Raw genomic sequence first — 111,787 nt, forward strand, 5'->3', positions numbered from 1 at the left:
GCACATTATGGGCATTCTGAAGAATGGAGCATATTCCATTAAACAGTTTGGCAAAACTAAAACGTAAATAAGTGTAATCAGGAGTGTAGCCCAGTATGACAGTGAAGAGTACTATAAGAGCCCCATAGGATCCCTCAGGTGCCAGAGCTTTGTACACAGTAGGTGCTCAATAAATACTTGAGAAATAATGAAATGATGAAGAGAATCCCTTTTCTAATGATTTTGACGGTAATAGTTATCTTAAGGATATATTAAAGTAATAATTGCTCCATGACTACTTGGCCTCATGAGTTAATGTTTACAAAGTGCCTTGAACTTCTTGGAAAAAAGAATGGTGTTTTCTTTGGCACTGTATCATGTTTGCAGTGGCACATGAATTCCTCCCTCCGCCTTCTCTTCCTCCAGCTGCCCACATTGTGCCCTCCCCCCACTTCATGCTGAGCTGGGATCTCCAACAGGGCAGCTTTTCCTGCTTTCCTCCCGCCAGCTCCAGCACTACAGCACAGGTAGGGACGCAGCAAACCTCAGAAACAGTTTTTGAAGTCTCTAAGGAGATTCTGGGGCAATGAAACTTGGGTCTTTACTAATGACTCTTAAAGGGATGGATTAGTGTATAGACAGGTGCAGCTGCTTGTTCAATCACAGAAGAAGCCCCGGGACAGATTGCTCTATGAGGAAACATCCAGCTAGATCCCGAAAGGGAGATAGAGGTGTCAGGCCATCAGGAGCATGAGCCAGAGCTGCTGGTTTCTCAATTTCATGTGCATTATACAAACAATTCTAAATCTCTACTAGTAGCTGGCAGCAAAATATTATAGTTCATTAAAAGGAATCCATAAAAAAGCCAACTATTTTGGTTTCCTTCTCCATAATTTCTCTATATTATGGAGACAAATAAAGAGAGGGGCACTATTTCACATATGGTTGGTCAAGGCTGCAATGGTTTCCAATGTATTTGTTGCTATATTAAATATTGCCTTTATTTTTAGAAACTCAAGCAGTTCAAATTTGATTTGGAGAACAAAAGCTGTGTTTTCAATGGAGGATGGATTTACTTGATTTGAAAATACAAGCAAAAGAGGTTTTTTTTTTCTTTCTTTTCTTTTCTTTTTCTTTCTTTTTTTTTTTAGGTAACATCATATTAACTTTCAGCTGATCATGCACAATAAATATCTCAAATTAAGGGAGAGCCAGTTACAAGCTCAAAATAAATAGAATGACTCTCAGTGCCAGATCTGCCTTAAAGGCAGGGACAGCTCCTATTTTCCACAACTTTGAAGTGCTTGTTTTCCAAACCAGACCATGAGGTTTTCCATGTGGGTGGAAAATTTTCCACAATACATATTTATATGATAGTTGCTGTCCATGTGGCACATTTGCTCTCTCTATAAATTGTTTCTTGGGACTGGAAATGAATGTCATGTGAGCAGAAACCAACATGGTATTCTATTTAAAAAATAGATCACAAAATGATGTCTGTTCTGCTTCAAAGAAAAAGCTCAGGTAAGTCTGGTTTTAATAGAACAGCATAGAATTGACCAAAAGTAGGGCTTTAGGTTTTGCTTAAAAACCAAAATTGTAGAAGAAAACTTCCTTCTGACTAAGATGAACTCATTAATTACCTGAAAACAAAGGCAAATGAAGTAAAATTTGTAGTTAGATTATAGGAACCAGCATTTGAGACTCTGAAATCTCACAGTTCACATGGAAGCTACATGTAAAACACTTAGGGGTGACTCCAGATTAGAAATGGTTGCATTCTCCACTTGATTCATTATAGAATACATTTTCCATCCATACAGGGCTTGGAATCACAGAAACATCATTCAAGTTTTGCTGTTGTGTATTTTTTTATTTTTATTTCTATTTGTAACTGTCCATGTCCTAAAATAACTAGATAGGAAAGATGCCAGGGCAAGACTGTGTTTCAGTCTCAGTATTTGATTGTCCTGTTGTGTTGCAGGGGTTGTGAATTCATGTAGAACAGAGGAGACAAAATCTGGCTTGGAGACCAGGAGAATCACTCGGAGGTTTTCGAGTTACAGTCCTATGGTGAGTTTGAGTTTGAAATGTATGGGACGACTCTGAATTATACATTTTTTTCTTTGATCTCGAGAAGGGGAGAAAGTAAACAAATACTAATGAAGTATCAATATTAAAATAAAGGGGATTATTGCTGGTAATTCTTTTTGGGGGAGGTTCTTTATTCAAGTGTTTAATGAATAAGTGGGCTGATGTTTAGGAGTTTTATCAAATATTTTTGACTTCTACTTGTTGAACCAGGTTGCTTCTGTTTTTTTCTCATAACATATGGTGAGGGGACTTGCTGGGGGTGGATATCTTCTGTCAAGCCAGATGCTGAGTTTGTGACATGTAGATAATATTTGATAATAGAAAGTTTTAATAAATACAGGAACATGACATCATGGCAGGGAGAATAGCAAAGAAAAGAAACTCATCTAGAAAGTTAAAAGTTCTTATTAAAAGAAAAGAAAGGAGGGAGCCAGTAGAAACCAAGTTTAAACTTACTAAGAACTCAAACAATAATCCAGTGATGAAGACAGGGTAAGGCTGCTCATGGGAATTTACTGTGTGTGTGTGTGTGTGTGTGTGTGTGTGTGTGTGAGAGAGAGAGAGAGAGAGAGAGAGAGAGAGAGAGAGAGAGAGAGAGAGAGAGAATGCACATGAGAAGGAATTCATTATTTTTTTTAACTGCATCTACTCTAGCTTTTCTAAGGACAGGAGCTCTTGTTCTTCCCAACAAATTTCGATTAACTTCTTTGTCACATATTTATTTAATTCATGTGAGCTTAAAGACATTTGACTTGTCTTTTCAAATTTATGAGCACTCAGTCATCTATAAGCCAATTTAGTACCATGTTGCCACAACATACGATACACATGTACACAAACAAATAAAAGCACATAGAAAACAAAGATTTTATAACTTATCTACCAGGCATAAGATCCTCACAGGTAGGGGACAAGAGTTGCAAATGCTTATTACACAGGGTATCTGCCAGATTTAAGCTCTCCCCAAACAAAACACAACCTGTGAAAGACTTTTGTTCGATAACACACACATATGAAGGCCTATACAGGTGGGGATGTTTGCGGTAGAGTCTGCCATTTACAGTGGACCCTGACATTAAATGTTCAGATGGCCACTTGTCCTCCATGGGGTATGATCCATACCAACCATCACTACTGCATATGCACTTTAAGCTCTGCATCATCTGCAAGGAATAGATAATCAATAAACATTTTGATTGAACGAGGTGTCTCTTTTTGTGACTGCTACAGGAAGTTTAGCAAAACTAGTTGCTTTTGAATGCTTTCTGCAAGATAGACCTAAATAAAGTGATCAGAGCTCACTTAGAGCCAACCAAAACTTAAACAAGTTGCCAGTTAAAAGGTGAGTTTTGGGTGGGATCAAAAGTATTTTATCAAATCTCCATCGTGTCAGAGTTACAGTTTGGGGCTACACCACCAGGGGTCAGGGCACTGTCTCCAGGAAACCTTTGTTAAGCATACTTTTAGAGTCTAAGAAGAAAGACAACACAGTGGAGCTCAAACTTTGATGTATGTATCCCTCTGGAGAATGTTCAAACACTAGTCCTGGGTTTCACCTTTGGTGATTCTGATTCAACAAATTGGAGGTAGGGGATATGTGTCTCTGGGAATACTTATTTTATAAAGGATGCAGGTGTTAGAGGACCTCAACCTTAAGAAAAAAATATGGGTTTTCTCTGGCTTGTTTATGTCAGTAGAGGCTTGTCCGTGTGGCACACAGCAGGAGCCTGGCTCTGAGGGAGATGCAGGGCAGCCTAGATGGAGAAGTAGCACCTGTGTTAATGTACCTAAGTTTGAATCCCTTGTGGCTTTAGGCACAATGCTTTTCCTAAGATTCAGTTTCCTGCTTTTTAAAAGAAGAGAACAATATTGTCTACCTCAAAGGAATTGAATAAATAAGGCATGCAATGTTCATTGGCAGAGATATTGGTGCATAGTAAAGCAATTAGTTTATGTTAGCTCTTTTGGTGGGGAGAGAAGGGAATGTCATTGATGTCCTTTGTGGTCACAGACAGAGGTAAGATCTTACCAACCCGGAGAACAGTTCTGGGATCTCAAGAGTCCAGCACCAGTGCCTACAGGAAAATCCTAGAGTGAGTGATGAATAAAAAGAATAGGAAACATTTTTATCTCACCATCATGAGTTTTTTTCCAAGGCTAGTGGTGAGCAACCCAGATGGCCCAGTTAATTGGAATTATAATTGATCCCACAATGGTATTTAAGTCAACAGTTTAATTGATTTTCCTCAGTAAAACCATTAAGAGAGGGGCTGGGGATATAGCTCAGTTGGTAGAATGCTTTCCTCATAAGCACAAAGCCCTGGGTTCAATCCCCAGCAGCACACATACACACGCACCACTACCACCACCACCACCAACAACAACACATTAGGAGAACAAAGCAAAATGCATTAACTTTTGGAATTGTTCATACCCACCACCCATCCTGCATGGAAGGAATAGTGAGTGAAGAGAAAAATGATCAACGAGAGAAAAGATACAGGGATCACAGATCAAATAGACTGCAGGTAAATCAAATACTTATCTGATAATTCAGTGCAATGTCTGGGGGTACTGAACAGCTGACTGGGGCACATGTGGCTGATGTCAAGAGCTTTCCTCAAATGAAGCACCAAGAGTAGAGGAAACTCCTGGCACCCCAGCTGCCTTTCTTAAAAGATGAAGGTGAATTTGGGGGGCATGTTGCTTTTGAATGCTTTTTGCAAGATAGACCCAAATAAAGTATGCTATGATAGTAACAATCAATAAGTAAATAGATGGGAAATATGAAGGATGAGTGGGGTGATGTGTGAGCAGACTGTCATTTAGCCTCTGGTCATTTAGCCTTTTGGGACCTTCATCTCCTAAGTTCCCTTTTAAGTGGTAATAAGGCATACACAGTGGACCAAAGCCTGACATTTACTTTATATGTTTTTTTCACTTGCAGAGTAGTTCCTAAACTGGCACAACTAACTTATCACCAAATCTAGCTATTTTGAGGAATTTTGTTTACCCTGAACTATATATTTTTTAGTTTTTTTTTCATAAACCAAAATTTCAAATTAAATCTATTTTTATCAGCACTGTTTTATCTTCGGATGTTACTGGTATCATCTCAGTTCATAATCACAATAACAGAGAGTAATGATGAATGAAACGATGAAGAGAAAAATGCTGATAATAATAGCCACTTTTTAAAAACATTTTATCATTAATCTTTATGGTAACAGTGTTAGAAGGTATCATCTAAACATTTTCCATGTGGATTCTGATATACCATGGATACAGCAGCTAGTCAGGATTTTTTTTAGATGAAATAATATTTTTATCATATCATCAATTTATTCCAAGTTATTGATAGAGAACCCTAAAAATAAAATAGAAAGACAATAAAATTAGAAATCCAAATAATCTGGAATTTACTTTCTTTTCTTACAGTGAGTGGTCTAGTAAAAACCATTTGATTTATTTATACCTCAATTAGTTTTATTAGTGAAAATAAGATTACCACAAGTATTTCATAATTATGATTTTAGAATATAGATATTTGTAAAAGGATTTAAAAATCTGTAGGGTGATGTCTCTGTAGCACCTTCACGCCATCCTATATATGCTTATTCCCACCATATTTCTGCTGCAGGCCCTTTGCTTCATAGATAAAGTTTTGACATCCCTGGTTAGCAATATTTTCTCTACCTTGCAAAGCCTATGTCAAATATTGCTTACCAAATTAGTCTTTCTTGATGAGATTAGATATCACCATGATTTGTGATGGCATCTTCTACTATCCAAACCATGCCATCACATTGTGGTATTAGTTTATGTGTGTGAGTGTGTGTGTGTGTGTGTGTGTGTGAGAGAGAGAGAGAGAGAGAGAGAGAGAGAGAGAGAGAGAGAGAGAGAGAGAGACATATAATCTACTTATTATCTCCCTCTAATTATTTCAGATAAGAAAATAATAACCATGAAAATTGCTACTGATACGGATAGAAATGTATGACATAACATTTTAAAAATTATTTTACTTGTTATTTTTAGTTATACGTGACAGTAGAATGTATAACTATAATAAGCTATATCTTTGTGATGGGCTTCCCAATAATTTACAAATAAATTTAATTATGAAAAAAAACTTTACATAAAACTATATTTTGTTGAATCAGCAAAATATTTCACCAGTATACAGTATGAGGGTTTGAATCTGTTCTATAACCATGCTTCTACTCCTATGATATACTGAATTCTATTATTCTCTGTAATACCATTATTAATCCTGTATAGTTTGTTATTTGATTCATATTCTCCTAATAATTATTTTTTAAGCATGGAGTTTATTTTTAATGTCCTATGTTTTCATTTTTCACTTGTGACCACTTTAATTGACACTTTTCTTTCTAACAGCAATATTGTATTATTTTGTTTACTTTGATTAATGTAAACTTGCCTGGAGCATATATATGAAAGTGATTTTTTTTTTCTGTAATTACTTAAGCTTTGTCAAATTTATCTTTTCCTTGGGCAAATATCATGATATTTTGGTCATTTTTTTTCTATTAAAAACAAAACCCTAACAATTCAGTCTTTTGAAAGTCTCTATTCCCCCAATTTAAAATGATCTCTTCCAACATCATCAGAGAAGTACAAAATTTCCAGATGGAAGACAGCAGTGTGGTCTGCCTTTGGGATATGGTCTCTCTTCCCCTGTCCCTTTTCTAGGTTTCTTCAGTTTGGGATGATCCAAACTGAAGGACCTGTCTGTCACATATTATAGTGTAGGCTGTCCTCTGTGAATGTTTTTACTGTGTCTCTGGATAATGTGGCCTGACAGGCTGAGGCCCTTCATGTGGCAATTGTATGGGTGGGAGTTCTCTGGCCTTTGGGGGTCTATGCAACTGTACACATGGCAGCTCCAGCATCAGTTAGATCTCACAAACACCCACCCAGCATCCTGCTGTGGGGGTCTGCTAGTTCAGTGGCCAGCCTGGGTGAACAGAATATGTCATGATAACATAAACCTAGCTACTTCTCCCAAGTTCACTTGCCTAAGTACACATGCATGTGGGTTGTGTTAAGGCTGGGACCTCTGTCTTTTCTATGTCTCCTTGTCCTTCAGTTCAAATTAGTTCAGGAGGTGGATTGACAAGGCCACTGCAGGTGCACATGTCAAAGTTAGAAATAAAATGTTCATTTTCCCTTCCTATAGGCAACGCTCCCAAGCTTTAAGAATGTTTCTCTTGTCTGCCCTTATACTTGGCTCTGTGATGGAAAGGTTGGGAAAATTTTAGCATCTCTCCCTTCCCTTTCCTACAAAGCCTGCCTTGCACTTTGATGATTTCCCCTACGCCTCTCCCTCTTGGATATTGGGGCCCTAATTGCCATATCTTGGATAACTGGGAAGTATGCCCTAAATAGGCTATTATGTTTGTGTGCTTTGTGGAGCAAAGATTAATTGACAAAAATTGAAAATTTCTCATCTGCAAGAGATACTGTCAAGGAACAATATGAAAATACTTACAAGTATATCTGATAAAGGGCTGTAATCCAAAATATACAAAGAACTCATGAATCTCAAAGATAAGAACACAAACAACTTGATTAATGTGCAATAGATCTGAACAGACATCTCACTAAAGAAGATTAAAAGGTGGCATATAAGCACATGAAAAAATATCAACCTCATGTCATTAGGAATTGCAAATTAAAATAGGGACATACCACTATGCACCTATCGGAATGATAAAAATCCAACCCATGGATCCAAAATGTACTCAAATGTTGGTAAGAATGTGGAACAACAGAGACTGTCATCAATTGTTGGTGAAAAAACAAAATGGCACAGTTGCTTTCAAGACAGGCAGTTTTTTTTTTACAGAAGCTAGAAACTCTTGCCATAGAATCTAGCAGTTGCATTGTTTGGAATTTTCCCAAATAAGTTGTAAACTTACGTCCACACAAAACTCTACACACATGTGTGTATGCCTGCTTTATTCATAATCGCCAAAATGTTGAATTGGCCAAGATGTCCTTCAGTAGGTGAAAGGATAAACAAACTGTGGTACATTCATGCAATGGAATATTATTAAGAGCTAAAAAGAAAGGAGCTATCAAGCTATATCAAGACTTGGAGGAACATTATATGCATATTACTAAGTGAAAGAAGCTAACGTGAAAAGGCCATGTACTATATGATTCCAGCTATATGACATTGTGTTAGAGGCAAAACTGTTGAGACAATAAAAGATAATGAATGGGGGATGGGAGAGAGGAGACTGATTCATGGAGCACAGAAGATTCATAGGGCAATAAAGCTATTCTGTATGATGCCATAATGTTTAAAATATATAATTATACTTTTGTCAAAATCTATAGAATTTCAAACTCTAAGAGTGAACACTAATGTAAGCTCTGGTCTTTGAGTGATTAGGACATATGAGTGTGGGTTCACAATTTTATCATATTTACCACTGTGGTGCAGGATTCCAATCATGGGTAGAGGGCGTATGAGACGTCTCGGCACTTTCCAGTTAATTTTGCTATGAATTTATTATTTTTAATTTTTGCTTTAAAAATTAAAATATATTCAAAATCAGCCGCTAGTAACCATGTTGTCACAAAGAGTATCAGATAACCTACACTGAAAGATCTGCTTTCCAAATAGATCATAGATTTCTTTACTTTCATATGGTCCAGAGCAATGTTTTGTTATATGACTCCATTCCTTGAACAGAGAATGTCTAGCTAATCAGAAGCACAGTTCAGACTTCTGTCTTCTCTCTGTGTTTTATATTCATAGAAACTGATCCCGAGATGACTAGGGAGCACCACCTCTTCCTGGAAACTGTGCCGGACAGTGAGTCTACTGTACTTCTGATGCTGCAGGGAACACACATCACAGCTATTGTTCTGAATGATGCAACTCTATAGTGACGCTTTATTACCTGGAAAGACAATAGTCCCTAGAAATTGGGATTCTGTTTTCTTAGAAGCCTCTTTTCTGTGTTCACAACTTTAGTTGGTTTTCGAGAAAGGCTGTGCTAACCAGAAAAAAAGACAAAAACGAAGCTGGCAAGGTACACGTGGTGGTGACAGGATCCTCTCTATTTTAAAGTTGTCTGCAGCAAACACAGAGATAATAACAGGGGAAACTTCCTTAGAGTAGGGAAAAGAGAAACACAGTGGGAAAGAGGGAGATGAAGAAAAAAGGGCAGATCACTGGAAACAGTGATGAATGTGATTTCAAATCTGAAATGTCGGTGGCAATGTAGAAACGGAGCTTAGAAAAAACAAAAATATCAGAACACGTAATGTTGTTGGCTACCTCTTTCAGAGCACTGGAGCATAGAGGACAACTGCAAGGAAAGCCCTGTGCTTCTCTTTTTGAGAATGTTGATAAAAGCCAGTGTTTTTCTAAAACAAACCGATTCTCTGCCCAACTTTACATATTTATCAATGTCACATAGCTTTTCAACTTTATCTCTAAAACGTTCAGGTTAAGATGTTTTCAGTCTCTACATTTTAACATTTTATTTTTCTTGTGTCCACACACTCTCCAATGCATGCTACATTACAAGTTGGGGAGGGGGTGTGGACAGCAGGAAGTAAATGTACTTGGTTTAGTCAATGTTGTTTGTCTTTTCTATAGGCTAAATATTTGGAAGTTTTCAACATTCCTTGCCCTCAATGAATTAGAATAATGTGAAGCTCTAGTTATTTCCTTTAAACACCTTTGTCCCCCAGGATGGGTATATTTACCTCATTTTTGCTTAGAGCCTCTACTCCGTGGTTATGAATTTACGTTCCTTGTTTCTAGTTCTTACCCAGATTTCTTGGTTCTAAGCAAGCCCTCTCACTTTTGTTCTCAGAATAATGGATCCCTGCTTGGTCCACATACTCACACCTGTGCTTTTTGTTTCTACTTGTCTTCAAATTACTTTGGGGTCTCAGTCTTGTCGTCCTTTTCACTACCAGCTTGAGTACAACCACCTAGTCCATGTCTCAATTTTGAGTGACGACTTATATAGGCATGGTAAAAAGAATATGTATATTTTTTGTACTGATATACATATTATATATATATACACACACACATATATATATATATATGTTTATATCAATAGATAAATGTATATGGTTAAAACATGAACATAATTATGTCAAATAATTTTTTACAGAAACAAAGTGTATTTAAGATTGAAATCTTCAACTGACTCACCGCTAAACTATTTTCTTTCTACTCAGTAAGACCACATGGGGCTCTTCATCAGCTCAGGATATGAGAAGCAGGTTGTTAGATCTCCAAAGCATGATGTCATTGAGTCTCAGGGCATTAATCATCATGGCATATGTATTATTTCACTGCTTTGCTCTGCTGAGCCAGGGAGATGATGCATATGAATTCACACTCCTCCACTGTCACCTTCTTTCCTCTTCTATCTCCATTTGCTCTCTGAAGGCAGTTTTGGCTGCCACCAAATACTGCACCCAAAGTGTCAATTTTTTTAAATGCAAATGGTGTTGTGTGTATTCATAGGAACATCTCATCATTTGGGCCAGTCCCCTCTCAGTGGGTATATGCCTACTGGTATTGTAACTGTGATTTTGTTGCAGCTATGCATCCAAGTTACAACTAGAATTGTAAAAATGCTAATTTAAAACTAGGATATGGTTAGGTAGGCTCAGATGCCTCTGGAGTCATTAAGTCTGTTTAGAGGCATGGAGCTCTATCAGTCTGAGATGTATTTGTTTGTTTGTTTGTTTTCATGTCACATAAGCCCTTCTGTTCCTTTTTGGCATTTCAGTTGACATTAACCTCTGATGTATGTCCTGCCAGTGTTTTCTCTAGCTCTAAACAATCTCCCATTCACCTAAGAGAGACTGGGCTGGGATGGGGGGAGAAGTAACAACTGCCTGTCTGTGAGATGCTGGAGATGTTAAGCCTAAAAGAGGAAAGAGACTTTGCCTTAAAAATCTTAGAATATAGTGGAAATAGAGATAAGAGAGAGTTAATATGGCATGGTAAAAAACAAAAAAATCTCCTATGCTGTAGTTAAAACATAGTAAAAAGAGGGACCCTCATATTGACTTTTGGAGACGTAATCTAGAACTTGAAGGAGAAGAGCTTAAAACTTTGGGGCCTGATGCATCTAGGCTTTGATCCATGGATGCACTGCAATTCCAGAAGCTTCAGGAGGACAAAGCAGAAATCAGCCAAAGCCAAGCTTGACCAGGCTCTGGAAAGTGATAAGAAAGATCATTTTTTGTTTGTTCGTCCTTCATCACTGAATTTTGGGGAGTGATTTCTCAATGCTTTTTAATACATCTGAAAAACAAAAATATATAAACAGTGATTTCTTTTCAATGAAAAACTTGGTTTTCTTTTGGTTGATTCGCTGGGTTCCATTCCCAGTGCCTTGTGCATAGTAGGCAAGCACTCCACCAAAATTTTGAAGGTGCCTCTCTGGATCCAAGTACTCTTCCTGGGGTCTGATACTGGTCTGCCTTCTCCGGATATTGGTTTGAGCTAGCAGAGTGACCTCCTAGGATGGACTACCCTTTTGAATGGTCTAATTAGAAAGATCTGTGCAGACAAGGTAGAAGTGAAACTGCCCCTTCTTCAGGATACCTTCTGTAGGTTTATCTCTGCTCTGCTTGAATACTGACTTCACTGACTTGGATTTCTTAAACTTTATCATCCTCATGCTTGCCACAGTTGTTCTGTAGCTCGATCCATCTGTAATGTCCTGGGTCTCAGCTTGTTTACCCCTTCTCATTATTATTCAAATAGCATTCCAAATATCTTTATGAATGCTACTGTTATTTTTATGACTAAGTACTACTAATAAAGTCTTTTTAAAAATTTTTAGTGACTACATGCTAGGCACTGTCCTAGGCATATTTTCATATCCTCTGAACAACTCTGAAAAAGTAAATGCTTTTATTTCATAGTCATGGTTACCAAGGCTAAAAAAATTTAAGAAATTTCGATTCATCAAATATTGTCCTCAGGATATAGAGCACATTTACAGGTTTATGGACCATCTTTGACACCAAACTGACATTCAGCACTTTTTACAGTTCCATTGAGTCATAGAGCCTGCAGGTGCTGGCAGTGTTTCCTGGTACAGGGACCATGGGCAGCCACATGACTAGAACAGTCAGGTGTGTGTGGTGTTGTTGATGGCTCCTGCAGGTTTCAAGGCTAGCAAAGAGTCTTCTGGGGGGCAAGCATGACCTGGAGAAGAAAGTACATGGGACTCCAGAGTCAGCCAGAAGCCCAGGCACTTGTCTTTCTGCCTGAGAGCAGAATAGTCAGTAGGTTCTGGTTTTCTGTTTATCTTGATTTTTTGTTTGTTGGTTGGTAGACTCTGCTGGATGTTGATTGTAATGGACTTAGTACTGTTAATGCTTAGTAAAAATATGATCTTGAAATACTGTAATTGAAACCATCCCACTCAGAGAAAGGGAAAAAGGAACTTGGATCAGAATAAATACCACTAACATCAGCAATCCCTACATAGCCCTGCAAATATATTGACCTTTTAACACGCTCTAGAAGTATTGTTTTTAGAAGAATGAATCATTTCTTACGATAACAAAAGTTTTTCTACTTACTTTTTTTTGGTCACAAAATTTGAATTGCTTATTATCAGGCCCCAATTGTTTAGATTGTACATAAGCAGTATTTTCAAGTACTAATAAGCTTCTATTGTACAGGCAGATTATCAAAAGCAAGTTAGAGACTTTTCAAGTTCTCTAGTTATACCTCAAGCTCTAGATGCAACATCAAACTGGAAAACATATGTTGCCCATACAGAGGAGTAAGAATGAACATATAAGAAACAGGTTTAAACTTACTCTTTACATGAGGTAAGGGGCCATGTGTGTAAGTGTGCGTGCTTTGGCAGGTGAGTAGGAAAGTGTAGACATTCCTTGCCTAGAGGGGATGAAGTTAGAGCAGGTGCCCTATTGTTTTTGATCAGAGCATAGAGAAGGCACTTTCAGTGCTGGAAGTATGTATGGCCTTTGTCTCAGAGAGAAAGTAGTTAGCCCCTGGCTATGGGCTAGTGGGGCTGTATTTCCTGCTGTTTTGACTTCAGTGATCTTCCTATTGAAGCAGCCCTTGTGCTGATGACCTGTGATGGAATAGTACTTCCAAGATATCAGAGAGTCATAGACTTGTATCCTATGATAGCTTCCTTTTCCGAAATAAGGGGTAAATAGTCTGGAGATCATGTATTGTATTGCATGGAACCTGTGTACAATTTGTTGGCTGGTGATTTGAACCAGCTTTCGGAAGCACTGAGTAAGTGTTGTCACAAAATACTTGCAGATGATTTTTCCCCCTTCAAGAACTTTGTGGAGAGCTCATTAGGAACTCTTCATGCCCCTATGTGACTCAACACAGTGTATCATTGAGAATTTTGAGTATGCAGTCTGTACAGCCTGCTCTTCATAGTCATTACAATTCACACACACTTTGATTCACATTCACAAAGCAGAGATGGAATCAGTGAGATTTTGTTCCTTAATCAATCTCTTGATTTATTTAATCTCACCCTAGTTTAATACCAAAGGGATTTAAAATGGCTAAATTAATGAAATTCAGTTAAATTGTCTCTTGACCATACTTAGCATAATTTCTCTACTTTTTATTTTCAATTTCTCTATTCTTCAGAGAGTTTTTTCTTCTTTTTCTTTCTTTAAATCATTGTGGATATAGAACATCCTCTCATACTTTGAGTAGCTGCTATCATCTCTATGTTAAAGAAAAAACAGATATACAATTTTTCCTGAAATGCCAGAAATTTTCATGAGGTGAAACATCTAGTTCATAAGGAAAAAAGACAACCCCAGCTACCCTTGAGGAACTGATAAAATATTTCATCTGTTTCTAAGATACTTGGGTAAGTTCAACTAAACAGGAAACAACAATTGAAGTCCTGAGTCAGAGAGGAACTACTCATTACTCATTAGAGTTTACAAGCAGAATGATGAGGCCATTACCCTGAAATCTATAAACCTTGAGACAATATATTGTCAGTTATGAAAGTACTATGGTTATATGCTCATTATCATGTAATTTTATGGATGATTCTGCCTTGTCTATTTTCCTATGCTACTAAAATGCTTCATACTTATAGATAGAGCATGTTTTTGCAAACTGTGTATGACATAAGGTACTTTGAGCAAGAAGAAGATAAATTACTCTACTTACTCTTGTGAATAACTTACACCACCCTATATAATTTGAATGGAAAAAGTACATACAAGAACAAATGGAAGGCTGTGGCTGTGGCTCTGTGGTAGAGTGCTTGCCTAGCATGTGTAAGGCACTGAGTTTGATTCTCAGCACCACATAGAAAAATAAATAAATAAAATAAAGTTGTTATGTCCAACTACAACTAAAAAATATTTAAGAAAAAAAAGAGAACAGATGGAAAGATCAGTTCTCCTTTGACATAACTGAGACAATGTTCAGTTTCTCTAAATACAGGGAAAGGCCAAACATTAGGTGCAAAAATATTGTAAGCACAGATCTCTTTGGCCTCTTTTGGTGGACTAGTCATCTGTAATACTCAGTCAACTTGTCACACCCAATGAAAACCATGAAGAAGGGGAAGCAGAATGGGGAAGTGGGATGGGAGGTATAAATTCAGTGGTCTTTTAGCATTTTGGAAAATGTAAGTCAGTGTGGCATTTGCAGAAGTTATTGCTTGTTATCAAAGCCATCATATACCTTCCCATGCAATCACACCTAAGAATGCTGCTTCCCTTTTATCCTTTGATCTGAAGCGGAGTAAGAATATCTTTCTTCCTAAAGCAAGTCCTATTCGGCCACTTGGACTCTCTGTCCACATGCCATGCCAGTGCTCAGTAGTTCAGGTATTCTGAGACATTTTACTAATGTTTATTCAGTACTTGCTATTGTGTTCTCTACGTTTACATAACTTTGATTTTCACAAAAGCCTCTATGAGATTAGTACTATTTTTGTATAGATGTGAAACTGAAGCACACAGAGATAAGATGCAGCTGTTCCAAGAGACTGGCTGCAAATTGTCTTTATAGGGAACCTACAGCACATGTTTGGCCCTTCCCCTCCCTCCCACTATTGTACCACTGTAGAAGTCAAGTCAGAGAAGTAAGTCCATGTGTAAGGTAAGGAGTAATGCATACCAAGAGATAGGCCAAAGAAGACTTCCTTCTCTTACATCCCAGGGTGGCTCCACAGATGTAATTATTACTAAATTTTTATGCATTTAAATGTTTTCTATGCGTAAACCAGTATATGCCCACTTTTGCGTACACATTCATTTTTGCTTGTGGCTCACTTAACATAATTTTGCTACTACTGTTGTCATTTGTGAACAAGCTTGTCTCCCTGAATTGACTGTAAGCTTTTTGAAGTCATGCTCTGTATCTGTTCTGGTTCTCTACTGTGACGAAACAAATAATCCCAAGGCTTAATGGCTTACACCAACGTTTATTTTGCCCAAAGATCTGAATTCCGGCAGGGTTCAATGAGAATACCTGTCTTTGCTCCCGCTAGGGATTAGCTGAAGCAGCTTGGAGGTTGGGCTGGAATTCTATGAAGGCTCCATGGCTCACATGTGCAGTGTTTGATGCTGGCTCTCAGCTGTCGGGACCTAGGGGAGAACCCATGGCTGGAGCACACACATGTGGACTTCCTAAGGAGGTGCACCCTGGTTTCCTCAGAGCATGGTATTAGGTTCCCAGGATTCTTAGAGAACTGGGTAAAAACTGTATTACCCAGGCAATACAGTTTCTAGCATCATTTCTGCAGTGCCTACAGGTTTACCCAGATTCCAGGGAAAAGAATGTCCATCTTTTCTCTTAAAACCCACATCATAAAGAGAGCATGTGCAGTGGATATAACCTGAGCCCATCTTTGAAAGATACAATATGCCACATATATATTTTAGTTTCAGACTTGTTCATCCACTTTCCAGACCTGTTTCACAGTTTTGTACACAGTGGGTGCTCAATTAATGTCCAGAACATGGAATTGTTGAATCAAATTTAGGAGAAGCAGCTTTCTGTATTGAGCCAAACTAACATGGGAGAGAGGAGATAGCTCACACAAAATTGGGATTTGGGGTATAAAATCCCACCAGGGATGATTATAAGGAATTGCTAGAGAAGATGCTTAGGAAATGATTCTTTTGGGTAAATGGTGGACGTCTCTCCAGGAGGCTTCTGAGGAGTTCCATTTTGATTGTGAAGAGGAAGGGGGATAGAGCTGGGCTAGGGTTCAAGAGAGCAGATATAGCAAAATGGCAAATCCTTGGGAATTACTGCTTTTGAAAAGCCGTAGAACCTTGGTACTTGTTGATTTTTCCATTGTCTGTGACTTCCGTAGAGTAGGAAAAAGAGAAAACTAGATTTTCCAATGTAGCGAGGCTTTATAACAAGGGACTTGATTTTTGGACTTCAAAGTTTTGCTACTATGTGCTGGAGCTTAACTGCAGTGCTGAAAATGAAATTAGGGTCAGATAACTGAGCAAAACACTTAGGGTTATTACCACCACTGTTCACAATGGCATCATCCTCCCTGTCCCTAGGGATGGTGCAGAGTCCTTGAGTCCCCTCCCATTGCCCCTCAAGCCTGTTGCCCCACAAGGTCCTCTTGCCTTATCTCTCTGCTATACTCCTTCCTTCTGGTTTTTCCTTTTCCTTCCCTTCAGACACTGTGCTAGTTCAAGCCTTTGTTATCTATTTCTAAGATAGATTATGGCACAAGATGAACTGGTTTCAACTCTCTCCCCCTCAATTATTTTATAAACCCACTGCCAAGTCAATTTTCCTAAAATTAGTTAATTTATGCCTCTGCTTAAAAATAAAATATTGGTAATACCCTTTGATGGTTGAATCAAGCCCAAAGAACTTAAGTGTGTCAGGTCAGGGTCCTCATCAATTAGCCCCAGTCATGTGCATGGTAGTTTTCTCTTAAGCCAACCACACACCTGACACAGCAACCTGGTTGCTGACCCCTCTTCCTGTTTTCTCCTCTGTCTACTCTCCTGTCCTCTTATTTCCCTGGCCACCATTGCTCACTGTTGAAATGATACTGATTCTCTTTCATCTTCTTCCTTCAAAGCAGCCCTTGTCCCTATCTAAAGAAGAAGGTGATCTCTGTTCTTTCTGAATGGCTTTGTGTCACTTTCTCTCTGGTGCTATAGCAGGGCACTCTGAGCTCTCTTCCTGGATGGAGGCTCATGCAGTACATTGGGGGATGTCCTAACTTCAACTAACTTCAGCATTGTTTCTCCACGATCATAGACACACTTGTAGTAGGGCTTTGCTAAATGTTGTTGTTTGGAATTGCATTTTCACAGATTCACATTGGGGAAAAAAAAACAAGTTTAATCTGGACCATCAATTTAAGTTTTTATTTATACAGAGTGTGTAAAGCAAATGCGGAGAAAAGATCTGATTGGTTTGATATCTTATTACTGTAATCATAGTTTCTAAGTCAAAAAAATCAAGACGTGATTTTAGAAATGATGTCTACAACATAGTTGTCAAAGGACAAAATACAGTTTCCTTAAAATGTGCTATATGGAATTTGATTCCTTTTGTATGTGGGAGCTTAAAAACTAATGTCATTTTTGGACCCAATCCCCACATACATTAATAAAACCAATGATTAATTTTCCACTAGCTTGGAATGGGAAGTCTTTAAACACTTTTGGATTGTACATCTTATACCTTTTTGTCCTCATCTGTTTTTTGAATTAACCTCTATCACGTGCTGTATTTATGAGAGAGACCAATAGTGTCTGTTTCCCTCTTCATCTATACTAATGAGATTAACTGATAAGAATCAGAGTCACTGAAAATTGTGTATTGGAGTCATAAAATCGGATTTTTAAAGAAAAGTATTTTCTTGTGACTTGTTAACAAAATTCTCTTCTTTTATGTTAAAGGTTATAGTGTTCAAAACCGATTCTCTTTGCACCTTGTGACAATATTTCAGTTACCCTGTTTTCAGTTTTGAATACTTTGCCATTTTTCCATCAGTACCTGTAGGTATCATGTAGTTTTTTTGGTAATGCTATTCATAACACTCTCCTATTCAGTCTCCACCACACACTTAGCCATTATTTGGGGCACAGGTTTTCTTTGAAGCTGGTAGGACCTTTGTGCACAGATGAAACCTGCACAGGAAAGGGGATGCTTCCCACCTTCCTCTCTGTTGGACTTTTTATCACTGCGTGACAATATTTTCCACTTCTCTGTAGATAAGAATCTTTCTGTAGATTTTCTATATTGAACACCGAGACTAAATGCTGTAAAGCAACATTAGCTATTCTTACCACATTCATACAGATTAAAAGCGAGTCAAAGACAATTAGGTTACTCTGGCAGGAACCCTGACCCACAAACTGATGGTTCTTGATAGTGCCTTTCAGCATGTTCTCTTTGGCAAATGCCAGGAGACAGACTAAGGCAATTTTCTTTTGTCCTCCCACCCCTTTAAAAGAATAGGCTGTTTTCCTTTTCCCACATTCTCCATCCTTTGCTTGTTAAGACTTAAAAGAGTTAGACAAGTGATTCTGCTCAGTTCTTACATGTAGTCACTGGATTTCAAGCAAACTTCTGCCCCAGATGTCTTTTCTAACTTGGTAAAACTTCAGAGATGCTCCATAAAGTGCCTTGACATTCCATGCCAATGTTCAATGAGCTTGCCTTTCAGGAAAGTGCCACCTCAGATAGTCACATGGGGTTGGTTTTCATCTGGATGTTCAGGTGCACCAGCTCAGCTCTGTCTGATCCTCCTTTAGAGGACAACAGAAAGCCCGGTAGCTCATGAATCCATGCTGACCTCACCAGGACAGACCCCATGATGGAAATCTTACCTCTTTATGACCTCCTTGCCTGAATCCTCTTCAGGATTTCTACAGCCCGGGAAAGGCCAAATTTAGGGCTGCCTTTGCCCTAAAATTATTTTGCATACTTCAATTTCTCCTACATGAAATAAACTCAATGGGAGAAGTTGGCTTTTTAACCACCAGCTCAACTCCAGTTCAGAGATTGAAGGATCTGGAAGGGATACTCCTGAGACAGCTTCTAGTCAAAGAAATTCTCAGTCATCCAACATGTATGTTTTTATGTGCTTGGGATTGAACACTTGGAGACAGATAATACATATTTTCTAAAGATTTATTTGTAAATTATTATCACTATTAAATGAACCTAACAGATTCTCCTTGAACAAGAAAAATTTTGTCTTAGAAAAAATTTATGGTTTCTAATATATTTAGGATTATTTTCTGTCTTATTGGGCAAAAATTTCTGAAGGGAAAAGGCATAATTTTTTTCTAGGTAACACATGTAGGAAGTTTTTGTAATAATACCCAAATTCCTCCTTTTTGATAAACTAAGATTGATAAAAAAAGACTGTGTTAATGCCCGTGTGTACTTTTTATATTTTAATATTGTTTAAGTTAACCTTATATTTCTTGGGTTTCTACCTTAGACATCAAGAACTCAGGAGGGAGAATATTTCTTAGAATATGAGCTCCCTTCTATCTGTATATTTATTACTTTTCATGAGAAAAAAAAACATGTTTCCACATGTGTGTACATATACACTGAATACAATGGGTTTCTATTGCCTTGCTATAATTTATTTTCCAATGAAAGTCTAGTTACCATGCTTAAACTTATGTTCTAGCTCCTCTCCTACCTCATCCCAAATAACTAAGCTCAAAAAAAAAAAACACAAAAAAACCTTAGATTTATCCAATTTCAAAGAACAGAAAAAAAAGGAAATCAGTGTTTCATTTGGTGCTGTTTTCTCTTGGACTATTTCCATGTACCGGTAAGAATGAAACCTATTTTTTTCTCCTGCTTTCCTATAATTATGTTTTAGTATTGAGATTTTTTTTTTGTCAGAGTAGATTTCTAGCAATTTGGTAAATGTTTTAAAATCAATCAGTCTTTAAAAAATTTGTCCTGCCAAGACTGTGAACTACATTCCTACATATTCATTTTTGAATTGATGGATGGATGACAGGCAGTAGGCAGCAGGATTGAGCACTCAACGATTCTCATGTCAGGCTTCAGAAATCTTCACAATCTGATCTGAGCACACGAGAAAGAGTAGGAAAAGCGCAAAACCAGAAATATGTATGAGAGTTTGATTTTAAGTCAGAAAATAGCAGCAAAGAATTATTTTTACTAGCAGGAATAGCAAAATAGTAAAGCTAGACGCCTGGAACTTTTGATGTCATTATGAATAAATGAACTGATTATTTTATGTTTTATTGAAAAGTTATCTGTTATGCCACGTTGAAATCTTAGAGATTAGTTGAAAGAGAATAAAAATGATTGAAAGATTCGAGGGCCAGATTTATGAGGGAAGATGAGAAAAGACAAAGTTCTAATGATATTCTTCCAGTAAAAGGTGGTGAGGTTCAATGGGAATAGCACTAGTTTGGGAAACAGAGGCTGGTGCTTGTCTTACAGCTACTTCCAGTGATCCACTGTGTTTCCACTCAAGTTACCGCATACTGGGATCAAATTGTCCATCTGTGCAGAACGAGAGGATAGTATTGGGTTATTTTTAAGGTTCCCCCGATCCAATTTCATAATGGTTTCTCATCTGCGAGAGAGAGATGAAACAAGAAGAAATGTTCAGAGTATATAGAGTTAATTTGTTAAGGAAAAGAAAAACACACAGCATTTTAAAAGTGAAACACTTTAGATGAAACATCTAAACATTTTTAGATGAAACACTCAGAATTTTGGGAACATTATTCAACCTATGATGTTGGCCCTTGAGTTAAATGCTTACTTTCTCTTGTTTCTTTTGCAAAACCCATTGTGTCTTGCTTATTCTTAGCCATATTCAAACACCAACTCTAAAAGAGAGAAAAAAGAAGAATGAAAATAGAAGAATTAATGCAAGTACAGTTTCTTTAGGGGAGTCCACTGGTTTCCTCTCAGCCTGTCCTACTTTTTTCTTAAACCTGGCTTGCATGCAGACTTGGCGTGTTTCTTTGCAATCTTGTTAGAGTTTTTGCAAAAAAGTTACAAAAAAAAAAAAAAAAGAAAAAGAAAAAGAATAACAATTACAAAACTAAATAGAGCTTTCACTTTGCCAGTACTTAAAAGCAAAACAGAATGGTGTTCCTCTCTGCACTCAAGTCCTACTACAGGAGCTCATGAAAGCAAGTAAATAATCAACTATTACTTACTTGGACAATGACAAAGAGGGCCTCGGGGCTTGTTGAGCAAGCACTAGATGATGTTCCTCGTTCTGTGCAGTGCAAAATTTCCATAACATGATTCCTACCCTAGGGGAAATCACATTTCAGAAGTTGGGAAAAGAAAGTTTAGATTGATTTAAGGTGGTTTGTGGGTCTCCAATCGTTCCCAATTTTCTGTACAAGTACTTTTCCTTCTTTGGGCAGTTTAATAGTTTTGGTTTTTTCAATTTTTTGAGAAAGTAAACCATGTTCCAAAAGGTAAACCCTAAGCAAAGGATACAAAACAGCAGACAAGGGACATAGTGAAGAATAAAAAATCTATAATAGTATGTGTACTTATGAACTATTTACTACTTCAAGCGATTTTTACCCTTTGAAAAATTCCAAGGTATAAGTCATTAGTTAGCAATAGTTGTAAAACAAATCAGAGTTCATTGTACTGTGTACTATTGATCATTTTTCTCCCTACATTTTAGAAAAGATTTTTAGAGTATCTATTTTTTAAACAAACAAACAAATAAACAACAACAACAAATCCAAAAGACAGTTAGTAAACCAATCCTTTAAGCCAGGTAAGGAGGAGAATCAATAGGTTGACAAATACCCCCCTTGTACCTCCTGGTTCTAAGGATAAAATTGTGCCTGCTTTCCAAAGTGAAAAAGGTAGGACATGGTCCCTGTGTGCTCATGCTTTTGTGTATAATGTGTACACCATCTTTTGTCAGGTGTTATAAGTGAAACAAAATCTAGGACACAAACATATTTTGCAACCATTTCCGGAGATGAAATAAATCAGCATGAGCAAGACTAGAGAATATTAACAATCTGCTTACCAGCAAGTGGAAGTGTTGTCCCACTCACTGATTATGGAGTTGAATATCATATCATAGACAAGAGCGACAGATCGATACAATCTGGCTTTTCCGTCATTCGGTTTCTTAGTTTGTGGCTAGGAGCCAGTGATATATTTTGCTCTCTTTGTTCTGCACTGCACACGTGCTCTGGTAAGCAGCTGCTCTGTCTTCTTTTCGGTGCTCAGCCATGATCAGTGTACTTCTGTGAGGTCCTAGGAGAATTTTCATCAGCCCTGGCCAGTAATTACTGTCGCTCTTCAGACACATCTCTTAGACATCCTGCATTTTTATTCTTCTCCAGCACTATGGAGAAGGGTGGGGCTGGAGTCACAGAGTTTATCAGCTGAACTTAACACCAGCAGGAAAGAAAAAAAGTGCTTCCTCTTCTCCCCGTAAATTGAGTGAGGGCATATTTTTCTGATGCTATCTTAAAACACAGGTTTTGGGTGATTGCATATACTCTAGTTTTTTTTTTTTTCTTTTCTTTTTCGACCCCAGAATATTTAACATTCTATCATTTCCATTTTGATTTATTCTACCTGGTTTAAACAAAACAAACTGGTCAGGGACAACAGCTGTTTTATCTTCTCGTGCATTCCCACAGGCCCAACATTCCTCTGTCAAGCTTCTGAGCATCCTACCGAAGGAATAAGTGAAAAAACTAGGAAAGAAGTTGTTAATTTTAGTTATTTTTATCTGCTCCATTTCCTTTCATGTCACCTCAGAAACCTCTCTGACATTTAATCAAGTGAATTATCTGTTCCAAATATTTAATTTATTCATTTTTCATATATGTATTCCTAATTTAGTTACACTGGGACATTGTTTAAGGATGTGGGGGTCAAAAATATAAAATGAGCTTTCTGTCCTGATAAATGAATGACCATACAAATAAACAACTGGGTTATGTGTCACGGGATGTATGAGTGAAGCATATACTAAATCCTATAGGAATCCAGGAGTGGTAATTAGACATTCTGGCTGCTATCATCAGGGAATACTTCACAGAGGAGGTGCCATTTGAGGTGAACTACTAACAGTGGATTGAACAGCAGTGACTAGAGACAGGAAGAGGATCATAGGAAGAGAGAAGAGTTAAAACAAAGAAACTGAGGTTTGATAATGTCAGGGAAACTGTCAGAAGGAAGGCTATTGCATCTCAGAGAAGTAAGCCAGTTTATTTAGATTAAATGCTAAGACTGTCAAAGTAGGTAAAAAAAATTAAATTGTACATGATTTTGAATGCAAGGCTAAGAAGTTTAAACTTAATTCAATAGTTTTGGGGCCACTAGATGATCAGATAAGAAGAATTAGGCTGGGGGGACTGTGTATAGGGAGACAAGTTGTGGTAGGTTGTGGTGTGTTGAGGACTGAACCTCATGCCTGAAACAGGAAGATGCTGATGAATACGGCAAGACAGATAGCAGGTATTGCAGAGGAAGATGTGACGAAACATGAGATACTATCAATCAGAAAGAGAAGTCTGAGACAAAAGAGATGGGAATCTATGTTCTCCACTGCAGGGTTTTCCCGGCAAGTCTTACTCTTCCTAGACAAGAGTTCAAACCGCACTCCTTGCACTGTGATGCACACCTTCTCCAACTTGGCATTTTTGAAATTAGGATACTTCTTACCATCTATGTGCACCTTTAAAGTGACTTTTTTGTTCTTGAAAATAAGTTAGTAAATCGATGGTATATATTTTAATTGGCACCTTATCATCAAAAAAGAATGTAAAATGTGTATTATTATTGTGTTTGAGGTAGGGTTTCAATGCAAAATTATTTCATTACTTATTGCAATTAAGTCAAGAAACAGTATAAATTATATTAAAATATTAATAATATTAATAATAATATGAATCATGTAAATAATATTCAGCAAATACCTACATTGCCCAAAGTAAAAAAAATCAATGGGAAATTAATCAACTGCCAGAGCTTTGGGCAGATTATGAATGTATTCATCAAATGCTTACTGAGCAGCTCTGATTAAAAAAAAAAAGTCACTCTTATAAGTTCTAGAGGGACCCAGGATAAATGAGATGGAGCTCTGCACACAAGAAAAAAAGGCACACAAGAAAAAAAAAGACAATTATGCATAATTTTACCAAGGCAAAATGTGACTGATCACAGGACAGACCCCAAAGGCATGCTTTGGATTACCTGAGAAGATTCTCCCATGGCTGCTTGGGAATGTCAGGTCAGTCTTTGAAGACACTGAAGCACATATCAGTACTTGCTCCAGGGCCTCAGAACCCATGCTTAATCCATTGTCCTTCCTCCTTTGAAGGCATGCACACGGGGATGTGCAACCCTGAGAGGATGCTGGACATGGTCAGAGGAAGTGTTGCAAATAGTGTGGAGGAAGGTGTACCTCTGGAGCTGAAGTGATGGAATTCTCTTGGGTTTGGGACCCTGTGTCACTACCACTATGGTATTTGTAATGGAGTTGGCCCATAATGGTCTCCAATAATGTGGCACCGGGGAAGTGTAGCTTGCATTCTCCAGGGAACTTTTGAATGCCTCTATTTTTATATGTCTTTGCATTCTCAAAGGTTGTTTCCACTTTCTCTGTCTTTTGCTTTGATCATGATGACATGTCATTACTTTCTGCACTGGGAATATGGGGAAACAGACTCCAAACTGTCACTGACCTTGTCCAATCCCTGTGGCTGGCAGGAAGTAAAGTTAGGGAGGGAAACAAGACGCACTAGACATGCACTACTATCTCCTACTTGGTCTTGATCCTCCCTTCTTTTCACTGGTTTTATCTCATCAATGTTTTTATTATATATGTATTTATTTATTTTTACAATCAGAGATGCAAATTGGCTGCTTGACACTGGAAATCAGTATTCCAATGTAGAAGATAACATTCACTTTGGCCAACTGGCAGGACCAGGCTGCCAAGGGTCTGCTAAAGCAGGCGGTAGCTTCTGTTTATTTCCACTGGAAGGAAGAACAGTCCTTGTGGGCTGCCCATGGAGATTCGGTGTTGGGACTGCGTGGCACATTCTCAGGGCTTCTGCTTTTGGGATGAGGCCAGTTGTCCCTCTGTCTTAGGTTAAACCATACATTTCCTTATGTTTTTGCTCCCAGGTTCCTAGTAAAACAGGAAGTCAACAGGGCCATGGCTAAAGAGAAAGTGTCACTGTTTATAAATTCACCTCAATTCATTGCCACATACTCATTTATACAATTTCAATACTTGTTATTTTAATAACAAAACACAACAACAACAACAAACTTGTGCTTTGAGTCAATACTTACCCAAAGTGATACTGGGTAGTCATTAATTTGGGGGCTGAATAGGACATTCCACTTTTAATATTTTCTTAAATATCTCTAAATAGGAAGAATGGATAGGACGAATTCCCAGGACTGACATAACAAATTTTCACAATCTCAGTGGCTTAAAACAACAAATTTTATCTCTCGAAGTTCTGGAAAATAGAAACCTGAAATACAGGTGCCAGCAGGGAACTGCTCCCCTGAGACTCTGGATGCAATCCTTCCTTGCTTCTTTCTAGCTCATGGTGGTGACTGGGTTTATAACTGCAAAACTTGAAATCCCAATGTGTCTCTGTTCTCACAATGTATTCCTCTCTTATCATAGGGAGACCAATGGGATTGGATTAGAACCACTATAATGACTTCATCTTAATTTGATTACGTCTGCAAAGACCCTATTTCTAAATAAGGCCACTCTTACAGGTATCAGGGGTCAGGACTTGTGCCTTTTTTAATGTGATTTTTTAATGGGGTGTTCAAAACAAAAATTACTGACTAATGATTGGCATTCTTTCTTTCATTATGACTGCTTATAAACTTATCATAGCATTTTATCAAGGTTATAGATTGCTTTGGAGAACAAGAAGAGCTGCAATAAGGCAAATATTTTGATCTTCTTTGATAAACCCATAGTATTTCTTAGAACCATTATTTGAATCACAATCGTACTAAAACTTATTTTTTCATTATCTATCTCCTCTACTGGATCCTTATCTCCACAAAGCCAGGGGTCATATCTGGCTCCTTGTATATCTGCAGCGTTTGCCCAGGTATGGAGTGGTGGTACTGCAGAATGGTCAACCTGTCATCATCCTTGGACCCTCACTCTGGACATCCTGGGGTTTAGCTGTGTAATCTAAGGCGAGTATGTTAGCTTCAATGTCCTGTCCTCATCTGGGGGATTATGGCAAATGAAGTTCTATTCTCATGACTTCTATGAAATTAAACACATTTACTCATTGCCTTTCTGTTATTATCATTAAATATTCAGTAAGTACTTGTGGAATTCAATGGAAGGAGACTGCAGTTTAGCCATAGTCCTGTCTTTAAACCACTCTGTCTCTTTGGGGAAGACTGGATTTCTGGGGTTTCAGTTTTTCACAAGAAAATAAAGAGAGTTAGATGAAATGATTCTGAGGTTCTTTCTAGTCTGACATTCTGTAAATTCAGCCAGCTTCTTCTTATGACTTTAAGGAGAGAAAGTCGGGGAAGGAAGAAAAGGGAGAGAATAGAAGGAGACAGAGTTAGCCCTTTGATTCTATTCTTTATTGAGGATTATAATAAACAGTATGGATTTATGAAAGAGGGACATACTGTTATTGGTTTTTCTCCTGTGTTTAATACTTTGTGCTGTGTCTTTTTGACTTATTATTTTAATTAAATAAATTTTAGAACTATTTCTTGCCTGCCTGTTGTAACTCAGGCTGTGTGGTAGGTTATGGGCATATAGAAATGATTAATATACTCCTCTTCCCTGTATGGCATTTAAATCTCAAAGCAATTGAAAGTTCATATCTATTTAAAATTTTAAGTAGGTAAGTATAGAAATAAAATAGAGGATTCTGGTTTCTAAAAGTTAACTTTATTGTTCCTCTGTAGTTCCTTCTGCTACACACACACACACACACACACACACCCCTTTCTAGATTTTGAAAACAAAAATGGAGAAGGTGAGGCACATTCTATTCATTGCTTCCTGTTGACCCTTCTCTGTTGGTTCACTCACCATGTTCACAGAACAAATCCCTACAGGTGGCAAAGTTAATCCAGGAAGCAGATGGTGAGCAGATTGGAGGTAGGACTATTTGGGGAATCCTAAGGTGAAAACTCTCCTTGGAGTTGTTTGGATGTAGCTTAACGTCTTTGTCCATTCAATTGGGTTGAATTTGGAGCCTCTCTAGTTACTGTTGAGCTGGGAATTGAATGGTGGGGAGAGTACAAGTGAAATAGGTTCAGGGTAGCATGTTTTAGGCAGAAGAGACAGTGAGGGCAAAAGCCCTGAGAAGGAACTGCTTGCTGTTGAAGGGACAGAAGGAAACCCAGCATGATCAGGCTATGCCACAATACGAACTCATGGGATCTACCAGAACATGCGGGACTGTGAAGGACAGATTAAGACGTTCGGATTTTATTCAAAGGTCAGGGGGAATCATCCATAGTTCATGTGTATATTTTGTTGGTCCAGGTATCACACAAAATTCCAGTCCCCAAACAGGTTACTTGTTTTCTAAGAAGTTATTTTCCAAAACCCTGAAGGCTTTTCCTATTCTGTGAAGCTGACAGACCATGTCTATTGGGCAAGAGTTAGATGAAGTAAAAACTGCATTTCAGGATGACGCAGGGCATTAGGGGAAGAGGAAGGAACATTGTTATACTTGTTTACTTTGAATTTTGATAAAAGATTTAGAAATGTAGCTGTGTGTGTGTGGTAGAGAAGAATGGGATAATAAATGGCCCATGAGAAAGAACTGCCATTTTAGAAACAGTGGTTCTCAATACCTCAAACCAATATCCTTTTCTACCAGAAAAATTAGTTTTCTGTGATTAATTTCTCTCCTTTGCTGTACTATTTTGTGGGGACTTCAGGAGACCTTTCTGAGGAAGGACTTTGCATAGTTGGAAGAAAATGATAAAGAGACACCAGAGATCCTGGTATGGTAGCACTTGTCTGTAATCTCAGCTATTTGAAACATTGAGACAGGAGGACCACAAGTTCCAGGCTGGTTTTAGCAACTGGCAAATCTAGTGTAACACCAATCAAATAATCTGCATCTCATGATCTTTCAAAGGACAGATTGTTGACTACTTTTTCAATATCTTCTACAATTATTGGTGTATTTTTTATTTCTGCCTTATGACACTTGCACACATACTCAAACACACACCACTTTCTATTTATATATATTTTATTTTCTTGTCTAAGTGTTTAAGATCCTGCTCTTTAACTTAAATGGATTTCAATGAACTCATTTCACTAAATCATCACTATATAAACAAATGGATATAACCTACCAATTTTAGTAGCCAAGATAATTGATTAATTTTTTGTTTCTCATGATAATATATATATATATATATATATATATATATATATATATATATATACACACACACACACATATACACATTTGTTTATATATGTGTATAAATCAAATTTACCTTACATAAATTCAAATATACAATAATAAAAATAAAATACTGCCTGTATAACATTAACCCATCTCTTATGTTACTCCAGAGAGTCAAATAAAGGCTTTCTATCCAAATAAAGGCAAAGTCCAAAATAAAACCAATTAGTGAAACAACAAAGCAAAACAAAATGCTGTGGCAGTCTAGGAAGCCAAATAAAATCTTGTTCACATAAAGGCAAACAGCCAAAGTAAAATAAAGAAAAAAGTCAAAAACTATTTTAAAGTCAGGACACAGAAGAACCCCTGTTTTTTAAACAACCACTCAACTCCCCTCCCAGATGCAACCTAATGAATAAGAGCATCCCTGCTGCATGTATGATCATGTGGTAATGGACAGGGCAGCTCATAAAGAATCAAAGTCATTTCCTTTGAAGCTTTTCTTTCTGAATTCTTATTACTTAAGATAATAGCTTATTCTGTACCATGAACTGTTAATGGGCTATTTTATCTATTCCTCCCTAAAACCTTTTGTTCAGAACTGTGAAAACTGAGGTTTATAGAGTATATTAATCAGCTTAGGCACCATAACTAATACCATAGCATAACAAATGCCACAGTACAAGAAATACCACATATTGGGTGGCTTTACAAAACATAAATTTATTTTTCACTGTTACGAAGGCTGTGAAGTTCAAGATCAAGCTTGTGGCGAGGGCTCTTTCTGCCCTGTGATGGCCGATATTTTGCTGTGTCCTTACATGGTGGAGAGAATCTCTGGTATCTCTTCTTTTGAGGGCTCTAGTCTTATCCTGTAAGGGTCCTATATGTCCACCCTCATTTGACTTAATTATGCCCTTACCGGCTCTATCTCCAAGTATAGCCACATAGAGGATTAGAGCTTTAATATAAGAATTTAGGAGACACAATTCAATGCTTATTCTTTAAAGCAGCAGAGTCTGGATTTGAATCTAAGTAGTAGCTTAGCACCGGAACTCTGCTCTGAACATTTTACAGCTGCCTAAGATTCTCATAAGGATTAGAAATGGTTGGCAATATTTTCTCCAAGACCTTGTGTTCCCCACTCTTTGGCATATCTCTCTTACCTGCCTCTACCAAATCTTTTCCATGTCCAACCCCTCAGGGTTCATTTCAAGACTAATTCCTTCCGAGGGTATTTCCTTATGTATGAACAAAATGCCCTGTTATGGCATGGTGTCTCCTCAGAGCTCGTGGGTGAGACAATACAAGAAGGTTTAGAGGTGAAATGATTGGGTTTTGAGAGTCTTAACCCAATCAGTGCAGTAATCCCCTGATAGGGATTAACTGAGTGGTGACTGTAGAAAGGTGGGGTGTGGTTGGAGGAGGTGGGTCATTGGGGGTGTGCCTTTGGAGTGCATATTTGGTGAGCTGAGCTTAGTTTCTCTGTACTTGAGGACAGTTTCTCTGTCCTGGGCTGCTTTCCTCCACCGCACTCTTCTGCCATGATGTTCTGCCTCATGTGGTACCCTGAAGAATGGACTTGGTCTTCTGTGGATTGAGAGCTCTAAAACTGTGAGCCCCCAAATAAACTTTTCCTCCTCTAATTGTTCCAGTCAGGCCTTTTGGTCACAACAACGAAAAAGCTGACTAAAACATGCTCCAAATAAGAGGAATGTTCTTCCCCACCCAAATAAAGGAATGTTAGTTATTGAGCATGTTGCTGACAGTTTTAAGAGAGATTCTGTACTTATCTGTCAGTTAACCTTTTGGGGAGGTTTGCAATTTGAAATATGAGCTTATAGTACATCTGTTTTCTACAAATTTGGTTTATCTTATTTGATGCTTCAGAACAACAGTATTTCTGAACTAAAAAAAATCCCCCTTTTTCAATATATATTGCTTCTACATTTTTTATTAACAAATATTTACTGAACAATTTTTATGCTTAAGACATGAAGTATAAATTTAATGGCCCTTCCTTTTAAAGAAATTAGAGAAAATTAGGTATTAGTGGAGAAATAGACTTGCATACAATTAACTATAATCCAGGTATAATATGTAATATCTCAAAAGAAAGATTTAAAAATATATGATATAAAATTTCAGAAAATGAAGTCAGATAAGAGCTTGGAAATATTTTTATTTGATTTTATTCTGTGCACAGTGAGGTACCCTTGAAACCTTTTGAGTTGGTAGACAGCTTGATCTGATTTATTTTCAGAAACACCTTTCTAAAATAAAGTGGAGTCTGTAGGGGAAGAGAGTTCAGGCTATTATAATTGCCCCCAGATAAATCCTAAAGAGAAGCAAATTTGTAAATAGTAGAACAGTTTTTATAAGTCAAACATTTTTATAAGTCAAAGAGTTTGATGTTTGAAAGCCACATTCTCATTAAAAAAAATGGTGTTTTCCTACAGTTTATCACAAGGAACACATTTGATCAGGATATTATTTAAAATATCTAATCACTAGTATGACAGGGCCTGGCAATCAGAACAGGAACTGACCAATAAAAATTGAACAGTTAATAAGGATATAAATAACAGGTGTGACCACATATTTATTGACTGAATATTAGACCCAAACACCTTTGCTTCTGATGTTACACTCATGAAGCCCATAATCTGAATGATTCTGCTTGTAAGCACACTTCATAAATTACATAATAATTTTCCAGTTCCTTAATTATTGATTTATTTTTATAATATACAGCTGAAGATCAGTGTAAGATACAGAATTGGTATAAATTTTATACTCATCTATAAAATTTGTTGTGTCAGTTGGCCTATGTAGTCTTAGAGAAAGCAAACATAATTTATATTTGCTATTTTATGATATTAAAATATTTACATAACTTAAAAATTCCTAGGAGTTGATATATTGATGGATCATTAATAGTGTGGATTTAGCTGGGTGCAGTGATGCATACTTGTGATATCAGTCTCTAGGGAAGCTGAGGCAGGAGGATTGAAAGTTCAAGGCCATCCTGGGCAACTTAGTGAGACCCTGCCTCATGAAAAAAAGCAAGGGGATGAGGCTGGGAGTATAGCTCAGTCATAGAATGCCCCTGGATTTAATTCCCAGTAAGGGGGGTGGGGGAGGGAGAAGTAAGGGCTAAGGATGTAGCTCAGTGCTCTACCACCCTGGGTTTAATCCCTAGTAACACTAATACACACACACACACACAAAGAAAAAGAAAAACAAAAAGAGCTAAATATGTAGCTCAATGGTAGAGGGCCTCTGGGTTGAATCCCCAGTAACAATAACAAAATAAAGCAAAGTAAAGCAAAACAAAACAAAAACAGAAGCAACCAATGTTGATTATAGCTATGTGCTTCATAGCCTAGAGATGATTTTAAAAATGAGTTTCTCTCATGTGTATATATATATATATATATATATATATATATATATACATACACACACATACAAACATATATGACATGAAAATCTTAATAATTGGTATAATATTTACTTGTCAAAATCTGTAGCATGGCTACTACCTACCCCCAAAGCCAGGTGCACCTGTAAACTCTTATTTATATATATATATATATATATATATATATATATATATATATATATATTTTTTTTTTTTAGGGGGGGAGGACATCATTTTGCCTGTGTCATAATTCTATTCTAGTAGTGATGAGTCATGCTGTGACAGGGTTTTACAAATTTCTGATGACTCCATCTTTGGAAGCCCTGTTACCACTAACATTTGACAAGTTTTGCTTGAGCTCAATTCACCTTGACTTATAGCACACACATTCTACTTTAGTGCAAAGCTTTTCTAACTCTATTTAAAGTTCTAGAAAACTTCTTTCCACTTTCATTTTTATTATTCCTTTAACCTGCCTCCCCTGCTTCTTCCCCAAATCAGTTTTTTCAAAGTTACCTGCCCATGACCTCTGGGGGACAAAAAAAAAAATTGGCATCTGACACCCTTTGATACTCATTGGCATTTGCAGGGACCAACTGGAAACTCGATTTGCCTGTTATCTTCTTGCCCACTTCATTTCCCAGACCACTTACTGATGCTGCAATAATGTCCAATCTAAGCCATGGCCAACACTGTGCCCTAAGTGTGCTGGCTTTCCCTTCCCACTCTATTGTGTAAAGATGGTGGGTAATTTAGAGCGGATAAAGTACTAGAAGGGGAATGAGAAGAATGCTAAATGGCTATAACCTAAATGATAGATAGAATGTCTTTTTGATGAACACTAGTGAGCTAGTGCCTACTTCGGGGAAAGTACATTACAAGGACTTTAGGAGAGAACATTATGACCAGCACCTGTAATTCTTGCTTATGTTCACAAGAACTGTCAGCACATCCTGGCTCTTGTACTGCTAACGTTAAGGAAGAGCATGGATGGGAAACAAATGGCAGAACTTGGGGAAGTGTTTCATTCTTTTTTTAAAAAATAAAATAAATAAAAAGGCAGATGGAGTTTTGAATACAACTAGCTAAAAAGTATGAAAGGATAAGAGTTCTGGCTGTTTGAGGGAGAAAATAAGAAAAGAACTTTTTGTTTTAATTGTAAAAAAAATCGCTTGAGGTTGTCTGAGGAGCTTAAAGCAAAAAGCATTGAGAAATGGGAGTGAACAGTAAGATAGGGTTTGTGTAACAAGTACCTCAAACCACAGGAGTCACGTGGGTTCTTTCTGCTCTGCTACTCTTGATTACTTGTCACAGGGTAGTACATTTAGCTTCTCCCATCCTGCAAGGCCACTCAGACATGTGCAAGCTGGAGTAGTCTTTATTCACAATGTCTTTACAAAGGCTTCTGCACCAGAGCAGCAATGGCAATTTGGTGGACTACTGCGGGGGTCCAGCATATAGCTCTTACCCCACCCTCACAGGACCTCTTACCATGGATGATAACAGAAGGATTCAGATGCTGGCAGACACTGTGGCTACTTTGCCTCGAGGACGAAAGCAGGTATGATGACTATTTTTTTTTTAACCTTAAAAGTGTTTGTGTTTTCTTGAGAGTAGAGTGATATGTTCATCTGACTTCATACTAATCAGAATTAGTGACCAAGCCTAGGGGTGAGGAAAGAGGCAAGGTGCGCACAGATCTAGAAGACCAATTCAGAGATGTGAGACCAGAATCAAACACCTACTTTCCATCTTAAAAGACTGTTTTTCTCATTTGAAGAGGTGCTCAAGTAAAATGAAAATCGTTGGGCATGAGAATGATTTGATCTTTTCCCTCTTTTTGTCTTCATTGATTCTTTTCTTCCCATCCGCACTATTCCCAGTCTTTGACAATAATTTCAGTTTATAATCAAAACAGAATTCTTTTTCCCTTGGAAAAATTCTGTGCACTAAGTTATTTTTCTTCACCTCTAGGGCACTGGCACATGCCTCATGCTCTTGGGAAGGATGGCTTTTTTGGATAGGTGAGTGCGGGATAGAGTGCCACTTCAGCTATTTAGTAGCTGTGGGATACTGCACAAGTCACCAGTCTAATATTCAGGTTGCTTTCTTGTAAAATGAAGATAATGGTAGAAGCACCCTTGTTAGGCTCTGTGATTCTTAGGTAAGGAATGTACAGTACCTAACAGTGACCAATATGCAGACTGTGCTTATGAAAGGCTAAATTCTGTTATTTAAAAATTTTTATTGCAGAATATTTCTCTAAAGATGAAAACTCATTTAAAAAAAAATCCAAGTCCTGAATTTATTCTGATTTTTTTGTCATTCAGTTTCTAAACCATAGCATATTTTTATGATTTACTCTTAGATTTGTTATATCCTGTTATTTAAACTTTTAAAAAGCACTTATTTACAAAATATTCAGAATTGCTTTAGAGCACGATTTTTTTTTTCTCCCTTAATCTTGTGTATACATCATGTGCACCTCTGAATCCTTCTGATATCAGGATCTTGGAGTTATAGCATGGAGGGAGAGTCATGATATTTTTTTAATGATCCAATGAGTTAAGTCTTTGGTATTTTTCACAGTGAAGATAAGAACATGATTTTCCATGACCTAGATTATTCATCTTACTCAATCCAAAGGGGTTTTACAGTACAAAGTTTAATATAATGATGAACATTCCCATCAATTGACAACCAATCTGAAAATAAAGCAACAAGAAAACACCAACATCTTTATTCAGTTTTGAGATATAGAGCAGTCTGTTTTCCTTTCTCTCTATTTGCTTGAAGCTATCATATTAAATATGATTCATTGGACTAGGCCATTATTTCATGCTTTTGGTAGAATACTTACTGCTAAAGTTGGTCATTTTTGAATCAGAGTCGAAACTTACTTCTCACCCTCCATGTCCTCCATACCTGCAGCTTTACTTATTTTATTTACTTTTCAGCTCAGACATTTCAGTGCAATAGGTAGTTTCTGAGCACCCACAAGGGGACAGATGTCATGCTACCCATAGGAGACACTGAGTAGAGCAGCACATTTGTGGCCCGGAGGGGTTACAGTTTAGGAAGTGGAATGAATAAGCATTATACAAAGTAAATGGACATAAATCCTTTCATCCAGGTAGCATGTCTTTGAATACAACCTTCAAGGATTTTACAGAGGAAGGGAATGATTATTGCTGAGGCACCATCCTAGTGCCTGGGGTCAGGATTGTGTAACAATAGTCATAGTGCCAGTGGGACCCATGCACGGGCAGGAGGTTCGAGGAGACCTCAGACCTGGGCTTCTTTGCAGAACATTTGGACAACTTCCCCTGAGAAAGCAGTATAGTCATCCCTTGGTATCCATGGAGAATTGGTTCAAAGACACCTCCCCCACAATGAATGTCAAAATCCAGGGATGCTCAAGTCACAGACATAAAATGGCATAATATTAGTGCATAAACTAGGCATGGCCTTCTTTATACTGTAAATCATCTTTAGATCACTTATAATGCCTAGTATTATGTGAATCTATATAAATAGTTCTTATATTCCATTCTTTAGAGAATAATTATAAGAAAAGTCTGTACATGTTAAGTGCAGATCCTGTAGTTTTTCATTGTTTGAATTTTTTCAGTCGGTAGTTGGTTGAATCAACAGATGCAGAACCTGCAGATACAGGGAGCTGACTGTGATGTGACCTGCCTGGAGACCACTGAATGTGTTTTAACAGAAGAGAATTTAGGAACTTTATTCTAGAAACTGGGTGGGTTGGTGACTAGAAACTAGATGTGAAGGGGGAACTTTTGCATTAGTTAGAGAAAGAGGAAATGAGACAATGGAGAAGAGACAGAAAGACTTGAATATCAAAGGTATTGAAGACAGAGGAGGCACATTTGACTTTAAGCCTGAGTAGCATGAGTTAGAAAAAGGCAATCAGTAGAAGAGATCTGATTACTGGTGGAAGTTAAAAAGAGGATTTAGGCATATTAATGTGTGTGTGTGTGTGTGTGTGTTTATACACTCATGAGTGCATACATACAACCCAGACCAATCAATGTATATGTATGCTCTTCACTTTTCTAATTCTTCTCTTCCACTTCTGTCATATTCTCAGACATGCTGGACTTCCTCTATTCAAAGAGCTCTTTCTTGATGTAATGAACATTGCTTTTAAAACAAAACCAAACCAAACCTCTGGGTTTATACAACCTTCTGATTCTATACAATTTTTATCAATGAAACTTGATTCCAATTTATCCCAACATTTTGGAATTTTCCAAATGGATGTTCACTGTGCAACGATTCAATGTGTTCGCTTGTTGAACATTTTCAATCTGTGGTTGGTTGAATCCAAGGATGTAGAACCATGAGGACATAGAGAGGACATAGAGAGCCACTGTATGTTTGAGCAGTAGAGAATTTAGGAATCTTATTCTAGAAATGTGGTGAGTCAGTGAGTAGAGACTAGTTTGGGGAGAATGATCACCCTTTTGGCACTGACTGAACAGCAGGCAACAAGATCCCTGGGAGGCAATCACAGTAGCAGGTGCTTTGCGGCCCACTGTTATTTTCAACACTGGGAGGGCTGACGTCAACAATTCATACTTCTTGTTATTGTTGGCTTTGGTTTCTGCAAAGCTGTATCTGGTTAGCTTCTAGTTTCAGATTAATCTTTAGAATCAGTTCGTGTTTGCATTCAGAATTGTTTAAAAATAAATTTCTGTGTGTGCAGATTATTTCAATAGCTGCATTTGTAGGAAGCACCAGACATCCCGGTAAGGCTTCTAATTTTGAACACAGTTTTAGGGAGGAAAAATTCCTGGAATGGAAAGCTCTTTAGGAAGAAGAAAGAAGGATAGTTTTTGTTAATGTGGGGGGCCAAAGGTGTGGTGATTGTGCTTGACCGAAAGCAGTTTTTACAGAATGCTATCATGAGAACCAGGAACCCCTCACACGGGCAAGAAGCTTGGCTGTGTATTAGTGGCACCACAGATGGATACCTTTTGCTTGGGTTTCTTTTAGTTATGAAATCATTACTAAAAAGGCAATTTCTGGATGACTGATTTCACATGCAAGTTCAGATAAGGAATTTGGGCTGAACTCTGTAATGTGTATTTCTCCGTTGTTTCTGCCCTTTAAGAGTTTTCAGTATTTCTGTCAGCACATCTATCAGGGACCAAGGTTTCCTACAGAGGACTGGGACTATCTCAAGATGTTAGGTAGATAACTATGTTTATTTCACTACAAAGGAATTTTAAAAAATATATTCTTTGATTCATTTTGTGGCATGTAAGAAGTCCATGAGTCTGCCGTCAGACCTTCCTGAGAAGCTGCAAATTCTGCTTAGGTTCCTTAAGGGCACTTACAAGTTAGAAAATTGACATCAGCTCAGTCATTGTGTTGTATCTTTGAACAGTCTCTGGAAGCCCTGTGGTCCTAATGCTCCTGACTCAAAAGTGGATGAGGCGTGATTCATGGAACAATTGGGAAGTAAAGATGAGACAGGGGACTGGAAAGAGCAGAACACATACTTTGAGACTTTCAAAACATTAAAAACAAAACAAAACAAAAAACCCCACCTGTGTTTCTGTATGCTCTCCTAATCCCACTCTTTCAGGAAGTGAGAACTCAGAGCTGGATAAGGAAGTAACCATGTGTAACTTAGCAGCAGAAGTGGCTAGTGTGTTGAACTTTGAGCCTCTTTGAAGCAAACAAGCTATGTGGCTGAGGGGCAGATTTCCCCTGTCTTTTGTAAACTGACAGCTGAAGTCAGTTTGGTCTTGGTTTCTCACTTCATAGCAGGAAAAAATTACATTTTGAATATTAATGCCTGATCTTTTAAGTCATCTGACTGAAAACAGAAGAACGATGATAAGTTCAATGCCAGGCGTCATTAGTGGCCAGTGAGGAGATAAGGAACTTTGTGTATTCAGCCGTCATAACCAAATGTGTGCTTTGCAAGCCTGCCAAATTGCTAAACCTAGATTTCTCATATTAGATAATGTGTAATAAAAGACAGCTGTTGCCAGCATATGCCGTGAATTGCACACCAGTTCCTCATTCATGATTTTTGGTGCCTTCACTACAGGTCTGGAGAGGCTCTGGCTGGCAGGGTGGTCTGGGGACCACCAACTCTGCTAGTCACATTTTTGAGCTGCTCACCCTAGGGAAAAGGTGCAAGGGAAATTCTTCCAAAGTGTAAGACCCTTGGTAAGACCTTAGACATGCTTAATGTCACTTGGGCAGACAGTTTGGTGGGTGAACCTTGGGATATTTCCACATCACCTTAGTCTGATAGTCTGGATCAAAATCAAGGAGGCTGTGTGGAGATGTGGCCAATGTCAAAGAATTTGATGGTGTCTAATTTATTCAGATTGACTTTTATTTATGTTAGGTGCCTATAACCAACTCTTTGCTAATCCAGAATGGAAACTTAATTTATAAGTGGACTAAGTCTGATTTTGTGTGTGTGTGTCACAATAATACAAATGAGTCAGTCCTCAGGAATTGAACACCTGTGTTTCTCATGTTGTTAAAGACAAATATTTTCATCTTTGTATAACTGGATACATAGAACGGTTAAAAAAGGGGAGGTGGGGAACTTTCATTCTTATAGAAGTCTCTGATCTGTTTTGTGAACCTAAGAGATTTTAGATTTTTTATTTAAAAGGCCAATTGGAGAAAATCTTGAGGCTTATTAATGCTCTGATTATAGGCCTAGGAAAAGGGCATTTGAAATTGCTAAGGCTGGACGTTTTAATAATTTATCATCTCTTGCCACCATCATTCATTCATTTAGCAGTTGTATATGAGGACATTACTGCCTTACTTGGCTTTCTATTAATGATTTTTCTTTACTTCCTGCTGTTTTGGGATAGAGGGAAGTTTCCCCCCTTCTGTTTGTTTTCTTTTATTTTTAAATCTTGCTATCTATTTGAGATTTAAAACTTTTATCTTTTTTTTTGTGATTACCTTTGAGTTTTCCTGTGAATGCTTAATTTAATGAAAGACAAAGTTAAAGAATATCTTAATACAACACTCTTGTACTTGGATACTTTAACTTGGGTCTTCCCTCGACATTCACTTGCTTGTGTTATCTAGTGGTTTATTTCTGTTTGTCTCCTTTGCTATTTTAAGTTCCCACTCTATTCTAGGCCCTGTGATAGGCAATCGGGTGGAAAGTAAAAACAAATACATTTCCCCAAGAGGCCTGAAGCATAGAGATGATTATCTACAAATGTGAAGTATCTGGTCAAACATGTACTTCATATAAATATATACACATATGACCCTATGACCATCCATATGTGAATATATAGATAACATGAAGACAAGGTAGCAAGAACATCCTGATTACAGATGACATAATTAAATATGGCTAACCTAAGTACTTAAGCATCTGAATTCAAGGAAGAAGGCAAGCAGATAAAGGCAATGAAAATAGATCAAGAAATTGTGAGCCCAGTCTAAGGGTGAGATTGAGAATGCTCAGAATGTTAAATTCATGGCCCTCCTTCCAAGGAGGCAGTCCACTAACAACTGAATGGTCTCTGTCTTTTATTCACCATATACCTCCGGTGCCCAATCAGGTTGTAACAAACCACACATTTCTGTAGGCTTTATGTACTCTTGGGCCTTATAAATCAAAAGTAGATTCTTTTCAGCAAGTCTAAGGATTTTTCCCCACTCTGAGCCATTCTGTTTTATTCAGTCTTCAGGGGGATATTATTGAGTTAAGGTCCAAAACTGATAAAAGAGGCAAATAAAACTAATTTACATAAAATATGTGGGATGAGTTCACCTCTTCATTACATTAACTTCATTGACTGGTGGCTGGATTACTAACACTGGGACACTCCAGAAAATTTGTGAGACTGCTAGCATTTGGGACCTGGTAATTTGAATTCCCCAGAGTAACGTAGGCTTCTGGGTAACTAGTCAGATATGCATTAATTCTTATATGGATTTTTCTACATCTGGTTCTTATCTTTTACTTATTTTATTTTTTATCTGGGCTATTTATCTGGATTGGGACATTTTATGCATTTGCTTACATATGACAACCATATTAAGTTGGCAGTTAAATACCAAGTTAGCTAGTAGCATGTGCTTATGTTTAGGGTCCTTGGAACAATACTTGAGAATGGGCTAATTAACCTTTCCTAAACTACAAACAAACAAAACAAAGAAACCACACAAAAATCTGCTTCAGTCCCCTAAGAAACAAAGTGTGATTTCTTTATTGACTCTCCTCTGTTAAAATGGTAGAATATATCCTGAAAGTTTATGTTTATGTGATTCTTTTCTTCAACATGCCGAGAAGTGAAGGTGATATTATTTATACCATTTATAAAACCATTCTGAGTTTCCTTTCCTTTCTTGGCTGGGAATCTCACTACATTCTTCCAAAACTATTGCAAAAATAAATCGTAAATAGAATTGAGATTTTGAGTCCATGGTTTCACCTGATTCATGTTTTGTATATGAGTTGTTTCTGTAGAGATTATTTTATCCTGCTAAAAACATTAGCATCCTGAACTATTACACTTAACACAGTTATTTCATCAGCATCTCCAAACATCAGAGATTTGGGTTTCATGGCATTTTGTGGGGGCTATTTTCTTTGGATTTGAGTGTGATCATACATTGTTACTGTTCATCTTCAGAGGCTTTAGATGCAGACCAGAGATGAAGTAATATTTCTAAGCTTTGGATTTCTTCCACATTACATGAACTCTTGTCACAGTGCCTTACTTTAAACGAAAAACTGAAAGTCCAGGTTCCCAACTGTTCTTTGGTATCACTAGGGATTAGAAATGACTGCCTTTATGTAACAACCTCCCAGGAGCTGGGCCAAAGAGAGTGGTGAAGAACAAGCTCCTGTGTGATTTAGATCAGTTTATATCTGTATTTTAAAGACCTTAAGATAACTGAAGGCTTTTTCTGTTTTTCAGCTTGCTTTGACTCGATCAAGTTCTTTGGGTGAATTTTCCTGTTCTCAAAGGTAAAGAGATTCAGTTGTTTTTTCGGTTTTCCACCAAGATACATAAGAACATAGCTCTCCAGACTGTTGCTAAGACACACACGCACACACACATAACAGGTTCTACAGTTTACACAAATTCCAGTTATTCTTAATTGTTGTAGTGATTTTTAATAATAAATATGTATCAGATGTGATACTCTGAACTTCATGCGGTTTTATTTTATTTTTTATAGAAAGCTTGTTACTGTGGAAAAGCAGGACAATGGAACATTTGGATTTGAAATTCAGGTGGGTAGTTTTCAAATTTTCAAGACTCCCCAGGAAGAAAGTGGAGCAAATAGTGTCATGATGTTTGCAAAGTGTAATGAAGTTAGGATTACAGAGCTATGGAGACTGTGAATTTCATTCAGTAGATGGGTTTTTGGTAGTTTTCCAGAGTGTTGAGTGGTGTCAAAGAAAGAAAACACTGAAGCTGAGAAAATATTACTCCTGAGATATGCACAGTTCCTTGTGCTGAGCTGTTTCCATCTTAGGCTCAAGATAGATCAGAAATACTTTATACAGATGTGCATTTTAAATATTTCCTTTCTTTACATGTTTTTACACAATCATGTTCTTATAATAGATACCAGGTTCCAAATCCTCAATATCTGAGAAACACTTGATAGACTGTGTATGTGATACACATGTACTCATGTGTAGTTACTGAAATTTTGATATTGATGATTTCTTAGTGGAGATAATGAGAGATTTGTCTTTTTCTTCTGATGAAGGCACTTTATTACTTGAAACATTTAAGAAATTTGACTCACAGATTCTTCATGATGGTGGGAATTTTTTTCTCTTTCTTTCTTTCTTTCTTTCTTTTTTTTTTTTTTGACACTAAGGGTTGAACCTCAGGATGCTTAGTGACCGAGCCACATCCTCAGCTCCTCACCTCTTTTTTTTTCTTTTGTGATACTGGGGATTGAACCCAAGGCCTTGTGCATGTAAGGCAAGCATTCTACCTACTGAGCTATATTCCCAGCCCCATGATGTAGGGAATTTTTAAACAGTCTTTGTAGGTTTCAGTATAAATGTCTAAAATTTTAATTTCTTATTTGCTGTTTGCTTTTTCATGACCACATTAGGAGAAGTGGTGAGATAGGTGAAATGAAATCTGATCCAGTTAAGCACAATGGTTGTAGTTTAAGCATAACTGTTTCTTTCCACAGCAGTTATACATTTCTTTTAGATGTGTTTTGCAGATTTGAGATCTTAGCTTTTGTGCTGCTTTCAGAAAACTTTGGTGTGATATCAGCCCCACAATTAGAAACTCAGTATGTATTTTAAGATCAGGAACAGGAAGTGCTAAGTAAAACACTTTTATGAGTAAAGAAACAAAATGGAATGAATAAGGAGAAAGAGGAGAAAAGTATGCCTTTTACTGTCTGAACTCTTCCACTTTTAAATTTGGTAAAATCTTTAATTTGCCATAATAATTGGTGAAATGCATCATAGTTTAGAAGTGGAGTATTCTTTTATTCCCTGTTCACATGAAACACTACTTATTCTCTGACAGAGACACTGTGTGTTCTGTGACTGGTTCTTTTTAAATGAGAATAATCCTCAGCAATGTGCAGCAGTTGCTACTGAAAACATGATAAATGATTACTTGTGTAGCTGATTTTTCTCATTCTGCTATACTATTTATCACTGCTTCCTTATGTTTCCCTCCCATGCCATAAATACTTACTCTACATGGAACAAGAGTCAAAAGTATCATGAGTAGACAACAGGCCACAGAGCCACTCAATCTTTTAGATAGACATGAGCTGATGGCTTAACCTCTGAGCTACAGCATGTATGTTATCTTAGTGAGACAGGAAGTCAACAAATAGGGGAAATGCTTTGAGGAACGTTTTGCAGGCCAAATAGAACCTTACATATCCTCATGTGCACCATGTGTAAAAACATATCTGGGTCCTGGCCTGCCAAGAGAGTGACATTTTGGAGAATACCAGATCCATTTTCCTCCGTGGTTTTCCAAGGGTGCCCATTTTCCACTGCATATGAGAATAATGCAGCATGATAAGAGCATAGACTTTAGATTCATGTACACTTTGGTTCTTATTCTCTTAATTACTGCCTTATTGGGTCCTTGTGGATTTCCAATAACACATATAAAGTCTCTAGTAATGTGGTTGGTATCAGTGGATGATCAATATGACAAGTTGAAATGAAGGTCACTGGGCATGAGAAAGGGCAATGTGATCTTTATGTCTCCATGAAATGCAGGTGATCATTCTGTCACTGCTATTGTAATGGGAGACAATAGATCAGTGAGAGAGAATGAGAAAAATATTTAAGTACTAATTTCTGTTACTTTGGGGAGTCTGTTATTTTACTCCTATTTCTAATCCCCAATTTACACCCATTACGAGTACATTCAGGTGCCAATTACATAAATCAAATTGCTTCCCCTGTATTGTTTTCACTCTGATCCCTGGGGATGGAGGGTAGAACTTCACTGATAATGAAAATTGTTATAACAATGGCTTACAAAAGGAGTGTCAGTTTTTTCTTTGGTTCATGTACCACATGGACTAGACCAGCCTCTGTCTCTGGAAGGATCTGAGCTATAGTGATAGCTTTGGTGGGAAAACTGTTAAAGCCATTTCTGATACAGATGAGAAGTATATTACATGATATTTTAAAAATCCCTTCTACCTTTAAGATATGGGGACTCTGAATGCCTTAGGGATTGAGCAGAAACCCCTTGGAGGTTAACAGATCAAAGTTTCTAGATGTGACTTGCATATGACTGACATGTGGTGCCTCAGGGGTTGCCAAATAAGAAAGAATCAACATTCAACATTAATTTCTGCACAATGAAGCAGTCATGTAGTGTGGCTTACTTTTAGTAATCAAGTATTTAAGACTCAACTCAAAATACTTATTTTGATTTTAAAGGGAGCTAGACTCCATAACTTAAATGTTTTAAAAAGAACAATATGTTTGTTTTGAGTAGTTGGGATGCTGTACATAGCACACATTTTCAGTATTTTGGTATAATTTGAAAACAGAAACAAAAACCCAACATCAACAAACTACTTGTGTGCCACACTGAGGTAAGAGGCAAAGCCTAACTTTTTCTAATTGGGTGACTGATAAACTGGTAAGAATTCGGGGAAGGCATAGTAGAGAGTGCTTAGAAATGAAATTAATGGAGTCAATCATAGCGTTTGTGAATAAATGCAGGGAAGATTGTCATTATTTGCAGAATTCTGTTTTAAAATAATCATTGCTGGCATGTCTCCCTTGCTGAATATATACTGTGTCATATTCTAGGTTGAGTGCTTTAGCTTACAAGAACTACATAAGGATTTTGCTCTTGGCCACCATAGTTTTATCCCATGGAGAAATAAGAAACTTAATTTTTCTTAATAAATATGTAATGATGATAACATCAGGTGGTTTCTTAGGCTTGAAAACAGGAAATATTGAGCCACTCTCATCCCACTTTCTTTCTCATGCCAGATGTTTTTTTATGAATGAAGTTGGTTGCACATTGTCTGGTAGAATTGCAAAATTGCTACCTTTGATTCAACCTGTAGTCAAGAAAGCCTTTCCAAATTGTCCTTTGCATTTACCTATTTACCACTTAACAATAATTGACACAATTTCATGTTTTCACACATATAGTTTGAGTGTTTTGAGTAGTAACTCGGTATCTCCTTAAATTTTGTAGACCAACAGGCTCCAGAATCAGAACATCTGCTCCTTGGAATTGTACACTATGATCTGCAAAATACAGGAGGACAGTCCAGCTCACCTTGCTGGTCTGCAAGCTGGTAAGGTAACTTTGCTCCTGTTAAGAGCCATTTACATAGCTAGAAAAGAAAGCTTTTGGATAGTGAAGGTCAGGTGGTGATTGTTGCTTTAAATTTTCTTGAATGATTCCAAGACTGTGTGGAGCTTGCTTGTTATGTTTCATTTGCATGTCAGGAGGGATTATTTAACTAACCGATATAATGTTCAGTTTTCTTGGCATCTCCCAGGTGATGTCCTTGCAAATATCAATGGTGTGAGCACAGAAGGCTTTACACACAAGCAAGTGGTTGACCTGATCAGATCCTCAGGAAACATGCTAAGGTAACTATCCATTTAGTTCCCCTAAGGTTTCAAAGATGTTACATTGACTCACAATGCTTGCTGAATGAATGAATAGACTTTTTGTCTAAGGATCACCACAGGGGAGACAGCACACTGCAGCTTTGGGATGGGGTACACATATTTTCAGTTCCTTTTGTTTTTCAAGGTTTCCTCAGGCTTGAACATATTGTCGACACCTGAAGTCAGTGGGTATCAATAGCCCCAATGTCTTTGTGAATTTACAAATGCATTTTCAATGTCAAATTCAATTCAAGTGGCATACATTCTTTGGACTGAGAAAAACTGGTTCAGTTTCCATGGTTGATATAACCTTGTAGATACAACAAATAGAAGGTCAGAAGGCTAAGTTTTTCCCTTTTATGCCACCAGCCACTCATTTTTCTCTTATTTCATTTGGGAGAAAGAATCAAGTTTTGTTCAACTCTCCCAACCTTGAAACACAAACACTTCTACCAATATTCCAGAATTATTTTTATAAGATATTGGTTTTTCCAATTAGAGACTTGACTGATTTCCAGATCAATATTGAGTCTCCATGAGTGAAAACTGCCTCAAGGAAAAAACAGCATCATCATCTTCTATCATAGCATTCCTAGACCTTCTCTCAGTAGTTAGAAAATAATATTCACCCATTCATTAAAATTATACTATGGATAAATACTATGTAACTAGTGGTAAGTTCCGGAGAGGCAAAGATGAAGACCTGCTTAGAACTCTAATAATTGTGGAAGGAGATGGATAAGAAAATCCTGAAAAATAAGTAATTTTTTCATATTTTGGTTGTTGATAACTGCTACAAGGAAAGTAAAATAGGGCAAGGGGAGAGAACACCGACTAAGAAGTCTGCTTGTTCAGTTTTAGATGTTTTAAGTGGTCTTTTCTAAAGAGGGAAACTTGAGCCAAGACTAGTAGAGAGAAAGTTGGTCATAGGAAGTCTTAGTAAGCACATTCTAGGTAAAGAGAGAGACCTCTGAGCCCTCAGAATGGGTTTGGCATGTGGAAGCGACAGAGGGAAACCCAGTGTAATAGGTAGCTGGTGGGTTAATGAGAATATACAAAATGAAGACAGAGTTGGCCATGAAGCAGATTGTGGGTCTCATCAGCTATGCCAAAGAGTTTAGGTTTTACTCTCATTGAGGTGGGTCCAATATTATCCCATCCATTCTTCACAGCTACTTAGGTTGGTCTTATTCCTATCTGTGCATGAAGTGCCTGAGGCTTAGAGACGACCTTGTTAAGGTTACCCAAATAGTCAGTGGCAGGGCTGGATTTGGTCACCTGCTCTGGATACCAGGATCCATTCTTTTCAGCTACAACTCTCATCATGAGCTGCTGAAAGAATTTGGTGGATACTCTTTGATACTTCAGGGATATGTTGATGGGTGTGCATGAGTGGTTTTGAAGGATGATTGATGGGGGTAAATGACTAAATCAGTTCTGTGGGTTCTGTGAGTTCAGGGAAAAGATGGGGGTACTGTTGCTCCAGAGAAACTTGGATTCAGAAGGCAGGCACCATGCAGAGTCAAAGAGAAAATGCTGGCAGAGTCAGAAATGTATGTTTCACATGGGTGAAGGGGACAGATTGCAGATCATAGAGGGGGGGGGTAGTACTTGAGAGTCCACAGATCAGGCAAATGGAAGGCAATCTGCACAAATACTGAAGGAAGGGTCCGCTGAGGTCTGCAGGTTTGCCCATGCATATCTATTATGCGAACAAGTCAGACCCACATTAAGAGTCTCAGTGACAGAGGTTCACAGCAATCCCCTGTATGGCTCAGAGAATCGAGACTGTCTTAATTAGAAAGCAGACAGCATTTTGGCTTGTTGTCAGCTCATTATCTCAGGTATGATGCTATTAGAAATAGAGGAAAATTGGTCTCCATATTTTATGCATTTACCATGCCTTCTGAAATTGCTTTCATCTTTATAAATACAGTTACAGCCTAGTTATCAGAAGGAATTTGAACCAGTATTTTAAAATGCTTAGGAGTGATTCATAAATGATTGATAGTTTCGTAGTCAAAATAAAGGTAATTTGAGCACACAAAACAAACCAAATCAGTCAGGATAGAATAAGTCTTCTATTATTAGAAAAGCATTTGGCATAGGAAGAAAAGAACACTGTTAAAGTGATAATTCTGGGAATAAAGTTTGTAAACTAAAGGTTTGAGAAGAAAGAATCATACAAAGGTTATTATTTTATAGTCGTTCTGGTTCTTTTAGTTCTTGTTCTCAAGTGATAAGGCAATTTACAGAGGTAAGGCCTCCCAGAATCCTAGGAGGAAAGGATTGCCGCCCATGTCAAGAAATAGCACATTGATCCCACTGTTGGGAGAGCCCCAGAGTCTGCTGTTTTAGTCATACCTTTTCTTCATAGTATCGTGTCTGGAGTTTGGCACATGCTAGATGCCCAATAAATAGTTACCACATGCATGAGCTGATTCAGCCTGTCCCAAAAGAATAGATTCTGGTAGAGAGCAGCCATTGTTATCACATAGCAATTTTATCAAATGAAGTAAAACTTATGAATTTACCAGGATCTTTTCATCTACACTTTCAAGGGGAGCTCTCCCCCACTACACATTTTATTTCTCCAAATGTAGTGAGAATACTTGGCTTAGATCCCAGGTCCTTGAAGGGCCATGGAAGTGTGACATTTATGTTGCATTTTTAGTGTGGTCTGTCCTCCAAGTGTCAAACTCCATCAAGATGAAACTCATCCAAATGAATCACTCACTCACATTATTTACCCCCAACCTTTTTTTCCTCCTTAAAACAGGATAGAGACTCTTAATGCAACAACCATTCTCAGAAGAACAGAACTTGAAGAAAAGCTGCAGGTTTTAAAGGTAATTTGATTTAATACAGTGGGGTACATTTTTCATCCTTGAATGGGTGAGTGGTAGAATAAAGATCTATTTGAGGAATTGAGATAGCCCTTGAAGATGAAATGTTATGATGAATCTGAACTGCTAAATTATCAAGAGCTACACAATTGCCTTTGCAGGAATATCAAATTCTGTAAATAGGTATAAATCACCTTCTTCCTTCCTCCTTCAGTGTGTCTATGGGGCTCAGAAAGGCAATAGGAAGGCACGTCATTTGAAGGACTTTTCACTGATGCACCTGTGATCTCTTTTGATTTACATTTTGTTTGGAGAAAAAAAAATAAAGAGGACTTGTGAAATGTCCTCTCTTGGTTCTTCCTTAAGCAGAGACCATCTCTCTTTAATGCTGTTGCTGTCCTTCAGCCTCCTTTCATTGGAAAACACTATCAACTTCGAAGGAGGGAAAATATTTCCAAGAAACAATGCACAACACTGGATATTCAGTGAAAATCTCCTGAGATGGTTCTTTAAGGGTCATAAAAACTCATTTTTCTAGGCTGAGGAGAGTCTCCCAAGTCATGAAGTCCAGATATGTTCACATGTACGTGAGGCATAGCCTTGCAGACTTTCCCCTGACCCCCAGTGACCTCTTCCTCCTAGGACTCTTGCATGGCAGTGAGTTGACCTGTCTGAGCAGAGATGGTGAGGCTTATCACAGTTCATTTATTTGTGATTTGTTTTTAAACAGCTACCCTTTATTTGTTTTCCTCATAAAGTATGCACTTATTAATTATCCACCCCAAGAGGATAGATTCATTATATTTTATCTTGCATCCTCTTCCTGCATGTTCAGTACTTTAACAAGCTGTTATCTTTTTCAATAGCAATGGTTTTGATACTTGTGTCATTTTGCTCATTCCTGTGAGTTTTTGAGTCAATTTTAAAAATTTCTTTAAAAGAAAACAAACTTCTTTGAGATTTAAATATCAGTTCGATTACATCTATCAAATAAATGAGATGGATTAAAATCTTTATGGCTTTTTTTTTCACTTTGAACAGAATTTTTCAGCATTTTATTCAGGGCTTTTGAGTACTTCAAAATATTTTGTATTTTTTTTCATGCATTTTTACATATATTTTATTATGTTTACTCTTAGATATGCTCTAAGATTTCTTGCTGCAACAATATAATCTTTTTTGCAATTATTGCTACTAGTTTTTTTTTGTATAATTTTAAATCCAGTAGTCATACAACTTACTTTATTTGGATAATAACTTTACAAATCCCTTAAATTTTTTTACATAAATATCTGCATATAATGAAAGTTTTGCCCCTTTAGTTCAATAAAATTATTATTAGTAATATTTATTATTGTTATTGTTGGTGGTGCTGGGACTGCACCTAGGGCTTTACACATGCTAGGCAAGCATCTACCACTGAGCCACAAACTAAGCACCAGTTCAATTATTCAACTAATTTATTTTTCTTATCTTATAGCATTGTCTAGGATCTTCAGTAAGTTATAAATTGTAGTAGCTTTTTTTCCTGAATTCAAAGGAAATGCTTCTAATATTTTGTCATTAAATTTTTATCAGTCATAAGAAGTGCTTCATATTATATTTCGATTTTTTAAACTGTCAAAGTTAATTTGTTTGTGCAAAAGAGAGATAAATGTTTGGATTATGGGTAATGTATACATATGCAAAATCAATTTTTCTATGTTATTGTATTCAAATATTTTGTTAAATGATATAATTTCTAAAAAATTATGTGTAGATTATTTGGGGTTTTCTATAAAGATAATATCTGTCAAAATGACATTCAGTTACTTTTGTTACTTAACTACACTGGCTAGGGCCTACCACATAAGATAAATAGAAATAATAATAATAGGTAAGCTTGTTTTGTTCTTGATTTTTAAAAGAATTGTTTCAATATTCTCCTACTAAGAATGAGCTCTTTCTATGAAAATACTTTCCAGATTAAATAGGTTCCCCTCTACCTCACATTTTCTGGTAGTTATAAAGATTATGTATTAATTTTCAGCACATACCTTTTCTGCTTCTGTAAAGATGGTCTTCTCATTTATTCATTTAAAAATATCAGTCAGTATTATGAATAACAAAAAAAAATCAGAAACAAAAGTATGGTGAATGACATTTAGAGATTTTTTGATGTAAAACCACACTTTTATTTCTATGATAGGCCCAATTTGATTTATTCTTGAAATTTATAATTATTTTTTTCTGTACTTATAGGTTTGATTTGCCATATTTTTTGAAATGGCTTTATTTTACAGGTAGTCTGACCTATATTTTCATTTTCTCAGACATCTTTTAAAGTTTTACTATCAAGTTTACTGGATTTTTTTACATGAGCTGGGGACTGCCTTCCTTTTTTCTTTCTTTCTTTCTTTCTTTTTTTTGTTCTCTGGAAGAATTCTTGTAATGCCATCTGAATCATCTGTACTTGAGATTCAGTTGTGGTGAGAATACTTTTTAACTGATGTTTCAATTCTTCTTATTTGCAAGACAACTCAGTTTTTCTTTTTCTTTTCTTTTTTGAACTGTTTTTGTGGTTTACATTTTTATTGATAAAGTTTAAAAAATTTTAAATATATTGCATGAAGTTGATATATATATATATACACACACATACACACACACACAAACACATACACACACTTTTTTTTTTTTTTTTAGTGCTGGAGAATGAACCAGGGTCTTGTGCATGTGAGAATAGCACTCTCCCAACTGAGCTATGTCCCCAGCCCCAATAAATACCTCTTGATCTCTGTCACAAATGTGATTATGTCCTCATTTTCTACCTTTTATGCACTCCCCCATCTATCTCTCCTACCACCATCATTGGTAATTTCTCTAGGGGTCTGTTTTTTTTTTTTAAATCTTAAAATACCAATATTTGTATTGGAGGCAATCTATTATCTTTTTTCTGTCTACTTTCATGATTTCAAAAATATTTATTGAGATACAGTTTATCTGCATGTATTAGGTTTCCAAATTTATACTGCTTAGAGCTCTCAGTTTTGGTCTAAAGACATGTGACTATATTCAGATTTGGAATACAGTCACATGGATCTTTTTGACTATTACTTCTTTACCACTTCCTACATTATCATCTTGAATTCCTGTTCACCATATCTTAGAGTCTCTTGATTTATCTTTCTTAGTAATATCTTCAGTAACATTCTTATTATCTCCATTCTAATAGAATGTATTCTTTCTATTCAATTTTAAAATTTATTTATATTTTATTATCAAGTGTACCTGTTCTTGTTTCCTTTCTTTGTTTCAAACTTTCTTTTTCTTATGAATATTGATCTCATTTATCTCTCTCAGGGGATTATAAGGATTCTTATTTTAATGACTTCTTTGGATACTTTTTTGAAAAAAAATATATATATATTAGTTGTTGAAGGACCTTTACTTTACTTATTTGTTTATATGTCATGCTGAGAATTGAACCCAGTGCTTCACACATGCTAGGCAAGAACTCTACCACTGCCACATCCCTATCCCTTCTTTGGATACTTTGCTCTTTTTATTTTGCTTGTAGAGAATCCATGTATTGATCTTTAATTTTATGATTTTGCTTTCATTAAACATCTGTGGGAATTTTGGAGTTTAAACCACCTGCTTTCCTTGAGTTGTAGCATCTCCTTCAGCTAAATGTTATAGGTGGACAGTTGCCTCCATACAGCACTTTGAGACTCCCAATCCAGAGCCAGTCTGGTAGCTTGGATGCCTAGCCTGGAGAGTCAGTGTGGGACTCGGCTCAGGTCATGAGAATATGCTTATGTACTCCTTTCTCTCTAGGTAGATAGCTGTAGCTTTTCTCAACCTCCTTTTCTTTGCATGAAAGCTTTAGCCATGTTTCATTTCTTAAGCAGGGAGCTTGACTCAGTCTTGCGCTTCAGACAGGTGCATTTAAACCGTATACTGACAGAGGATATGAATTTATAGTTGCCTCTTCCAGCTTCTCTAGGCCCAATAGACATTAAGGTTCATTTCTACGTATGTCTGACATTTTTGTTCTACTTCTAATTTTGAAATTGTGAGATTTTTTAGTTCATCTCTTGAGTCAGAAATGTCTGGGTATGAGCTAGAGCCAAGGTCAGGCTGTCTTCCCTTCTGCAGGATGACATTTCTTTGTGCATCCCCTACTGGTGAGCATTCTATTCCCCAAAGACTCTTTGTGGGGACAAAAGCTCTTCTTTAGAAACAGTGGTCCCTTCTGAGTCACATTTACAGGGATTCCCTTTCTCTTGACCTATGATTCAGATGTATATTATGAAAACAGCACATCTGGTGGACTAGCTGAGATATCTAGTTTTAAATCTAGCCCTGCCATTTTCTATTTTTGTAGCCCTTAAAAAATATTTTGCTGTACCATAACTTTATTTTCTAGTCCATGACATTTTTTGGGGGAAATTATAAAAATTAAATAGCATATTATCTCTGAAAGTACAGTAAATGTACTAAAGCCAGGGAGAAGTTTGGTTTTATATCTCATGTAGATTGAAAACACTTGAAAAATATTTGGAACCAATCTAATGTGTGATAGTTGCAGGTCCTTTCATGAAGCCAGTTTTTGTGTGCTCTTTCATGCAGTATTCAAACATTATGCCAGTTTCTCTGTATCAGGCCCTAAACGGGGCTCAGTCAAGCAATGTGGCCCAGGATGGCTAGAACTCATGTAGTTCTCATGGGATGATGACAGTTCATATTTATTCAAATATACAATGTGCTATCAATAACACAGGAAGAAATAGACTCTGAGGAAAATAAGGAAACTTAGTTACAGACTAAAAACTCTTAGTCACTTTGACACATCTGCTCTTTACACTGGTATTTTCATGGTGTTAAGTGATGACATTCTTAGATGACTGGGCCAGATCAACAAATTAGCTATTTTAAAACCTTTATGTTTGCAAAAATTATATGCTTGGCAAGCCCTGGCTTTGTATTTTTGGATAGTAAGTTCAGGAATATTACTTCATTTTCTTTCTATATTTAGTTTTGACTGTCAACCTACTATTATGCTTCTCTACTGGACTCTGTTCCCTTGTAGGAGATAAATCTCTTTAAGAAAGAAGAAAGGAGTAGGTGTATATTCCAGTTCTCCCTAGTTCTATACTTCTGGATCCCTGATTCTCACCCTCAGGTATCCACAAGCTTAGGAAGTCAGCAAGGACTGTGACTAAGGCAGCCCAGCAGTTTTGTACCCATTAAAGATGTTATCACTCTGAAGGAATAAGAAATTAACCGAGCCAAGCATTTTATTACTTTGATTTATTGTTTGCATATTATATTGGCAACCATAAGGATTACTTTTTAACTGTTACCATTATTGAGGCTGGGAAGATTCCGCCCAGTTACTGTTCAGTCCTTGAAGCGTGAGCAATGACCTATGTTCCCCTTATGCATTTAATGATCTTTTTTGCAATTTTATTATTTTCTTTCCCTTAAACTTTTCCCTCTCCAATGTATTTTTTTTTACTTTCTTTTTAACCTTCATCTAATCCTCCAGCTTGCTTTGAACAAAGGACTGCTTATTTCCAACTAGTCTGTCTTTCTTTTAGGATGAGTGTCCCTGGCATGTCTGAGCTGTGTCCACTTGCTGGGCTAGCTATGGAAACCTGAAGAAGCAAAGGGAGGGGTAGAGTAGAGGACAAGGGATGGGAGGGAGAGTGAATCTGTGACAACTGTCTTGTCAGATGCCTTCCGCCTGATTGGTTTTGGATTTCCATGGCCTCAGCTTTCCCTGTGCTAGAGGCCAGAACTTGCATGCTGTTTTGAGAGCATACACTTCCTGCCCAATGTGGGTTCTGGTTCTCACATGCTGCAGCAGCCGAGGAAGGAACCAGCTAAGGAGTCAGGGTGTTGAGCAGTAATCTAATATTAGCCTTCCAAGAGACATTTGAAAACAGGTCTGTTCTCATTTGTGGTATAGAAAATAAAGAAATGTACAGCAAAAAATGCAGTTTTTGTACCATAGGCTTCTAAGAGATTGATGATTATTGTTAAGCATTTACTAAGTTTTAGTCATTGCTCTAATTATTTGACATCTGTCAGCTTATTTAACCCTCATGAGACTCTTGAAGTTCAGGTTCTATTATTGCCTTCACATGCATTTGGAGAAATTTGAGAGTGCACGTCTTTGTCTAAATAGGTAATAAGTTCTTATAAACCCAGACAATCTGGGTCTGTAATAGTTTTTAAAATAAAAAATATAAATTTAATTGTTCCTCATTTTTTTAAAGAAGAGTTGGTGCTACTAGTTTATTCCTTGAGAAATTAGTATCTTCAATATTTTTATTTAATACAAAATACAGCAAAATCTTTTAATGAATGGGAGAGGCTTGTAGCATTTGAAAGAAAAGAAAATTTTAATGACAAATCTCAATACATAGAATTAAATTGCTTTCTTTACTGGGATTTTCCTAATAATAAGCATTTTTTTTCTTTCTTTCTTACAGCAAACCTTGAAGAAAAAATGGGTGGAGTACAGGTCTCTGCAGTTACAGGAACAGCGCCTGCTTCATGGTAAAGGCAATTTCCTGTTCAGAAACCACATGAACATTTCATCCTTTCAGTATTTCTGCCTCTAAGTTGATTATTGTTATTATAAGAAAAATTTGTCCAGTACCAATCAACAGTAGTAGTCTTTCATTAGCATGAACTTTCATTAGCATGTTCAAGTCAAGTCACAGCCTTTCTCTATACACATACAACATGCACATTCATGCACACACTTTCAAGAGGTGTCTGGATACTTGAGAGGAGCAGTAGGAAAAATTGCCTGACTGCTGTTTAAGCAAATGAATGAAATTCCTGAGAGTGATTATGGTGTGAGGGCTGGGTAGCTCTCAGAAGCTGTTGAAGCTGGCATGGTTACACATTTTTCAGGTAGAGTTCCTACCATTTGTTCAAATTGTAAAAGCTACATTTATGCAGCGAAATCATGTCTCATTGGTCCCTAACCAAAACAGACGTGTAAGATTATTGCAACAGGGAATGTATAGCTCTTGCCATTCTGTGTGTTCTGGAGGAAAGCATTGAGCTTAATGTTTGTCAGCGGCTACTTGTTTTGTGACTGATGTGACCTGAGGAATGAACTTTTATGTACAAACACTTCACTGCAACCACTAGCTGTGTGGGTGTGAAATAGACTTTACTTCTTGCTGCTTCTTTGGATAACACTTAAATCAATTCTCTATATATAACCTTGGGTATCTGTTGAAAGTGATAATCACTTTGCAGAAGAAGATACAATTTTAGAACTTTTGAATTGATACATAAAAACATAAGAATTATACATATTATGGAGTACCATGTGATGTTTTGATACATGTATATATTGTAAAATATTTAACTTACCCACCTTCTCAAGATTTTATCATTTCTTTGTCATGGAAGCATTCAAAATACTTTCTTCTAACATTCAAAATACTTTCTTCTAACTTTTGAGATATAATGTACATGGTTGTCAACTATATTCACCCTGTTGTGAAACAGTGGACCAGAACCTCTTACTCTTACCTAACTGTAATTTGGTATCCACTGATCTACCTTTTCTGGTCCTTAACTCTCCTTACTCTCCCTAACTTCTGGTAACCACTAATCTACTCTGAACCTTTTAATATTCCCATATGAGTGAAATCATGCAGCACTTGTCTTTCTGTGCCTGGCTTATTTTTTTTAACATGTGACTTTTAGTTCTATCCATGTTGTCACAAATGACAGGATTTCATTGGTCATTATGGCTGAGTGTATTTCATTGTGTATGAGTATGGTGTTTTCTTTCTTCATTCATCATTTGATGGACACTTAAGTTGTTTCCATTTCTTAGCTATTATGAATAGTGCTGCAATAAACACAGATATCTCTTTAGCATACTGATTTCATTCCCTTTGGATGTATAGAAATAGTAGTGAGATCGCTGGGGCATATGATAGTTATTATATATTTTTTAAAATTTTTTGAGGAATCTCTATAATGTTTTCCATATGATGCTTATACTAATTTACATTCCTTTCATTGATTTACAGTACTTCTCTCTACATCCTCACCAGCATTTGTTATCTTTTGTCTATTTAATAGTGACTATTGTTATTGAAGTAAGGTGATCTCTCATTGTGGTTTTGATTTGCAATTTCCCTGATGATTAATGATGTAGAACATTTTTGTCCACATATTTGTTAACCATTTGTATGTCTCCTTTGGAGAAATGTCTGCCTAAGTCTATTGTCCATTTTTTAATCAGGTTATTTGTTTCTTTGCTCTTTAGTTTTTGGAGTTCTTTATTTGATCTAAACAGATAGAACTCTAATTAGGTCTTTATTTATAGCTTAGTAATGTGGGTTGAAACTTAGATGTTTTTGAAACATGTACCAGTTACTTCTCTTTTTTATGTTATTCAGTTAATATTTTTAAAAATTTACAAGACATTTCTGAGGGTCTCAAATTTGTTAGATTGAGATACAAAAACATCTTTGCAGGAACTTCCTGGCTTTCATAGACATGAGAGTATTTGAGGAGCCTTCACCTCAATGTCTGGTGTATCCCAAATAGTCTGGCAAATGTTGCAGTCCTTGGGCTCTACAGAAATGGCTCTCACATGAATGAAATCCTCAAGTCAGTATCCTCAGAAGGTCATTGTCACACAGCTTTTGGGGAATTGAGGGATTTTATTAGTCTACCTTTTCTAAAACTAAACACCCAAGGGATGAGAGTCTACAAGGCAATTGATTATAGAACCAAATAAAATTTTTCTAAAACTAAACACCCAAGGGATGAGATTCTACAAGGCAATTGATTATAGAACCAAAGAAAGTATATCAACTCACTTTAAAATGAAAGAGTGCAGGTTATATGAAGAAGAAAGTAAAGCATGACTAGTTACTACACAGCTAGCTATGCTCAACCCTGCAGATCAAATGGAAAAAGAGTACTGTTTTTTATATCATCAATGGAGGACAAAGGAGAGCTGAAGTGGGAATAATCAGCACAAAACAAAAGAGTGTTGTGAGTGGTGATGTTCTAGAACCTCTCTTGAGGCAGATTCACATTCTCATCATGCTTTTCTAAGACCGTCATTAAAAATATCTCCTTTCTTTTAGCGGCAACTAACTCAAAACAGCTCCGCAGCAGGCATGTGTAGACAGGAAGGTGGGGTGTGATGAACCTTTCAGTTTGGAGAACCCAGATATAGGTTATAAAGAACTGAGGGAAAAAATTTAGTCAAGCAGATGAAATTCAGTTTCTTCAAATAAATTGGATGGCAGAGATGCTTTGTAGGTACAGTACCATTCTAGAGCATTTAAGTATTCTAAGACAAAATGTGGAATATTGAGGCAGTGAGATATATTTGACTTCATAAATCCTTCTGTTATAAACAGAGTTGAATTCTCTGATTTATAACTGTGTTTCCCATATACTTCAAATGGATTTATAATAATCTTACAATTACTTAAAGAAAAATAACTAAGAACCAGAGGAATTGAATTAGAAGATCCATAAGAAAGAATTTCCTCAAGTGTTTTTTTCTTTTCTTAACCTCATTTCTGTGAAAATTTTAATGAAATGTTCCAGGATCACTTAAGTGTAGGAAGTGGTCATTTGGTGACTTACAAGTTATAATGACCCACTCTCAGCTGGGTCAAACAGTTCTCATGTGAAGAATGCTAGTTTACTGCCAATATTACTTGAGGTAATCAACTTATGAAGAGAATAGGTTTATTTTGGCTCATAGTTTTGGAGGTTTCAGTTCATGGTGGAGGGGTCCCATTGTTTTGGACCTGTGGTGGCACATTATGGGGGGAGCATGTAGAAGGGCAAAAACCATCTCCTCATGGCCAGGAAGTGAATAGGAGAAAGAATAAGAATCCAAGACCCCATAATCAAATTTGAAGACTCCCTTCTTCCATATGACATAAAACCTCACAGCAGCTCCATGCTAGGGATCAAGCCTTAACCACTTTGATCTTTGGAGGACATTCCAGATCCAAAATATAGCATGAAGCATTTTATTTAAAGTTATTCAGACATTATAATTTTCTGACCACGAAAACTTTCCCTTGGAAGCTAGTCCACGAAACCTTCCTACATGGTTCATCAAATGACCTCAAGAAATGCCTTATTTATGTATGCTTATTCATTTATGAAAAAGCACAGAGGAAATATTCTTATGGCTTTTTGTTTTTATTTTATTTTATTTTATTTTTGTACTAGGGATTGAACCCAGGGGCACTTAGCCACTGAGCCACATCCCTGCCCATTTTTGCTATTTTATTTAGAAACAGGGTCTCACTGAGTTGCTTAGGGTCTTGCCAAGTTGCTGAGGTTGGTTTTGAACTATTGATCCTCCTGCCTCAGCCTCCTGAGCCCCTGGGAGTACTGACATGCACCAAAGTGCCCGGCTATTCTTATGCTCTTTAAAGAAAAAAAAAATTGGAGACTTTGTAGTGACTGATGATCAAATCCATTCTATAGCCGACTTTGTTCTTTATGTTCTAGGTGACGCAGGTAGCTGCCCAAGTTTAGAAAACATGGACATGGATGACTTGTCTTTGTTTGGAATCCTGCCTGGGCCAGCCTCAGACCTCCTGGACCGGAATCGCTTATCCAGCGAGAGCAGCTGTAAGAGCTGGTTGAGCTCCATGACAGTGGACAGTGAGGACGGCTACCAGACAAGTGTGTCCGAGGACTCCAACCGGGGTGCCTTCAGCCGGCAGACAAGCACTGATGATGAGTGCTTCCTCTCCAGGGATGGGGAGGATTTTCTGAGGAGGGCTTCTTCAAGGAGGAATCGGAGCATCAGTGCCACCAGCAATGGGTCCCTGTCTCCCTTGTGGGAAGGCAATTACTCAAGCATGTTTGGGACTCTGCCCAGGAAAAGCAGAAGGGGAAGTGTCCGCAAACAACTCTTGAAATTCATTCCTGGCCTTCACCGAGCTGTGGAAGAGGAAGAGAGTCGCTTTTGATGGGTCATTCTGCCCTTTTGGATTGGCTCATTTCATAGCAGTCACTAGACTCCACCAGATTGGCTCCACCCAGCTCGGTGGGAAAGTGTGGATGGATTGCAAAACTGACATCCCATTTCACAGCAATGGTGACCTTTATTTAAAATTTTATGACGTTATTTTTGATTTTTGAATCATTTTTCAACCAGAGCAGTTCAAGTTCAAAACAGGCCTTAGGGAAATTAAGTAATAAGTTTAGGTGGTAAAACAAATTAATGCAAGTGCCTGATTCTAATGCTGCCTGTGAAAGCAAGGAGTAATGTTTACTTTCCAGATTATGCATATGAAAAATTGAGAATTTTTTGGAGTCAAGTGTGAATAGGGAGTGACAGAATATAATGATTTGGTTACAAAACCTTGTTTGCTTAAGCTCAGTAGCTTCTGGAGAGCCCCAGGATAATGCAGGTTTGAATGTTTCTGTTCAGATCTTTAAAGGATTATAAGCAAAGATTTACATCCATATTCATAATAAAGCATGAAGTGTAAGGTTTAATATAAGAGGTTGCATTTCATGAGAACCAGTGAAAGATAAGGTATGAGATGGGTACCAAGGAAGACCATAAAAAAGATCCTTGTTATAGGATGTCTAAACAAAAGGAGTGGGGAATCTCATTCTCTTTGTCCAATTCAATTTTCATTCTGCCTGAGCGTTAACAACAGTCTGGAATTCTCAGCATCCTATCACTTGGTGACTATTTTTTTTTAAGTGTCCAAAATCCAAAAAGTTAAGAGTTCAGAAAAGAATTTCCCTCCTGTATGTTTTTTTCCACATATTTCTATTCTACATATTCCAAATGATCATCATCTCAGCATTCTTTATTCATTTGTATCAATTACATTTTTTCAATCATGCTATATTTTATTCAATATTCATTAAAATCCATGACTTCTTTGTTCTGGTGATACAATTACTCTTAAGTAAAAAATCTGGATTTAAAAAAATCTTTAAAATCAGTCCTCACTGATTTTAAGCTGTGTGTGTGTGTGTGTATGTAAACTAGGGTTTAAGGATTAGTCATTTTCAGAAAAAAAAGTAGGGTGGGATAAGGAAGCTTGTATGATAGGAAGTAAATAATAAGATATAAAAAGGTTTTTAGGTGGGGCATGCTTTCTGTTCTTTGAGATTACAAACACCCTGTGGAATCTGCATGAAAGTCATTCAGATGAAAGGCAGAGTATAGCACCTTTCTCAGGCACAATAGCAATCCTGCCTACCATTTGCTAAATGCCTGATAGACTAAAGGCACTTCAGTATGATTCTGGAACAGTGGATGTAGGGCACAAGAGTTAAGGTGGCAGAAATCCAGAGACATCTCATGGTCACAGGGCTAGGCAGTGGCAGGGCTGAAATTGGAAGCCAATTTTTCCTGCTTCTAGCCTATCCTCTGAGTCTCTCTAGATATAATTTACTTTGTTGCTGGTTCTGTGTAGTTTTCCTCAGAGTACTTTTTATTCCCCTGAGAGAAAAGATTAAAATGCAAATTGTAGATACTGCATAGAAAAGCATATAGTCTTGGTACGGAGGAAAGCAAATGTTTAGGGTGATTCTCCTGGCTTTCATAAGCAAGTTTTCATATATAAACACCTTAATACCTAGTAAGAACTTGAAAACCGTGTATAATCTAAATGGTATTGTTTATCTCTTGTTCTCTAGAATTATCATGTTAAAGATCAGCTTACATAAAGGCAGCATCTCTCATTAACCCTATTTCACAAAGCCCAGGAGAGAGAAAGACATTCATTTTGGGAGAGATGGTTTCAAATTCTATGATGAGAAAAAAATGCTTAGGGAACTACCACAGGTCATCTGGGAAAGCAGAGTCTATAGGTCATTTTCTTTTTTGCGGCATTAATACAGAAGTGTAATACTTCTTTATGACGGTAAATGTCATATGCAAAATGGGGGTAGGGAAGGGACAGAGCAAGTATCACTTCAGTCTGTAATAAGAAAAGTCAAGAGTTTGATCTATGTTCTGGGAAAAAAGCAAAGCTGGTTAACCAAGGTACAGGAAGGGAGGGGATGTCATATTTGGTGTGTTCACAAGCTGTTTAGTGGAAATGTGGGTCAATTTTTCACAGCATAGCTTTTTAGCCTGAGTCTGACCTGAGTGAGACTTTTTTGTAGAATGATATTTGATAAAACTAAATTTGTGTCAAGCATTTTGGGAATTACTTTATCATATGGCTGAATGACCATAACTGTGTCAAACAGGTAGAAAATATGCTTTTTGAAATGAACTTTTAATCCTCACTTTCTACTATGCGATACTTTTATATCTTCGGTGCCTGATATAAATAGTGTTAAAAATCTGAGTTTGAACTGAAGACATCAAACTTGGACAGTTTGTGCGTACAGCTTATCATAAAGTATAAGTATTCATGAATGTATACAAACGGAGTATAGTAAATAGTGCATTACTACATTAAGCCTGCAGATCATAAAAGTATTGTTACTTTATATTTGTTTCCTTACATAACTGTGGACTATGAAATCAAAATCCAGTGCCTTTCTGAAATAAAGAAGGCTTTTCAGAAAAGGAGATTTTTTTTCTTCTTCCTTTCTCCTTTTCTGTCTCTTTAATTTTCTAATCAAATGAGATGAATGTTTTGAAAGCAGACTTTAGTTTTTTAAACCTGGTCACCTCTTGACACTTCTATGAAGCCATTAAAAGACATTACCCACGTACTGAAACTTGGTGCTGATATTCACTGTCTATTGCTATTCAACAAATTACTGTAAACATAGAGGCTTAGCTTGTATTTATTACCGTTAAGTTTCTGTGGATCAGGAGATGAGCTCCCACTCTGAAGCTCAACTGGGGAAAGCCACACGTTTAAGCTCCCTCAGGTTGTTATCTGAATAACTTCCTAAGGCTGAAAGATTCATGATAGCTTACTTTTTTTTAAGCCGGCAAAAGAGAGAGAGGCTTCCAGCAAAACAAGAGTCTTCAAACAATGTAATCACAAGGATAAAATCCATATTCTTTGCCATTTAATGTAACATAATCACTGAAGTGACTTCTCCTCACTTTGCCATATAGTGTAATACAATCATTTGAGTGGCATCCCGTTGTCTTTGCTGTATAACCAAACATAATCAAGGAGTCACATCCTATCAAATGTGCCATAGCCTGTTTGCTAGAAGCAAGTCCTAGTCCCTACCCTGAAGAAGCAGGATTTAGAAAAAAGTGTGAATATCAGGAGGCAGAGTTAGGGCACCACCTTAACATTCGTTTGCAATACCATTCAAGGAGTTCACAGACTTGGTAATAAAAAGGTGTTGAACTTTCTTTAAACACTTTTAGTAAAAATAAATGGTGAATTTTACAATCTTAATTTTTAAATAAAATAAGGTAGCATTAAATAAATTTTGTATTGAAGAACTTAAGATTCTGTAGCTAGCCAAAAAAACGAATCCAGGTCTATTACTGGCCTCTCAACTTTGTCTCCTAGGTCCATGGATAATAAGAGATTTTTTAAAGGAAATATTAAAGATTGAACTGGTTACTTCCTTTCAAATTCCACTCAAGGTATACAATTATGCAAATTCAGTAATAGGCACATCTTTGTGAGCAGAGAATAGTTTATACTTACACAGAAACAAAAAACTTATGAGATTACAGAGCATAAAAGGAAATGATCAATCATGGGCAAATACCAGGAACATCACTCATAGAATACTGAAACTTAAGGGGAAAATACAGTTTGAAAGAATATAAAATATATATCTTAGAAGAGGAAAATTACCTCAACTTGATAAAGAATACCTACAAATACCTGCAGTTGAGATCATAATAGTAGGAAATTGACTGCTTTCTCTGTAGTCAGGAACAAAGCAAAGACATCTTCTCTTACTACTTCTGTTCAATGTGGTACTGAAAATCTTGGCTAATGTGATAAGACAAGGAAAGAAAATAAAAGGTGAACAAATCAGGAAGAAAGAAAAAAAACTTTATTTGTAGATGACATATGGTTTGTGGGGAAAGTCCCAAAGAATCACCAATACAACAAAAAATCCTGGAACCAATAAGTGAAGGTAGCAAGGTCAGAAGATACCAGGTCAATAGGCAAAAGTCACCGCTTTCCTATACATGAGTAGTTGATGGTTGGTATTTGAAATTTAAAAACAATATTATTTTTACAATAGTACCAAAAATGAAATGCTTAGCTATAATCTAACAAAATATGTATGAGATATCTATGTGGAAAACTATAAAGCTCTAATGAAAGAAATATTAAAAATCTAAACAGAGACGCTGTGTTCCTGGATTGGAAGACTTAACCTGTTTTAAGTTGTCATTTATTTTCAACTTAATCTACAGTGTCAGTGTCATCCCATTCAAATACCAGCAAGTTACTGTGAAGACATCAATAAAATGATTCTAAAATGTATGTGGGAAAGTAAGATAAAATACCCAAAACAGACAACAAAATACTGGAGAAAAAGAACAAACTTGAGAAAAACACGATAGCTTATTTCTCTTATTTATTTATTTATCAAAGCACAATTTGAGCAAAGAATAATTCATGACAAGGGCAACAACACTCAGAGTCAGAAGCAGTTCAGACAGTTCAGCTCAATGGTGCAAGCAATGAGCTTTCATGAGCCAAACAGGGATACCAAGTAGACGGGTTAACATTTTTATCCATAGAAAATGTTCTATTTCTCCAATACCAATTTTTCTATAAGGTTTAATTTGTATTTTATGAGTCCATCTTGAAAGCAAAGTAGAGGAATCATTAAATTAGCTCTAGCTAGACAGCTGCCTTATCCGGGCATGACATGATGAAGCATTTGGGCGTGGTTTGTTCTATTGGTCAACTCCTATGGCTGATGCCTGGCTGTTTGAGATGGGCCGACACCCAGATCAGGTTTCACCTTGCTTATACTCTGAGCTAGGTTGCAGTTTGTGATATTGCAACTCAAAGTAGAGAAATAATCTTAGGCCAATGTTCTATAGCTCATTTAATAGATGTATTTACAGTTTTTAAAGTCTTATTTTTTGTTGTTGATCTTCTGCCTATTCTATCTATTATTGAAAGTGGGATATTAAAGTTCTTAGTGATTATTGTTAAATTGTCTATTTCACTCTTTGATTCTTTCTGATTTCCCCTTATATATTGTGGAGCTCTCTCATAGGTTCTTACATGACTCCAGTAGGCATGTCTTCCTGATGGGTTAGCATTTTTATATTTTAGAAATGTTCTTATCTCTAATGCCAAGTTTTGTCTTAAGGTTAAATTTGTCTGATCTGGGTACAGCCACTCCAACTCTGTTGCATAATGCTTGCATAGTAAACCTTTTCCTATTTTCAGACATTTACAATATTTTTGACTTTTCTGCACCCCAAAAATGTTTATTTTTTAATCTTTTTGTTCTTTATTCTATTTTATGGTGAATGACCCTTTTTGATTTTGGAGTGTGATATCGACTCTACTTTCTTTTTTTTTAATGTTCTTTTTAGATATGGATGATAGTAGGGTATATTTTGACATATTGTACATACATGGAGTATATAACTCACTCTAATTAGGATCCTATTCTTGTGGTTGTACATGATGTGGAGTTACCCTGGTTTTGAATCCATATACAGGGATAGGAAAATTATGTCAGATTAATTTTACTGTCTTTTCTATTCCCCTCCCCCTTTCTTTCCCTTCATTCCCCTTTGTCTAATCCAATGGACTTCTATTCTTTCCCCAAACACACCCTCCCTTGTTGGGGGTTAGCCTCCACATATTGAGAACATTCAGCCTTTGCTTTTTGGGGACTGGCTTATTTCACTTAGCGTGATATTCTCCAGTTGCATCAATTCACTGACAAATGCCATAATTTCATTCTTCTTTATGGCTGACTAATATTCCATTGTGTATATATTAACATTTTCTTTATCCATTCATCCATTGAAGGGCACCTAAGTTGGTTTCATAGCTTGGCTATTGTAAACTGGGCTGCTATAAACATTGATGTTCTGTGTCACTCTAGTATGCTGAATTTAAGTCCTTTGGGTATAAATCAAGGAGTAGGATATCTGGGTCAAATGATGTTGCCATTCCAAGTTTTCTGAGGAATCGCTATACTGCTTTCCGGAGTGGTTGTACCAATTTGCAGTCCTACCAGCAATGTACGAGTGAATCTTTTCCCCAATATCCTTGCTAACTTTTATTGTTACTTGTATTCTTGATAATTGTCATTCTGACTGGATTGAGATGGAATCTCAGTGTAATTTTAGTTTGCATTTCTTTAATTGCCAGAGATGTTGAACATTTTTTTTCATATATATTTTGACCATTTGTATTTCTTCTTCTCTAAAGTACTTGTTGAGTTCCTTTGCCTATTTATTGATTGGGTGGTTTTTACTGTTATCATCATCATCATCATCATCATTATTATTATTTTTGGTGGTAAGATTTTTGAGTTCTTTGTGTAGCCTAGAGATTATGCTCTATCTGAGGTGCAGATGGTAAAAACTTTCTCCCATTCTGTAGGCTCTCTCTTCACATGCTTAATTGTTTCCTTTGCTACGAAGAAGCTTTTTAGTTTAATAAAATTCCATTTATTGATTCTTGATTTTATATGCTTTGGGAGTCTTATTGAGGAAGTCAGTTCCTAAGTGACATGATCAATAATTGGGTATAACTATTCTTTTAATAGTCACAGGGTCTCTGGTCTAATGTCTTGGTCCTTGATGCACTTTAATGTGAGTTTTGTGCAGGGTGAGAGAAAGGAGTTCAATTTCATTCTACATATGGATTTCCAGTTTTCCCAGGACCATTTGTTGAAGAGGCTATCTTTCTGCTAATGTATGTTTATGTGCCTTTGTCTAGTGTGAGATAACTGTATTTATGGGGGTGTGTCTTCATGTCTTCTGTTCTCTTCCATTGGTCTTCATGTCTGTTTTTGTGCCGATACCATTCCATTTTGTTACTGTAGCTGTGTAGTATAATTTAAGGTTTGGTACTGTGATATCTCCTGCTTCACTCTTCTTGCTAAGGATTGCTTTGGCTATTCTGGGCCTCTAATTTTTCCAAATGAATTTCATGACTGCTTCTTATATATCTATGAAGAATGTCATTGGAATTTTAATAGGAATTGCATTAAATCTGTATAGCATTTTGGTAGTATGGCTATTTTGACAATTAATTCTGCCTATCTAAGAACATGGGAGCTCTTTCCATTTTCTGACGTTCTCTTCATTTCCATTCTTTAGTGTTCTGTCATTTTCATTTTAGGGATCTTTCACCTCTTTTTTTAGATTGATTCCCAGGTTTTTTGTTTTGTTTTGTTTTGATTCACCAAAATGATAATTCCAGAAAGAAAAAATTGATAGATTGGAATTTATTAAAATGACAAACTTCTGCTTTGTAAAAGTACTGTAGAGAGTCAAAAGGCAAGCCACAGATTGCCAGGAAATATGAATAAACCATGGTATACCCATACATGGGTACTATTCAGCTATTTTCAAGCCACTAAAGAACAGGATAAATCTTAAATACAGGTTGCTAAGTGAAAGAAGCTAGTCTGAAAGTGTACATACTCTATGTTTCTAGTTATATGACCTTTAAAAAGAGACTACTTATGACAACACTGAAGGCAGCAGGGTCTTTTCTGGGTTAAGGGAATCAGGGCAGGCCATGAAGAGGGTAAAAGAGGTGGAGCACTATCAAATTTTATGGCAAGGTTAAAATATGCTGTGTGAGATTAGAATTGTGGGTACATGGCTCTGCATTTATCAAAATCCATAGAATTTTTGTAAAATAAGGAGTTATCCTTATTGCATGCAAATTAGCAAAACCCACATAGGAGGCTGGCAATCCCAAGATAAAATGTAAAATGAAACAAAACAAACTAACTGTAGTACAATATGAAATAACCCACTGAAGAGGGTGGAAGAAAAAGGTGCTGACCCAAGTTATTTTTTAAGTTACTTGAGTCTTTAAAACTAAACATAAAGAAATTATACATAAACTTTCTACGCAGTTCAAAAAATTTGCTTCCCTTGGGCATCCTGGTTAACAAGTCTGCTATTGCTATGAAGAATTAATAAATAAGTGGATGATGATGGGAGTAAGATTCATCACTGTGGGATTAGAATTTACTAGGGAGAAGGCTAGAACGACCCATGTGGTAATGGATTAGAGTTGAAGACATAACTATGTATTACATATTATCTTTCTAATAATACAGATGATTAAATATAGAAACATTTCTAGGTATGGGCACATATATGGGTTAATATACACAGATACTTCTTTACCCTGTCAGCTGAGAGGGCCAAGAAGCAATGACACCTTAGTTGCAATAAACACTCTTCATTCATAAGTCTTGGTTTATAATACTATTTTCTGATAAAAAGAAACTAGGATTCCATTGAGAAGTGGCTTATTCCAGGACTGAGGCAGGAACTGTACAAGATTCAGCAGCATTATGTAGTAAGAAATGTTTTTAAAATTCATAAATATGGGAATGTCAAAGAGATGCAGAAGTAACCGGAAGAGACCCAAAGGTCAAAGATGAAATAGTTTGAGCAAAAATAGAATAGTATTACCACAAGACTCCCTCTTTTTTTTTCTAGATTTCATGTATGAGAGAAAAAAAAATTACCTCTAACCTTTTGACTCTGGTTTATTTCACTTAGCAGATGTTCTCCAGTTCTATCCATTCACCAACAAATGCCATAATTTTTTTCTTCTTTTTGGCCAAGTGAAATTCCATTGTGTATATATACAATATTTTCTTTATCCATTCATTTGTTGATGTGCATGCACCTAGGCTGATTTCATCTTGGCTATTGTGAGTTGCACTGCGACAAACATTGGGATGCATACATCTCTGTAATATGCTCACAAAAAAAGAAGAGAAATCAGTAGAACAGAGATAGGGGACCAAGGGGGAAATGAAGAGTGGGGAAAAAACAGGGGAATAAAATCAACCAAATTATGCTATATGCATGGGTGACTAGATCACAATAAATTCCACTTTTATGTAAAATTTACAGTGCACCAAGGGAAAAAAACATGTATGATAAATAAAAGGAAGAATAGAAAAAGGTCAGTGAGGAAGAAAGGAGAAGGGGGAAAAGGGAAGTACTGAGGAATAAATATATCGGAGAAAATTTTGTTGTGTACGCTTTTAAGTATGTCACAGTGAACCACACTACTATGTATATGTAAGATGCAGTGATAAAAACATAAAAATAAAATAGTATTGGATTTTAATCCAGAATAAAATAAATATCCATTCACAAGTCCACATAGATAGGAATAAGTAATTCAATAAACAATAAATGAGTGTTAAAATAAATCTCCTGTGCAGAAGAATTTCAAATTATTTATATAGATACTCCACCCTAAAGAAAGTGGAACTTAACTCTCCATCCTTAAATATGAGCTGAGCATGGTGACTTCTTCCTAAAGAGCAGAGTACAGAAAAAAAGTACTTCAGTCAGGTGGAAATATTAACATCAGTAGAGAAACGTGTGTTGATGATAGGTACCCTGAATGCTTTGTAAGTAAGACCAGCATTTTGCCTCAGGGGTACTCCTGCCCCAAACCATAACCCAAGTTTGATCATGAGTTAAACATCACACAAACGAAACCAAGAGACACTTATAAAATACCAACTAGTACTTCTCAAAACTGTGAATGTCATTAAAAACAAGTGATTCTGAAAATCTGTCACAGCTTAAAAAAGCCTGAGACATGGTGACTAGGTGTAATGTGTGACCTTGAATGGCATTCAGGAACAGAAAGGACATTAGCTAAAAAGGAATTCTGAAAAATAGTGAGCTTTAGTGAATGCATCTATATTGGTGCACTAATTGTGACAAGATGTTAATAGTAGGGGAAACTGAGTACAAAGTATATAGGAATGACGTGCTATCTTTACACTTTTTCTGTAAGAAGAAAACTGTTTTAAAGATGAAGGGAACTAAAAATAAACACACTTGAGTTCATTGAAGACAATAAAAAGAAGGAACAGAAACTGCACCAGAATAATAAAACATTAAAGTTTCAATTGAGAAGATTTTAAAAATATATAAGCAAGCTTTTATTTTGAAAACATGGGCCGAGTTGTGGTTTCTGGTCTGCAACATAAGAGATTTGAGAGCTACTATTCTATCCTAACAAGTCAAAAACCAAACAAACCATAAAACCAACAACTCTTCTTAGACTCATCAAAGAAGTGAGGTCACAGGGCAGACGACTGTCCCCTGCATTGGGGAGAGTCAGGAGATGCAGAGTCTTGTTACTGAAGCAAGTCCCCATGGGGGAACCTCCATGAGAAGTAATACCAAGATAGGAAAACCCGAACAGTAATTGACAAATTGCTGGAGGTTCACAGGGGACAATCTGAGAGTTTAAAAACTTTAGGGGTCACAGTTATGGGGGGACTGCACATTTCTCTTAAGTTTTGCTGCCAGGGTCTCACAGTAAATTTAGGTGCTTTAGGGGTGGGGATAGTAACTATTTTGAAATAAGCCAAGAGTATTCTCTTCTCCTTCTTTCTGCCCTTAGCAGAAACTATTTTACCAGATCTAACTTATTGGTTTTCTTTGGGAGCCTAACTAAATTGGGGAAAAGGAAATATCAACTTCAACTCACTCTAGTCATCCTGTCCCACCTAAGGGAGTGTGACTGAGAAGTACTTGTGAAGTCCACAGTACAAAGGCACAAGCTCACTAAAATTGAGACCTGATCCTAAAACTACAGAATACTCCCTACACTTGCACCTCATCACCACATTACAAAAGGCTCATTTATAGCAATTCCTTTTGCCCAGTACATCATTTTGGGCAATGAAAAAAAATTACAAGGCAAAGTAAAAGATTAAAAGCATGGTTTGTGGAGACAATAAGCATCAGAAGTAGAATCAGATATAGCAGCGATTCTGAAATTATCAGATTGGGAATGTGTAACAACTATGATTAACATTCTAAGGGCTAAAGGGATAAGTACACAGCATGTAAGAATATAAGGGCAAGTAACCAGAGAGATGGAAATTGTAAGAAAGAATAAAAAGAAATGCTTGGGACCAAACCCACATTTAAAAGAGGAAGGAATTCAACAGAACATCAAATGGACCATATACCACAAGCAAGTGGGATTTACCCCTGGAATGCAAGATTAACTCAAAATATGAAATCAATTAATATGTTATAACAGAATAAAGGATCAAAACCACATGGTCATCTTAAAAGAGACAGAAATAAGGTATGTAACAGAATTCAACACCTTTATAAGAAACTCTCAACAAACCTAGGAGGAAATTACCTCAATATAATAAAGGTCATATATAAAAATTTCACAGTTAATATTCTTAATCTTGACCTCAGACACCAGCTACCAGAGATAGAGCACTCTGAGCATAACAAGATAACCACAATATCTTACAAGCACTGCAATCCTCAAGCCTGTCTGCATTGCAGAAACGCTGGACAATGGACTTCCTGCATGTAGCAGAATAATAACAGGACATTAGTAGTATTTCAACAGTAGAATAGCTACAAAAATGTTTCTAGTTCTGTAACTTTTAGTGCACAAATAGTGCCCCTATAGTTTTAACTTCCTGATTGTGAGACCCTATATAATAAATGTGCTGATCTCTCCATCAGAGATCAGTGTCTCACCTGGTCCCCAGCTTTCTCTCTATAAGTGTTTGTGTATCTTCCTTAGTACCCCATTACCCCTCACCAGTTTTTAGGGTTCAGCTTTGCAGGCCATGGCAGTTCCTGTTGCAGACAACATGAAAAAAATATATAAATACAAACACACAGATCCTAAAGGTTTTATACTAATTGTTAGAACTAATAAAAATCCAGTGAAGTTGTAGGATACTAAATTTGCATATAAACTCATTTGTGCTTTTATAAATTAAATGAATTATGTGAAGAGGAAATTTAGGAAAACAATCCCATTTATAATAGCATGGAGAATAATAAAATATATAGAAATAAACTTGATTATGAAAATGGAAGACATATTTACTGAAAACTACAAGATACTCATAAAAAAATTAAAGAAGATACAAACCAATGGAAAGACATACCATACTTAAGTGTAGGAAGACTTAATAATGTTAAAATATCTGTAATACACAAAGCAGTTTACAGATTTAATGCAAATGTGATCAAAACCCCAATGGCATTTTTTATACATGCAGAAAATATTCTAAAATTCGTATGGAATGAGAAAAGTCTATGAATAGTCAAATCAATCTTGAGAAAGAAAAACAAAGCTGGAGACGTCACACCTTCTGCCTTTAGCATATATGTTATGCAGCTAGAGGGATCCAAACAATGTGGTACTGGCATAAAGACAGACATATAGACCAGTGAACAGATTAGAGAGCCCAGAAATAAATTCACAAATATATAGCCAAATGATCTTCAACCAGGGTGCCAAGAATACACAATGGGGAAGAACAATCTCTACAACAAATGGGAAGAACTGGATAAACACATGTGAAAGGATGAAATTGGATGCTTATAACACACACAGAGAGACAAAATCAACTCAAAATGGATTAGAAACTTAACAGTAAGTCTGAAACTATGAAACTACTAGAACAGGAGAAAAGCGTCATGACAGTTCCCTTGGCAATGATTTCATGGATACGGTGACACTAAATTCGAACAACAAAACAACATGAATAACAACCTACAACAAACTAAAAAGCTTCTGCACAGCAAAGGACGCAATCAGAAGAGTGAAAAGGCAGGGTACAAGATGAGTGAAAATATTTGCAAACCACATTTCAGTTAAGGGGTTGATCTACAAAATACATAAGAAATTCCTCCAACTAGGAATAGGCACTTATCTAAGGATATCATGCAGATTGTCAACAGGTATATGAAAAATGCTCCACGTCACTAATCATCAAGGAAATGTAAATCAAAACCATAACATCACCTCACACCTGTCATAGTGACTATCATACAAAAACAAATAGGAAAAGGTACTGGCATGGATGTGGAGACACTGGAACTCTTTATTCACTGTTGGTAAGAATGAAAATGGCAGCCACTACAGAAGCCAAAATGGAAGGGTCTAAACATTTTTTAAAAAATAGAGCTGTGATTTGAGCCAGCAGTTCTGTTGAGGGCCACAGCCGAGTCTGGATGACGCATGACATTTTTCCATGTCAAAGAACTGAAGTCAGAATCTTGAAGAGATTTTAGCATTCCTAAATTCACTGCAGCAGTATTCACGATAGCCAAGATGCGTAAACAACCTAAATGTCCACTGACAGATGAATAGATAAAGAAAACATGGTGCATCCACAAGTGGCATATCATGTTAACATTAAAAACAAAAAAACTTCTGCAATATGTGACAACATGGATGAATCTTGAGGATATTATGTTCAGTGAAGTAAGCCATTCACAGAAAAATGCTACATGATTCCACTTATAAGAGGCCTCGAAAATAATCAAATTCAGAGATTCAAAGAGTAGAAGGGTGGTGGCCATGTTCTGGGGAAAGGAGGAAAGAGAAGGTTACCAATCAATGTATATAAAATCTCATTCAGGTAAAATGATACACTCTAGAGATCTGCTATGCAAAGTTGTAATTTTAGCCCACAATAATGTACACTTAAAATGTGTTAAGAGTGCAGGTCTCATGTTAAGCATTCTTACCACCATGAAAAAAAAATACCCAAAACACTATAATAGAAATGAAGATGCCGTTAATGACCTTATGAAGAGACAGAACACAGTCGAGGAAAGAATTTCTGTGTCTGCGTATATGACACTTGAAACTTCTCAAAAGCAAAGGAAAGAAGAAAAAGAAGAAAGAAAGAAAGAGATGAAAAAGAACAGGATAGACCTGTGGGACAACTACAAAAATTTTAATTTATAAAAGAAAGAGGAAGGAGAAGAAAGAAGGGCACAGGAGCAGTAATTGAAGCAACAATATGTGAGAAATACCCCCGAAATAATGTGAGAAACAAAACCACAGATCCAGGAAGTGAAGAGAGCCTCAAATAGGAAAAAACATCTGGAAAGCTACACAGAGGCATGCCATATTTAAATGCAGAAAATCAACATTCAGAAAAAAATAAAAGTGAAAACAACCAGCAAAACAAAACACAATACCCATATTAAAGATAAGGTCACATCTGCGTTCTCCACAAAAACTATACCAGTGGAGGAAAGTAAAATATTTAAAGTGTTCATAGAGAAAAACCCACCAACCCAGAATTCTGAATTTTATAAAAATTTCCTTCTAAGTACAGAAGAAATGAAGGCTTGCTCAGGCCAACAATAGTTGAGTGAACTTGTTACTAGTTGACTGATATTGTAAGAAATTTAAAAGTAGTCCTTTCCAAAGAAGGGAAATGATACAGGTATAAACTTTGGATCTATATAGGGAAAAGAATAAGTGAGGTTAAGTGTTTAATTGATTTAACATATAATATTTGTTCAAAATATAAAAGCAATAACATATTTGAATCATGTGTATGTGAAATGAATGAAAACAATGGTAGAAGGAATCGAAAGGAAGAATTAGGATTATTGTTATTATAAGGTATCTGCACTACCCGGGAAGTCATGCAGTGTTATTTAAACGTGGACTTGAATTATCTATGAATATATATTGAAAACTCTGGGGTAATCCCTAAAAAGAGTGAAAGAAGAATAACTGATTTGCTGAGAGGGAAAATGGAATCACGTAACGTGTTCAACTAAACTAAAAAAGGCAGAAATAGATTGGAAGTCAAAAAAATTAGCAAAGATAATGAATAGAAAACAATAAAAAATATCAGAAATATTAATCCAGTGGTACCAATAGTCACTTAGGATGTAAATGGTCTAAATGCATTAATTAATAGAAGGAATGGTGTGACTCTATGTTGTGTACAACCAGAGATAAAAAAAAATTGTGCTATATATATGTAATATTAATTGAAATGCATTCTGCTGTCATAAATAACAAATTAGAATACATTTAAAAAGAAGGATTTTCAGAATAAATCACTAACACAAAATCCACCTATGTAATGTATATAAGAAACTCACTTTAAAAATTGAGACATTTATGGATGGACCGTGATATTGGTCTGGCCGGAGATTTCTTGGATATGACCCCAAAAACATGGGCAATGAAAAAGAAACTAGACAAATGAGATTAGACTAAACTAAAAAGTGTCTTCTTGACAAAGGAAATAAATAATAAAGAGACAATCCACATTTTATCAAAAAAAAACTTTACAAATCATATGTTATATAAAGGGCTAATATCCAAAATACATAAGGAACTCAAACCACTAAATAACAAGAAAATAACCATATTTTAAAATGGGCAAAGGACTTGAGTAGAGATTTTACCAATTTCCCAAAAGATACATGAGAAAATGTTTAATATCTCCAATCACCAGAGAATGAAAATTAAAACCACAATGAAGTATGACCTCACACCTGTTAGACTGCTATTATGAAAAAGACAAAAGATAACAAGTGTTGGCAGGATTTAGAGAAAAGGAAATCCAATACACTGCTGGCAATATTGTAAATGAGTATTGCCATTTTGGAAAACAGATGGAGGATCCTCCAAAAACTGAAAATAGAATTACCATATGATTCAGCAATCTCAGTACGAGTATCTACCCAGAGGAATTGAAATTGGTGTGTCGATGGGATGAATGCTCTCCTGTGCTCACTATAGCACTGTTCACAACATCCAAGATACAGAAAAAAACAAGTATCTGTGGATGAATGGGTCAAAAAAATAAGAGAAAAACACAATGGAATACTATTCAGCCCTAAAAATGCTTAATTAGACAGGAGTTATACAAGTGATCATTATTGTAGATAAAACTATCAGGTTGTAGAGTGGAAAGCACTTCATTATGTTATGACATTAAGTCAGACACATAATAAAGGGAATTTGAAGAATGATTAATCTAAGCGAATCACATGGGTTTGAACTAAGCCTTTGTATTTACATTGGTGCTGATTTGGTGAATGTGGTCTTAGAGCATTCTGGTTGTGTTTCAAATTGATTACTAATGAGTGTATACACTCAGATTAAAAAGTATAGAAGATGGAGGGTGCACATTTTTCTTTTCAATAACAATTTGAAGAGAGGGCTTCCTTTCCTGACCATGTTTTTGTCTTATCTGACTTTCCAAACAACAATGCCCCCGAGGAGAAAAGTCAAAGTTTTACGTTCTTTGGAGAATGCAATGTCTCACAATGTCCAGAATTGAGTAGATGGGTCAATATATCTCCAACTCTTATCACTGCTTCAGGTAGAGAAAATGAGAAAGAAATTAACTGACTAGGTAATGTAATCTATTGCTATAAAATTACTATGGCCACTACCATTTTTTTGGTGACTTGTAAATAATGTAAATGAATTTTAAAGTATTTTTTAAATAAAAATATAAGAAGAACATAGAAGATAATAATGGGGAAGTTTCTGATCCTAACTAGTTATATTTGAAGACTCAGTTGTCACTTCCTTACCACAGTGTGTGATACCTCTATTCTGTTTTTAAAGTACAGACAGAGCCACAGATTAAAACAGGATGTGGGTGAAGAGTCATGCATGAGACTTACTGGACTAGACATGATGAGCTAAGCTAGTGGTTCTGGAGCAAGGGTCTTCAAACAAGCTGGGCTGCTGCTTTTTGAAAAATGCAAATTTCCCAGGGAAACCATTCCATTCACAATAACTTCAAAAAACAAAAAGACAGACCAGAAAGTCAAGGGTCCAATATTTTCTCCAATACGCAGAAGCTATCCCAAAATAAGAAAAAGAGAAAAGAAAAGAAAAAGCAGTGGGGGATTCCATGAAAATAGAAGAGAGAGTAGTGAGTAGATAAAAGGAATTGGGGCCGGGGAAAAGGGAGGAGGATGAATGGGAAAAGGGAGGAAAAGTGGAATGAATCTGACCAAACTTTCCTATGTATATATATATGAATATACCACCATGAATTTCACCTATGTTTGTCCATAAGATGCTGATTAGAAAAAAATGGTGAATAAATAGATCAGTAGAGGAAAGGGAATCGGGAGAAAGAAGGAAAGGGGAAGTACTAGAGACTGATTATAGCAAATTATATTCCATGCTTGTATAATTATGTCAAAAGGAGTCCTAATAGTATGTATAACTAAAGTGAACTAATAAAGAATGTGAAAACAAAAAAGACAAATAAACAAAATAATCCTAGGAATAAGCAGAGAGGTGAAAGATCTCTACAATGAAAATTAGAGAACACCGAAGAAGGAAATTGAAGCAGACATTAGAAGATATAAAAATCTCCCATGTTCGTGGTTGGCAGGATTATTATTACAATGGCCACATTACTGAAAGCAATCTCCAGATTCAATGGTATCCACATCAAAATATCAAGACATTCTTTAAAGAACTAAAAACAAACAAACAAACAACAACAACAAAATAAAAACCCTAATGTTTTCATGAAAGCACAAAAGACTCAATAGCTAAAAGCAATCATGAACAAAAACAGCAATGCGGGAGGCATCACAAGACCTAATTTCAAAATATCCTACAGAACCACAGTATCAAGAACAGCATGGTACTGGCATAAAAACAGACATTTAGGCCAATGGAACAGAATCAAGGGCAACAGAAATAAAACTCACATAGCTTCAGCCATTTTATTCTTTACAATGTTTTTCAAAACATATATTGGAGAAAAGATAGCCTCTTTAACAAATGGTGCTGGGAAAACTGGACATCCATATGCAGAAAACTGAAAATAAATTCCTATCTATCACCTTGTCCAAAAACCAATACACAATGGATTAAGGACCCACGTATAAGTCTTGAATCTTTGAAACTGGCAGAAGAAAACAGGGGAAACCCTTCAAGAGATAGGCATAGGCAATGGTTTCCTGAATAGTGTTCCAGTAACACAGGAAATATACCAGGAATTGATAAATGGGGTTGCATCAGATTAAAGCTCTGCACAGCAAAGGTGACAATTAGCAGAATGAATAGACAGCTTGCAGAACGGGAGAAAATCGTAGCCAGTTACTCTCTGACACAGGATTAATATCCAGAATATATTTTTTTAAAATTCGAAACACTTAACACACAACATAAACACAAATAACCCAATTGGTAAAATGGGCAAATGAATTGAGTCACTTCTCAAAAGAATAAATTCAAGTGGCCAACAAATATATGAAAAAAATATTCAGCATTTTTAGCCATTTGGGAACTGCAAATCAAACTACACAGAGATTCCATCTCACTCCAGTCAGAATAGTTGTTAATCAAGAATATAGAAGACAACAAATACTGTCAAGGATGTAGGGGGAAAGAAGGCCTTTAACACTGTTGGGATTATAAATTAATATAGCCACCATAGAAATCAGTATGGAGGGCCTACAAAAGACTAAAAATCAAACTGCCATATGCTCTGGCTATAGCATTCCTGTTCATATGCCAAAGTAATCAGCATACTCTAGAGATACCTGCATACCCATGTTTATTGCAGCACAATTCACAATAGCTGACTTACAGAATTAGTCTAGGTGTCCATTAACTAATGAATGGATAAAGAAAATATGATATGTAGATATGTGTAATATGTCATATTCTTTATTCATTCAGTTATAAAGAGAATGAAATCACGTCATTTGTAGGAAAACAAATGGAACCAGAGTTCACAATGTTAAGCTAAATAAGTCAGACTCAGAAAGACATGTTTCTTTCTATACAGAATTGAGAAGAGAGAGAGAGAGAGAGAGAGAGAGAGAGAGAGAGAGAGAGAGAGAGAAAGAGAGGACTTGAAAATAGACTATTAGTGAAGACGAAGGGTTGGGAGAGTGGTATTTCAGGAGTGGATATGATCCTGACATACATACATATGTCAGGATCATATGTATACATACATATGTTATATGTATGTATAACATACATATGTTATGTATAAAAATTTTAGCATATTTATATATGTATATGTAAATATGCTAAAATGTAACCCTCATTCTACATAATTAATGTCCACTAATAGAAATATTTACCTAAAATAGGTAAAAATGGGTCTGATTCTTTTCAAGCTGTGGTTATTATTAAATAATAAACATTCCTAAATGATTATTTTCCATTTGTGTTTCAGCAGAAGTTTGTAGTGAAACGAAATCAAACTCATGCTTTAAAATGTAAATTTCCAGGCATCAGGCCCCAGACAAATTCTAATAAACCTGGGTGGGATTGAGAACCTTCATTTTCAACAAGTTCCCCAAAGGATTCTCATGTGGATAGCCAAGAAATCGTGGCTTGGCAAACAATACTGAAGAGGGTTTTAATTTCTCTATTTGCTCTGGTATTGGAAAAGGGTTGGAACTGTGATTAATAAGGAAAGAAGTATAAGAAAAGTCCTAAAATGTGTCAAAAATGCTTGAAGTATCTTTAGAAGAAAGCTACCGCCCAATAAACTTTTGTTTTCCCAAAATGATCCTGTGAAATCTCCACTCTTTCCAGCCTCAATCATACACTGAGTTTCAGAAAGTGAAGGACTCCTACCTAGTCCACTGAAGAGGAAACCATCTGAAAGTAATTTCCCCAGTAGTTACCTTAACCCTATCTATCTCTCTCTCTTTCTCTCTCTTTCTCTCTCTCTCTCTCTCTCTCTCTCTCTCTCTCTCTCTCTCTCTCCCCCCATCTTTTTTTTTTTTTTTTTTTTTTTACCAATTTCTGAGAAAAAGAACTGCCTGAAATGAATACGTTTTCCCCACCTCTCTCTCTCATCACATCTTCACTTACCACAGACTTCTCTCCTCAGGCTGATAGAGATTTTCCATTCTCCCCATTCTGAATTTAACCATCAAGACTGGCTTTATCAGCTCAGAGTAAAACGATCCTATCTCTTCTATGTTTAAATTACTCTAGGAGACCCTGGTTTGCTCCACTTAGCAGGTGGTGACGAGCATTCATAGATCATGTTTCCATCTTCCTTCCTAAGCTCTCTGAGAACCTCAGAGCCTTACTTCCAAACTTCCTGAAAACATACATGGAGAATTAGAAAAAGCTGCTAGTGGCACACATTCAGCTTCTATTGCTTTCGCTGCTGTTATACAGCGTCAGTACTAACACTCTGCCCTGAGGTGGTTAAGACTCCAACATCATTCATGGTTTAGAGACTTCAAAACCTTTCTTTTATGAAAAGGAGTCAGTCTGGTTTTCTGTTACTTGAATCAGTCAAGAGAACATGAGCTCTTAGGATGGCAGCTCTTTCTGCTTTTATTTACATGCTCAGTCATTTGTCTTTATTCCCCTCTCAGGATGGCTTGGCTGAACTGGAAGGAGCTATAGTCTGATTTCACACTGAGCAAAACCCTTCTTGCATGCCAGCATGGTTCTGGTATTGAGCAATGACCACCTGTTGAGACTGCTATTTTACTTGTGGTAAAATCCTCTCTCCAATCTGTTGTCTCTTCCTGTTAGTGGACCTCATTGAGGACATTATTAATTCATCAGAGGTTCTAAAGAGCTCATTTTATAGTCTGGAGTAAGGGATCAGTGTTTCTTTTCTGGCCTCTTCCCTCCTCCAAGGCAGGATTTTTCAACTCATGGAAGGTCCAGTTATATCTTTCACCTTGGGCGGTCTGTACAACATGGGCTACACTTCGCTAATTAAAAAGCTACTCCAGTGGTTCTTCTGCTAATAACAAAATCCTACTCCAAAATAACTTGCTGTCTTGACTTCCAAACTTAGAAAAATTGTCATAATTTTATATGCCTTAAATACATGTGTATATTTATAGATGCATATCTATATCTGTATCTGTCTTTATATACTTTCTTTATATAGATACAGATATACAGTCAGCCCTCTGTATCTGTGGGCTCCACATTTTAAAGATTTAACCAAAAATGGATGAAAAATATTTTTTTAAAAAAATAGGTTCTTGCTGACCTATATTATGTAGTCAGGCCTATGATGTTTGTATCTGTAATGACAGGTACTGATATCTTTGCTTTTCATTATTCCTCAAATGATATAGTATAACAATTAGATACACAGTATTTGGACTGATTAGGTGTTATAACTATGAGAAAATTTAAAATATATGGGATAATGTGTGTAGGTAATATGCAAATAGTAAGCCATTTTATAGAAAGGGCTTGGATAAGTTTAAGGACTTTAGTATCCATCAGGAATCCTGAAACCATCCCACGTGGATACTTTGGAATGACTGTATATGCATATATAAATGTATGTATGTATATCCAAATGTATATATGCATCTTCTTTTCTCTGATTTCCTTTTGAATCTCGTGTTCTTTTTCCCTCTCTTAAGACCCAATCTTGTAAAAGTGGTCCACCCATTGCTTTGTCTACTTTCTTCTGATCCAATTACTCATTGGTTTATCCTCTATGATCTAGTTTTTGTCTCATCACTCATTTTTGTTATTAATAACTTTCTAAAATATAATGCTATTTTTTTTTTATCGAACCTTGTCCTCCTCAGCCTTTTATTCAGCCTTTTGGTAGAATTTGATATCTGCAATTAAATATCCCACCCCTGCGTTCTGGCCCATTCCTTTTCTAATTAACCTTGCTGTCACCTAAATAAGACTCTCTTCAAGTTCTATCCTTTGCTGTCTAGTTTTTCCTATCCTTTGTTTCTAATCTCCATTTACATATCCTGTACTTCTGTTGTACATATTCTGTACTTCTGTTGACAATCAAGATTAGAGAGAGTATCTGGAAGAATGATGTGGGGAAGACAGATCATTTTGTAGTACACCTGCAGCCTTGGTGACAGGACAGCAGGAGAGGTGGGGTGGTAGTAGTGGAAGAGCCCATGTTCACAAGGTGAGCTGCTGTTCAGCTCCAGGAAATTGTTTTCAGTTTTTCATGTGGTTTCTTGGCTTCTAAATGTTGGCCACTACATTTTATATTTTGGAAAACACTGTGCAAAGAAAATATATCTGTCAATCATATTTAACCTGATGATGACCGGTTTGGAACTTCTGACCTAACCCTAGATTATTGAAGAAACTCTCTACGTTATCCAAACTCTTACAATGAATTTCCTAATTTTACACAATTGCTGGATTGACCGAAGGCTAAGCTGAACTGCTGATCATGTCATTTTCCATGTAAAATATTCCACTCTGGAAAAAATTAAGGACAAAACCTTAGCAGATCTCTGAGTGCTGTCCTCGACATAGTCTCAGCTTTGCTCACAGCTTCCCCTTTCCGGGTTTCCTCTAGGCACCTCCTGCAGCTGGACTGCAGCCGGACTGCAGCCCAGGCTTCCCTCCCAGGACTCTGCTTCACTCCCCTCCACATGGCCTCCTGATCTCCATGCCTTTGGTGCATTCATGCACTTCTGCTCCTCTAATTGAGTTGTATGCTACTCAAGCTTTGAGGGATTTTGTTCCCAATTGTACTTGTGATTTAAAATTTGCTGTTGAAACTGGGCAGGGCAATATTTTAAGAAAAAAAGAAAGAAAAGAAAATTGTAAAAATCCAAACTTCTGCACTTAGATTGCTTTCCTGGGATCTTTTGGTTCTCCATTCACTTGGAAGAGATTAGATGGCCCTGGATGTTCTAGATAATGCTTTATACAAGAATTATGATGTAATTCCAATGAGCAAACTCATACTCAGAGAGTAGTAGGCCCTGGTACAAATGTTGGTGAATAAATCTATAGTTACATATTTTAGATTAAAATAAAACATCTTCAGAGCATATACCATTTGATTATTACCTACTTTAATAGAATTTGCTTGAGATCAAATACTGCTGTCTGGCAAGTTCTTCAAGGCCTCAGAGTTGGTGTTGAAACATAGTGGTAATCAGAGGGTTTTGAATAAATTGAATTTAAATACCCAAGAGACTTAGAATCTGTATCAGAACTTGCAAGTCCATTTTAATGAATGAATTTCGCCTTTTTCTGTGTCCTTGCAGAAGGCACATGAATCAGCTCTTGGTAAAAAGATACTCTGAAATTAGAAATGATGTATTGCCAGGCCAGTGCTGAGTTAATGTTCATCGCTTTGAACAAAATATTTGGATTTAATATCTGATTATGTTTGCAAGTGTCTGTGCTGATTTATTATAGTTATGGGACTATAAAAATGCATGTATAATTGGAGATTTTTGATTGGTGTGATTTTATGGAAAAAATACTGCAGTCAAAACAGTGTAAAAAGATATTTATGGACATATTTATCCTAAAAAAATCCATCATTAAGCATGGGCCAGACAAAAAAATTGGCAGTCATTTTAGAAAGCAGTAGAAATATGGGTGTCCTTTAGACTTATTTTGGAAACAAGAAAGAACTTGAAAATGTCAGGTTTATAAGCCAAATCCTCTTGTGGGGTGCCAGAACAGGAAACATGATTAACAGGAGTCAAGCACGGATTACCAGGTCCTCAAATGAGGACACTCATGAGCATAGTTGCCTGGCAGTGACAAATAATTTTTGGACTATTAATACCTTTGCTCCCAGGAAGGCCCACCTTTACTTACAGCTTACTATTGTTTTTCAGTTCTTTTTTTTTTTAATTTTCACATTTGTTTTCTTCTAAGTTCAGCTATATTAAAAAGTCATACTGTTATGACTTATTCAGAATCTCCTACTATTGCTCTATGAAGGACCTCCATAGTTTGCCATGCTGCTAGAAACAGTAGTGTTGGTTTTTATAAGTACCTGTGATTTATCCTGGCTTCTAACATGACATTTATTTCTCCAGTTGTTTGTTGTTATTTTCATGTATTTTATGAACTGTGCCAGCTTACTTTTTATTTGCTTCTGCATGTATATTTCTTAATCATCTATAGCTCTCCATTGAGTCCCTTTTCTGAGCTCATAATCCACTTAATTTCATAATAGCATTATTTTATTGTAATTCTTAGTAAATGGTTTTATTTGATTTTCTACTCTTTCTTGTCCTTTGGTTGATTTTTAAATTTTTGTAGCTTGTCGTTGAAAGAGCCATAAAACAAACAAAATGTTTTCAGGCTGAAATCTTGATGTTTATTACTCTTCTTGAATGGGGGAAATTAATGTGCACCCATACTTTGACTAAGAACAGTGTAGAGATGCACCACTGGCCCGAGGGGCTGTAGGGCATAGGTGTCCTCAGATAAGGAATGCTGCCTCCCAGCTTCTTCTCTTCAATTCAGCATTTTTTTCCAACCTTGCAACACATTTCCTTTCATGGTGAGCAGGTGAACTAGCGAAGGGTCATCTTCGGTTTCAGTAGAGCCCCTGGGTTTAGTGGGGTTTTAGAAGTGATCATTCTGGATTAATTTCTGCTCAACTGCATTTGCTTTTAACAGAAAATCTGGTCTTTGTTCCTTTTATTCCCCTCCTCGTGTTACTCTGGATGGTTTTTGAGGTCAAGTATCCCAGCCTCAGTGGCAATTTTTCGTATGTTATTTGCAGTATTGACTTAACTTTCTTAGGGCTCCCTTGAGTCTTTTGTGAACTGTCCATGTATGTCTTCATTCCTTCTTATTTTATATCAATTGTCATTGGAAGAGACTTTGGAGATGCCCTGGCTTACTTTATGATGCACTGTTTTGTTGTTTTCACTGTCATTTTGGTCTATATTTCACTAAAACCTGCAGTGCGTGTGTGTGTGTGCGCGTGCATGCACGTGCATATGTGCAAATGTGTCCCATCGTTTTTTGTTTGTTTTATGGCTCTTTCATGAACTTGTGGATGTAATGGTTTTTCCTATTTTAAAAGGTTTTTAGTATTTTTGGTAGAATCCAAGGAAGGCTTCGGAATAAATATTCCTTTAATCTCATATACTTTATTTCAAATCCCAAACAAATTTTAGGAAGAATAGAGCGAAGTGTAGAAGTATAAGACTTACACTACTTTTTATTTATTTATTTATTTTTACAATGGAAAACTGCAAAGTAGTCCTCTGATGGGTGTGTTGTGAGAAGCAGGTTGTAAGGTAGGCAACCCAGAAAACAAAGAAAAAATGCATATGTTATCAGCCTCTTTCTAGGAAGATATTTTTAGGAGAATCTTTTCCTGCCATATTGTTTCCACCATAAAGAAGGGATACCCTGAATTCTCATTTCTATCCACCAGAGTCTTATAGATATTATTGCATACAAAAACATTATGTTGAGATTTTGCTTGTAGCTTCCCCTTTCCATAGAAGTTAGACACTAGTTCACATTGAAAATGGAGTTTGAGACAAAGGACAAACACGTAGAAAATACCCATCCACAATAGTAGCATTGTAACAGTACATGTGGGATCAGATTGAGGTCTTTTCAGATGCTTTCTTGTCTTATCATTATTGCAACTTGATGTTTCCTGGAACCCAAGATAGATGTAAACATGTTTGTGTGAAGTTTGTCATTGCTATTCCGAGTACATTGTTGAGTAACATTAGAATTTTGGTCATCATTTATTTAGTACTTTCTGTATATGCCCTACCACTCTTCAAACTGCTAACACATATATTATTGCATTTCTGAGAGGAGTTGTTATTCTTTCATCTTTTCATATGAGGAGACTGTGTCGACCTGAGATCAACTTTTCTGCTCAAGGCACACATTACTAGTAAAATGTGGTGGTAATCTTATTTTACAATGATTAAGAGCTTGGGTTTATAGTTACATGGCTCTGGGATAAAACCCTTCCTCTATGTTTTGCCAGCTTTGTCCTGTTGGGCAAGACACCTCCCTGTAATGTGAAAATAACAGTAGCTCCTACTGTTGGGGCTTGTGGGAGTTAAATAGCATAAATTACATATAGAAATGAGCCAATGCTTGCCTGGTATGGAGGCACACACCTGTAATCCCAGCTGCTCGGGGGGCTGAGGCAGGAGGATTGTGAGTTTAAAGCCAGCCTCAGCAAAAGCAAGGTTGAGTGCCTCTGAGTTCAATCCTTGGTACTGCCCCCTGCCCCCTAAAAAAAAGAAATTAGCCAGTGGTTGGCACACCCAGTAGATGCTAGCTATAAAAGCCATAAATAGTTCATTTCTCTATTGAAAGCAAGGAGTTACATCAGAAATTCCTGTAAAGCAATCTGACAACCAGAGTTCCATGAAACTGATATTTGGCGATAATTGCATTAGAAAAATAAAATGGAAACATTTTATTTATAAATTCACTTTAAAAAAGGAGAAAGCCCCAGTATAAGATTTTCATGGGATCTTTAAGAAAATGACAATACATTTTCTGACTGCATTCCCTATTATAATGTTTCCTTTGAAAACTTCAATCTGTGAAATACGGCCAACCACTAGCTGGCTGTGATTAGTAGGGAGAATATTCAAGCACAACAAGTTCATGGGATTAACCAGTATTGTCAGAGTGCAGTGAAGTGGTTGAGAATGAGGACTTTGGAATCAGATGCCTGAGATCTCCATCTAAGTATCGTATGACGTTGGCCATTTCCTCATCTTTAAAATAGAGATAAAATGTTACTTAAGTCACAGGGTTTTGGATGATTAAATGTGATCATAACTAAGTTTTCAGTACAGTGCTTGGTCCATAACAATGGTTCAGTAAGAGTGAGTTACGTTTAAAATCTGCCATGCTTTGGCACATTTTCCTAACTCTAAGAGGATGAAAGTTGAGAGATTCTTTCACTTTTTCTAGAATTTCTTTTTATTTATAGACATCCTGCTGAGTTTCTATAATTCAGATCACTACTTTCAGTTAATAAAATTCTCTTTAGATAAATCATATCTGGTTCTTTCTCTAGAAACACTGATGCCAACTCTATGAAGAAATTGCCTTTGTTAACTTCTTTAAATCACTGTCTTTCCCTTCGTGCTTGTAGAAAAGTCAAGTTTTCCATCATCCCCTAACCTGGGTTTCAGGTTATAACAGGAAGAGTGTACTTGTGTAAAGAGGTGGTTAGTTAAATGCCACTAGTACGATGCTTCAGCTATCATTACCCTGGATGGTACAGTGTTTTAAAGGAAAATGGAATCATGAAATTCTTGTAGTTCTATTATTTATTGAGTAGGTGCTGATTTTCTTTAAATATGGATTGATACACTTTTGTTGCCTATACTAGTAAACAACCTGTAGTGGATGTGATGGTGTTCCAGATTTCAATTTCCAAGAGTCAGGTGTTTCTAAGGTGGTATCTGATTTATTGCTTTCAACAACCTCATTAGGTTGATTTGTGAATATTTATTTTATAGTGAAGGACACTGAGGCTTAGCAAGTGAAATGAATGGTTTAGACCACTGGGCTGGTAAGTGATGATGGATGCAAACATGTCTTTTTTACTGGATACTAAGCACTCTTTTGTAATACCATGTGGCTTTCAAATCAAGTAGACTAAAAACATGGATTAAATTATAATGCATAATCTTGCTTTTGAATTTATTTAGATTCTTCTTACCCATCTTTATGTACTAGTTCTTTTTCTTCCTTTGATGAAAAATACTGTTTTCCGAGCGTCATACCGGTACTTGGTACTTAGTAATGACCATCTTGATTATCCAATTTGCCTTGTTTGTTTTGCTATGGAAAATGACATGAAAATTTGTAGAGTGAAGTAATAATGAAATTTTAACTCAAACACCACTTTAATTTATTCATATTGACAAAATATCTTCTGTAATTGTTTAAAATGAGTTGATAAACTATAGAACTTGGACCCTTTAAATTTCTTCTACTCTTTATGTTGTGGCTAAATGGAGATGAATATTTCCCAGATACATTGAGTTGGTAAAATTGAATGTTTACAAATACACTGAGACTTATAGAAGTAAAGATTTGGGAAATGTTGTACAACACAAGTCTACTTTCATGATATCCATACTGAAATTCCCTTGCATCATTTATAAGCCTATTAAAAACTAGGTTTAATAAACCACCAAGGACCATGAACTTCAAGGCAGAAGCTTTCCATGGGAAACTTTGGACAGCTATATTTATATTTCAAGGACTTATCTGAGATCTTGTGGTATTTTCCCCCTAAGTTCAACAATTCCTTGGAATTATCCCTGTTTTACAAAGACACATTGTGGAATTTTTCTCTTGGTTGTTACTGTTCACTTCCATAATTCCAAAGCTTTGACACACATGTGATTATTTCAGATTCTCCTCATAAAGAGTTCAGACCTTGGCACAGCTCCACAGGCTGATAAATGGTTCCTCAATTAGCCAACAAAGGGGATGGAAAAAAAAAAAAAACAGAGGGAAAGAGGCCTAAAATGTAAGGGTTCAGAGTCCCAATTCTCTGTAGGGTTTTTCTTTTAGCACTTTATAGAAGTTGGCTTCCTAGACTCCTTTCACTGAGAGAACTTACTTATTGAACCAAAAGATTAGGTTCATTTTTCCCCCCACTGAGTAGCTCTTCAGCAAGCTTCTAAATATGCCTCTCTTGAAAGACACAGTTTAAATTTTTATGTTAACAAAGACACTTCATCAGTCTTGGCCACCTTTTGAACTCACTCAGTTCAAAATTTCCTCAGTTCAAAAGTACAGAGGAGCTGATGATTAGAAACGAGCTATGCATTTTTGCAGGCAGACTTCAGGCATTTCCCCCTTTATTTTTCATACTTTTTTGACTTTTCGTATTTTTGAGGCATTTTGTTTTCGCTTTGCATTGTCACATCTACAGTGGACTAAGTTTTATTGAGATTAGGTAATATGTTGGTGGGGCTTAAGGAGACATTATTAATGCTTTACTTCTCAAACCAAATTTGAACTCTTACTATGCAATCCAGAAACCAGAATAAAATGCATAGAGTAATCGCTGCTTTGATTCTTCTTTATTTCACATCCTATCAATTTTTTTAGAAAGGGAATTTTACCTCCAAAATGTATCCTAAATCTGACCACCTCTTACAGCCACATTTTCTGCTTCTGTCTGCTTGCAACAGTGATACAAGCTACTAGCTTTATTTTTGCCTGAAGGCTTCAAGTGCCTGGATTATTTCTCTTCTTCCATTCTTACTTCCACCTGTGCATAATCAGATTAAACTTCTAAAAATATAAATTAGATCATATCACTCCATTGCTTAGAACTGTTCAATTTCTTCCTGTTGAACTTGGATGAGATCCAAACTCCTTATCATGGTGCACAGGACCTTGCCAGAACTGGCTCTTGCCTACCACACTGACTGTATCTCTTAACCACACTCTGACTTCTGTGCAGCCACACTGTCCTCTCTTCCCTAAATGTGACATGCTTATCATTGTGATTCCTTCTGCTCTAACCATTCTTCCTTCCACTGTTTGATTGGCATGCTTCTCATCATTCAATTCTTCACTTCTCAAAGAACTGGTAAGAAGAGGTGGTTTAAATTAGGTCATTTAAATAATCTCTTCCTGCTACCCATCTCTGTTGCCTGTCCTTATACTATTTCCCAGTTTTTTTTCTTTATAATACTTATCTCTAAACTAGAATTATTTATTGACTTATTTCCTTGTCCACTTTCTACCTTCCTAAAACCAAATTGCAAGAGCAGGATACTCATCTGTTTTGTTGACTTCAGTATCCTCAGTCCTGGGGACAGTTCCTGGCACTTTGTAGATGCTCAATAAATGTTTGCTGAGTGAATGAGTAGCTAAATGCTTGCTTAGTGAATGGATTGTTGTGAATTGAGGAAAAATATATGTATGGCATCTCCTGCTTAGCTCATGAGGACTTTATGAGTTAGCTATAGCACAAAGATTTGTCTCAAGCAAATTTATTGTTATAAACATAAAGATATTTAAATAACCCATCCATATGTCATTTTAGTCACCAAAAATATACTGCAGCTTTTCAGCTACTCAGTGAAATGATTCCCAGAGGCTAAATGTGTAGTACATTAAAATAAACAGTAAGAAAAAAAAAAACAACCCCTTAGATGTGTCTATGACAAAAACCACACAGGAAATCTATTTTTAGAGTGATATGTCATGTGATTCTTAATTATTACCTCTGCTTATGCCAGAGAACAAAAAAAACGTGTCATGGCAGTCTCCTGGGTATCTCCCTTAGGATTTATTGTCTAGGTTGTAACTCAATTTGGCTTGCAGAGCTTAATATGAAATATAAAATAATTGATGGTTCTATGCTTATAAAACATTAAGGGAAATCAGATGGTAGAACTTGGGGGAGGGAAAGATGAGAAATAAGGCAAAAACGCTACCTGGTGGTAAGTCAGTCATCTATGAAAATACCTGAATTTTTCTACCCCCTTGAAAATTCTAAATGCAAAATTTTCTTCTGTGTGCCAAACAGATAATCTATGATGGCTGGAAAAATATCTGTTTTGCTAACTGGGCATTATGGATGGACACAAAATCCTGTGGTTTTACTCCTTTTTATGTTAGTGGTTAAGTGTTACAGCAATTTATCAATTCATAAAGAATTATCAATTCATAAAGAATTGCTGCACTTATAAAATTGAATTCACATAACCTGAAAGGCAGGTGATATATCCCCGTTTTTTCAAATGGTAAAACTGAGTCTGAGAGAGATAAAGATATTTGCTTAAATAAAACAAATAAAACCCAGTGTGAAATGTGTCAAAGACATTCTTATGTCTGGGTATATTTACATCTTTTTAAAAATTTTCTCTTTTACCTTACTTATTGATAAATGATCTGAACTAAAATCATGTGCTGAAAGAAATAATATTAGTTATTAGTTCAATTATACTATGTGTTAAACATGGAGCTAGTAGACATTATTTTCATAAGATCCAAGATTCAGTTTATCAATATAGACAAAAAATAATGTTCAAGTTATACACTAATATAATGGGATATTAGTCTTGCAAGGAACTCTAGAGGAGACCTCATTTAACCTTTAGTACAAAACAAAACAATATCTAAAGTATTCCTCTGAGATGATGGTACTGGATAGACCATTTGAGGATCTGCCATTTATGTCTCCTTTAAGCACTCTTGCAGATTGGCAGGGTTTGCCATCAAGTTACCCCATCATCCTGGTCACAGCTAAGTGGGTTATGGCTAGGTTAAAGATGGGTTATGGCTGTCCCAAAGGCAGCCATTTGGAGAAATAATACAGAAGATGGCCTGGTGAGAGAGAGCAACAGTGAGGAACTTCACTAGATGTCAACAGGCTCATTCAATGGGATCATAGACAATGGGTTTTGAAGTAAGTTGTGGATGAAATCATCAGACAGAGAAAAGTGCCAGAGACAAACAACAGAGAAAAAAGCTCAAGAGGAGAAGTCATGCAGCAGGAAAAGCCTTGAAATCTAAGAAACCATGAGTCGAAGAAGGCATGGGAAGGAAAGAAATTAGCTGGGTGTTGGGCGGGTAAATCAGAACAGAGCAGATCATGGTTGATGCTGCTGAGTCAACAAAGCCAGTTACTTGATGATCAAAAATGCTGGTGAATTATGGGCTTCATGAAGTGGAACTTAAGTTCCTCTTTAAGCATGGATGTGAGATTTTTTTGGTCATGTCTTTATACATGTACTTTGTTTTTATTTATTTATTTTGCATTACAATTCTTATTACACATATATACCACAATTTTTCATATCTCTGTATATAAAGTATGCTCACACCAATTCGTGTCTTCATACATGTACTTTGGATAATGATGTCCATCACATTCCACCATCCTTGCTAATCCCCTACCCCCTCCTTTTCCCTCTCACCCCTCTGCCCTATCTAGAGTTTGTCTATTCCTCCCATGCTCCCCCTCCCTATCCCACTATGAGTCAGCCTCCTTATATCAGAGAAAACACTGGGCATTTGTTTTTGGGGGATTGGCTAACTTCACTTAGCATTATGTTCTCCAACGCCATCCATTTACCTGCAAATGCCATGATTTTATTCTCTTTTATTGCTGAGTAAAATTTCATTGTGTATATATGCCACATTTTTTTATCCATTCACCCACTGAAGGGCCTCTAGGTTGGCTCCACAGTTTTGCTATTGTGAATTGTGCTGCTATAAACATTGATGTGGCTGTGTCCCTGTAGTATGCTGTTTTTAAGAACTTTGGGTATAGTCTGAGGAGAGGGATAGCTGGGTCAAATTGTGGTTCCATTCCCAGATTTCCAAGGAATCTCCATACTGATTTCCAATTTGGCTGCACCAATTTGCAGTCTCACCAGCAGTGTATGAGTGTACCTTTTTCCCCACATCCTTGCCAACACTTATTGTTGTTTGTCTTCATAATAGCTGCCATTCTGACTGGAGTGAGATGATATCTTAGAGTAGTTTTGATTTGCATTTCTATGATTGCTAGAGATGATAAGCATTTTTTCATATATTTGTTGATTGATTGTATGTCCTCTTCTGAGAAGTATCTGTTCAGGTCCTTGGCCCATTTATTGATTGGGCTATTTGTTTTTCTGGTGCTTAGCTTTTTGAGTTCTTTATATACCCTAGAGATTAGTGCTTTATCTGATGTGTGTGGGATAAAAATTTGCTCCCAGGATGTAGGCTCTCCGTTCGCCTCACAGATTGTTTCTTTTGCTGAGATGAAACTTTTTTGAGACTCCCTTTCTCATTAATCAATTTACAGAGTCAACTCCTATTAAATGAGGTCATTAAAATTGCCTCTGTTCTTGGCAACTTCTAGGACATGATCTAAAAAGACTGTTTGGATTTTCACTAATTTTTCATCAACCCATTTTCTTCTGAAAAAATTTGTTGAAACATTTTATTTATGGAAAATCTAAACCTATTTTTTTAGAATTATAATTTTTTAGCCATAATCTAGTACTCCAGGAAAACACCAACTAAGTTGTTTTAATCAGCTTTTCAACATTGTGAACAAAAGACCTGACAAGAACAATTAGAGGAGGAAAACTTTGTTTTGGGGCTCACAGTTTCAGAGGTCTCAGCAAAACCACATCCTCTGGCCATGCCCTACCTACCCACATCCTCTGACCATGCCCTACCTACCTACATTTATCACCCAGTTAATTCCTATCAGGGGATTAGGTTACAGCTCTCATAACCCAATCATTTCACCTCTAAACTTTTTTGCATTGTCTCACACATGAGCTTTTGGGGTACACCTCATATCTAAACCATAAGTCTAGATCATTATTCTTATGACAGTCTGCTAGCTATAGGAACATCACTACTACATCAAAGCAAACTTAAACTGCTAGCCATATATTTACACCAATTAAAATGTTCCCAAGTTTCCCAAGTTCTCTAGTAATGTCATATGATGTGTCAGGACGTGTCAACTTCATTGCTAATGTCTGGACCTCCTTTAATGTACCAGTTTAACACTTTGATGTACATCTTAACCTCCCTTGTTGCAAGCAGTGCACCTCTCCGAGTGTAGCCTAAGGTTTCATTAACTTTCAGCTTTGTCACTATTTTTGACTCATGAGAGTCCTCCTCTAGAGCACTTTAAAAGGCACACTTGGCCTGAGCTTTGTTCTTGCATAATGGCACTTTTAAAATATTCATGCCAGATTTAAATTTATAGCTATTAAATTTAGTCTTAGTGACTTAGCTCTAAGTAATTATAGCCGTTTGCTGTCTTTTCCAATCTGTGTTCTGTGGAACCTTCCTGTGCTTACAAAGTTGGTAATAGCACACATCTTCTTGAAGACTTCTGGGTTAAAGAAGAATTAAAAGATTTATCTGCATGACCCTCAAAGTCTAATCTCTAGAAGATTATTCATAATGGCACTCTTTTTGTAGAACAACTACTAAATCTTGCAAGAACACAAATGTCTTTGTGACTTCAGGTATGTTATGAATCTTCCTGAATCATGGCCTTGTAATCTATAAGGTGGGAATAATAATACCAGTCTCATGAAGTTCATGAATATTAAAGGAGATGCTATATTTGAATTCCCTCTCATAGAAAAGGCTCAAATAGTGCTGCTTCTTGTTCTTATTCTTTCTTAAGTTTTTAGTTTACTATATTTATTATTTTACCTTGATACCTTGTTATACTTAGTTACTTATGCCCACCAAAACATTCATGTTTATTTTTTTAAATGAATACTTTATTTTTTCAATGAATACTGATTTTTTTATACTTTACAACATTAGAGTATGGCCCCCACCCTTATTTTGATATGGGGGATTGAACCCAGGTGTGCTTAACTACTAAGCCACATCCTCAACCTGTTTTTTTTTTTGTTTTTTTTTTTTGTGACAGGGTCTTGTTAAGCTGCTTAGGGCCTTGCTAAGTTGCTGAGGCTGGCTTTGAACTTGTGATCCTGCCTTGCCCTCCTGAGTTCCTGGGATTATAGGTGTGTGCCACCTACCTGACTACAACATGTATTTTTATTTAGGATTATTTTACTCTTCTATTCTATATTGAATTGGAATTCCACATTGGCAGCTGGTTTTGCTTCGGTTCAACAGCTGTTTCTTAAGGATTCTTGCCAGTCACATGGACCTTGCCTCCTTTGCCCTGTATCACGTGTCATTCCCCTCTCTAACCCTTTCCCACTCTTTTGAGAGTATCAACTTGGATCTAGGGCTTTTTGGACTTTCTTTTGATTGTCTCAACCCTATCTCTCAGTCAAAGTGCTCTTGATTGATATTTTCAAAACTTTTTCAGGTTTTATTTTTCCTTTTTTTTTTTTTTTTTTGGCTCTTCCTATTTTGTCTTTGGTAGAAATCGAAAGAATTATAAAATGCATGAAAATACTTCTTCTCTGTTTCAGGGAGCCCTGTGTTCATACAAAAATAGCATAGCATCCTTGTGTCTCTTGCCCAGGTGTCTGGGGAAGTCCCAGAACAGAGTCCCAGTTGCCCCATTCAGATCTGACATGCAGTAACCCAGAAATGAGCAAGATGGGGAAGGCAGGAAACAACTGGGATGCGAAAATGTGGTCAAGACATCACATTAAACACACACACACACACACACACACTCACACACACACACACACAATCATTTGGAGTGCCAGAATCCGTTTTATTTTCTCATTGCTTTCTCCCTGAAATAATTAGTCTAGAGAAAAATCTACAGATGGAACTCATGTCTATCAGAAGAACTTTTGAAATAACTGTGATTCCATACTTTTCTCTCCTTTGTAGTCCCTGCCCTGGGTATCACTGCTGTGGAGTACTATATAGGTACACATTACCCATAAGCAGTATAGGGAATAAAGTGAGCTCAATCCTATTGAATCATAAATGGGAAATCTGTATTCCTATCCTGTGTGCCTCCAAGTATCCTTTATGATTTTAATCTTAAAGAAAGAAACTGCATTAGACCCATACTCTCATACCATAAATTACACTATTTTGACAAATAACTGCGCTCTCTCTCTCTCTCTCTCTCTCTCTCTCTGTGTGTGTGTGTGTGTGTGTGTGTGTGTGAATTATACTGGCAAATTTTGGAGGAGACAGAATTAATTTTGAACACCTCCATCTAATCCTAAATTGATCTATAAGATATAGGCTTTTCCATATTGTCCTCATTTTCTTAGATATGCCCCCCTGATCTGTTTTCCTTTTGTACCTATTCCCAGGAGTTTTTCTTCCTGTGTGGTGCCATGAAAATTAAATAGTTAATCAGATAAATTTAGTCTTATGTGACTCAAAAGATTTGTTTTCCTAGGTCCCTGATCCACTATGAGTTGAGTTTTGTGCATGGTGAGAGAGAGAGGGGTTTAATTTCATTTTGTTGCAAATGGATTTCCAGTTTTCCCAGCACCATTTGTTGAATAGGCTATCTTTTCTCCAATGCATGTTTTTGGCAACTTTGTCTAATATAAGATAACTCTAATTATGTGGGTTTATCTCTGTGTCCTCTATTCTGTACCACTGGTCTACAAGTCTATTTTGGTGCCAGTACCATGATGTTTTTGTTACTATTACTCTGTATATATAGTTTAAAGGTCTAGTACAGTGATGCCACCTGCTTCACTCTTCTTGCTAAGGATTGCTTTAGCTATTCTGGGTCTCTTATTTTTCCAGATGAATTTCAAGACTGCTTTTTATATTTCTATGAGAAATGTCATTGGGATTTTGATTTGAATTGCATTAAATCTGTATAGTGCTTTTGGTAGTATGGTCATTTTGACAATATCACCCAATAGAAGAAAAAGTAGGCACAAATCTTCATCATGTTGAATTAGGCCCTAACTTCCTTAATAAGACTCCTGAAGCACAAGAATTAAAATAAAGAATCAATAAATGAGATGGATTCAAATTAAAAAGCTTCTTCTCAGCAAAAGAAACAACCAGTGAAGTGAATAGAGAGCCTGCAGAATGGGAGCAAATTTTTACCACATGCACATCAGATAGAGCACTAATCTGTAGGATATATAAAGAACTCAAAATTCTTAACACCAAAAAAATAAATAAGCCAATCTATAAGTGGGTCAAGGAACTGAACAGACACTTCTCAGAAGATGATATGCAATCAATCAACAAATATATGAAAAAAATGTTCAGCATCGCTAACAAGTAGAGAAATGCCAATCAAACCCACTCTAAAAATCAAAAACACTCCATTAAGAATGGCAGCTATTAAGAATCCAAACAAGTGTTGACAAGGATATGGGACAAAAGGCACACTCATACATTGCTGGTGGGACTGCAAATCAGTGCAGCCAATATGGAAAGCCATATTGAGATTCCTTGGAAAACTGGAAATGGAACCACCATTTGACCCAACTATTCCATTCCTTCATTTATACCCAAAGGACTTAAAAACAACATACTACAGTGATGCAGTCACATCAATGTTTATAGCAGCACAATTCACAATAGTTAAATTGTGGAACCAACTTAGATACCCTTCAGTAGATGAATGGATAAAGAATGTGGTATATATACACAATGGAATATTACTCAGCAATAAAGAGAATAAAATCATGGCATTTGCAGGTAAATGAATGGAGTCGGAGAATATGATGCTAAGAAGTTAAGCCAATCCCCCAAAATTAAATGCTGAATGTCTTCTCTGATATAAGGATGCTGATTCATATGGGGATTGGGGGCAGTGTGGGAAGAATAGACAAACTTCAGATAGGGCAAAGGGGAGAGTGAAAACATGTATGAAAACATTCATGTATGAAAACATGAATGGTGTGACTCTCCTTTGTGTACAACCAGAGACATGAAAAAAATGTGCTCTATTTGAATTGCATTCTGTTCACATATATAACAAATTATAATTTAAAAAAAGATTTATGTTTATGTTATGACTATGCTACTATCATGGAGAAATGATAAAGTTCTTGCTTTTTCTTTATTAAGAGCTTTAACACTAAGAGTCAAAGACAAGTAAAAGCACAGTACTAGTTGAGAGGATTATGTTGCCTTAAAGAAGAAACAATCAAATGGAATTGGTGTGATCTCTACTAACTTAGCTTTAAGGACCGAGGGTTTTAAATCTAATGTTGGCTTGATTTCCTCTTTAGCTTTTGATTTTCATTTCTTTCTTTCTTTTATTTTTATTTTTTCACTCAGACCCAAAGCATCAACACTTACTAGGTGAACTGCTGTTGACAAAAATGATTTTCCTTTTATATATTTTAATGGTAAATAATGCTTCTTCCCGAAGGATGAGGTTCCAAGAAATATTTTGGATTCTTTTTATTTAGCTTAAGACTTTGAGAAATTCTTTGTGATTTGAATGTAAGTGGTTACATTAGAATGTAAGTGGTTTCCTGTTGGTTATATAGGATTTAAGTTTCACATTAAAACGTCAGTCATCCACAAGTAGAGGACATGGATAGGAATGAGGTCTGTGAACAGAAATGTCAAAAGTTCTCACTTATGACTGTTGATAAATTCTCTTTTTATAAGACATGCATTGCCATGGTAATGGGGAGCAAGGTCTCAGCTGGGATGGGATAAAGAAGACACTGTAGTGTCATAGAGAAGTTTAGTGTGTATAAACCATGAAGAAAGGTGTATTCCTTGATGGAGACTTGGATATCACACAGCCTGCTTACAATTATGGAAATGACAAAGAGCTAAGGATTCTGAGAGTCAGAGTGGTCTCTCTATTATTTGAGCTATAATTTCAGTCAAGAGCTAGAATTAGGAGTGGAATTTTCCTGAGTGTTGACACCTGGAAGTGTTTGGAGAGGAACTGGAGAGACATATCAGATACAAACTTTCCTGACACACCTAAATGTCAATTCATCATGTAAATATTTTCTTAACAACACCTGTTTACTCAGAACTCTGATAGTTGCTGTAGGACCTATGAGATAAGAATAAGTTTATCCCTAACTTAAAAGAGATAAAAGTTAGATATAAAATGCGAGTTTCATATTTTATTAACTAATAAATTTTTTTAAAATTCCGTGCACAAAGCTTGGGAATCAAGTTTAGGAACCTGTACAAACAATTTTTCAGACTTATTTTTTCTTAATAATGATTAGTAAAATATAACTTCATAGAAAATACCAGTTTAATTCGTTTGAAAATGTGTACATTATACTATTGAGTGTTACCACAATTTGTTGTATACTAACTGTATTATTTTTGCCAAACCTCACACTACCTCTACTGGATTGACACAAATCAGATTTCTATTTAATAAATTTATTTGGAAAAAAGGAAGCTTGCAAATAAACATTACCTGCTATAATACAAGGTAATTGTAAAATAAGTATGATTAAACAAAATAATGTAGTTAAATTCTAGAAATATACTGTTGCATGCCAAAGGGAAACCTGTGGTCTAGTCTCTCATACTTAAAAGAGAGAATAAACAGAGCTAGAAAGGGATCAAAACATACTAGTACCAAATAGAGATTTTTCTTCTTTACATAATTATAAGGGTTAAAAGAATATTGAAGTGCATTTCCTTATACATAATTTAATGGATGTTCAATAGTCATCTAAAATCATATTTCACACTTGAAATTCACTCTTCTGGCCTGCAAGTTCAAATTCATGTATGTATCTTTTCTCAGTCTTACAAGAGTAACACCATATTTATTTATTAACCTAATTTTAAAGATGAGGAAACAAAGGCACAAAGAAATTAAAACAACCCCTGTGTTTAGTCAATGTTAGACACACAAACCCAAATTTTTGATGATCAAAAATCCCCTTTTTCCTATACACTCATTATATTACTGTTATATATCACTGTCTCATTCAATATACAACTATTATTTCAAGTTTCTTTATTGTTAAATATCTCAGAAAAGTAATATTAGAAGTTACAAAGTATTTTTATCAAGATATAAGAAGTTCATATTTCCTTATATTAGTATACTGACGATGGACATTTTATTAATTAGAGAAATATTTAATCTTTCCTAAGGATTTATTTCAAGAGTAATCTATTTTGACAAATGAATTTTATTCATCTGGTTTTGCATACAGGGAAATAAAGGTATAGAGAAGGAAGAGATTTGACCCTGGTCAGCTATATAGAAACTGTACTGGACTGTCCAATGATCTCAGAATCACAGCAATGGAAACAAGTTCTCTTAATGAAAAAATATAAGGTGGCAATAAAGGGGGAAGCAAAGATCTAAAGACCATAGTTAGAAAGAGTAAGGTCCAAAATGGGTTGGACCTTACTCAATAAGTATAATCAAGAGATCTTAGTTTGTTTTAGGACAAAAGTAAGATCATTGAAGGAATAGGCCCCGTGCTATGGTTTTGGATTAATGCTGACGGATAATATAAGGAGTAGAACACGTTCATATCTATGTTGCTTCGTATTTTCTGTGAAAGAGACTGACTTCTACACTAAATTGTGTGGAGTGAACATTGATAAGGAGAAATAGAGTTGAGGTTGGGATATAATGTTATAAGAGATAATGCTACTGCTAGAAATGAGTTCAGGTTTCCCACTTTATGAGCATTAACCCCCCCCCATTATGATATGAAGTGCAAATGAAGACAGTGATGTATGAAAAAATTTGAAGGATAATGGAAAAAGGGAAGGTAGGAAAATGCAAATGCAGATTCACATTGCAAAAGAAGGAAAAAGTGGCTCTTTTCTGACATTCCAGATTGCTGAGCTTTAGATAAATTTGGGAAAGGTTCCAGAAAGGATTTAAAGAGATAATTCATGAAAACCTGGAAGTGGATCCAGTGAGAGTTCACAAAGATCTATTCATGATCGAATAACATCCATTTGTTCTTTAGCAAAAAAAATATTGCCTTTTGAATTAGTGTATCCAGTATTCCACAAGCATACTCTTACATTGTACATACTCAAGGTTCCATTAAATTTCTGAGGAAATAATGGAGAGGAATGGGTTTAATGCAATAATAAATACCCAATTAGAAAAAAGTTTCCATGTGTCTGAATAAGGGATATTTAGCAAAATGATATCATCCCAAAATGAGGTTTTAATGTTGCTTCTCAGAATTTTTTCATATTTAACATTCACTGCAGGGCACGTCTGCTGGTGATGAAATCTCTTAGTTTTTATTTGTCTGAGAAAGTCTTTATATCTCCATCACTGTTGAAGGATAATTGCAACACTTAATTTTTTTCCTACTTTCTTTTTGCTTGAATAATTTCTTATGAGAAGTCCGCTGAAATTCTTATTCTATTCAAGAGCTATTTTCATGATTTTCTCTTTTTGTGTTTGTTTTTCTCAGTTTGAGTATATGATACGACTAGGTGTTTTGTTATGTTTTGGGTATTCATCTTGCTTAGAATTCTCTAATCTTCCTGGAAAGTTTTTGGCTATTATTATTTCAATGGCTTCTTCTGCTCCATTCTGGTTTTATTTTGGTTTTTGATACATCTTGTATTCCAATTCCAATGATCTCAGATCTCTATGTGTTTTATATCTTTTTAAATGCTCTTTACAGTTCTTAGATGTTTTGGGTTTTGCTGTTGTTGGTTTTTGTTTATTTTCCATTTTTTTTCTCTTCACTTTTCAGTATGGGAAGTTGCTACTGACCCATCTTCAAGATCACTGATTGTTTTTTTTAACTGTGTTGTGTCTACTAATGAGCTCATTAAAAACATTATTCATTTCTTCTAGAGGGCTGTTCATTTTGATTGCATTCTTTTGATTCTTAGAACTTTCATCAATCTGCTTACATTATGCATCTATTTATTGTATGTTGCTTACTTTTTCAATTAATGCTCTTAACATATTAATCATAATTGTTACTACAAAAATCTCTGATCATTTCAACATTTGTGTCACATCTGAGTTTGAGTCTGATGATTGTTCTCAGAGAGTATTTTTGTTGTTGTTTTTGTTTGATTGATTGTTTTGTTTTTCCTCTTGGCATACTTGGCAATTTTTTGTTCAAATGTAGATAGGCAAATATATAAGTAAGCAAAGAGGTCCCCACTAGAAGGATTTATGTTATTTGTCCAAGAGTTGGGCTAGATTTAATATTCACTGGTGCCAGAGGCTTCAAATTCTTTCTTGATTTTGTTTCCCTTCTTGACTTTGGACTTTGTTAAGTACTTCTCCTCAGGGGGAAAAAAATCTTTCTTATAGCTTTTTCAGCTGTAACACACTATTATTACATTGGAGACCTGCAGATGTGGTAGAAATGTGTGGGGAAAGGGAAGCATTCAATACTTTTATTACTGAATTTGGCCTTGGGATTTGGGGGCCTGTGTTTGTGAACTGTTACTTTTATAAGTGTTTCTTCAGTGCAATAGCTTTTTCATTTCCCCCTTATGTGGAACTGGAAAGCTAGAGAAAGCTGGAGAAAGAGGAATGCCCTTCATCTACTAGAATAAGACTTAGGGAAAGTCTTCCTTAGAAAGTAGGCCTTTGTTTTTCTGGGGTGATCATAATAATTACTCTTCCCATTTGCCCATCAGATCTAGGAGAGGATCTTCCTCAGATTTTCACCATGAGAACCTGGCCAGGTTCTTGAAAGTAAATCCCAGAAATGCATGTGGGTACCCTTAAGAATCTGACCCCATGAGTTTTTTCTCCTCTTATATTGGCCCACATTCAGCTTCCAGCAATTTGTTATAATTACTCTTGAGTGTTCCTAAGATTTTATGGCTTCAGAAACTTCTGTTTCAGGTAAGTAGAAGTGAACTGTATCTCTCTGAATGAACTGATCTTTGAAGAATTTGGGACAACATTTTACCCTGAAGCTTCAATTTCCTGATGGTTCTAAGAAAAGTCATTGATTTTCAGTTTATCCAGCTTTTTTTTTGGTTATTGTTGTAACAATGGAAGCAATGATTTCCAACCTTGTTACATATTGGACCTGCATCTGGAAGTCTTCAATTCTTTTTTTTTTTTCCCCCTGATACCAGGGATTGAACCCAGGGAGGCTTAACCACTGAGCCACATCCTCAGCCCTTTTTATTTTTTGTTTTAAGACAGGATCTCACTAAGTTGCCTAGGGCCTTGCTTAATTGCTGAGGCTGGCCTCCACCCTGCAATCCTCCTGCTTCAATCTCTCGAGTTTCTGGGATTATAGGCATGTACCACTATGCCCAGCCCTCAATTCTCATATAATTGCCAATGTACATAAAGATATGAAGAATGTGATTAGCCAGTCTGAAGATGAATGAAAGCAGGAGCAACAGTATCTATATAAACTGGCAGATTCATGAACTCTGAACATTTTTGGTCCTATGACTGAGAGGCATATGTTCTCAGTGGTAATTCTGGCACTTCTATGAACTAATTATCTACTTTATATAATTTATTCCCATGGGCAGCGCTGAAGAAAAATGAGAACAGAAAATTACACAAATTAGCTAGCAAGACACGGTGCAGGTAAGTTAGACTATCACTCGAAAACCCTTCAACCCTGAGGACCACTAACACCAACAAAGACATAAAAGCAGTTCACTATTACAGAAAAGTACAGAGCATCTCAAACCATAGGAAGCTTATTTTTTTATGAAGAGCCTTTAAATATTCAAATTTTCCTTAATTCAACATATAAACATATTTCAGTTACATATTAAGGCCAATTAATTTAGTGAAGAAGGAACCAAAGGCAGGTAAGAAAGATTTAGAGACAGAGAAATAAGGATGAGAAAGAGAGCAAAAGGAAGGGAAAGGAACAGCCAGATGTTTTTGGCTTACCTGGCCTCCTCAACTTTCTTATGATTTCACTTCTGCCTCCTAGAACTCCACCTCTTTGAGGTTGAGGTTTTTTGAGGTATAAAAGGGGAGGGTGGTCAAAGTACTCTGTTAGTTCATAAACACTTATGAAGTGCACATTTGGCTGCAGGCCTGTGCTAGCTCTCTGTGTGCCATGCAAAGACCCAGGTTCTTACTCAGCTCCAGTTTTCTAAACCCATGGCAAGGCGGTGGTCAGATACCTGTGATCCAGGTGTTGCCTTTGAAAAGTTTACAATTATATCACTGACCCTAAATTGATGTGCCTCAACCACATCAAATGAATAATGGGTGATGAGGCCATATGCATATCGGAACACACACTCTATGCAAAATAACCAAGAGAGATCAATGATAGAAGACAAATCATTGCTGGATGGATACTGATTTCCCTTCAAGGGTGACTATGAGTTCTGATTCCTACCATTATCTCTCTCGTTTTCCTCTTCTTCAGGATTATGGAAGGAAAGGGTGGCAAGTTATCTCTTAAAATTGGTCACAAAAGCCTGCACTAGGCATGAATTTTATTCTCAACTATAAAACACCATGACAACATACCCTGGGAGATATAACCATTAAGTTGTATCACTGACGATACGTGGTAAAAACGAAGTGTGATCATTAGGGTTCCTGGTTCATATTAGTTAGTACTCTCAAAACTCGCCTTTAATAGAGATTGCCTAGGACTTCTTCATCCATTTGGTCTTTCTAAATGTTCACTATTAGAAAGGATGGATTGGTTTTATTAGGCAGGTGACTTTTTATTAGAATTGCAAGCAAATATAAAGATTTTTGCAAAACTGTGTCCATGAATATCAGACTAAAGTATTGTTAACAAGGGGATTTAACATTGGAATACAGTAAAGGAAGAAGCATAAATCATTTCAATTAAAAAAATACTAAAGGATACACACACACTACATACACACTTATTATAGTAGAATGCATTAAAAAAAAATTGTTTGTGACTGTCGTAGAAGTTATTTTTCCCTAGAGCCACCATTAGATAGAAAAGTGCAACAGAAAATATGGCCCTTTACTTTGAAGAATTCTATATGTTTTAGTCAGTTAATTTTGCTATGTTTTTAATGAAAGTACAAATTTGTGGTGGACAGCAGTCTCTGGTTCAATTCCTGGCTCTGTCTTTTACCAGACAATTTGACAAGTAACTTAAACCTTCTGTGTTTTATTTTCCTCATCTATAAAATGACAAGAAAAAAGAGAACCTGTCTCAAAAAGTTGTTGTGAAGATTTAAAAACTCTAAATGAAAAGCTCTTTGACCAGTGATTGTCACATTATAAATGCTGTAGAGTGGTCCTTATTATTATTACTGTTATTCCCCAAAGTTTATTTGTCCCGAAGCTATAAGTTCTAAAGTAATATGAATGAAAAAATTTTTTCCTCCAAGACTGTTGCTGTCTTTTATTATGGATTGGAAATTATGAAGCATGCTATTTTTCATTAGAATGTGAACCAGAAATATCTAGGTACTTGTTTATGATGCACATTCTGGGCTTCAATAAAATCAGAATATCTGGATTTTTTTTCCTAGAAATATCTATTTTAAATGAGGTGCCCCGAGGATTCTGAGGCAAACTGCACTTTGAAGACAACTGAGCAAACAAGCTTGCACTGCTTTTGATTACTCACTTTGGTAACTCAAATATTATACACCAACTACTGAGCGTCCTGGGTATGATCTTATTAAATCCTCACTCAAGGCCTCAAAGGGCAGCTTCTAGTTTGAGCTTAGTTTTTCAGATCAGGGATTGTGGCTTCCAGAATTCCTGGGTTAAATGGTTTGTTCAAGATATGTTGGTGAGGGCACATTGTAGATGGAATTTGGGGATGGAATCAAGTCTTCCTGGAGTGAATCTGATGTTCCTAAAGAGTCAAACATTGTGCATCCTGTCTGAGCACAAGCTGCTCCTCTGTTGAGAGTTTCTGCCCTGGAAAATGTGAATATTCTCCTTCAAGTTACTCAGGGCTGATGCAGAACCCCCTTTGCATGAAGACTGCATTAACCAACTGCATATTCCACTGAGCAAGTATGTCTAGTAAACAGCCAGAAGGGTGGGTGAAGATCCCTATGTTTTGAAAATCGAAGACCTCGGGGACAGAGTTTATAACTCATTCTCTGTATGCCAGTAGGTGGCATCATCTGAGTCCACATTATAATCCCACACACTGTAACAACCCAATGCTTGGATCTTGGATCTTTAATATTTAGTTCAACAGATGAAACAGATTATAATAGAAGAATGGAAAATGAGGCCAGGGATATTTTCAAATGAATTTACTGTCATATTCTAATACTGGAAAATTCTAGTTATTGCCAACTCAAAGAATATATAACACAAACCATGAAGCAGGTGCTGTTTGTCCATGCAGAAAAGCAAAAATTAATCCTATGAAGTCTGCAAGGATGTGATAATATACTGACAAATAACACTGTTACAATTATAGAGCTCCTGCTAAGTGTCAGTCACTGTATCAGGTGATCCACATAGATTTTTGCCATATAATTTAGTATTTTAAAAACTCTGTGAAGTAGGCATTATTCAAATACCCTGAGACTGAAAAGTTAAGGAATTTGCTTAAGTTCATACAGAATTTCCATGGCAGAACTAAGATTTAAATCAAGGTCTTTGAATTGCAACATAAGCTTTTCTGGTAGCATGGTGATTATGTAAAATTTTGTAAAATTGTGTAAACCAAGGCAAAGTAATGAGGTGTCATTAAAACGACATAAAGATAAACTGCTAAGGTAGCTCAAAAGTACAAATAGAGCCTTTGGGTAAAAGTGTCATAAGGCAATTTATAGAAGATGTAATGTTTGATTTGGGATGGGCTTTGACATGTGGCTTTGGCTTGAATAGAGGCACTGAGAGGGATGTTAGGTGATTTGGGCACCAGAGGTGGGGCAGATGTTTAAGATACAAGGAGAAGATAAGCCAATACATGGAAATGTGACCATATTTGGTAATACAAAATAGTTCACTGTGACAAGAATAGTTCACTGTTGAGTAGCTAGAGGAACTTGGAAAAATGGGGTGAAAAACTTGAAAAGCAGCTGGGTCATGTCATAAGGAGTTTGTACTTAAAGAAGTACAAAACATGAGTATTTAAGTCTGTATTGTGTGTGTGTGTGTGTGTGTGTGTGTGTGTGTGAAGGATTTTGGCAAATAGCAAATTTATTAGAAGTTCATTTTTTATTGAACGCTTACTGTGAACCAATGTATTATGAGACTTATGGTCTCTCAATTGTTCTTTTAGAAGCTTGCTCTCAGAATATTAATTGGGTGTTAGTAGGAATGATGGATGGAAGTAGGAGACAGAGGATTTAGGAGATAGAGGATTGGCAAATGGAGGTGGGAGATGAGTCAGATGACTGCTACTATTTTCCAGATGAATAATTCTGGGAGCCTAAACTTAATTTATAACGTAGATCCCACTGAGGATGTTGCTTTTCTACACAGGTTTGTCTTCTGATAGCATGGCTCCTGGACTGCATTTCCTGTCTGGCTTCAGCTTCTTGGAAGTGTGTAAGCTCATCATTGAAGGTTTAAAATCATTGAGGTTTAAAATCATTGAGGTTTAAAATCATTGCCCTCCCCATCCAAAAGTCAGTAGAATCTTCACAGCTGCCCAACATTCTTCTCTTGGGTTAAACACAAAGGTTTTACAAAAGATCTTGGTATATCTGAATTTATTTTCTCACTGACAGCATGTGAATTTTTTCCTGTTTTCCAAAGACAAAGTTTACTCAACTAAACTATCAGAGGCATCCTAAGAAAAATTGCCTTCGTTCACAGTCACATCACTATCACTTTCTTGCAAAAGCAGACCTGTAGCAGATTTGCTTTTTCTGTTTCCTTTTTCCTTAAGGTAAAATGTGTTTAATTATTTTCTTGCCTTTCTCCTTTGAAAAACAACATGTTTCCTTCACTCCTAGTGACATTCAAAACAATTTGGGAGGGGAGATGCAGACAGTGATATTACTTGCATACAGCTCTGCTTCCCTAGGAGGATTAGAAAGTACTTTAAAACTACCAAAGAATGTTTATGCCTACACAGTTCAAAATACTTTCTGTGCTTTTATAAGCACCCATACAAATTCCACTTCTATCTATTTAACACTGTGGAGTCTCTGTGAATAGAGAAATCATTCTTTCCATTAAACGAGATTAAAAAAAAAAATCCCATTGTAAGTAAAGCAGAATTATAATTGCCTAGTTAAAAGCTCCAGACAGCCCAGTTCACTGGGGACACTCCTTATGCATATAGGATAATGTACTTAAAATTATGGCAAGAGAGTGAAATGATTTTATTTTATGGGCATTTCTCCCATTCTTATCTCTACAATTGCTACAGTACTTTTTAAAATATAATTCATGCTTTATTTGCATGGATTATTGTGTGAGAGAGATCTGGGGGTCAAGATCTGTATATTGTCCTGTTAGGACAGACTCTCATGGGGTCAATTTCTGCTGAGTCAATGCACTGTGGTATTTATAATGGTCATACAAAGATAAGAAGATGGAGTCATGTTATTAAACAGGGCGTGTGTTATTAAATAAAACACGTGCTGCCATTGTTTGCAGAATCCCCTGAAACAAGCCACTGAGACATATCTCAGAATCAATCTTCCCTCCTAAAAGAGTAAAAAGAGCTCTTTCATAATCTACCTTTGACCCATCTCAGAAGTCAAGTTTCAGAGTGTCACTTGTAAAAATATTCATGCATATGTAGATGAGCTAATGCTATCTTATTCCTTCAGGACACTTCTCAAATAACAATACAAGTAATATTTAGTATTCGTGGGTCTCTGTTACATGCCTGTCCACATTAATTCTAAATTGTCATGGTACAAGGTATGTGTCATCATTCCTATCAGCCGGTGAATGGATGTAGCCCAGGTAGGTTGTGACATTGCCAATGCTGCATAGTTAGTGGTAATAATAATAATAATAATAACAAAACAATAAAACCATAAAAACAAATATTGAAAAAAAATGCCTACTACTGCATGCTATGATAAATACTTTCCATGAATTAACTCATTTAATTTTTACAACAATTTAAAAAGGCATATCATATTAACATCTACCTTTATCAGATGAGGGATCTGAATCTCTTACTTAGTAGATGCCTATTACTTGTTTGTTTGATCTACAGTCATTTTCATTTTCTATGAACGTTTATCTGCTCAGGAGTGGATACTTGTCCTAGAAATGGACAATTGGAATATCTATCTCCATAAGTCTCAGCTCTTGTTGGTTCAGGGATTAACAAATATTCAAAAGTAGCTCATTGAGGGCTATCTCAGGGACTTTGGCTGGAATTAATGATAAAGAAATGTTCTCTTCTTTTGCATCACTAGTTATTTTCATAATATGAGTTTAGAGTTGTCAGCAGAATGTTTATCATGACTTAGGAAGGACCTGCTTGAGAAAAATCTAATATATAGGGGAGTAAAATAATGGGAGTGATGAAATAGAGGAGAGAAGGATAGAGAACATTTCAGAAGTCAGAATAAGTCCTACTTTTGCTGAATTTGTTTTGGATTGAATCTCTTTCACTTTCAAACAATGAAACATTGCATACAAAAGAAGGAGAAAAAGAAAAGATATCATGAATGGTTTACATACTGTAGACCTTAAATGATGGGATTGGATCAATAGAGGAGCAATGAGAAGCAGAGATCATTTTGCCCATCCTTGACGGTAAAGCTAACCACGATTCCACAATTGCTATACATTTTTTTCTTGAAATTTTTTTTTCCAGGACTTGGGATTGAATCCAGATTCTCACGTATGCTAGGAAAACTCTCTACCACTGAGCTACATCCCCAGCCCTCTTCATATATCTTGATTCATACCATTTCCTGATGAAGACTGAATTTTAGATTTGTTAGAAAAACATCAGGGTGCTAGAGAGTTTGTGATTTTCTTACAGCTTTTAGTAACCTTCTACAAATTTCAGACAAGAACTACTGGAAAGCTGAGGGAGAAGAAAATACAGTCTTGTTAAGAGAGACCCTTTTGGTCAAAAGGAAGCAATTCAAGATGGCTGGAATTTAAAAATATGTATCCTGTAAATGGTTGGAAACCTGAATTTTCTGCCCCTAGCCAGTCACTGAAAATGAAGACAGAGATGTAGGAGACTCAGTCTATTAGCATCCTATTATTGCTGTAACTAATTATCACAAATTTTAATGGCTTAAAAACAGGAAATATTTATTCTCATTCAGTTTTAGACTTCAGTTAGAAGTCTAAAATCAAGGTGTTGTCAGGGCTATATTTTATTGAGAATATTCAAGGGAGAAAACACTGGAAAGACATTCCCCTGTGTTTCCAGCTTCAGGAGGCTGCCCTGATCTGTAGGCTCATCATCTCTTCCTCATGTCACTTCAAAGTTCTTCTTCCAGGTCACATCTACTACCTTAACCTTTCTGCCTCCTTTTTCACACCCACTTGTGACTCTATCCAATCCCCAAATCCAGGATAATCTCCTCATCTCAAGATTCTTGATTTAATCACATCTATAAAATCTCTTTTGCCACAGAAGGGAACACTTAACAGGTTCTGGGAATTAGGATGTGAATATGTTTGAGAGTGGTCATCATTTAGCCTACTACATTCTGCTAGAGGTACCCAGAAAAAGACTAGACCTCAGGTCTAGTACTTCCAAATATGTACTTTCCTTGTGATCAAGAGTAATGGATTACCTGTAATATTGTTTAAATCCTTGGATCAAAACAAGTATGAAGCCAACTCTGGAATTAGCTATTATATGATCTGATAAATTCATAGAGTTTAAGATTCTTTGGGATTGGACATGTAGCTCATGGTAGACCACTTGCTTAGCATGGCCTGGGTTTGATCCACAGCACTGCCGACAAGCAAGCAAGCAAACAGAAAAATGATTATTTTCATGAATTTCTGTAATCCATACTTCAGAGAGGCCTGATTCTTATACTTGCCAAAGGTTACAAAGGAGCAGGCTGACTCCCTCCTCTTGACCACTATAGGGGTCACTGATAGAAATGCTCATTTGTCCTCCTTTTGGAGGAGTCACTTAATTCTTGCTTAGAATTCTCCATCCCCATTTCTCAGTTCCACTCATCTTGGCTGCAGGGTCCTACATGTTGCTCCTTTGTTCAGAGTCAAATATTCCTCCAGTCCTCACCAGATGCCTACCGTCATTTCTTCCAGCGATCATCCCTTTTTCCCTCCCACTTTTCCCTCCCCCCTCCCATTCTCTTTTCTGTATTCTACTAGTTTTCCTTTTGCTCATCTCTTAATTTATATTTGATTGGTTCTTTATGTTATCCTATTCTTTCTTTCTCCTTTCCTTCCTTCCTTTTACTCTAGCTTCTGCATATGAGAGAAAATATTTGACCTGTGGGTTTCTGATTTTGACTTATTTCACTTAGCATGATATTCTCCATTTCCTGTTTTCCCACATATTATTAAGGATTAGGATTTTATTACTTCTCCCCAAATCCCATTTATGGACCTTATATAGACTTAACTTCAAGCATTTGACATTGGACAATTGTTAATAATTTTATTTTGACACTTTAGATTCCATTATTGTATTTTTTTATAAATTTAATAATGGTTACAATTTTACCAATTACCATTATGAATACTAAGTAGAATAATTCAAATACTCCAGGAAATTGTATTTTCAAAAGTCATCTTTTTATACAGTAGATATTATGGAATAATATTTGAATTCAAGGTTTATTAGTGGAAATTCCAACATATTTTCTTAAGTTATTGGCTGTTAAAAACAACTTACCTCTTTATAGACAGAATAACCTGTGTTTTATTTGGTGGTTAGAATAATCTTGCTGCTAACTGTGTCTCATGTTGCCACCTTATTGTAAGAAAATAACATGTTAGAACCATTTACCTGACCTCTGTTATTTTGCAGGTCAGCATAACACCATTTATAGAGTTGTTTTTTTTTTTGTAAATACAATAGTTTGCCAAGTCAAAGAGAATTCTGGATCATTTTTTTTTTTACTTTCTGGATCTGAAATAATTCTAATTCCATGAAAGAGTCAAAGTATAGCATTACAAAGAGAACAATTTATAAATAAATAAATACGTATATAAATGATCATTAAAGCAAGTCTGTAAGTAAATCTAAAGTGGGAGATCAATTGTCCCAAACTCTCTAAATTCTTGCCAGTTTTATTGGTAGGGATTGGAGACAGGTTCCTCAAAGTTAATGAAAGGATTTCTATATTTCTATGTACATAGCTGGGCATTCGGTTGAATTAATGCCATTTTCTGCCCTCAAGGATATTAGTATGATTCCATCAGTATTTTCTCATTCATAGGCTTACTAGTTGAGCTTCTTCAAAGGACACTTTCCCAACATTGTCTGCAAGGCAGTTTCTCCTGGGCAGTCTTTGATCCTGCCTCAGGCCTTCTGCTGCCCTCTTATGGCTCCAGCTCTCTCTGTTGCCACAGGGAATTCTGGATCCCTATATTACCTCTGGCCCAGAGATCTCTGGGACACAGGTCAGGGAAGTCACTTGGCTTCATTAATGGTGCAAATTCCTATCAGTAGACTTACTAGCTGTGTGACTTTGAGTACATTCCTTGATCTTTCTGTGCTCTGTTTTTCTAGTTTGTAAAATGGGATAATAATGGTACCTGTCTCACAGAGCTGTTATGAAGATAAAACTTATTACTATTTGGGAAACCGAACAGTGGCTCACATATAAGTGTTATACAGTGTTTGTTGAAGAAATTGAAAACAATCAAATGATTTGTGTGCTGGATAGAACAACTGGTGATGCCAAGGGAGGAAGAAGTTTTAGGATCTATTAGAGATGCATCCAAGGACACAGAAGTGGGGATGATGAACAGTGCACTTCATTTGTCATTCCTGATTTAGACCCTAATAGGCTAGCCCTAGGCACAATTTTAAAGGTGAGAAATTTACAATTACTACTCTACCCTTATTCTTTATACCTTCTTATTAAAAAGATCTGAAATGTATTCTCTCAGGAGTAAACTCATTAAATATATAAATATAGATATATAGATATACATAAATTTAAAAAGCCGAGTGCCTACCTAATTTACCAGTAGATACATGTTGGGGAGACAGGTTAGCAAGTTAACATATTCCTTTCCAGATGAAGGTTAGGTTTTAGTTGGTGAAAGACATTACACAGATAATTGAACAATTACTCTTTCATTATATCTGCAAAGAGTAGTCAGAAGGGAAAAAATAATGTGTGGCTGGAGTCCTGTTCAAGTCCTGGGGGTCAGGGAAGGGCTTGGCTATGAGGAAGGGATGGCACTCTACACAGCCAGCAGTGTAGGCATAAGCTCTGGAATCATTTGCTACCATGTGGATTCAAACAGGAAAAACAATTAATACCTTTAAGAAAGCCTGGGGGGAGGGGCTGGTAGCAATGCTTTAACTAATCACCATTTTCCCCATGGGCAGACTGTATTGGTGCTCTATCATTTTACCAGGATCACATAATACCAGCTGGAATGTAGAAATAATTCTGATTAGGAAAAGGGAAACTTCAGGGAGAAATTTGTAAAGGTCTTAAAAGAATGATTTGGGCTCCAGCAGACATAAATAAACTAGAGGATGAAAAGATAGAGACAAAGTGAATGCCTCTAAAATTGTGTAATTTTTCGTATTAGCAAGTTGGTAACATTTTTGTTTTTCTCTGAGGTCCCTTCTTGACCTCCTGAAAGCACACCATGAAATCTGCTGCCAAAATAATTTACAATAAAGTTATCCTGTTTACAGGTTTTCAATAAGCTGTTTTTATTCTTTGGTAAATAAGAAACGATGCCATTGTGCCCTATAAAATAGCAGAGGTTTTACTTGAACAAAATCCGTTTGGATATGTTAAGCTGGTGACACAGAACTAATATGCCTCA

The 111,787-nt window shown here is 36.4% G+C and overlaps 1 protein-coding gene and 1 non-coding gene across 5 annotated transcripts; one reads left to right on the top strand and one right to left on the bottom strand.

Moving 5' to 3' along the window:
* The first annotated feature begins 373 nt into the window (after positions 1 to 373).
* On the top strand, positions 374 to 61,648 carry Cytip (cytohesin 1 interacting protein). 4 transcript variants are annotated; one of them, XM_046426893.2, is made up of 11 exons: positions 374 to 506; positions 1,964 to 2,052; positions 8,867 to 8,923; positions 33,427 to 33,506; positions 40,897 to 40,946; positions 41,162 to 41,216; positions 44,659 to 44,761; positions 44,969 to 45,062; positions 47,863 to 47,932; positions 54,412 to 54,478; positions 58,451 to 61,648. In XM_046426893.2, exons 3-11 carry the CDS (start codon positions 8,881 to 8,883, stop codon positions 58,915 to 58,917), a joined length of 1,029 nt encoding a protein of 342 aa, XP_046282849.1. In that variant the 5' UTR covers positions 374 to 506; positions 1,964 to 2,052; positions 8,867 to 8,880; the 3' UTR covers positions 58,918 to 61,648. The 4 variants fall into 4 exon arrangements, with proteins under 4 accessions (XP_046282849.1, XP_046282851.1, XP_046282850.1 ...); XM_046426895.2 differs by lacking the exon at positions 8,867 to 8,923; XM_046426894.2 differs by lacking the exons at positions 374 to 506; positions 8,867 to 8,923; positions 33,427 to 33,506 and adding an exon at positions 1,153 to 1,503.
* Positions 61,649 to 96,268: 34,620 nt separating this feature from the next.
* Positions 96,269 to 96,336, bottom strand: LOC124080903 (small nucleolar RNA SNORD56). Its single transcript, XR_006847900.1, has one exon. It is a non-coding gene; the product is annotated as a small nucleolar RNA SNORD56 (small nucleolar RNA).
* Between the last annotated feature and the right edge of the window lie 15,451 nt (positions 96,337 to 111,787).

This window comes from Marmota monax, unplaced genomic scaffold (genome assembly GCF_021218885.2).
Source record: "Marmota monax isolate L192 unplaced genomic scaffold, Marmota_monax_Labrador192_F-V1.1 WCK01_AAM20220418_F8-fsc00048, whole genome shotgun sequence".
Taxonomy (NCBI): Eukaryota; Metazoa; Chordata; class Mammalia; order Rodentia; family Sciuridae; genus Marmota; species Marmota monax.

Excerpts from the sequence above, each read along its gene's own strand:
- Cytip (XM_046426892.2), top strand. The coding sequence starts at position 33,333 with ATGTCTTTACAAAGGCTTCTGCACCAGAGCAGCAATGGCAATTTGGTG. Across the intron at positions 40,947-41,161 it reads GAATTTTCCTGTTCTCAAAG|AAAGCTTGTTACTGTGGAAA; the intron begins GTAAAGAGATTC and ends TATTTTTTATAG. Across the intron at positions 44,762-44,968 it reads CCTTGCTGGTCTGCAAGCTG|GTGATGTCCTTGCAAATATC; the intron begins GTAAGGTAACTT and ends GGCATCTCCCAG.